Source organism: Acipenser ruthenus, chromosome 4, assembly GCF_902713425.1.
Source record: "Acipenser ruthenus chromosome 4, fAciRut3.2 maternal haplotype, whole genome shotgun sequence".
NCBI lineage: Eukaryota > Metazoa > Chordata > Actinopteri > Acipenseriformes > Acipenseridae > Acipenser > Acipenser ruthenus.
The window spans coordinates 56,810,162-56,930,997 of NC_081192.1; the positions used below are offsets into that span (position 1 = coordinate 56,810,162).

General features: G+C 41.9%; 1 protein-coding gene across 4 annotated transcripts; it reads left to right on the forward strand.

Moving 5' to 3' along the window:
* Positions 1 to 19,593: 19,593 nt before the first annotated feature.
* nsmce2 (NSE2 (MMS21) homolog, SMC5-SMC6 complex SUMO ligase) lies at positions 19,594 to 86,048 on the forward strand. 4 transcript variants are annotated; one of them, XM_059022587.1, is made up of 8 exons: positions 19,611 to 19,704; positions 20,124 to 20,217; positions 22,858 to 23,009; positions 43,703 to 43,809; positions 52,784 to 52,937; positions 77,422 to 77,528; positions 78,170 to 78,276; positions 79,990 to 80,275. In XM_059022587.1, the coding sequence occupies exons 3-8, from the start codon at positions 22,880 to 22,882 to the stop codon at positions 80,255 to 80,257; spliced, it is 873 nt and encodes a 290-aa protein (XP_058878570.1). In that variant the 5' UTR covers positions 19,611 to 19,704; positions 20,124 to 20,217; positions 22,858 to 22,879; the 3' UTR covers positions 80,258 to 80,275. The 4 variants fall into 4 exon arrangements, with proteins under 4 accessions (XP_058878571.1, XP_058878570.1, XP_033855069.1 ...); XM_033999178.3 differs by lacking the exon at positions 79,990 to 80,275 and adding an exon at positions 85,703 to 86,048 and having other exon boundaries at positions 19,615 to 19,704; XM_059022588.1 differs by lacking the exon at positions 20,124 to 20,217 and having other exon boundaries at positions 19,594 to 19,704.
* Positions 86,049 to 120,836: the final 34,788 nt, after the last annotated feature.

Sequence of the window (120,836 nt, forward strand, 5' to 3'; positions counted from 1 at the left end):
GGCATTTATATAAAAACACTAATAGTACGAATTAAATCAGTGTATACGCTTTACATTCTTTTGAGGACAATAGTAACCATCAATTTGACATTGAGCTCAGATAATAATAAAGTAGGTATTGAAATTCAGTGCCATCCATTGGTTGAAACGTGTAATTACATCGGTGTTTTCATTGAGCTGCGTCAATAACAGTCTCGTTCCCAACCGTGCATAATTAAATTCTGCTCTCTATGAGCCTGCCAATCGAATCTATGTAAATTGGGGTGTGAGACTGGCCAGTGCCTACCCAACCACTGACCTCACTGCACGTTACTGATATATATATATATATATATATATATATATATATATATATATATATATATATATATATATATATATATATATATATTGTGAGGAAAGGATAGCGTCGCCTTTAAGAAATGGCGGCGCTAAGGAAGAAACTATACAACCCAGAAATCCGAGTGTCAATTAATGGGGTGGGGTTTCTGGGTTTAAAAAGGAACAGGGCAGAGCCATAGGGGGGTGAAGTGTGGGGAACACGGGCCTGTTGTCCTCCAAGAAAGTAGCGTGGAAACTCCAGTGTTTTTGGAAAAACATCGCAAGGTAAAAGTTATCGTTTTGTGTTAAAATATAGTCAGCGTTTAGTTTTTACAAAGTGCGATTTTTCCTCTTGTTGAGGTAGCCTTTTGTTTGTTAAAGTTTATTTTTATTTTCTGTTGTCGGGGTGTGACTTGAAGATAGTGTACTCCTTAGCAATTTAAAAGAGAACCGCGGTATTCTGTGCTGTGCGGTTGTGCGCCGCCACAACCATAGTGTGTTGTGCTATATGCTTTATAACCCGGAGAGGTATTGGTTATTTATGTGTTGCAGAGACAGTAAATAATAACCAGAAAGAACAGACTTGTGAGACTGGAAGTGCAAGACATTGTTTATTCATAACACAGACACAAGATACTTTGCATATAATGAATACAGGAAAAATGGACACTGGCTTTTAGAAGAAATACAATTTGCTTTTGTGGACGACCGGGAGCTGGCAGCAGGAGTTCTTTCTCCACAGCCCGGATATAACTTGTTTTATCCTTGTTCACTTCTCTGGACGTCTGGGGTTACCGCTATTGTGTTCCTGGAAGTCTTCATTAAAAACTGATCCATTTTTTTACTCACCTGTGTCCCAGGACTACTGCATCAGAGGGAGCTTGTCTTGTAATTACCGGTGTTACAGGACTACTCCAGCAGAGGGAGCTGGTCTTGTACTTACCCGTGTTCTAGAACTACTCCAGCAGAGGGAGCTTGCCTTGTACTTACCTAGGTTACAGGACTACCCCAGCAGAGGGAGCCTGTCTTGTTCTTACCTGTGCTACAGGACTACTCCAGCAGAGGGAGCCGATCTAATACTTTCCTGTGTTACAGGACTACTTCAGCAGAGGGAGCCTGTCTTGTTCTTACCTGTGCTACAGGACTACTCCAGCAGAGGGAGCCGATCTAATACTTACCTGTGTTACAGGACTACTCCAGCAGAGGGAGCCGGTCTAATACTTACCTGTGTTACAGGACTACTCCAGCAGAGGGAGCCTGTCTTGTTCTTACCTGAGTTGCAGGACTACTCCAGCAGAGGGAGTCTGGTGGATAGTTACCTGTGTGGCGGATATACTCCAGCAGAGGGAGCTCAACCTACACTTACCGGTGACTCAGGACAGCTCTAGGGAGGAGAGCTGACCCTGTTCTTACCCGCGGACTGACTCACTTCAGTCGGAGGATCCTTGGACTTCTTTGCTATTTCCCTATCCTGATGTAGCTAGAGAGGGTTGAAGAAGTGAGTTAGTCAGTGGCCCGTGCAGGGCGAGAACCGTGACAAAAACTGTTTATTTGATGTAAATATTGTAAATAAAAATTACTTGCCTGCAAACGTATTGAGTCTGTGCCAGTTGGTGGAACGGGAAAGAAACAGTTCAACAGCACGTGTCTACTGGATCGTTTACAATATATATATATATATATATATATATATATATATATATATATATATATATATATACAGTGGCTCTCAAAAGTATTCACCCCCCTTGGACTTTTCCACATTTTATTGTGTTACAACATGGAATCAAAATGGATTTAATTAGGAGTTTTTGCCACTGATCAACACAAAAAAAGTCCATAATGTCAAAGTGAAAAATAAAATCTGCAAATTGTTCTAAATTAATTACAAATACAAAACAGAAAATAATTGATTGCATAAGTATCCACCTCCTTGAGTCAATATTTGGTAGAGGCACCTTTGGCAGCAATTACAGCCATGAGTCTATTTGGAGAAGTCTCTACCAGCTTTGCACATCTGGACAAAGCAATTTTTGCCCATTCTTCTTTGCAAAATTGCTCAAGCTCTGTCAAGTTGGATGGGGACCTTTGGTGAAAAGCAATTTTCAACTCTTTCCACATATTCTAAATTGGATTGAGGTCCGGGCTTTGACTGGGCCACTCCAGGACATTGACCTTTTTGTTTTTAAGGCACTCCAGTATGGCTTTGGCTGTATGTTTGGGGTCATTGTCCTGCTGGAAGATGAATCTTCTCCCAAGTCCCAGGTCTCTTGCAAACTTCAACAGGTTTTCCTCCAGGATTTCTCTGTACTTTGCTTCATCCATTTTGCCCTCTATCTTCACGAGCTTTCCAGGCCCTGACGCAGAGAAGCATCCCCATAGCATGATGCTGCCACCACCACGCTTCACGGTAGAGATGGTGTTCTCAGGATGATGTGCGGTGTTAGGCTTGCGCCAAACATAGCGCTTAGCGTTGAGGACAAAAAGCTCTATTTTGGTCTCATCAGACCATAGAATCTTCTTCCACTTGCTCTCAGAGTCTCCCACATGCCTTCTGGCAAACTCTAGTTGAGATTTGGCTTTCTTTTTGCCACTCTCTCATAAAGGCCACTTTTGTGAAGCATCCGGGCTATTGTTGCCGTATGCACAGTGTCTCCCAGCTCAGCCGTGGAAGACTGTAACTCCTTTAGAGTTGTCATAGGCCTCTTGGTGGCCTCCCTGACTCATGCCCTTCTTGCCCGGATAGTTTTTGAGGACAGCCTGTTCTAGACAGATTCACAGTTGTGCCATATTCTCTCCATTTCTTAATAATGAACTTTACTTGCTCCGGGGGATATTCAATGCCTTGGAAATGTTCTTATATCCTACCCCTGATTGGTGCTTTTGAAGAACCTTATTCCGGATCTGCTTTGAATGTTCCTTCGTCTTCATGATGTAGTCTTTGTTAGGAAATGTACTAACCAACTGTGGGACCTCCCAGAGACAGGTGTATTTAACCTGAAATCATGTGAAACACCTTAATTGCCCACAGGTGGACTCCATTCAACTAATGATGTGACTTCTAAAGACAATTGGTTGCACCAGAGCTTATTTAGGTGTGTCATAGCAAAGGGGGTGAATACTTATGCAATCAATTATTTTCTGTTTTATATTTGTAATTAATTTAGAATAATTTGTAGATTTTATTTTTCACTTTGACATTATGGACTTTTTTTGTGTTGATCAGTGGCAAAAACTCCTAATTAAATCCATTTTGATTCCATGTTGTAACACAATAAAATGTGGACAAGTCCAAGGGGGGTGAATACTTTTGAGAGCCACTGTATGTGCTGTTTTAAAACATAAATAAATTGTTTAATATAAATGGTGTGGATATCAAATTGCTTGCATTCCCTGGTTTATTTGGATATTGACCAACATGTGGAATGACATGATTAGTAGATCTCCAGTTATTTAGCTTTTCTGTTTGAAAAGTCGCTACACACGCTTAAAAAGTAGACAGAAGAGGAAGAAGAATAACAATTTGACCTTAGACTTATATCTCATTGTGTATAAGAGGTATGTCCGTTTTTTTCACATTTGATGTAAGAAAGTTTCAGACTTTTGATACTGGTACAGATGGTAATTCTAAGTGATTTAGTCTTGTCGCTGCAACATGGTAAAAACAAGTAAACTCTTTGAGGTGTATAGAGACTCTCGGTAGTTTCAAACAAGTTTTTCTAACTTGTACGAGGAACTACCGTTCCTCTCAATATATATACAGACGTGCTCAAATTTGTTGGTACCCCTCCACAAAAAACGAAGAATGCACAATTTTCTCTGAAATAACTTGAAACTGAAAAAAGTAATTGGCATCCACCATTGTTTATTCCATATTTAATAGAAATCAGACTTTGCTTTTGATTTTTTATTCAACATAATATTGTAAATAATAAAACAAATGAAAATGGCATGGACAAAAATGATGGGACCGCTAGCCTAATATTTTGTTGCACAACCTTTAGAGGCAATCACTGCAATCAAACGTTTTCTGTAGCTCTCAATAAGACTTCTGCACCTGTTAACAGGTAGTTTGGCCCACTCTTCCTGAGCAAACTGCTCCAGCTGTCTCAGGTTTGATGGGTGCCTTCTCCAGACTGCAAGTTTCCGCTCTTTCCATAGATGTTCGATAGGATTCAGATCAGGACTCATAGAAGGCCACTTCAGAATAGTCCAATGTTTTGTTCTTATCCATTCTTGGGTGCTTTTAGCTGTGTGTTTTGGGTCATTATCCTGTTGGAGGACCCATGACCTGCGACTGAGACAGAGCTTTCTGACACTGGGCAGTACATTTCGCTCCAGAATGCCTTGATAGTCTTGAGATTTCATTGTGCCCTGCACAGATTCAAGGCACCCTGTGCCAGGCGCAGCAAAGCAGCCCCAAAACATAACCGAGCCTCCTCCATGTTTCACTGTAGGTATGGTGTTCTTTTCGTTGAAAGCTTCATTTTTTCGTCTGTGAACATAGAGCTGATGTGACTTGCCAAAAAGCTCCAGTTTTGACTCATCTGTCCAAAGGACATTCTCCCAGAAGGATTGTGGCTTGTCAATATGCATTTTAGCAAATTCCAGTCTGGCTTTTTTATGTTTTTCTGTCAAAAGTGGAGTCCTCCTGGGTCTTCTTCCATGGAGCCCACTTTCGCTCAAAAAGCGACGGATGGTGCGATCAGAAACTGACGTACCTTCACCTTGGAGTTCAACTTGTATCTCTTTGGCAGTTATCCTTGGTTGTTTTTCTACCATTCGCACTATCCTTCTGTTCAATCTGGGGTCGATTTTCCTCTTGCAGTCGCGCCCAGGGAGGTTGGCTACAGTTCCATGGACCTTAAACTTCTTAATAATATTTGCAACTGTTGTCACAGGAACATCAAGCTGCTTGGAGATGGTCTTGTAGCCTTTACCTTTACCATGCTTGTCTATTACTTTCGTTCTGATCTCCTCAGACAACTCTCTCCTTTGCTTTCTCTGGTCCATGTTCAGTGTGGTGCACACAATGATACCAAACAGCACAGTGACTACTTTTCTCCATTTAAATAGGCTGAATGACTGATTACAAGATTGGAGACATGTGTGATACTAATTAAATAAACTAATTAGTTATGAAATATCACTATAATCCAATTATTTATTATCTTTTCTAAGGGGTACCTACAAATGTGTCCAGGCCATTTTAGAATATCTTTGTAGAAAAAGCAATAATTCATCTCTTTTCACAGCTTCTTTGCTTTATTCTATGACATACCAAAGGCATGCAAGTATACATGATAAAATATCTTTTAATTTCATCACTTTTCAGGAGGAATGAAGCATTATTTCAATGAGCTGTAAGGGTACCAACAAATTTGAGCACGTCTGTATATATATGTGACAGGGCGAGGTGCCCTGTACATTGATTTGTTTATTTATTTCTTTAGAGATCGGGGTACCCCTCCGTCCCTGTGCAGTGTATTGTATTGTTTTGCATTTGTTTGTTTTAGTTGTTGCAGTAATAGTCGTAGTAGTAGTAGTATGTATAGATGACAGCGAAGCACCGTGGGTATTGTTTTGTATTTATTTGCCACACCTGGATCTCCTGGGGCTGCCTGTTGCTCCGCATCGCTTGGGGCTGCCTGTTGCTCCGCATCGCCTGTGGCTGCCTGTTGCTCCGCATCGCCTGCTGCTCCCGTCGCCTCCCTATGGTCCGCTGCTCCAGCTGCCGTCTTCTCCCGAGGGTCCGCTGCTGCAGCTGGCATCGTCTCCCGAGGGTCCACTGCTGCTGCTGCCGTCTCCTCCCGAGGGTCCGCTGCTGCTGCTGCCGTCGCCTCCCGAGGGTCTGCTGCTGCTGCTGCCGTCGCCTCCCGAGGGTCCACTGCTGCTGCTGCCGTCGCCTCCCGAGGGTCTGCTGCTGCTGCTGCCGTCGCCTCCCGAGGGTCCACTGCTGCTGCTGCCGTCGCCTCCCGAGGGTCTGCTGCTGCTGCTGCCGTCGCCTCCCGAGGGTCCACTGCTGCAGCTGCCGTCGCCTCCCGAGGGTCCGCTGCTGCTGCCGCTGCCTGGGGTCGTCGAGGGTCCTGCTTCGCCTGGGGTCATCGGGGGTCCTGCTTCGCCTGGGGTCATCGGGGGTCCTGCTTCGCCTGGGGTCGTCGGGGGTCCTGCTTCGCCTGAGGTCGCCGGGGGCTCTGCTTCACCTGGGGTCGCTACCAGTCCTGCCATGCAGCAGGAAATAATGTGGCCGGAGCCCCATGAAGGGGAGCTGCCGGCCACGAAGAAGGGGGGGAGAGGTCAGGAGACCAGCTCCCCCCGCAGCAGTTTCGCTGCCGGAAATTGGGTGGCCGGAGCCCCACGGAGGGGAACTGCCGGCCATGAAGAAGGGGGGGGTGGTCAGGAGACCAGCTCCCCCAGCCGCACTTTCGCGGCAGGAGATAGTGTGGCTGAAGCCCTGAAAGAGGGAGCTGTTAGCCACAAAGAAGTGGGGGGTGGAGGACATTCCACCATGGCCTCCCCCAGAAACACCTTGCTTCCCCCTCTTCCGGGACTTTGAGACTGAGGGGGGAGGTAGCCGTTGGGGCCAAGTGTGCGTTGCACAAGGGGGGGGGGGGACATGTAACAGGGTGAGGTGTCCTGTACATTGATTTGTTTATTTATTTCTTTTGAGAACGGGGTACCCCTCCGCCCCTGTGCAGTGTATTGGAGTAAAATAGAGAAAACATCCACAGAAAAAGGATGGCTATTTTTTTAAAATGTAGTACAAGAAGCGAAAAACAATTACATCCCAAAAGTAGACAAATCTAAATCTAAAACAAAATGGCCAAAATGGTTTAATAGATAAAAAAAATATATATATATTCAGCGAAAAAAGGCACTTTTCTGAGCGTTTAAAAGGGACCAAAAACAAAGTACACAGAAAGAGTACTTGGAACTGTAAACACAAGTCAAAAAGGAAGTTAGAAAGGCCAAGATGTTTTTCCAATATTATAACAGCAAGAGAACATTCAAAGTGGAGGTTAAATGTCTAAGAGACACAAATGGCTAAATCATAGACGAAGAAAAAAAATAGCAAATATATTAAATGATTACTTTTCACAGGTTTTTACAAAGGAGGACACGGACAACATGCCCCACATGTCGTCCTGTTCCTATCCAATTTTAAATAACTTTAGCATAACAGAGGCAGAAGTGTTAAAGGGACTAGGAGCTCTTAAAATAAACAAATCCCCTGGGCCAGATGAGATCCTCCCAATAATACTCAAAGAAATGAAAGATGTTATTTACAAACCGCTAACCAAGATCATGCAACAGTCTCTTGACACAGGGGTTGTACCGACAGACTGGAAAATTGCAAACGTAATACCGATCCACAAAAAGGGAGACAAAACCGAACCAGGTAACTACAGACCAACTACAGACAGCTGTGTGGTCCAGTGTAGGAGGCTGTGTGGTCCAGTGGTTAAAGAAAAGGGCTTGTAACCAGCAGGTCCCAGCTCAGTCACTGACATATTGTGTGACCCTGAGAAAGTCCCTTAACCTCCTTGTGCTCTGTCTTTCGGGTGAGACGTAGTTGTAAGTGACACTGCAGCTGATGCATAGTTCACACACCCTAGTCTCTGTAAGTCGCCTTGGATAAAGGCGTCTGCGAAATAAACAAATACTAAATACTATGTAAACTTATGGAAACTATAATAAGATCTAAAATAGAAAATCACCTTTGTGGTAACAATATCCTGGGAGACAGTCAGCATGGTTTTAGGAAAGGGAGATCGTGTCTAACTAACCCTGCTTGATTTTTTTGAGGATGCAACATCGACAATGGATAATTTCAAAGCATACAACATGGTTTATTTAGATTTCCAGAAAGCTTTTGACAAAGTCCTGCATAAAAGATTAATTCTCAAACTGAACACAGTAGGGATTCAAGGAAATGCATGCACATGGATTTGGGAGTGGTTAACATGTAGAAAACAGAAAGTACTGATTAGAGGAGAAACCTCAAAATGGAGCAAGGTAAACAGTGGTGTACCACAGGGTAATTAGGTCCTCTGCTATTCCTAATCTACTTAATGATTTAGATTCTGGTATAGTAAGCAAACTTGTTAAATTTGCTGACAACACAAAAATAGGAGGAGTGGCAAACACTGTTGCAGCAGCAAAGGTCATTCAAAATGATCTAGACAGCATTCAGAACTGGACAGACACATGGCAAATTACATTTAACCCTTTGCGGTCCTATGTCGGACCTGGTCCAACATCATCGCCGGAAAAAGCCAAGAAAACCATTCAATGGCCGAGTGGGAGCGACAGGAACCGAGACAAGCCGGAAAAAATATATAAAAAAGGGCGTATCTCATGAATAGTCTTACTTGCCCCTGGCATCAGATAACGGCGGCCATAAGGCAACAAGCTGGCTGTGACTGCATCAGCGCTCAGACAATATCACGGACATTTGCAGAGCTTTTTTCAGATGTTATAGTAATAAAATAATGACTTGGATCGCATTATTGAGGCGTTTGGTGATAAAACGAGTGATCAGGAGATGATTGATCGGTATGTACGACTATTATTATTATTATTATTATTATTATTATTATTATTATTATTATTATTATTATTATTATTATTATTATTATTTATTTCTTAGCATATGTGAAAGCTATAGCAAACGAAAGCGTGGGGCGGGGCTGGAGATGCCTAGTGAGTGCTTTGCTGATATGCAGGGCCTTTTAAACCCATTTGACTGTGGAAAAAAAAAACTTTTAAACAGCGCGTCTAAAATTAACTGCGCGTGTGAAAATAAATTGGACCTGACGCGCCTGACACGCACTTAATAAATGGACTGCAAAGGGTTAATAGAGAAAAGTGTAAAGTATTACATGCAGGCAATAAAAATGTGCATTATAAATATCATATGGGAGATAATGAAATTGAAGAAGGGAACTGTGAAAAAGACCTAGGAGTTTATGTTGACTCAGAAATGTCTTCATCTAGACAATGTGGGGAAGCTATAAAGTTTTAGAACACATCCATTTTTCCAGTTTTTCTTGAAATTTACGCAGTTTAATGTCTCAATGTACTCTGAAATTAAACCATAGAACAAATAAACAATTGGAGATAAAAAAAGAAATCATGGAATCGTTTTGTTTAACAAAATTTAATCTAAATTTTTGACTCATCAAAGTAGCCACCTTTTGCAGATATAACAGCCGAACACACTTGTGGCATTCTTTCTACAATGGAAATCAAATATTGTTCGGAAAGTTCTTCCCAACACTGTTGCAGCAGTTCCCACAAATGTGTTGCACTTGTAGGTTGCTTTGCTTTCACCCTTCTGTCCAGTTCATCCCAAACCAGCTTGATGGGGTTTAAGTCTGTAGACTGTGCTGGCCATTCCATAATTTGAAGCCTACCGTCTTGTTCTTTTCTTCTAAGGTAGTTCTGACATAGCCTGGAGGTATGTTTTGGGTCATTATCTTGCTGTAGGATGAACCCCTGACCAACTAGGCGTATACCAGAGGGTATTGCATGGCGCTGCAAAATGCTGTGGTAGCAGTTTTGGTTCAGGGTGCCACTCACTCTGTGCAAGTCGCCGACTCTGGATCCATAAAAGAGCCCCAGACCATCACGCTTCCTCCTCCATGTTTGACAGTTGGTGTCACACACCGAGGAACCATCCTTTCGCCTACTCGACGGTGTACAAAAACCCTGCGTGATGAACCGAAGATTTTAAATTTTGATTCATCGGTCCATAAGACCTTCTTCCAGTCTTCAGTAGTCCACTGGCGGTGCTTCATGGCCCAAGCAAGCCTCTTTTTCTTATTTTGCCATCTTAGCAATGGCTTTCTTACTGCCACTCGACCTGTCAAACCTGCAGCTCGAAGTCTTCTCTTCACAGTTGAAACTGAGTTGCTTACTTCGACCAGTGTTAAGCTGTGCTTGAAGCTGTTGTCCTGTGAGCCGCCTATCACGCAAGCTGTTGACTCTCAGAAACTTGTCTTCTGATTCTGTTGTGGCTTTGGGTCTGACAGACCTCTTCCTGTCAGAGTTTCCTCCAGTTTCCAAGTGCCTTTTGATGGTGTAGGAAACTGTACTCACTGACACCTTGGCTTTCTTTGCAATTTCTCTAAAGGAAAGACCTACACTTTTAAGGGTTATAATGGTCTGTCTGTCTGTCTTCCTTTGTTAATTGCCTTTTTCTCGCCATTATGAGAGCAATATACTACTTCCTGCAGTACAATACTGTCCAAATAATGCTTAAGAGGGTGTAGTAACACAGTGTGTTCCAACACTGCTTTTATACAGACAGAGGGTTTGTAAGTAATCAACAAAAGTTGGGACACCTGTAGGAATTGTTAGCATCAACTTTCAAGGCTTACTTTACTTCCATTGCTGCAGAACAGCTGTAAGTTGTTAACCCATTACTTCTTCCCTGAAAAAGGCCTTTTTGTATAACTCTGAAATGTACATTATTTTTCAGTTTTTGGTAACCTAAACTTTTTTTTTAACCTCTGGCAGTTTACCGCTTACCTTTGTACCATTTCAGGTTATTCACTGGACTTCAACTGCTTAAATTTCAATAAAAACTGGAAAAATGGGGGTGTTCTAAAACTTTTGACCGGTAGTGTATATATATATATATATATATATATATATATATATATATATATATATATTGTGAAGAATGGTCAGGCTATAATAAGAGGAGGGAGTACCAGGGACGTGGGGAAACTGGTATTTCACCCTCATATAAAAGAAAACCAAAACAACAAAACTTCAGTTCCCAAAAAGCCAAGCGCAGTAAGAGATCAGGTGACCTGGTAGCAGGGGAAATGCACGATAAAGAGGACCCCCGGAGTGTACAAGTGTGGGTGTAGGAGCGTGTAGCAAAGACACAACTGGGTTGCTGTGAGACTTTCAAAAAGTAGAAGAGAATAAGGTATTACAGGCGTGTAGTACTGTTTTATCATTTTGTCAGACCTATGTTTGGTCAAAAGAGATAACGTGTTAAAGAACCGTGTGTGACGTGAAAAGGATTGCGAGGAGCAATACAAACCGCTGTGAAGCAAATGATTACTAGGAGCAATAGAAAACGTTGTGAGTACTACATCATGGATAGCCACACCCAAGAGTTAAACAGCATTTAAACTACTCTCTGTTTCTGTGAAGTGAAAAGAAAGTTTGCACCGCTGAGTGAAACCTGCTTACCCTAGTGAACTGGAACAGGGCTAACCTAACATTGACTGGTGTGAGGCGACAGCGTGGGAGAAGTACGAGTGGACAAGTACATCAGTTAGAAGCAGTTTGAAAACAGGTTGACAGCTGCAGAAGCTAAACTGAACTTCCAAAAAAATAAAAAATTAAACATGGTGTAACAGGGCGAGCAGCCCTGTACATTGTTTATTTATTTTTAGATCGGGGTCTCTCCCTCCGCCCCTGTGCAGATTGTTTTGTAGTGTTTATTTATTTTTAGTGTATTGTATTTATGTCGGCGAGCGCCGTATGTTTTATTGTTTTGATTATATGACGGCGTAGCGCCGTGTTATTTTAATTACTCCTGGCAGAGGACGAGCACCGATCTCGCCTCTGCCAGGAGTAATTAATTAAAACTCGTGCAGAAGGTGGCCATCTCCCGAATGAATTAAGTGGTTTAATTTGTTGCTAATCGGGAGATGGTCACCTGTTAATAAAAGCCTGCAGCTCTCGGCACTCGGGGTGGGTGTCAGAAGGAGAGAGTGTGTGAGAGGAGATACATTTATTTAAAACGTACGGATCAGTGAAGGCAGTTGCTCAGCCTGACCGTATTTATTTTGTGTTCGAGATTTATTTTTGTTTACTTGTTTTATTTCTGCTCTGCGAGCAAGTGTTTATTTTTGTTTAAATATTTATTTTATTTTTGGATTCTTTGAATAAAACGGCGCCCGCGCCACTGCACAATACCTTTTTGTTGTTGTTGTCCCTTCTTCTGCCGTGACGTCACCACTCAGCCATTCCTGTCACACGTGGCCACTAAAAATAAATAAACACTACAAAACAATCTGCACAGGGGCGGAGGGAGAGACCCCGATCTAAAAATAAATAAACAATGTACAGGGCTGCTCGCCCTGTTACATATCCCCCCCCCTTGTGCGAAGCACACATGGCCCCAACGACCACCTCCCCCCTCAGTCTCAATGTCCCGGAAGAGGGGGAAGCAAGTTGTTTCCGGGGGGTGGCCATGGTGGAATCTCCGGCACCCCCCAATTTTTCGTGGCCGGCAGCTCCCTCTTCCGGGGCCCCCTCCACACTCTCTCCTGCCGCGAAAGTGCGGCTGGGGGAGCTGGTCTCCTGACCTCCCCCCCTTTCTTGATGGCCGGCAGCTCCCCTCCGTGGGACTCCGACCACATTGTAGTGATCCCAGGCGAAGCCGGATCCCTGGCGACCCCAGGCGAAGCCGGATCCCTGGCGACCCCAGGCGACGGCAGCGGACCCTCGGGAGGCGACGGCAGCGGACCCTCGGGAGGCGACGGCAGCGGACCCTCGGGAGGCGACGGCAGCGGACCCTCGGGAGGCGACGGCAGCGGACCCTCGGGAGGCGACGCAGGACCGGCAGCAACCCTAGGAGATGCAAGGGAGACACAGGCGACCCTAGGCGATGCCGACGGCGGGAGGGGAGCCCCTGGCCATGAAGGCGGCAGCAGGAGCTCCACTTCTCCCAATGGTGGTGGTGGTGGAGGTAGAGGTAGCTCCTGCTCCGCTCCTCCTGACGGTAAAGGTGGCAGGGGCTCCTCCTCTTCTGGCGGCCAAGGCTTCTCCCCTTCTGGCGGCCAAGGCGGCAGGGCTTCCTCCCCTTCAGGCTGCGAAGGCGGCAGGGCTTCCTCCCCTTCAGGCGGCCAAGGCGGCAGGGCTTCCTCCCCTTCAGGCGGCCAAGGCGGCAGGGCTTCCTCCCCTTCAGGCGGCCAAGGCGGCAGGGCTTCCTCCCCTTCAGGCGGCCAAGGCGGCAGGGCTTCCTCCCCTTCAGGCGGCCAAGGCGGCAGGGCTTCCTCCCCTTCAGGCGGCCAAGGCGGCAGGGCTTCCTCCCCTTCAGGCTGCGAAGGCGGCAGGGGCTCCTCCCCTTCTGGCTGCAACAGGGAAACCAGCAGGCATGTTCCCTCTGCTGGCGGTGGTGGTGGGAGCGACATGTCGTCCTCCCATGGAGACGGAGGTGGCACCAGCAGGTATTCTCCCTCTGCTGGTGGTGGGAGCGACACGTCGTCCTCCCAGGGCGGTGGAGGTGGAACCAGCAGGAATGCTCCCTCTGCTGGCGGAGGTGGGAGTGACTCACAGTCCTCCCATGGAGATGGAGGCGGCACCAGCAGGTATTCCCCCTCTGCTGGCAGGTACCTGGGCTGTGGACCTTCGGCCTTCCCCTTCTTGGGCCGTGGACGCACCGACTCCCCCCTCTTAGGCAGTGGACGCACCGACTCCCCCCTCTTGGGCCGTGGACGCACCGACTCCCCCCTCTTGGGCCGTGGACGCACCGACTCCCCCCTCTTGGGCGCAGGACGTTCGGGCTCCTCCCTTTTTGGCGCAGGACGTTCGGGCTCCTCCCTTTTAGGCGCAGGACGTTCGGGCTCCTCCCTTTTAGGCGCAGGACGTTCGGGCTCCTCCCTTTTAGGTGCAGGACGCTCGGGCTCCTCCCACTCAGGCGCAGGACATTCAGTCTCCCTCTCCAGGTCTCCTCTCTCAGGTGGTGGTGGGACCAGCAGGCACTCTCCCTCTGCTGGTGGGAATGGGCATAGCAGGCACCCCTCTGACAGGAGAGGGCAGTTGAGTGGAGAATGTCCCCGCTCACCGCAGATGGGGCACCAGCGCCCGGAGGATGGCATCCCAGCTGCTCTCCCGCTTGGTGGCCGCGGCTGGTAGCTCCCGCTTCTGGGGTCTCCCCCGGGGTATCTGGTCCTGGCTCGCTTGGGCAGCCCACTCCTCTCCCTGGTATTGGGTGGGGCAGATGGCCACTGTGTGCCCAAACTCCCCACAACCAGGGCACCACTCCTCCACCACAACAACCCCTGGTGGCTGCTGTTGCAGCTCCTTTTGCTGCCTTCTGCAGCTCTTCCTCCTCTCTCCTCTCATCTTTCTTCCTCCCATCCTCCTCTTCACTCTCCTTTTCTCCACACAATCAAAAACGAAAAAAAAATGAAAAAGATGCAGTACCCTACTTCTGCCTGCGTCCTGGAGGCGCTGCAATCCCACGCAGGACACCACGTGTGACAGGAATGGCTGAGTGGTGACGTCACGGCAGAAGAAGGGACAACAACAACAAAAAGGTATTGTGCAGTGGCGCGGGCGCCGTTTTATTCAAAGAATCCAAAAATAAAATAAATATTTAAACAAAAATAAACACTTGCTCGCAGAGCAGAAATAAAACAAGTAAACAAAAATAAATCTCGAACACAAAATAAATACGGTCAGGCTGAGCAACTGCCTTCACTGATCCGTACGTTTTAAATAAATGTATCTCCTCTCACACACTCTCTCCTTCTGACACCCACCCCGAGTGCCGAGAGCTGCAGGCTTTTATTAACCGGTGACCATCTCCCGATTAGCAACAAATTAAACCACTTAATTCATTTGGGAGATGGCCACCTTCTGCATGAGTTTTAATTAATTACTCCTGGCAGAGGACGAGCACCGATCTCGCCTCTGCCAGGACACGTTTTAAAAATAAACAAAATAACACGGCGCTACGCCGTCATATAATCAAAACAATAAAACATACGGCGCTCGCCGACATAAATACAATACACTAAAAATAAATAAACACTACAAAACAATCTGCACAGGGGCGGACGGAGAGACCCCGATCTAAAAATAAATAAACAATGTACAGGGCTGCTCGCCCTGTTACACATGGTCTTCAAGCCAGTAATCTGTGACAACTGCATGATCTGGGAAATCCGAGAAAACCCAACAGAGCTCAACCAAGTTTGTGTAAAGTGCCGCACGATCCAGGACTTGCTTCAACGAGTAAGTCTGCTAGAAAAGGAGCTGGAGGAAATGAGACAGCAACAGGAGCTTGAGGAGCTGACACACCCACAATTCATGGAAGTCTGCACCCCTAGCAGACTGAAAGCCACCAGGGAGATAGAAGAGAGTCGAAATTGCTGGGTTCAGATAGGCAGAAGCAGGGGAAAAAAGAAACTTCGTCAAACACAACCACCAGAAATCCAGACATCCAACAAATTTGAGCCACTTCAACATTTAGATGACCAAAACCAACATCAAGAGAATGAAAGGAACAACATCCAGGACCCTATAAACACTGCTGGCCAGGCAGCAAAAAGAAGGGAGGTCATGATTGTTGGGGACTCCATAATGAGAAACACAGCAAGTTCAGTTCGCAGTTTGGACCCCCTTACTACAACAGTGTGCTGCCTACCAGGAGCCTCTGTCAAGCACATCACTGAGAACGTGGACAGGCTCCTAGTACGAACAGGAGATGACCCGGTAGTAATCGTCCACATCGGTACAAACAATATTGAAAGAGACAGACCAAGATCCCTGCAAAACAAATTCAGAGAGCTAGGAAGGAAATTAAAAGACAAGACCAAAACTGATATTTTCTGGGATACTGCCGGCACCTTGCAAAGGACCATATGGACAGCTGGAAATACAAAATCAAAATGCATGGCTGAAATCGTGATGCACACAGGAAGGCTTCACCTTTCTTGAACATTGGAGCACATTCTACAACAAGGACTATCTATATAGGTGGGAGGGACTGCACTTAAACAGAAAGGGAACCAATATATAGATAGTCCTTGTTGTAGAATGTGCTCCAATGTTCAAGAAAGGTGAAGCCTTCCTGTGTGCACCACAATTTTAGCCATGCATTTTGATTTTGTATTTAAAGATGTCCATATGGTCCTTTGCAAGGTGCCGGCGGCATCCCAGAAAATACCACAGTTTTGGTCTTGTCTTTTAATTTCCTTCCTAGCTCTCTGAATTTGTTTTGCAGGGATCTTGGTCTGTCTCTTCTAATGTTGTTTGTACCGATGTGGACGACTACTACCGGGTCGTCTCCTGTTCGTTCTAGGAGCCTGTCCACGTTCTCAGTGATGTGCTTGACAGAGGCTCCTGGAAGGCAGCACACTGTTGTAGTAAGGGGGTCCAAACTGCAAACTGAACTTACTGTGTTTCTCAATATGGATTCCCCAACAATCATTACCTACCTTCTTTTTTCTGCCTGGCCAGCATTGTTTATAGGGTCCTGGATGTTGTTCCTTTCATTCTCTTGATGTTGGTTTTGGTCATCTAAATGTTGAAGTGGCTCAAATTTGTTGGATGTCTGGATTTCTGGTGGTTGTGTGACGAGGTTTCTTTTTTCCCCTGCTTCTGCCTATCTGAACCCAGCAATTTCGACTCTCTTCCATCTCCCTGGTGGCTTTCAGTCTGCTAGGGGTGCAGACTTCCATGAATTGTGGGTGTGTCAGCTCCTCAAGCTCCTGTTGCTGTCTCATTTCCTCTAGCTCCTTTTCTAGCAGACTTACTCGTTGAAGCAAGTCCTGGATCGTGCGGCACTTTACACAAACTTGGTTGAGCTCTGTTGGGTTTTCTCGGATTTCCCACATCATGCAGTTGTCACAGATTACTGGCTTGAAAACCATGTTGTTGTTTTTTTGGGGTTTTTTTTGGAAGTTTAGTTTAGCTTCTGCAGCTGTCAACCTGCTTTCAAACTGCTTCTAACTGCACTGTACTTGTCCACTCGTACTTCTTCCACGCTGTCGCTCTGAAACTGCCTGCCTTTTGTTTGTTTGTGCTTGTGCTGCGGGCTCCACCCCTCCCCCGTGTCTCAAAACGCCACGGAATTTGAATCAGCTGCTCCAAGTTTCAGCTTGTTATCAGAAAAATACAAGCAGCTGCAAGACTTTAAGCTGCAATGTTTTCTGATTAAAGCAACTCCAGATTTAAAGATGTAATTCCTCCTTTCTGCTTCTAACTGCGCTGTACTTGTCCACTCATACGTCTCCCACGATGATTATGACAACAGAGCAAAAGTGGTTTGAATGACAGACTGAAATGAGACAAAATCTTGTTTGACTAAAACGCTGCCTTATTTAGCGGTCCATTTATTCAGCGCGTGTCAGGCGCGTCAGGTCCAATTTATTTTCACACGCGCAGTTTATTTTACACGTGCTGTTTAAAAGTATTTTTTTTCACAGTAAAACAGGTTTAAAAGGCACTGCACATCAACAGGACACTTAGTACTGCATCTCCAGCCCCGCCCCACCCCTTGTTCGCTGTATTTATCGCATACCTCTTCATAGTCATGCAAACTGATAAATCATCTCCTGATCACTCGTTTTATCACCAAACTCCTCAATAATGCGATGCAAGTCATTATTTTATTACTATAACATCTAAAAAAAGCTCTGCAAATGTCAGTGATATTCTTTGAATGCTGGATGCAGAAGCAGCTATCTTGTTTGTTTATGTCCGTGTTATCTATGTGGTGCCGGGGCTATCTGTATTCATGAGATACACCCTTTTTTTCGGCTTCTCTTGGCTCCTATCGATCGTTTTTCTTGTTTTTTAGATCCAACAGCAGCTAATTTTAATCCACTTGCTGCTTCCTAGACCCTACTGTTGCAGTAGAGACACTCATTGAAAATGAAGACAATGAGTTACAAGAGGTGCTGAAGAAAGCTGAAGAATACATTGCGGATTCAGCCCAAACTCTTTCTGACAATGACAGTAGCACAGAATCAACTTCACCTGCTGAACTTGGATCACAAAGTTGTCCCTCACCAAAAAGAGCTAGATTCCATTTCTTTTCAAAAGCACCACAGAAGTTACCGGTTTCAGGAGCTGCTCCTTTAGTCAGGCATGAAATCAAGAAGTACAAGCACATTGTGTCAGAGCTCTGCAGCAATGATCTAAATGGAGTTACACTTTGGAAATCACAAAGTCCTGTTACTTTTCTAGTCCTAATGCCGTATGCACTTGATTTACTTGCCATGCCAGCCTCTCAAGCATTTGCTGAAATAGTGTTCAGCATTACTGGTGATCTTTCACAGGGAAAAAGAAACAGAGCCAGAGTTCACCTGGAAAGATGTGCATTTTTAAAAACGAACACTTAAAGTTTCTATTTTGTATAATTTAGATTTTATCTTGATTTTAAATATCAAAGCTCATAACCTCTACCATCCACGTTTACTTTACTTTAAGTGTGTACTCCAGTTATCTAAGGAGTTGCCTTTCTATAACAAATCCTTAACTTTTTGTAGGGAGGACATTTTTTTAACCTTAAATACAGTATCTTAATAGCTCCATTGTGGAGATTTCCAACTCTATATAATTCATGACAAATATGCTGTATTTTTTGTTTTTCCAGCTTTAAATGTTTTGCAACTTACAAGGGCTCTAAATATGGTCTGAAATATGACGATTATTCAGACACATTTAAAAGAATAAATATATCAAATAAATATTTAAAATGAATAAGTGTATGAGTTGTTTTCTTTAAACTGTTCATATTGCTTCTGCCTAATTTACTTGCTCTTTAAATTGTTTTGGTGTGTATTTTAATAGATAAGGATTTTTTTCAAAAATTAATGTCATTACACTGATATGTTGCACAAACCAGTGGTTTCACAGACCCTGATTAGCAAAAATCCTGGACAACCTAATGTTGATCTTTAGGTGTTAGTCTAGGACTATTGCTAATCAGAGTCTGTGAAACGATCTTGGACTACTCAATGTTAATTTAGGTAGGGTAGTCTAAGATTAGAGCTTATCTGTGTCTGTGAAACCATCTTAAAAAGTATATATGGACTAAAACATGACTAAGTCCCTGGCAATAGACTAACTGAATTTATATTTAAGGTATGCTGTTTTGTTAATAGATCATTATTTTTTTGTAAATAGATGAGTTTGCATTGTAATATTTACTTTTTGTTACTTTCACCTCTCATACACTGCTAACTGTACCACAGTAAAAACTGTAGCTGTGAAAACTGTCATACGTACGGTCCATACTGTATTTCTGCGCATGCGCTAAATAAGTTACTGTTCTCAGAAATCTTAATAATGACGTTAAGTCATTTGCCAAACATACCGTTTCATTACAGACATATTAGTGAAAGTAACTTCAAAAGTTTGAGACATTGCAATAACGTATCGCAAATCCACAAAACAGCAAAATTTGACAAGACTCAGTTGACTCTCCCATAGAATATTTTCACTGGAGAACTCAAATCCCATAATTCTCTGTGCGGCAAGCCGCGCTTTCCTGTCTCTTGCATTTTGGGATTTGTAGTTCAAATTAGTTTGCTTTGCACAAAGGGAAAGAAAAGACTCCAACTTCCATAAAGCATAAACACGGAAACGCAGTTGTTACAGTACTAGCCTGTTTGACCGGTAAGTTTCAACACTATGTTTTTCAAATTTGTGATAGCTTAGCATATTTAAATTAAATTAAATGTTCTTACATTTAAATATGTTTTAGTTAAACGCAGCAATTGTGCAGCAGCGGAACTAATATGCACCATGTGAAAATATCCCCGCTGTTCAGTTTATGATATTTTTTACGTAAATTAGAATTGTTGATTCAGAAATAAGAATAGTGATTTCACATATTTTCACAGCGTACGTTAACTGAAGATCTATGGGGAAAACAGTCAAATAACGTTCCGAAATATATAACGTGTGTGTGTGTTTTTTTTTTTTTTTAAGGCTTGTTTGTGCCATTGTTGGGTCAACATAATACAGGTACCAGTTGGATGTTTATCTTTGCTAGTTGCCATACTATCTCAATGTTTGTATTCCCTTCCTTACAGAATCCAGGGTTCCATCAGATATCTGAAAATATCATATCTCGGAGGGAGTCGTTATTACTTATTGTACTAGGTGCATCCGTCTGTCTACACCAAAGTACGGTACTATAAAAAGAAAATCTGAAAATAATTGCAAAACAAAGCACTGTAACAATATTTGGCAATTGCAAAACTGCTTCCAAAAACAGTTTTACTGTGCTTATTCAGTCCATGCAAAAGTAATTCGACTGTATATATATAACACACACACACACACACACACACACAGTAGAGTCAAGTATCCGAACCAACTGTGACCGATACTTGTAAGCATAATCGATTTGTATGGATAATCGAACAGGTATTTATAAATGTATAGAATAAAGTTAACATACACAAATACTTAGAACACAAGTACCTACTGATGATGATATATAGCTAGTAACCTATTCTATCACATTAAGCATACAAAATTACAAAAGCTTTACAAATCATTAAATTAATGCAATTTCAAAACTTAACACCTACAGTTAAGGTAATTAAATGCTGTAATTAAACGTACCATGTACCGAACTTTGAAAACCACAGAATACAATTCAGTACGTTTATTTTGGGTCATTGGATAACGAGAAAACAGGTTAAGGTGATGGACTGTCTGTGTCTGCTGCGGCGCTGCCTGTGTTCTGTGTGATTCGAGTTGTTTCAAAAAGCAACTAGCTATTTTGTGAGTTCCATTATGTGCATTAATTTTTAAGTTGTACATACAAAAAAGTGAAAAGTACCTAAAAAAAAAACGATCGTCATTTATTTAGCTATTATCGCAAATCTGTTACTCCGTCACCCGTTCAACACAAGGAAATGACACGGTGGTTGAGGTGAAACATTTAATTTTATAACTTATTTCAAATTTATCATTAACTCCTTAATAATACAACGCACTCGGAGTGAACATTGTACATTCAACAACGAGTGAAACAATAAATACTTATTTTGCCAACTGTACCGAACACAAAGCCATTGTGTTTATTGTGCAATGAATGTGTGTCAGTAGTTCAGGAATACAGTATGAAAAGGCATTTTGAAATCAAACAAGGAGCTTTTAGAAATACGTATCCAGACGGCACCGTAGTTAGAAGCTCAAAAGTAGAAGCGCTGATCTCTTCTTAACAGTTTTACTATTAATATGTCACATACATTTTAAAATGTTTGTAATGATGTACCGTCATTCTCAGACTGTTCTATTATTAAAGTATTATTCATATTGTAAAATGTGTAAGTCTTGTTCAATATATGAACATTAAGTTATGTAATGTTTATTATTGCTAATGTGCAGAGTAAAATACTCTGGCCTGCCTACTGCTAACTTTTTTCCAGTCTGGCCCCCTTAAATTTTGAAAAAAAAAACTAGTTGAGGAGCCCTGCTCTAACTAAGGCAACTCTATCTGTCCAGGGTATACGACAAACACATGCAAGCAGTTTCACAGCAAGTACAGCATAAACCAGTCTGCATTGTTGCAGATGAAACTACAGATGGGAGAGAAGTGTTCTGAACATTGTATTTAATTTGTAATTTTATGAAAAATGTAAAACCTATTTATTTATTTATTTATTTATTTATTTTTATATCTACAACTGAATCCATTTTGTAGGAGGTGAATTTAAAATGTGTATTAATCAGCTTCCATTTGTACCGTTCAGTTTGTAGCAGTATGTGTAAATGTCACATGCCAGAGGTCCATCAGTTATTTTAGGGTATTATGATAGGATCAACTGTATAGTATTTGGTGTTACTTAAGAACTTAGTTATAATGCTCCTAAAGCCCCGTTCACATTGGCATGCTCTACCTGGGTCAGAACCTACGCGGGTGAGGACCTGGTGTCATGCGGGTCAGATACGTGATTTCACACTGCTTTAGATAAAGCAGAATTGACTTGGGTGACAGACGCAGGTGCACGATATGCGTATCAATGCCCTGGAACAGCTTGTTACGGACGCTTCCATCCAAGCTTCCCTGGATTGAACCATCGGCTCAAATGTTGATTAGAGCAAATGTTTCTTCATCCCTGCTGCAGTCTGGCTCATGCTGTGTCTCATTCAACAAAAATGTAGCTAAACAGAAATGTTCCTTGCAGAAGTGAAACCTTCACGCAGACTTGGCTGTTTGTTATTGCGTCGGCTCACGAACGACCATCAAGCATTTTGTCTCGCTCAACCCGGGTCAAAGCGTGTCAACCCACCTGGGTTAACCCAGGTATGTGGTTTCACACTACGTAGGATTGTGATCCAGGTAGCCAGGACCCGGGTCCGAGTGCAAGTGTGAAAGGGGCTTAAGCAAGAGACAGCTCATATAGGTCTCCATTTTAATGTGCTCTGTACAAATCGCTAATCTCCACTTCTTCCAAGCTTCTAAAAATCCAATTGCTGATTTTAACTGTCATCTGGTATTAATATTACTGTCTTGTTATTCCTTGTATTTTTCTAAACGTATAACATTTATAAAAATAGCAAACCAATACCAACATAGCATGTAAAACTACAGAATAATATGATTTAACAAAGACCAATAAATTGTATTACAAAATCACCACAGCTTGAAATATTTTATTTAATGGGGAGTATCCAACCCCTGCAGTTCTTTAAATTAGTATCTCTTCTGAGCTTTTTGTTCAAGAACAACATATTTTGAATACCGAAATGCAATAATAATACAAAACAACTTAATAGTTCCACCAATTTTGTTTTCTTTTGTACTTTCAGGGTTTCTCCTCCTGTCAGAGGTATGTCAGGCATGGTGGTTTCTTTTAGTGCTGTAAACTCATCTTTGTCATCTCTGAAAATGTGCCAGACCTATATCAGTACAGGGATGGAAATAGTGACCAACGTGGCCCTTGACTTGACAGAAACAGAAGGTAGGTGACACAGACTTCATTCACGTTTACAAGTCACTATTATGGCCTAGGCATACCTGTGATGGAAACAAAGGAATTACAGACCTTTTAATATCGCCTCTGTGAGTATAAGCTGTTCCTTCATTTTGCTTCCCGTGTAACGTGATGCAAACCCAACGCTCGCTTTTGGTTGGTTTAAGCCCTGGACACACTGCCCGATGCGATCAGTTGGGCAGTGTGTTATACTTTGCGATGCGATTTCACAGGATTGGCCGATCAATTGCAAAGTTTAAACATGTTTTAATATTTTGTTATGTGATTCCCTTGCATAATAAAATATTAAACATGTTTAAACTTTGCAATATTATAAATAGGGCTTCTGTTTTTCAGGTTTAATTAATTGTATTTTTCGGTGCTTATTTTGAGCTATTTTCGATGATTTTATGTAAATCGTTTTTTTTCGGGGCTTTCGTTTTTGATATTCTGTATGAAATTAGCGTTTTCGGTTAGTTTTTCAAAATGCTTGAACGTTTTTTTTTCTGTCAAAATATGTATAATAGTAACTCGACAGTACTTGCACACTTAAGTTGTACCTTCTTTCCTTTGCTGTCTTCCACAACTAAATCCCTATGGTCACAGGCACATTCTTCTGGGGTTTTTGTGTGTAGGCATTTTTGTACATTTCGCCACAATTACATTTTAAATCCTCCGTATCTTAAATGTAATACAGCTTTAAATCCTGCTAGCAAGCCTTCATCCTGATTGTAATCTCGTTTTAAATCTCGCAAGCGGAGTCTCCAATAGGAATGTAGGAATGTGCTATCACTAAGTAGTTGGGGCTGGTTTAAAGTATTCAGAACGAATCAATGATGCCCAGCAGCACTGGGAAATGTATTTATTATTATTTTTGTAGTAGGTTTTATTTTTTAATGAGAAAAGGGTAAAGTCACCATGACTTGATTAACCATTTCCACAGTTTTTCCGGTGTTTTCCGGTGTTTATTGGTTAGGGGTTTCGCTGTCGCTTGTCACTCTCGTAATTTGCGAATGTTTTTTGAAAGTGACGACAAAAAAAAAAGTGGAATCGTCACTAGTGATGATCGTTTCTGTTTGTACTATAAAAAAAAAAAATCCCTTTTGTTAAAGTCACACACAACGTCTCTTTCTTCAAAAGAAGGGACCGCTAAACCATAGAGTTACTGCTGCTGATCAGATCAGCGCCTCTGCCTCATCGATTCATTGGCTCTGCAACGTTCTCATCCCGTGGTAGGCGACGTAAATGCAGTCAGCCATTCAGCGCCTCAGTTTCATGTTGCGCAAATATAACCTCGTATCCCTGTTACACCCGACCATTACTTCTGGAAGAATAAGTAATCAGCTTCGGCAGTGACTGTTGAAATGTAGGTTATTATAGCTGTGCTTAAAAATACTGTGTGCAGAAGATTTGTGAAACGAAAACGCATCATTAACTAAGAAAAAAAAAAGCCTACGGTAATGTTATAAAATATGTGAAATGTGTCTTTTCTATGTGTGTTTTGGGGTTTTTATAATATATTTTATATTTGTTATATATATTTGTTTAGGACGCGCGTTGCGTTGGCCTTTGGCCAGGCGCGCATTGCAGCCTCGGTCTTGCCTCTGGCTAGACCGCGTGTGTGTGGAGCCTGCTCTGCAGCCTCTATATATTAATCCACTGCGGTGTGTTCCATACCTACCGCGTGGTAGCTGTACGGCCTGCCCTTACAGTCACTAAGCACTATATAGTGTTGCTGCAGCGTCCCACAAAAAAAAATAAAATAAATAAATAAATAATCCCTTTTTTCACCATTAGGAAGACGACCACCAAACACATACTCCCTTAAGCACCTAGGTAAGTATTAATCAGCATCAGACACTGTACCAGCACTAGCGTCTCCGCTCTGCGGGTTAGCTGATGCTTAGGCGTCTTGTGCTAGCGTGTCAATGCTTGGTACTCGCACTCCGCGTGGTGTCAGCGCCTCGGCGCTTGGTGCAGCTCTTCCGCGCTTGGGGCTCGACGCTTCGGCGCTCGACGCTTTGGTGCTCGACGCTCGGTGCTCGACGCTTCGGTGCTCGTTGCTTGGTGCTCGACGCACTTTCGGCGTTCGTTGAGCCACGCTCGACGGAGATGTCGGGTTTTCATCGTTGTGTGACCTGTCAGGCAAAGCTGCCTGCCAGCAATCCGCACAATGATTGTGTGACGTGTCTGGGACCAGAGCATGCCGCATCCGCGTTGGCGGATAGGGCTTTTTGTCATCTCTGTGCTGGCTTCCAGGCATGCACCCTCCGCCAAAGGGCGAAGAAAGCAGTGGGTGGGCACTCTTCTTCCTCGGGATCATCCCACACCATTTCTGCCCCGCCGTCGTCTACGGCGACGCCGCCAGGGTGGCTACAGCTCTCCAGGAGCCCGTCCTCCCAGCTAACAGCTGGTCAGAGGTCCCCCACCAGACGCGCTCGGGAACGCAGCCCCTCCCCTCGTAGGGTACGCCCCCGTCGGGAGTCTAGGTCGCACTCCAGATCTCCTCGATGGAGAGGACGCTCTCGCTCCCCTCGTCGGGACAGGCGATACAGAGACAGGTCGGGGGTGGCGGAGCTAACCTCCAAAATGTCTCAATTTATGGAGGTTATGATGGGGCAGCAGTCCATCCTCATGTCCCTAGCAAACGTGGTGCCCCCAGTCCCAGAACAACCGACTGGGCCCATTGCTAGCCAGCCAGTGGCCCCTCCACAACCTGCACTGGTCGTCGCCCTTCCAGTGCAACCTCAAAGGGAGTGGGATATCGATGCAGTTTCCAGAGACGCATCTGACATCCTAGAAGGGGAGAGTATAGAGGCTGAGGTAGCCTCCCAGCACTCTGAGCAGGACATCGAGCTCCAGGTGCTGGATACCGATGACCCGACGTTGTCTGTGGTGGAGAGAGCAACCCGCCACTTGGGCATCGAGTGGCCTATGGCGGAACTACCACGGCGATCCTTGTTTGAGTCGCCTTCAGCCCGGCCTCATCAGTCCAGGATGCTCCCGGCATTCCCAGACTTTATTAAGGAGGTGCAGTCCACCTGGGGGGCTCCAGCCTCTGCCCTGCGACTTCTCGCAAGGCCTCGGCCTTTAACATGCAAGGGGCAAGTGAAGCTGGGTTTGCGTCCTTTCCACCGGTGGACGCTGCGTTCGTCGCTTTGGTGAAGACGCCAACATTATCGGGGCTGACAAAAGATCCTGCATGCCCCAATAAGCAATGCAGGACCACAGAGGTACACCCGAAAAAGGGGTACGCTGCGGCCACAGAGGCGGTCAAACTGTCAAATGTGGCCAGCTTGCTGACAGTCTACCAAGCGGCACTCATTAGAGACCTGCCTGAGTGCCCTTCTGCGGTCCTCAGAAGCGAGTTGGGAACGGTCAGTCAGCTGCTGGTGAAGCTGGCCCAGCTTAACGTGCGGGCTCAAGGCAGGAGCATTGCGTCTCTGGTGGTGGCCAGAAAGCAGCTCTGGCCCTCGAAAACGAGAGTGCAGGGACCTGACAAGGCCCCGTTGCTGGATGCCCCAATTACACCGGGACACACATTTGGTCCGACGGTGGAGGAGATGCTGCAACGCTCCGCCATGGCGCGGGAGGCGTCGCAGCAAATGGCGAAAATGTGGCCAAATAAGCCGTTCCAGCCGAAGCGGCCTCAGGAACATCAGTGGTGCAGGACACCGCCACAGCAGCAGGCACAACCACGGGGTAGTAAGACCTCCCCTTCAGGTCCATCAGCGCCTCGGGGCTCTGGCCAGGCCCTTCGCAAACAAGCGCAGTCAAGACAGCCCTGAAAACTCCAGGCAGCTGTTAACCCACCCCTACATTGTCCCACAGCTCCAGTTCTGGCAACAATGCACCAACTATATTCACCAGGTACACCCTTCAGTTCCAGTTAAAACCTCCCCCCTTCCGGGGAGTGGTGGTAACTGCAGTGAAAGACTCAGTTCTGAATGTGAAAATACAGGCATAGCTCAGGAAGCGTGCCATTCAACAAGTAGACCCTGCTCTGATCGACCAGGGGTTCTATTCCAAATACTTCCTGGTGCCCAAAAAGGACGGCGGGCTCCACCCTATTTTAGATCTGCGAGTACTGAACAAATACCTGTGGATCTTAGCTTTCAGGATGCTTACGCACAGGCACATCATCCAGTCAGTCCGACACGGCGACTGGTTCACCACCATGGACCTGACAGATGCATACTTTCACGTTCCCATCTGCCCAGGTCACAGGAAGTATCTGCGTTTCGCATTTCAGAGCAGGGTATACGAGTTTTGTGTCCTTCCATTCGGCCTGTCACTAGCTCCTCGAACCTTTTCGAAATGTATGGATGCCATTCTAGCTCCCTTGCGGGCTCAAGGCGTCCGACTGCTGAACTATCTGGACGACTGGCTCGTCTGCGCGCAGTCGAAGGAGCAGTTGGCACAGCATACAGTGATGGTTACAGACCATCTTCAGCGGCTAGGTCTGAAGGTCAATTCAGAAAAGAGCCGCCTCATGCCGAGCCAACAGACCGAATTCTTGGGTCTGCATCTGGTCTCAGTGTGCATGGAAGCGACCCTGTCGACACAAAGAGTTGCCTCGATGGAACGGTTTCTCTCCCTATTCAGGTTGAGAGAAACAGTCAGCATGGAGCTGTGTTAGCGCATGCTGGGGTTGATGGCTGCCGCCTTGCAAGCCCTTCCCTTGGGCTTATTATACCAGAGACCTCTGCAGGCCTGGTTCAATGCCTTCGCGTTGCATCCACGGAGAGACAAACACCGCAGGTTGATGGTATCCCGAACCTGCTGGGAAGCGCTGCGCTGGTGGAAAGTTCCGTCGAACATCCGCCAGGGTGTACGCTTGGGTCCCATCTTCCGAAGGGAGGTTATCACGACCAACGCTTCCAACCAAGGTTGGGGAGCAGTCTGGAACGGCTCAGGGACCCGCGGAGTGTGGTCAGGACCATGGAGGTCAGCCCACATCAATGCTCTGGAACTCTGGGCGGTGGACCTCGCCCTTCGGCACTTCTTGCCAGTGCTTCTAGGCAAGCACATGTTAGTGCGGTCAGACAACACCACGGTTGTGGCGTATATCAACCGCCAGGGCGGCCTACGATGCCCTTGCCTTCACCGGATGGTAACACGGATGTTGCTATGGGCACAACCGCATTTGACCTCTCTGCGTGCGGTTCACCTACCGGGCAGAGTCAATTATGCAGCGGATCTCCTATCCAGAGGAGGTCCTGTTGCGGGGGAATGGCGTCTCCACCCTCAGGTGGTAGAGCTTCTCGAGAGACCACGCACTGCTCCCTATGGTTCTCGGTGAGGGACCTCGACAGCCCCCTAGGAGTCGATGCACTGGCTCACGAATGGCCACCAGGGCTCCTATATGCGTTTCCGCCGATTCCGATGCTCCCCGCCTTCTTAGAGAAGGTCAGGGTAGAGCAAGCGACAGTGATCCTGATTGCTCCTCGGTGGCCTCGGAGGATATGGTTTCCGAGCCTGGTGCAGTTGCTGCACGGTCACCCGAGGGAGCTTCCCCTGCGAGCGGCCCTATTGTCCCAGGCCCAAGGAGGGCTTTGGCACCCGAACCCCAAGCTCATGCAGCTATGGGCTTGGCCCCTGAACGGGAACGCCTGTCAGCCTTAGGGCTCTCGATGGCGGTGATTTCGACCATTCAGAGTGCTAGAGCGCCCTCTACTAGGTCGCAGTACACGTACAAGTGGCAGTTGTTTCAAGATTGGTGTCTGGCGGAGGGCCATGACCCAATATCCTGCCCTATGGCAGTGATATTACAGTTTCTACAGAAACTGTTAGATGAAGGGAAATCTCCCTCTACACTTAGTGTATTTAGCCGCCATATCGGCATGCCATATACACATTGACGGTTTATCACCAGGTTGCCATTTTCTGACATCACAGTTCCTGAAAGGCGCAAGACGTTTGCGGCCTCCAAGGATGACCAGTTTACCGTCATGGAGCCTTGACGTGGTGTTAGAAGCCCTTACCAAGGCACCGTCGAGCCTCTCCACAGCATGGATATGAAGCTCGTGTCTATAAAAACTGCGTTTTTGCTGTCGGTGGTATCAGCCAAACACGTGAGCGAGTTACATGCACTGTCAGTTTATTCATCATGTACTCGTTTCGTAGGAGACGGTTCTAAGGTCTCCATGCACCCAAATCCAGCCTTTTTACCCAAGGTCATATCCCCGTTTCATATGAACCAACCAGTCGAGTTGATGGCGTTCCATCCTCCTCCTTTTTCTTCCCCAGAGGAAGAACGGTTACACATGCTCTGCCCCATGTGGGCATTGAGATGTTATATTGACCGTACAACGACTGTGATGCAAACGGAACAGTTGTTCATATGCCATGGTTCTAGGACTTTGGGTCAGCCGTTGTCTAAACAACGCCTTTCCCATTGGATAGTGGATGCTATTAAATTAGCTTATGAATCTGCAGGCCTTCCGCCACCAGGGCAGTTGAAGGCGCATTCCACTAGGGGTATGGCGACATCCTGGGCCCTCTTTAGAGGGGTGCCGGTGTCTGACATTTGCGCGGCAGCCAGTTGGGCTACACCGCATACTTTCATGAGGTTTTACCGGTTGAACGTACTGGATTCCTCTGCTCCACTATTTGGAGCATCATATAGAGTGGTTGACAATATGGTGTTCACTATTCCACCTTAGGACAGGTGTCATTGCGAGCATAGACGCTGAGGCGCAGCTCTGCATATGCATAGATGTATTACCTACGCAGTTGTGTTATGACGTAAGTCTGTCCTACTGCCGAGAATCCTCCCTCGCGACGGCTTGGGTACACTGTTCCCATACCTTGATGGTTATTTTCGACTTGAAAGGGAACGATAGGTTGTGGATGCAACCCCGGTTCCCTGAAAGAGAAAATAACCATCAAGCCGCGAGGTCACTCTGGAAGCCTTCACGGCCTGAAGAGCAAAAGAGGAAGAGAGTCTTCCTCTATAAAGCTCAGCCAATCACTACTGCCTGACGGCAATGTCCCATACCTTGATGGTTATTTTCTCTTTCAGGGAACCGGGGTTGCATCCGCAACCTATCGTTATCATATTATCAACAACACCAACGTGTGTTGTAAAAATAAAGCAACAATTGTTTTGAAAACTGTCCAAAATATTTACTTGGTGGCTAAGAATGAAAAATGTCAAGATAAAAATGCCATTTTTTATATGGAAATTGTCAAAATAAAAGAGGAAGCTGGAAGAATGTGCCAGTCAGGACAACGGCATTTAAATACTACTACTATTAAACTATATCTGTTGGTAATGTGGTTTCTTCTAGCAGTTTTCAAACTGGGGTACACGTACCCCTGGGGGTACTCGAGAATAATTCTGAAATGGCAGACAACGCATTTTATTTAGTACCACTTGCCAATCTATTGCAAACTTTTGTCATGTAATCAACGTTTAATCGCTAACACCAGACTGATGTGCTGTGACAGAGCGTTCAGTGCACACACGGCTAATGTACATACTAAATATGTACATTTTAAATAAGCCCTGTTGTTTAAATGTAATATAAACAGTTGGGCGGTTACTGCAGTCTGTCTGGGATACAAAAAAAGACATTTTAAAAAACTAAACGCCTACTCATTTTATTTCCTGTGTGCGTTCATGCCTGCAAGTCGATATTTATTTGTTTCAATGACCCGATTAAAGTTTATTGTAACTTAAGTACTATTGGTTCATTTCAAAATGCAGAATGTATGGCCAATCAGAAACCGCAGTATTGTTATGCGGTCTAGTTTGACATGCCGTTACGTCTGGTGTGAGAGTAGTAAGCGTTTTTAGCTTTCAATTCAGTGAAAAAATGTGGATTGTTTGCTCAATACTAGTACATTACTAGCAAAGGGCGATCATGACGAAATACCATCAAAGATTAAAAACGCCAAAAATGTCTTGCGACTAAAGCTCTCTCCAATTTCCCTGCCATCATCAGTGATTTGTGTGGTAACAAGCAGGGACATCCATCACACTGATAACTAGGTAAGCGTTTTATTATTCTTTTTTAATTAGCATCAGTACTGTACGTTTTAGTCACCAATAATTTAAAAATGCCAGTAATATGTTTTCGTATTGAGGTCAGCTGTAGAGATGTGCGGATAGTGAACTTTTCTTTGCCTTCTTTTCTATAACTTTATCATCAGTATAAATACATGATTGCGGTAAACTTGTGCGCGCGAATTAAAAAACAAAACTGTTAGCCAATACTGTAAAATGTCGCAGAAGAAAATCCACTCGAACAACAAGTTGTAGAAAATGAAGACTTGGATTCGGAACACCAGAAAAAAAAAGAACAAACAAAGCTCACAAGCGTCAGATAACAGAAAAAGAAAACAAGCAGCAAAGTTTCAGCCTTATTGGAAAACTCTGTTTCCATGGGTTGTATATAATATTCTAACACTGTGTTTTTTTTCTTTTTATTGTAAAAAGACATACATGGTATAAGTAATTCATAATGCATTCTGTGTCTGTGTAGCTTTTCAGGGCAAATAAATCTGGTTCTTGAGTTTTAATGTTCTAAAACTTTACAGCTGTAAATTACCAATTTATTTAAACTGTAGAGCATTATTAAAATGGTTTAATTAAATAATTGTTTTGGTCAATACAGTAATTTAAGGTATAAAATAAAAACAGGACTTAACACCCTTGAAGACTTGAGCTGTGTGCCAGTAGTGACTACTGAATATCTGGAGTGACTAATGTTTTTAGAAAGTATTAGTCACTAGTGACTACAAAAATCTAGAACCCAGGGGAAACCCTGTTATTGGCTATCCATTGATTTCATTTTTTTTGTATCGGGGGTGTTTTATCAGGTTTTAGCGGTTAAAACCGAAAATCAGAAGCCATAATTATAAACTATTTATGTATCTGCTTTGCTTGTTTTGTTTTCTCACAATTTACAGGATCAGAACCACTGTTTATTTTTTGTTATCAAAAAAAGATATTCATAATATAGTGTAAAATTACTTTGTCCAGAACTGTCGACAGATAAATACACGTAAAAACAATTAAAATTGCACTGATACAGTTCTTAAATTGGTGACTAATAAAAAAAATAACTGAGCGTTTGTGTAATTCATAAATTTATTAGCTGCAGAGTGATTGAAGTTCTGCGCTGGAGATGACCTCATAATCGAATAGAAAAAAAACATGATAAAAATAGCCAAAAAATAACCAAACCACCAAAGACATTTACCCAATAGATGCTTTCAAAAGCCACATTTGGCTGGAAAACTGCCAGTTTGGCACCACTGATCAAGGGGAGTAGCCCAAAAATACAAAGTTCAAAGTACAAATAAAACATGTATTTGTATAAGCAGCAGTGTGAAGTAGTGGTTAGGGCTCTGGACTCTTGACCAGAGGGTCGTGGGTTCAATCCCAGGTGGGGGAAACTGCTGCTGTACCCTTGAGCAAGGTACTTTACCTAGATTGCTCCAGTAAAAACCCAACTGTATAAATGGGTAATTGTATGTAAAAATAATGTGATATCCTGTAACAATTGTAAGTCGCCCTGGATAAGGGTGTCTGCTAAGAAATAAATAATAATAATAATTTGTTTTAGAAAAATCTATATTTTAATTGGCGTAGTGGTACTTTAAGATGCAGGATTACACCACTGTATGTAAGGTTGGTGGCACCGCCAGCATATTTGACTTCAGTCTTGCATAAACAACATACCGCAATGTTTGATGCTATACAGCCATCCGTTTTAGATTTTTTTTATTAGTAAATGATTCCACACATAGGACTTTGCTTTGCAGAATTTAAGCAGCTCAAAATCTCTGTGTGTGCTTCTGCCATATTTTCTTTTGTGTTAGCACTGCTCGCATTACGAGTTCTCATGGGAAGTGATTCTCGCGAGATAATAGCCGACATTTTCCAGTAGATGTCTCCCTGAATCAGTTTAACGAAAAGTACCAGTACTGTTGTTCAAATACCAGTTATTGTATTGCCTGATGAATATCTCAAAATACCAGTATAAATTGTATTATTGCCCACCCCTGATTTAATATTTTATATACATATATAGTGTATATGTGTGTGTGTGTCTATATATATATACAGTACTGTGCAAAAGTTTTAGGCAGGTGTGAAAAAATGCTGTAAAGTAAGAATGCTTTCAAAAATAGACATGTTAATAGTTTATATTTATCAATTAACAAAATGCAAAGTGAGTGAACAGAAGAAAAATCTACATCAAATCAATATTTGGTGTGACCACCCTTTGCCTTCAAAACAGCATCCATTCTTCTAGGTACACTTGCACACAGTTTTTGAAGGAACTCGGCAGGTAGGTTGGCCCAAACATCTTGGAGAACTAACCACAGTTTTTCTGTGGATTTAGGCAGCCTCAGTTGCTTCTCTCTCTTCATGTAATACCAGACAGACTCGATGATGTTGATATCAGGGCTCTGTGGGGGCCATACCATCACTTCCAGGACTCCTTGTTCTTCTTTACGTTGAAGATAGTTCTTAATGACTTTCGCTGTATGTTTGGGGTCGTTGTCATGCTGCAGAATAAATTTGGGTCCAATCAGATGCCTCCCTGATGGTATTGCATGATGGATAAGTATCTGCCTGTACTTCTCAGCATTGAGGAGACCATTAATTCTGACCAAATCCCCAACTCCATTTGCAGAAATGCAGCCCCAAACTTGCAAGGAACCTCCACCATGCTTCACTGTTGCCTGCAGACACTCATTCGTGTACCGCTCTCCAGCCCTTCGGCGAGCAAACTGCCTTCTGCTACAGCCAAATATTTCAAATTTTGACTCATCAGTCCAGAGCACCTGCTGCCATTTTTCTGCACCCCAGTTCCTGTGTTTTCGTGCACAGTTGAGTCGCTTGGCCTTGTTTCCACGTCGGAGGTATGGCTTTTTGGCCGCAAGTCTTCCATGAAGGCCACTTCTGACCAGACTTCTCCGGACAGTAGATGGGTGTACCAGGGTCCCACTGTTTTCTGCCAATTCTGAGCTGATGGCACTGCTGGACATCTTCCGATTGCGAAGGGAAGTAAGCATGATGTGTCTTTCATCTGCTGCAGTAAGTTTCCTTGGCCGACCACTGCGTCTATGGTCCTCAATGTTGCCCGTTTCTTTGTGCTTCTTCAAAAGAGCTTGGACAGCACATCTGGAAACCCCTGTCTGCCTTGAAATTTCTGCCTGGGAGAGACCTTGCTGATGCAGTATAACTACCTTGTGTCTTGTTGCTGTGCTCAGTCTTGCCATGGTGTATGACTTTTGACAGTAAACTGTCTTCATCAACCTCACCTTGTTAGCTGAGTTTGGCTGTTCCTCACCCAGTTTTATTCCTCACACAGCTGTTTCTGTTTCAGTTAATGATTGTGTTTCAACCTACTGTAACACGGCAGGGAGGGGGTTAAAATCTTCCCTGCCAAAAACATGTGCGAATGCACGTTTTGTTTAAATTAATTGTTTTATTTGTTTAATTATCACCCGCACCTGGTAGTTTTTCTCAATTAGTACCAGGTGCAGGGGTATTTAAGATGTGCAGTCAGTCTGCACGGGACTGCTGAGTAGAAGGAGGCAGAAGGTGCGCTCTGCTTCCGAGCAGTCAAAGTGCTGTGTTAAACTTGTGTGGTTTCCAGTGTTTTTATGACAGGTAAACGGCTTAGCCGTCCTGCGAGCTAGTCAGGGACCTGCGTAAAATGTTTAGTTAGTGCTCAAAACGGAGCTAGGTGTTTTGTTTCGTTTTGTTTATTTATTTTTGTGTATATTAAAAGTAGCGCATAAGCGCTTGAAAATCCATTTCTTGTGTCCTGGGTCCTGCTTTTAAAGGGTCAACGAACCAGAGTGAGTGCCGCTCTGTTACATATGGTGGCAGCGAGTTTGGGCGCCCCTACGACCCAGAGAAAAATGGAAAGCATTGAAGAGTTGATCGCAAGGATCAACCGGAACACGGCTGCTCAGTTAGAGCAGACTGAGAGATGGGAGAGAGAGCTGGGGTTGGCCCCGTTGGAAGCAAGGGAGCGGGAGCCAACAGAGCTGGAGCTGCTGCTCCAAAAATGGGAGCAGGCAAGGGAGGCACCGCTGTCTGCAGTCCCGGCGAGAGAAGCCCCACGGTCTCCTGCACCAGAGGACGTGGTGCTGTGTCCTGAGCAGGAGGAGTCCTTCCTGGAGCCAGAGGAAGGACAGCCGAGGGAGCAGGAGGTACCGCCGCCGGTTTCAGACAAGGGGGAGGAGGTGAGGAGCCCACCTCCACCACAACCCCGAACAACACCCCTGCGATCCAGTCCGGCGCTGCTGCAGGTGATCCCGTGCCCCTTGCTCCTGGACACCCTGCCGGTCTGCCGGGACATCCCTGCGTTAGACCTGGAGCCCAGGAGTGTGCACCACCGGCCACAGCTCTACCCCTGGTTCCCTTCTCCGCTCTCCCCGAACACCCAGACGTCGCTTGGCTGCTGCCAGGCGTCGCTGGTGCTCCCCCTGTTCTCTGCTTCGCACCCCTTGGGTGATCGGACATCGCTGCGCCGGGCCCCAGGTGAAGACCTCTTCTCGCTGCTGCATCCTCCGGTTCCCCAGCCGTCGCTTCACTCACCCCTGTCATCCTAGTGGGCTCCCGTGTCGCCGGTTTGTGGTCCCACCTTGGAAGTGCCGGAGGGACTGACCCACCCGCAAGCCCGCCCGTGGATAAGGACGAAAATTAAAATTGGTGGACTTGAGGGTGGGTGGTTGTGTTTTAGGGGTGGAGGTGGCCTTGGAACGGCCGATCAGTGCTGCACACTTAAGGGGGAGGATGTGTAACACGGCAGGGAGGGGGTTAAAATCTTCCCTGCCAAAAACATGTGCGAATGCACGTTTTGTTTAAATTCATTTTTATTTGTTTAATTATCACCTGCACCTGGTAGTTATTATCAATTAGTACCAGGTGCAGGGGTATTTAAGATGTGCAGTCAGTCTGCACAGGACTGCTGAGTAGAAGGAGGCAGAAGGTGCGCTCTGCTTCCGAGCAGTCAAAGTGCTGTGTTAAACTTGTGTGGTTTCCAGTGTTTTTATGACAGGTAAACGGCTTAGCCGTTCTGCGAGTTAGTCAGGGACCTGCGTAAAATGTTTAGTTAGTGCTCAAAATGGAGCTAGGCGTTTTGTTTCGTTTTGTTTATTTATTTTTGTGTATATTAAAATTAGCGCGTAAGCGCTTGAAAATCAATTTCTTGTGTCCTGTGTCCTGCTTTTAAAGGGGCAACGAACCAGAGTGAGTGCCGCTCTGTTACACTGCATATTGAATTGATGATCATTAGCACCTGTTTGGTATAATTGTTTAATCATACACCCTACTATATGCTTACAAAATCCCTGACTTTGTGCAAGTGTACCTAGAAGAATTGATGCTGTTTTGAAGGCAAAGGGTGCTCACACCAAATATGGATTTGATTTAGATTTTTCTTCTGTTCACTCACTTTGCATTTAGTTAATTGATAAATATAATCTATTAAGATGTCTATTTTTGAAAGCATTCTTACTTTACAGCATTTTTTCACACCTACCTAAAACTTTTGCACAGTATTGTATGTATATATATATATACATACAGTGCCTTGCAAAAGTATTCAGACCCCAGACCAATTCTCTCATATTACTGAATTACAAATGGTACATTGAAATGTTGTTCTGTTTGATATTTTATTTTAAAACACTGAATCAATTCAACTCAAAATCAATTATTGTAAGGTGACCTTGGTTTTATGTTGGGAAATATTTTTAAGAAATAAAAAAACTGAAATATCTTGCTTGTATAATTATTCAACCCCCACCCATTAATATTTGGTAGAGCCACCTTTTGCTGCAATAACAGCTTTAAGTCTTTTGGGGTAAGTATTTACCAGCTTTGCACACAGTGTCGGAGGGATTTTGGCCCATTCTTCTTGGCAGATTTGCCCCAGGTTGTTCAGGTTGGTTGGACGACGCTTGTGGACTGCAATTTTCAAATAGCGCCACAGATTCTCAATGGGGTTGAGATCAGGACTTTGACTGGGCCACTGTAGGACATTCACCTTTTTGTTCTTGAGCCACTCCAATGTTGCTTTTGCCTTGTGCTTGGGATCATTGTCCTGCTGAAAGGTGAATTTCCTCCCAAGCTTCAGATTTTTAGCGGACTGAAGCAGGTTCTCTTGCAGTATTTCCCTGTATTTTGCTCCATCCATTCTTCCTTCAATTTTAACAAGATGCCCCATCCATTCTTCCTTCAATTTTAACAAGATGCCCAGTCCCTGCTGATGGGAAGCATCCCCACAGCATGATGCTGCCACCACCATACTTCACTGTAGGGATGGTGTGTCTTGAGGCATGGGCAGCGCTTTGAGTTTTGGCCAAAAAGCTCTATCTTGGGCTCATCTGACCACAAAACCTTTTCCCACATCGCAGCTGGGTCACTCTCATGCTTTCTGGCAAACTCCAGACGTGCTTTCAGATGGTACTTTTAGAGTAACGGCTTCTTTCTTGCCACCCTCCCATACAGGCCAGTGTTATGCAGAGCTCTTGATATGGTTGACTGGTGCAGCAGTACTCCACTCCCAGCCACTGAACTCCTTCAAAGTGATTGTTGGCCTCTCTGTGTCTTCTCTCACAAGTCTCCTTGTTTGAGCGCTGAGTTTTGAGGGACAGCCTTTTCTTGGCAGTGCCTGGGTGGTGTGATGCAGCTTCCACTTCCGGATTATTGCTCCAACTGTGCTCACTGGGATATCCAAACACTTGGATATTATTTTGTACCCTTTCTCTAATCTGTGCATTTGTATTACTTTATCTCTAACTTCTGTAGAATGCTCTTTGGTCTTCATTTAATCTTCATTTAAAACAGTGGGGTTTTTATCCAGAAAATGTGACATTAACTTTAATGGTTCACAGGTGGAGGCCAATGGTAAGGTAATTGTGTCCTCGTTAGGGCAATTTCTTTCATCGGTGTAAACTGGGAGCTTCCACAGCACAGGGGTTGAATACTTATGCAAGCAAGATATTTCAGTTTTTTATGTTTCTTAAAAATATTTCCCAACATAAAACCAATGTCACCTTACAATAATTGATTTTGAGTTTCAGTGTTTTAAAATAAAATATCAAACAGAACGAAATTTCAATGTACCATTTGTAATTCAGTAATATGAGAGAATTGGTCAGGGGTCTGAATACTTTTGCAAGGCACTGTGTATAATATATATATATATATATATATATATATATATATATATATATATATATATATATATATATACACACACACGTGCTCAAATTTGTTGGTACCCTTACCGCTCATTGAAATAATGCTTCATTCCTCCTTAAAAGTGATGAAATTAAAAGCTATTTTATCATGTATACTTGCATGCCTTTGGTATGTCATAGAATAAAGCAAAGAAGCTGTGAAAAGAGATGAATTATTGCTTATTCTACAAAGATATTCTAAAATGGCCTGGACACATTTGTTGGTACCCCTTAGAAAAGATAATAAATAACTGGATTATAGTGATATTTCAAACTAATTAGTTTATTTAATTAGTATCACACATGTCTCCAATCTTGTAATCAGTCATTCAGCCTATTTAAATGGAGAAAAGTCACTGTGCTGTTTGGTATCATTGTGTGCACCACACTGAACATGGACCAGAGAAAGCAAAGGAGAGAGTTGTCTGAGGAGATCAGAAAGAAAATAATAGACAAGCATGGTAAAGGTAAAGGCTACAAGACCATCTCCAAGCAGCTTGATGTTCCTGTGACAACAGCTGCAACTGTTATTAAGAAGTATAAGGTCCATGAAACTGTAGCCAACCTCCCTGGGCGCGGCCGCAAGAGGAAAATCGACCCCAGATTGAACAGAAGGATAGTGCGAATGGTAGAAAAACAACCAAGGATAACTGCCAAAGAGATACAAGCTGAACTCCAAGGTGAAGGTACGTCGGTTTCTGATCGCACCATCCGTCGCTTTTTGAGCGAAAGTGGGCTCCATGGAAGAAGACCCAGGAGGACTCCACTTTTGAAAGAAAAACATAAAAAAGCCAGACTGGAATTTGCTAAAATGCATATTGACAAGCCACAATCCTTCTGGGAGAATGTCCTTTGGACAGATGAGTCAAAACTGGAGCTTTTTGGCAAGTCAGCTCTATGTTCACAGATGAAAAAATGAAGCTTTCAAAGAAAAGAACACCATACCTACAGTGAAACATGTAGGAGGCTCGGTTATGTTTTGGGGCTGCTTTGCTGCGCCTGGCACAGGGTGCCTTGAATCTGTGCAGGGCACAATGAAATCTCAAGACTATCAAGGCATTCTGGAGCGAAACGTACTGCCCAGTGTCAGAAAGCTCTGTCTCAGTCGCAGGTCATGGGTCCTCCAACAGGATGATGACCCAAAACACACAGCTAAAAGCACCCAAGAATGGATAAGAACAAAACATTGGACTATTCTGAAGTGGCCTTCTATGAGTCCTGATCTGAATCCTATTGAACATCTATGGAAAGAGCTGAAACTTGCAGTCTGGAGAAGGCACCCATCAAACCTGAGACAGCTGGAGCAGTTTGCTCAGGAAGAGTGGGCCAAACTACCTGTTAACAGGTGCAGAGAGCTACAGAAAACGTTTGATTGCAGTGATCGCCTCTCAAGGTTGTGCAACAAATTATTAGGTTTGCGGTCCCATCGTTTTTGTCCATGCAATTTTCATTTGTTTTATTATTTACAATATTATGTTGAATAAAAAATCAAAAGCAAAGTCTGATTTCTATTAAATATGGAATAAACAATGGTGGATGCCAATTACTTTTGTCAGTTTTAAGTTATTTCAGAGAAAATTGTGCATTCTTCGTTTTTTGTGGAGGGGTACCAACAAATTTGAGCACGTCTGTATATATATATGTATATATATATATAGGGCTTGAATTTCAGTGCTGGAATCGTGCATTTTCCAAGTTGCTCCCGGATACCTCCAACTTTCAGTGCGGGAAAATCCTGCAGAGATATTTTAAGACACCAAGCTACTGTATTTTTCACCCAATTTAGATGCCTGAAACACTACAGCAATCTCTAAGGAAGGGTGTCCGTGACAAAAGCACTATAAGCCGATTTTGAGTAGTTCTGGTTAAAATAAGTGCAGGATATTTTAAGTGCCTCCAGACTTTATTCTTTCGTACGTGATTCTCGGCCGCTATCTTGAAGGATTATAGAAACTCAGTATACTGCAGTAAGTAAACAGTTTTGAAAAAAAGACTATATTAAGTCTATCTAGGTGTTTTGCAAGTGGTGACTTTCGCTTTAATTCAGCCCCGTCCATTTTGGGGCGCTAGCGCACCAAAGGTTACACACATATTACTCAAGCACCATAAATGCCACCTACCTTGTTTTAAAAGTACAGACTCTGGGCTTTCCAAAGACGTATTCAGTGTGTGTATGCGGTACTCCTAACCGGAACTACAATCGCTTGAAGTTAAGAATCGTGACAGTTCACAGCTTAGGTTTCATTTTTAGTCTATTGCTCCGTGCGACAGAGATCGAATGGTGCTTGGTGTTAGATCTCCCTCTCGACCTGTGAGGGCACTGTGTAACTGGAACACCTTAAGTAAATGGCACGACAATTTATTCCGTAGGGTAGGTGGAAGTTGGTCATTTAGGAAAGGGGCACAGCTATGGTATCCAAACTCAATGACCCGGACGTTAAACGGTGTGGCATCTGAGGATTGGAGGAGCGGATGCACTCGTTAAACTAGGGGTCATGAGCGAGGATATAAATAGGGGTCATAGGTGACGTGATCTGTTCCTTGGTAAATGGTTAGAGACAACCTACAAGGAACCTGTGTTACCGTCCTGTAAACCGTGAGTTTTGTTTTGTCTGTTAGTGTTTGTTATAACTGTCTGTTTGTTTTAAACTAGACTTCCTATAACACGATCCGGAGCTGTAGCAGAAGCCAGCATAAACCCGGACATCACTTTCACCCCTGCATTTCACAGAGAATTGTAATACACCACTTGCACTTATTTCACTATCACTAAGAACTGTGTTTGTGTTTTGTGTTTAGTGTTGGTGTGTAAAACTGGACTTTTTGGTTGCGGGTCAAACCCGGGGATTTACAAATACCGAGTGATACACGCCGCTGTATCACTCCATCATTATTATTTACAGGCGTTTGCATTAAGGCTCTGGACATTGTAATTTATCAATAAACACAGTTGCACCTGTTAGTAATTGTCCGTGTGATTCGTACCTGCACTGCACCCACCTGTATCCACTCACCACTTTGCCACACTCCGTCATTGTAGCAGCTATACTGAAAGGGGCGGTATTGTTGGAAAGCTTAGAAGATCAGTTCCCCCTCCCCTCCCTCCCCAGTAGTTAAACATACATACATGAAAACAGTGAAAAACAGGTGGAAGTAGGGCTGAGAATTAAAAAAAAGAAATGGAATGCTGGTTTAAAAGAAAAGCACCTTTTTCTTCTGCTCCATGCAGGTCGGGCAATGGGAAAAGCATTGGAGAGTGCCTCCTGAAAGCAGATTATTTTAAAGCAACACGTGTGAATGATGATGCAGTAAAATATATTGTTTTTTTATGTGCAAAAGTGTCTTTTCTTTAGCCATTCCCCCCTAAAATTTTGGAATCTCCCCCCCCCCCCCCCCCCCCCCACTATTGGCTGCAAATGAAATTCAAGCCCTGATTTTATATATATTATATATAGTATATGACACACAGTGATCGAAATGGAAATTTAGAAGTCCCGTTATGAAACCTATTAGCCCTGCAGCCCTTGTTAACTACTGACTTTTGAAATAATTCCAGGCGTATTGACTCCCCAAAGTTCAAATAACAAGTTGTTTATTTACCGTCTTCCAATGGAATCAACGAGTGGAAATTCCTAAGTCACACATGCAGACACCCACACACAAACAGAACATGCAGTCCAGTGGCCATGCCCCCCCTGCTCACGCTGCAGTTCTGACCTGAGAGCGCTCAGTTGTCAGACTTGTGCTCACCGTTAAAATAACTTGTCTTTAACTCAGGATTTGCATATCACAGTGTAGTAGAAATGAGTAATGTTGGAGAAACATGCACTTTAAGAAATTATAGTTTAAAAGATTAACTATTTCTGTGTCCGTCCCTTATATAAGTGGGGAAATGCTCAACTGCCCAAATTAAAAGTGGGTAAACGTCTTTTTACCTGTGTATACCCTCGACTACACCACTGGTGTTCTGAGAAATTCTAGTATGGCATACCGTAGTATACCAGCCCATTTCGACCACTGTGTGTGTGTTTGTGTGTGTCATATATACACACAGTGGTTTGCAAAAGTATTCACCCCCCTACCAATAATGTCACATTTTGTTGAACAAATAATGTATGCACAGTTTTTCAAACAAGCTTTTTTTATTCAAAGCTGTAGTGGTTAAACTGAACACTGTTATATGACGAGGAGGTTAAATGTCAGCAAAACTTGCAAAGAAAATGTACTAAATGAAATTTACTGGTTGCATAAATATTCACAAAACCTTTTTCCACATGTCTGCAGTACCATCTACATGCTTTTTTGCAAACTCCATACGGGCTTTAAGATGAGGCTTTTTGAGTAATGGCTTCTTTTTTGCCACCTGTCCGTACAGGCCAGCTTTGTGTGGAGACCTGCTTATTGTTGATGTGTGAACACTGATTCCCATTTCAGACACAGAACTTTGCAGATCTCTCAAGGTCATTGTTGGCTTCAGTTTGGGAGGGCAACCTGATCTGGGTAGTGTCTGTCTTCCACTTTTTAATAATGGACTTCACTGTGCTGAGAGGGATAATCAGCGCCTTTGAAATTTGCTTGTAGCCTTCTCCTGCTATTTGCCATAACCAACTTCACTACATTGTAAAATAGTGAACAACTGCAATGGAAATGTCAGCAGGTTGTACAACAATATAAAGTTTTGGGATTTTTATTTTTTTTGGTGGTTCAGTATCTTCAGAGACATCCATATTTTCAAGTTGCAGCTTTGTAACTGTAAAGATGGCTGCCAGTACTGCAAATTCTGTGAGGCAGCACAGTGATTTCTAATATGTGATAAGGCTCGAACTGTCCGTATCCATCCAGTATGGACAGCTGGAACCTTGCTTGACCAATCACAGTGCTTGTTTCACGCTCCATTGCCAGCCCTGGATTTTACTTACACATATAAAATAGCGTCACCACCTACACTCTAATTGTTCAGTAAACACATTTATATAGTTATTATAATACAGATGCATAAAGGACTAGATTTATATAGAACAAAAACATAATTCCCTACTTTTTACTTTTAATTTCTACCTAAATGTATATTCAAAGTATCAAGGTTTTATGCTTCTGTTAAAAAACTAAATATTCCTGCATAAGTACAATGTAAGTGTATATCTCTAGCTAATATGCAGCATAGAAAAATTGTTAAACCGAGTATATGTATTATGAACAGGTTGTTTCCACAATTCATAATGAAATAAGTATGTTAAATCATGGGTATATATGTTATTTTAAACATACTCATTGTGGTAAATCCTTCTAGATATTAAAAAAAAAAAAAAAAAAAAAAAATCTCCAAAAATGTGTATTTGCCTTGCCCATGGTCTTTGTGTGTCAATATTTAGTGGGAAAAATCCACATTTGTTGCTGTACAATAATTTCACTAATAAAATATGTAAAACCCTTGCAATAACTATTATTATGTTTTACAGGTGACCTGGACGATGTGAACACATTGGAGCAAATGATGTTGGAGTATGCAGCAATAGACCGCGAAGTAAACCACTTCATACAAGCTGTCGAACAAGTGACACACCAGGTACATACTGTATAACAAACTCTGTTACTAACTGCAAAAGATCCCCACACAAACAAGCTTTCAATAACAACTGCCTTTAATCCCTTTACAGCCAATTAGATGTTATCCCACAGCCAAGAATTTTATGACCGTTTTTACCACACTGTCTTTAAGAACATAAGAACGTTTACAAACGAGAAGAGGCCATTCGGCCCATCTTGCTCGTTTGCTTGTTAGTAACTTATTGATCCCAGAATCTCATCAAGCAGCTTCTTGAAGGATCCCAGGGTGTCAGCTTCAACAACATTACTGGGGAGTTGGTTCCAGACCCTCACAATTCTCTGTAAAAAAGTGCCTCCTATTTTCTGTTCTGGATGCCCCTTTATCTAATCACCATTTGTGACCCCTGGTCCTTGTTTCTTTTTTCAGGTCGAAAAAGTCCTCTGGATCAACATTGTCAATACCTTTTAGAATAAACTTCTGGGTCTTTTTCATAGATTCCTTCTTCAATTTCAGTATCTCTCATATGATATTTATAATGCACATTTTTATTACACATTTCTCTATTAAATGTCATTTGTCATGTGTCTGCCCAGTTCTGAATGCTGTCTAGATCATTTTGAATGACCTTTGCTGCTGCAACAGTGTTTGCCACTCCTCCTATTTTTGTGTCGTCTGCAAATTTAACGAGTTTGCCTTCTATACCAGAATCTAAATCATTAATGTAGATTAGGAATAGCAGAGGACCTAATACTGATCCCTGTGGTACACCACTGGTTATCTCGCTCAGTTTTGAGGTTTCTCCTCTAATCAGTACTTTCTGTTTTCTACATGTTAACCACTCCCTAATCCATGTGCATGCATTTCCTTGAATACCTACTGCGTTCAGTTTGAGAATTAATCTTGTATGCGGGACTTTGTCAAAAGCTTTCTGAAAATCTAAATGAACCATGTCGTATGCTTTGCAATTATCCACTGTGGATGTTGCATCCTCAAAAAAATCAAGCAGGTTAGTTAGACACGATCTCCCTTTCCTAAAACCATGCTGACTGTCTCCCAGGATACTGTTACGATATAGGTAATTTTCCATTTTGGATCTTATTATATTTTCCTTAAGTTTACATATAATAGAAGTCAGGCTTATTGGTCTGTAGTTACCTGGTTCGGTTTTGTCTCCCTTTTTGTGGATCGGTGTTAATTTTTCAATTTTCCAGTCGGTACAACCCCTGTGTCAGGAGATTGTTGCATGATCTTGGTTAGAGGTTTGTAAATAACTTCTTTCATTTCTTTGAGTACTATTGGGAGGATCTCATCCAGCCCAGGGGATTTGTTTATTTTAAGAACTCCTAGTCCCTTTAACCCTTCTGCCTCTGTTATGTTAAAGTTATTTAAAACTGGATAGGAACAGGTCGACATGTGGGGCATGTTGTCCGTATCCTCCTTTGCAAAAACCTGTGAAAAGTGATCATTTAATATATTTGCTATTTTTTTTCTTCGTCTATGATTTTGCCATTTGTGTCTCTTAGACATTTAACCTCCTCTTTGAATGTTCTCTTGCTGTTATAATATTGGAAAAACATTTTGGAATTGGTTTTAGCCCCTTTAGCAATTTTCATTTCTATCTCTCTCTTGGCCTTTCTACTTCCTTTTTGACTTGCGTTTGCAGTTCTAAGTACTCTTTCTGTGTGCTTTGTTTTGGTCCCTTTTAAACGCTCTGTAAAGTGCCTTTTTTCGCTGAATATTTTTTTAAATTGATCTATTAAACCATTTTGACCAGTTTTGTATTATTATTATTATTATTATTATTATTATTATTATTATTATTATTATTATTATTAATTTCTTAGCAGACGCCCTTACCCAGGGCGACTTACAATTGTTACAAGATATCACATTATTTTTTACATTCAATTACATTATTTTTTTACACATTATTTTTTACATACAATTACCCATTTATACAGTTGGGTATTTTTCTGGAGCAATCTAGGTAAAGTACCTTGCTCAAGGATACAGCAGCAGTGTCCTCCACTGGGGATTGAACCCACAACCCTCCGGTCAAGAGTCCAGAGCCCTAACCACTACTCCACACTGCTGCCTGTTTAGATTTAGATTTGTGTACTTTTGGGATGTAATTGTTTTGCGCCTCTAGTACTACATTTTTTTAAAAACAGCCATCCTTTTTCTGTGGATGTTTTCTCTATTTTACTCCAATCTACTTCTGTTAGTCTCTGTTTCATACCTTCATAGTTTGCTTTTCTAAAATTGTAAACCTTAGCTTTAGTCATTACTTTTGGGGTTTTAAAAATCACTTCAAATGAGACCATGTTGTGGTCTGAGTTTGCCAATGGCTCTCTGTCCTCTGTTTTAGTTATTCTATCTTTTGTTATTTGAAAAAACTAAATCAAGGCATGCCTCCCCTCTAGTCGGTGCCTTGACAAATTGCGTTAGGAAGCAGTCATTTGTCATTTCCACCATTTCAATTTCGTTCATCGTGCTCCCCACCGGGCTTTCCCATTTTATATGAGGGAAGTTGAAATTAATGTTCAGCTTTCATATTTTGTTGTGTACTACTCATTTAATCAAACCAAGTAGTGTAAGAAGTTGCTTGTATTGTTCATGACTATTTTCAAATCAAGTAAGCTTATGTGTGCATAAAAAAAGACAATAGAGTTGCAGCTAGTGTCATCTTACTTGACCCTTTGCAGTCCGTTTATTCACCGCCTGTCAGGCGCGTCAGGTCCAATTTATTTTCACATGAGCTGTTTATTTTACATGCACTGTTTAAAAGTAATTTTATTCACACTAAAACAGGATTAAAAGGCACTGCATATCAACAGGATACTCAGTACTGCCCTGCCTCACTCCTTGTATGCTATATTTATCACATACAGTGCCAATAGAAAGTCTACACCCCCTTTCAAAATTTTCAACTTTTGTTGCCTTATAGCCTGGAATTAAAATGCATTAAAACATTTTTTTTGTTCTTTAATCTACACATCCTGCCCCACAACTTCCAAGTGAAAAAAATATTCTAGAAATTTGTAAAAAATTAATAAAAAATAAAAACTGAAATAGTTTGGTTGGATAAGTGTCCACCCCCTTTGTAATAGCAATCCTAAATTAGCTCAGGTGTAACCAATCGCCTTCAAAATCACACACCAAGTTAAGTGGCCTCCACCTGTGTTAAATTGTAGTGATTCACATGATTTCAGGATAAATTCAGCAGTTCCTGTAGGTTCACTCTGCTGGGTAGTGCATTTCAAAGCAAAGACTCAACCATGAGCACCAAGGCGCTTTCAAAAGAACTCTGGGACAAAGTTGTTGAAAGGCACAGATCAGGGTATAGGTATAAAAAAATATCAAAGGCTTTGAATATCCCTTGGAGCACGGTCAACACGATTATTAAGAAGTGGAAGGTGTATGGCACCACCAAAACCCTGCCTAGATCAGGCGGTCCCACCAAACTGGAGCAAGAAGGAGGCTGATCAGAGAGGCTACCAAGAGGCCAATGGCAACTTTGCAAGCGCTACAGGCTTTTATGGCCAAGACTGGTCAAAGTGTGCATGTGACAACAATATCCCAAGCACTCCACAAATCTGGCCTGTATGGTGGGTGGCAAGAAGGAAGCCATTACTCAAGAAAGCCCACCTTAAATCCCGTTTTGAAGTATGCAAGAAAACACTCAGGAGATTCTGTAGCCATGTGGCAAAAAGTTTTGTGGTCTGACAAAACTAAAATGGATCTTTTTAACTTAAATGCAAAGCGTTATGTTTGGCGCAAACCCAACACAGCTCATCACCCAAAGAACACCATCCCTATTGGGAAGCATGGTGGTGGCAGCATCATGTTATGGGGATTCTTGTTATCAGCAGGGACTGGGGCACTTGTCAGGATAGAAAGGAAAAATGAATGTAGCAAAGTACAGAGAAGTCCTTAAGGAAAACTTGCTGCTCTCTGCAAGAAAGCTGAAACTGGAACGGAAGTTCACCTTTCAGCATGACAACGACCCAAAGCACACAGCCAAAGCTACACTGGCGTGGCTAAGGAACAAAAAGGTAAATGTTCTTGAGTGGCCCAGTCAGAGCCCCGACCCTAAATCCAATCTAAAATTTGTGGCATGACTTGAAGATTGCTGTCCATCAACACTCCCCAAGGAACTTGACAGAGCTTGAACAGTTTTGTAAAGAAGAATGGTCAAATATTGCCAAATCTAGGTGTGCAAAGTTGGTAGAGACCTATCCCAACAGAATAACAGCTGTAATTGCTGCCAAAGGTGCTTCCACCAAGTATTAACTCAGGGGGGTGGAGACTTATCCAATTATCTTTCAGTTTTGTATTTTTAATATATAATTTTTTCTCAATAAAACCTTTTTTCCCCTTAACAGTGTGGAGTATGGTGTGTAGATAATGGAAAAAAATCCTCATTTAAATGCATTAAACTCTGAGGCACTGACACAATAAAATGTGAAAAAAGTTCAAGGGGGTGTAGACTTTCTATAGGCACTGTATCTCTTCAGTAGTGCATACTGATAAATCAACTCCTCATCACTTGTTTTATCACCAAAATCCTAAATAATGCTATCCAAGTCATTATTTTATTACTATAACATCTCAAAAAGCTTGACAGATATCGGCAATATTCTTTGAGCGCTGGATGCGGAAGCAGCTATCTTGTTTGTTTATGTCCGTGTTATGTCTGTGGTGTGTATTACTCAGATCCGCCTCCGTTTTTTTGTTTCTCGGCTTCTATCTACCTCACTTGGTCATTGAAAGCTTTTCTCGTCATTTTCCAGAGAAAAAATGACTAGGGACCTGTGCTTGACGTCTTTTTGATGACATCAGACCTGGTCCAACATAGGACCGCAAAGGGTTAAAGGCACTCAAGCTGAAATTGTAAAGTAATTTAAAGTAAGCTACAAACGTGCCAGCGGACTCTCTCTCTTTAGCGCGCGTGCAAGAACTTACAGACTTGATACAACTTGTTGAGAATTTAAAAGGAAAGCATTTTAACTAAAGGTACCGGAAATATGACTCTGTGACTCTGTGACGCTGCGCCCCGGCAAGCCCCGGCAGAAATTAAGCACTGGTTCTGACAGTTCAAGATATCTTGATTTAATCATGTTAATTTTACAGGAGATTAGCAATCTATATATATATATATATATATATATATATATATATATATATATATATATATATATATATATATATATATATATACAGTGCCTTGCAAAAGTATTCAGATCCCTGACCAATTCTTTCATATTACTGAATTACAAATGGTACATTGAAATTTCGTTCTGTTTGATATTTTATTTTAAAACACTGAAACTCAAAATCAATTATTGTAAGGTGACATTGGTTTTATGTTGGGAAATATTTTCAAGAAAAATAAAAAACTGAAATAATGTGTGGGGGTTGAATACTTATGCAAGCAAGATATTTCAGTTTTTTATTTTTCTGGGGGTTATGGATGAACTGGATCGACCTCGCCAAAGAAATGCCACCATTTTCACCAGTATTACCGGTGCTCTGCCTGAACTTGGTATAAATAGAACGCTCCTGCAGGTACGAGATAAATTCAAGAAACTGAAATATCTGTACCTGCAGGAGAGAAAACGCCTGCAGTCCTGCGGTCAAAGCTCGAGGTCCCAATTTTGGTTCTGGGAGGAAATGCACCGGTTAATGGGTGACCGGCCAGTGGCAGTGGCATCGGACCATTTGCTGGAATCCTCATCCTCCCAGACGTCCTGTGAAATACCAGCCCCATCAATACAATATGGTAATTGCGCCAGCCATCATTTACTTTTCTAAACTAAAACATGCTACCGCAGTAAAAGTTAGCTGACGTTTGATATTCGTTTGATGTTCGACTCACGCTAAACCTGACATGAATGAAAATGGCTGTATTTCGCCAACCACAGAAGCTAGAGTGCTCAAACCAAAGGAGACCAATTGTGAATTGTTTCACAGTCTCTGTTTTACATGTGAATCCTAAGAATAATTTCTGCAAAATAATAACATACCGCACATACGCACACTTAGCCTCAGCCATGCGTAAAAGGGCTTTATCTCTCCAACCACAGTAGCTAGAGCGTCCAAACCATAATTTGTGAATACAATAACATATTGCATATACACACCCCCAGCATCAATTAAAAGTGTTTGATATCCCCAACCACAGCAGCTAGCATTTTCAAAATGACCAGTTGTGAATTGTTTCACATCTTCTGTTTTACATGTGAATCCTAATAATAATTTGTGAAAAAAACAAATGGTTGGGGATATCAAGCCATTTTATGCATGTCGGGCTGTGTGCGCATGCAATATGTTTTGTTTTTCACATATTATTCTTAGGATTCACATGTAAAACAAAAGCTGTGAAGCAATTCACAACTGTTCTTCTTTAAATTAAAGTTGGTTTGAACGCTGTAGCTGCTGATCCAGGAGCATCGTCTGATGCGCCTGGAGTACAGAAGGATGTACCGTCTGATTGCACGCACTGCTGCCAGGCAGGATCGGCAATACAGCCTCCTCTTGGAAAGGCTGGACCACGCTGATCAACGGCACCAAGAGGTGGTTGCGTTGCACACCGAATTTCTGCGCATAATAACAAGAGAACTGCAGGTGCCTCTCCCAGCTCCCGCTGGGTATGTGAAAGGACATCAGTAGCCTAAGAAGCATAAGAAAAGCAGCACTGCGTACGACCAAGATGTGTGCTTCGGTTGTTGATAAACCCGCTCATTAACAAGTTGCCCCGCATGGAAACCCCATGATAGAAAATAAACAAGTTAAACTTTTTTTTTCTTTTGTTTTAGTGCAGGTTATCTGACTTCTGCTTGTGGAAATTAACTTGTTATGTACTGGAACTCAGTTTTAAAGTGCTGCTTACAAAACAGTGGTTACAAAAACATTTCCATTATGCTACAGTAATGCACTATTGGTCATGGGCAGGCCCAGACTGAATCTGCTGGGAATTTTTCCAAATTCTGCAGATCATTTTACCTAAATTCTGTGGAAAATCTGTGTTAATTAATATATTTGATTTTATGTAAAAGGTTATTTTGTTTTATGAATAAAGAATATATGAAACATACTGCAATGTACATATTTGCAGTTTAACCTCTGTCACAAAAATGTGCATTTAACCTTAATGTTAAAATCTTAAATTGTAAGATACTTAGTGAAATTAAACAAGATTTTTTTTATTACCAGCACATGTTACGTTTTAGAGTAATAATAATTATAAATAATAATATTCCCCACACTTTGATATTATAATATTTATTAAGACAGTGTTTCATAATGTTTATTTAAAAAAAAAAAAAAAAAAGCATTTGGTTGAAACTGTCAGCTAAACCCATTAAAAAAATATAACAAGTATCGTAAAAAAAAAAAAAAAAGGTTTGCATGTTTAACTAAATGTAAACAATGTATTTAATATTTGATTTAATATAATGGATAACTCCATTTAACCCCCACCAAATAACATTCAATGTTTTCATACAGTTACTAATGTGATTCATGCAGTTTATATCTGACATAATAAATGTATATTATTCGAAACTTAGCTACTTGGAGGAATCTTTAGACACATGAAACTGGACATTAGCTGATACATGATTTTGTGTTCTCTTAATATTACTAATATTAATGCTGCCGTTGGCTAATTCACAAAACTTGAAGACAAGATTTGCTATCCATGTCTATAGTGCAAAATGGAAACAAATGTAATAATAATAATATATTGTGTATTTTGACCTTGATTTTTTTGCTGTTCTGTTGATGTGCCTCTGAGATTTCATGTGCTCAAACACTGTCTGCTTCTGAAGGTAATCGATCGAGTGCTGACAGAATGTACAATGTGCAGATGAAAATCACACATACAGTAAAGTAGTATGCGGTATAGTAACATAAAAACATAAGAAAGTTAACAAACGAGAGAGGAGGCAATTCAGCCCATCTTGGTTGTTTGTAGCTTATTAATCCCAGAATCTCATCAAGCAGCTTCTTGAATGATCACAGGGTGTCAGCTTCAACAACATTACTGAGGAGTTGGTTACAGACCATGTTGTTGAAGCTGACACCCTGGGATCCTTCAAGAAGCTGCTTGATGAGATTCTGGGACAATAAGCTACTATCAACCAAAACGAGCAAGATGGCCTCCTCTCATTTGTAAATGTTTTTATGTTACTATACCGCATACTACTTTACCGTGTATGTGATTTTCATCTCGTCACTGATCACATGAGGGTGTTAACATTAAATCTCGCAATAAGAATTTCAGACGAGGAAATCCACATAGCTGAAGGGCAGAGACGGTAGAAATGATTCAAATGTATAAAAGAAAACTTAGTGCTCGAAGCTACCAGATTATACGGAACTCACCAAAGAGGCGCTCCAGTTTGAAGAAGGCCTGTTAATGGACTCTCTGTTCAGTGAAACTTAAAAAAAGGAAGACCCAAATATTTGTTTGCAGGTTAACATTACTCAGTTTGTTTGTTCTTTTTGAGTAATGAAAGAAAAAAAAAAAGTAGTTCAGGGGTATAAAGTTCTGCCTGCACAGCAAAATTGTTTTGATTTTTTTGGCCAAAAAGCACCATCTATTTTCTCCTGTGGACAAAACTCTACTATTTAAAGTGGTTAAGTCACAGTTTTGAAGGGGTGTCCAAAGACTCCTCAAAGCACTGGAACATTGGACACATTTTAAATAAAAAAAGGGGTCTTTTAAGTCACGTGTTACAAACATGTTTTAACTCTATTATATAGCCCTAAGGTATACCTGTAAATATATCACAAACTTAGTTCTAAAAAATGAATTATAAAAAAGTACTACAAAAAATGTGTCAAAACTGTCCAAAATAACCCCAGATTACAGTACCGAATAAGACCATTTGGCTGCCTACCTTTCAGGCAGACAGCAAATCCTCACTACTATCTTAGTTAACTTCTAGCCTTGCAATAACACACATTTTTTCTTGATATTTTCAAGATACGACATGAAGATCCAGAGAAAATATCTGAATTAAAGGCACTGGTTCAAGAAAAGTTCAATGGACTTCAAAACACTGCACAGGACTCAGACCTGCGACGCAATGAGAAGTATATCCAGTTTAAAGAAAACCTGCAAGAAGCAAGGAAACAAGGTAAATGTATAGTAAGCTTTCCTTTTACATATCACTGATGGACCAAAATATTAAAGTGGTGACATCTTAAGAGAAACTTTATTTTTATTTTTATTAGGAAAGACCTGCAGTAGGGTTGTTGACTGGTACAGAAGCAAAGCCATAGGCACTAATGTACATATACAGAATTTATACATACAGAAATTATATACAGCAGGAAAACACAACTGAGTAACTAGGAGATTTTTGCAGATGGGTAATAATCATGGCTGTCAATCACAGTTAACTTCTGCGATTAAGGCATTCATTTTTTGGGAGAGAATTTTTTTTACGCACATTAATCGCACTCCTGTCTTGTCCCTCTCAGCAATATTCTTTATTTCCTTGGCATAGGTTTGTTGCTTTTAGTTACAGCATTAGAATACAGACCTCAATGAAACTTGCTCAAAGTACCCCGTGGTAACGATCTCTCCCCCTCATCCCAAGACACCACCGCACTCCCCACAGATCAGCAGCCATGTCACACTGCGTAAGGTCTTTCAGTTAAAGCTACAGTAGTATTAGCTGTGCAGTACAAAACAGAGCATTTTTGCTGTATTAATTCTACACTAATAACATTAATAAAATAAGCTGAACAGCGCAAATAGTGTAACTTAGCCAAAACAATAGAAAATACATTCCAACATTATAGCATCAGTAATAAAACTAACTTAAATAAGATGGATGCAGTAATTGTATCAATTAAATATGTGATTAAAACCTAGTCTCAAGATTAATCATGATTATTTTTTTTAATCGCTTGACAGCCTAGTATAATTTATAAAAATGTTTCTGTAAGTAAAAATTAACTACACTCCAAACTTGCAATGTACTCGAAATCGCCCTATTAAGAATCATGATGTTTCACCTCACAGTCAAATTTAGAACCACTACTATGCAGTTATCAAACATACAAATTAAATAACAGAAAGAATAATCTATCTTGCATGATGTTTAGATCCCCAAGTCCATCCTCCTGTTTTTCACTGCAAACTTGTCAAGTACTTGGGTCTTGGTTTTACAACAGCCATTTAAAGCATGATTCGCACGGAACTAAAAACCAGGTGTCCTCAGAATTGGTCAAAAGCCGAGGATGCCTAGTAACCTAACAGATGTGGATTCGTTTTTATCAAGGAAAGTCGGTAAATTCTAAATGAAGTGCGATATTGTGGCCAGTGAGGGCGCGTTTTGTGCATGATTTGTAAACAATGAACCGTGTTTAAATAACTCATTTCACTGTACCTTCTTTTCCAAAGGCTACAATAACCATGTAGTTCCAATTTGATATGTACAGTCACCTCCAAAATTATTGACACCCTTGATAAATGAGCAAAAAAGACTGTATAAAATAAATACCAGTACTGAGCTATATTGTAATTTTCCAATATGTGGAATATATTTGACTTTATTAATGATTCAATGGAATCAACCAAAATTACACATTTCTCAAATTAAAAATTTATTTCCAAAAAAAAAAAATGAAGTGTCACAATTATTGGCACCCTTATTTTCAGTACTTTGTGCACCCTCCACTTGCAAGGATAACAGCTTTTTCTATAATGTTTAATGAGATTTAGAACACATTGGGAGGGATCTTACACCATTCCTCCATACAGAATCCATTTCCAGATCCTTGATATGGACTGCCCTCTTCCACATGTTTTCAATTGGGTTCAAGTCCGGAGACTGAGATGGCCATTGCAAAATGTTGATTTTGTGGTCAATTTACCATTTCTTTGTGGATTTTGATGTGTGCTTGGGGTCATTGTCTTGCTGGAAGATCCACTTGCGGCCAAGTTTCAGCCTCCTGGCAGAGGCAACCAGGTTTTTGGCTAAAATGTCCTGGTACTGGGTAGAGTTCATAATGCCGTTGACCTTAACAAGGGCCCCAGGACCAGTGGAAGCAAAACAGCCCCATAACATCAAAGATCCAGCACCATAGTTTACAGTAGGTATGAGGTTCTTTTCTGCACACGCATCCTTCTTTCGACGCCAAACCCACCGCTGGTGTGCGTGGCCAAAGAGCTCTATTTTCGTCTCATCTGACCAGAGCACCCGGTTCCAATCGAAGTGCCAATGCCGTTTAGCAAACTCCAGGCGCTTACTTTTGTTGGTTGCTCTCAATAAAGGCTTTTTTCTGGCAACCCTTCCAAATAGTCTATTGGCATGGAGGTGGCATCTAATTGTAGATTTGGAGACTTGGTGACCCCAAGATGCAACCAAGTTCTGTAATTCTCCAAATGTGGCGCTTGTATTTCCCTTTGCCTCCCGAACCATCTGCCTCACTGTGCGCGCGGGCAAGATACACTTGCGTCCTCTACCAGGCAAGTTTACCACTGTTCCAGTGGTTTTGAACTTCTTAATTATTACCCTAATAGTGGTAAGTGGTATATTTAGTTTTTCAGCTATTGTTTTGTACCCATTGCCTGATTTATGAAGGTCAACAACCATTTGTCTCTTCATTTGTGAGTTCTTTGCCTTTCCCCATGGTGATGGATGACAAATGGATTTCATATGTGTGTTACCTCATTTTTATACCTCATGGAAGGCCACAATACAGTTCCTTAAGACTGAGATGAACTTGAAGTAGAATGTTAATGCAGATTTAATTTTGTTTGATTTTATTTAGAAGAATCTTTTTGAGAACATTTTTTATTACTTGTTAATAAAAAAATCATTTTTCTCTGAGCAATTGTATTAGCATAAAAGAATATGGTTTTCACATATATTTGAGCATAAAATATAGCTCATTACCTGTGTTTATTTTATACAGCCTTTTTTGCTCATCTTTATCAAGGGTGCCAATAATTTTGGAGGTGACTGTATTTCTATACATTTCTTGAAATGCACCATTAAAAGCATTGATTTTTTAAGAGTTGCCAATTATGTCTTCTATTTTTGACCGGTCCCCTGAGACCATAATTTATATACATTGCACGTCAGTTTGAACTGTATGTGCACACGCGTTGTCCAGTCAAAGGAGTCGAAGACTGAATCTGGTGTAATAATGACAGAACTCTGCCCAATCAAGGGGTCACAAATGGAGATTAGATAAAGGGCCATTCTGAACAGAAAATAGGAGGCATTTTTTTACACAGAGAATTGTGAGGGTCTGGAACCAACTCGCCAGTAATGTTGTTGAAGCTGACACCCTAGGATCCTTCAAGAAGGTGCTTGATGAGATTCTTTGATCAATAAGCTACTAACAACCAAACAAGCAAGATGTCTCATTTGTAAACTTTCATCTGGTCTTATATGTTTATATATATATATATATATATATATATATATATATATATATATATATATATATATATATATATATATTAGATAAGGGCAGTGTATATGAGTGAGAGGTTAGATAAGGGCAGTGTACAATTTTTTACTTAAAAAAAATTATTAAATTTGTATATTGCCTGTATGCACATGCCTTCCTGAAAAAACTGTAACCATCATAAGTGTAATTTTTGTCACAGTTCAGATTTTACTTTTGGTTGAGAAAAATTAGGGTCTAATTTTAGCACACATTTTCTTTCCAGTGCATATATATAGAAGCACTGGAGCGTCAGCAAGCTCCGGTTATTTTTCTCAAATCTAGGTGTGCAAAGTTGGTATGAATTGCACAATATCAAAGCTGCTCCTGTAAGAGCCCTGTATCCGTCAGACGTCATCTCTGCCACCAGGAGATAATTACAAGTGACACATAAGGCTCGGCGCCATTTTCTCTTTCAGCCTGCCTGGGGAAGGAGTGAGCTCTGACTTTAAGTCATAACTAAGGAGAAGTTTATTAACCCTTTGCGGTCCATTTACTTAGCGCGTCTCGGGCGCGTCAGGTCCAATTTATTTTCACACGCACAGTTTATTTTAGACATATTTTAAAAGTATTTTTTTTTACAGTAAAACAGGTTTAAAAGGCACTGCATATCAATGCCGTAACTCAGTACTGCATCTCCAGCCCCGCCCCACCCCTTGTTCGCTATATTTTTCACATACCTCTTAATAGTAGTACATACCGATAAATCATCTCCTGATCACTCATTTTATCACCAAACTCCTCAATAATGCGATCCAAGTCATTATTGTATTACTATAACATCTAAAAAAAAGCTCTGCAAATGTCTGTGATATTCTTTGAGCGCTGGGGGCAGAAGCAGCTATCTTGTTTGTTTATGTCCGTGTTATCTATGTGGTGCCGGGGCTATCTGTATTCATGAGACACGCCCATTTTTTTATTTTTTTTTATTTTTTCAGCTTCTTTCGACTCCTATTGGTCTCACTCGGCCATTCAATGGCCTTCTCGGCTTTTTCCGGAGAAAAAATGACTAGAGACCTGTTTTTTTGATGATGTCGGAAATGGAAAATTGGAAATGGAAAATTGCAATGTTGGACCAGGTCCGACATAGGACCGCAAAGGGTTAATTCACTTTTTCTGTCTCACTCTTATTTCATATTTTGAAATAATGTAGCTTTTTTTATCGATAATTCTTCTTAGCTTTTAGTTTCTGATTAAGTCCCCTCCATGGCCGTGTGCCCTGTGCTAAGCCAGTGGCTCTCCCCGCCCCTTCCCTGGGATTCAGTACCTTGTTGTGGCTCACGCTCGTGCTCACGCTCTCTCCCTTGCTGCTCGGCTTTTCGGGAGACGATATTAAATTCTTGCATGCACCTTTTCATATATATATAAGGGCTTGGATTTCATTTTTGTGTGCTGGGGGGATTTCCCCCCCTATGCTCCAGCCAATGGGAGGGAATTCCAAAATTTTAGGGGGGAATGGCAAAAAAAAGGCTCTTTTGCATATAAAAAGCTATGTATATTTTACTGCAACAGCATTCACACTGGTATTGCTATAAAATAAGATGCTTTCAGGAGACCTAACAGCTGTTCATCACTGAGACAGAGCACTCTCCATTGCTTTTGCCATTGCCTATCGTGAAGTTTTTGCATGCAGCAGAAGAAAAAGGTGCTTTTCTTTTTAACCAGCGCTCCATTTCTTTTTTTTAGCTCTCTCAGCCCTATTTCCCCCTGTTTTTCACTGTTATCATTTGTGTATGTTTAACTACTGGATAGTTTGTGCTGCATGCATGTAACTTATCAAATGAAAGGCCACAAAATATCCTTTCATATTATGTATGTTGCAACAGGATCATGCATACTATATGTGTTAGAGATGAGAATATATGAAGAAAAAAAAACGCTTTTCCAAAAAAAATCATGTTTGGTCACTGCTATCATTGTAATCATAGATGGCTAAAAAAAAATAAAAAATGCACCATTGAACCCGCATATGAAATGAACCTGGGGCTGAGCTCCTAAGCTTTCCAACGGTACCACCCCTTTCAGTCTAGCTGCTACAATGACGGAGCAATAGACTCAAAACCTAGGACTATATAAAGAAGTATAGGACAGTCAATCCCATATAGGACAGTCAATCCCGTGATGCAGTTTGGTGCTCCACATCATGTCTTACCACGTTTACAGCTTGTTCAAAATGCAGCAGCTGGGGTTCTGACTAGAACGAAAAAACTAGCTCATATAACTCCTGTGTTGGCCTCAATACATTTTAGAATTGATCTGAAATTGAAGAAGGGAACTATGAAAAAGACCTAGGAGTTTATGTTGACTCAGAAATGTCTTCATCTAGACAATGTGGGGAAGCTATAAAAAAAAGGCCAACAAGATGCTCGGATATATTGTGAGAAGTGCTGAATTTAAATCAAGGGAAGTAATGTTAAAACTTTACAATGCATTAGTAGGACCTCATCTAGAATATTGTGTTCAGTTCTGGTCACCTCGTTACAAAAAGGATATTGCTGCTCTAGAAAGAGTGCAAAGAAGAGCAACCAGAATTATCCCGGGTTTAAAAGGCATGTCGTATGCAGACAGGCTAAAAGAATTGAATCTATTCAGTCTTGAACAAAGAAGACTACGCGGCGATCTGATTCAAACATACAAAATCCTAAAAGGTATAGACAATGTCAACCCGGGGGACTTCTTTGACTTGAAAAAAGAAAAAAGGACCAGGGGTCATAAATGGAGATTAGATAAAGGGGCATTCAGAACAGAAAATAGGAGGCACTTTTTTACACAGAGAATTGTGAGGGTCTGGAACCAACTCCCCAGTAATGTTGTTGAAGCTGACACCCTGGGATCCTTCAAGAAGCTGCTTGATGAGATTCTGGGATCAATAAGCTACTAACAACCAAACGAGCAAGATGGGCTGAATGGCCTCCTCTCGTTTGTAAACTTTCTTATGTTCTTATGTTCTACTCTGGACTACTTGGCCTGACACTTCATTTCGAGAGTTAAAAGGAAGTCGGTCATGTAGAAAAGAGACGGAGCTTCGGTACACTAACTCATTGACCCGGAAGGGAAATGATGTGGCAGCCGCGGATTGGAGGAGCGGCTGCAATCGTTTACCAAGGGGGTCCTATTTTCTGTCCTAGAAAAACTAATAAAGAGAGGAGGACCGCAAAATGGGAGGGAGCATCACTAAGACAAGGCTGGGGTCTGGTGGGAGAGTGCTCAGATGGTAACAAACGCCAGCCAAAGGGAGTCAGAACGCAGTGTGACCGAGAGGGCGAGGTTACTGGACCATCTAGAGCAGATGCTACTCCGGTCCCTCTCAATATACCGGACATGTGGCACTCAAGCTTGGTGTGGGGCCAACATAGACTCAAGACTCAGGTGAGGTCACTACTGGGATTAGCCGGTTATTACCGCTGCTTTATCCCCGAGTATGCCACAGTGGTTAACCCTTTAGCTGACCTCACCAAAAAGAGTGCTCCAAATTTAATTAAATGGTAAGATGAGTGTCGGGGCATTTGATACTGTTAAGCCAACATAATAAGCCGTCACTAGTGCACGCTTGGGGACAGGTCCGGTCTATTGAAGGTAAGGATGTTGACAGCGCTGGGGCGCTAGTATTTCTGCACTTCAGTATCAAGGGGCACTTACTGTATAGGGTAAACCTAGCCGCAGGCACAGGACAGCCTGTAACACAGTTATTGGTTGCCCTGTTTTGTCGGCCCGAGGTCACGAGGCATGCGCATGATATCCCTTTTGCGGGGCACCTCGGAGCTGACAGGACAAGGGAGCGGAATTGGCTCGATTCTATTGGGTAGGACTTCATACTGATGTGTCGAAATATGTAGCCACATGCCCAGACTGACAGCGAATATCACCGGGTCGAGTGCGCCCCACCCCTTTGGTTCCACTGCCGATTATTTCCACCCCATTTGAACACATTGCAATGGACATAGTGGGCCCTTTTGCTACCTTCTGATTCTGGGTATACGCATATATATGTGGTGGTAGATTATGCATTGAGGTTCAGACTAGGGATCCCCAAGGAGATTTTGACTGATCATGGAACCAGCTTCTTGTCTAACACGTTACAACAGGTATATAAAATATTATAAATACGTCCCATTAGGACATCTGTTTATCATCCACAGACGGATGATTTAGTGGAACGTTTTAATCAGACCCTAAAGCAGATGCTGAGACGTTTTGTAAACCAAGAGCAATAACATTGGGCATCGCTTCTTCCCTACCTCCTTTTTGCAGTGAGAGAGGTGCCGCAGAGTTCGACAGGGTTCGCCCCCTTCAAGCTCTTGTACGGCCAACAGCCTCGCGGGGATGGGAGGAGCACAAAGGCTCGTCCAAAAATGTAGTGCAGCATGTGCTCCTACTCCAGAGATCGCCTGGATTTGGTCGGTCGTTTGGCCCAGGACAACGTCAGATTGGCTCACCACTGGCAATAGTAGCATTACATTAAAAATGCATTAATTTGAACTTTTCGACCAGGTAATGCTGCTGCTTCCCTCATCAGAATCAAAATGATGTGCTAAATAGCAGGGGCCATATGAAGTGAGACGGGTTATAGGAAAGGTGAATTATGAAATTAGACAGCCCGATCACCGTAATGAACGTGAAATTTGTCATATAAATTTATTAAAGCCCCGGCAGACAAGGGAGAACTTATTTATATCCCCACGCAATGTAGAGGATGATTTAGGCCCCTGTCCAGAGACCCCTAGCACCAAAATCATTCCGATGGGGGAACAATTGGTTCCAGATCAGCAACGGGAGCTGCGTAAGCTTATTGAGGAGTTCAGCAATGTTTTTTCTGACTTGCACGGCAGAACTAACTTAGTTGAATATAACATTTTCTCTTCACCTGGTGTCACGGTACGAGAGAGACCTTATCGGATCCCAGAAAGTCAACGAAGTGGCCTTCGCAAAGAAGTATGGGACATGCTTGAACTTGGGGTGATTGAACCTTCCAGGAGCGAGTGGTGCAGTCCTATTGTCATAGTGGCCAAGAAAGACGGCACCAACCGCTTGTGTAGATTTCCGGAAGGTAAACGCTATTGCCAAGTTTTATACGTACCCTATGCCTCGGGTTGACGAACTTCTAGATAGACTGGGAAAGGCAAAGTTTATCTCTTCTCTGGACTTGACAAAAGGGATACTAGCAGATCCCCTTAACCTGCAGTTCTAGAGAGAGAACCGCATTTTCAAACCCTGATGGGCTGTTTTATTTCAAAACCATGCTGTTTGGGTTACATGGTGTGCCCGCTGCCTTTCAGAGACTGAGGTTTTACGCCCATATGAATGTGCAGCAGCGTATATTGATGACGTGGTTATTTACAGCTCCACCTGGCGAGAGCATTTGGCTAGGGTTACAGCCGTCCTTCAGTCTTTAACCCTTTGCGGTCCATTGTCGGACTGGGTCCGACATTGCAATTATTCCTCACAGGTCCTTTGTCGGACTGGGTCCGACATCATTATAGCAACGCAATAAACGGGTGTTTAGTCGTTTTTTCTCCGGAAAAAGCCGAGAAAACCATTCAATTGCCGAGTGGGAGCGACAGGAGCCGAGACAAGTCGGGAAAACAAAAAAAAACAAAAAAAAAGGCGTATCTCATGAATAGTCATACATGGTATCAGGTATTAGATAATGGGGTGTTCATAGTAAACAAGCTGACTGAGTGCGTCAGCGCACTGAGACTATCATGGACATTTGCAGAGCTTTTTTCAGATGTTATAGTAATAAAATAATGACTTGGATCGCATTATTGAGGAGTTTGGTGATAAAACGAGTGATCCGGAGATGATCGATCGGTATGTATGACTATTATTATTATTATTATTTATTTCTTACATAGCTGAACGCTATAGCAAACGAAAGGCTGGGGCGGGGCTGGAGATGCCTAGTGTGTGCTTTGTTGATATGCAGGGCCATTTAAACCCGTTTGACTGTGAAAAAAAATACTTTTAAACCGCGCGTATAAAATTAACTGTGCGTGTGAAAATTAATTAGACCTGGTGTGCCTGACGCGCGATTAATAAATGGACCGCAAAGGGTTAAGGGTAGCCCGGCCGACAGCTAACTTGGGAAAATGCGCGTTTGCCAAATCAGAAACTCAATATTTGGGATTTTTAATGGGGAATGGAAGTGTGAAACCCATTGTCACCAAAACCCAAGTTTTGGTAGACGTGGTGATCCCCAAAACCAAGACTCAGGTGAGGTCACTACTGGGATTAGCCGGTTATTACCGCTGCTTTATCCCCGAGTATGCCACAGTGGTTAACCCTTTAGCTGACCTCACCAAAAAGAGTGCTCCAAATTTAATTAAATGGTCAGCTGAGTGTCGGGGCATTTGATACTGTTAAGCTGTTAAGCGAAGACTCTCTCTCATCACACCAGATTTCACCAAGTCGGATGTGGGTTTGGATGCGGTCTTGTCCCAAAAGGTTGACGGAGTAGAAATCCTGATATTGTATATCAGCAAAAAGATTGTCACAGACCACGCCCCACTCAAGTGGTTAAGCACAATGAAGAACATAAGAAAGTTTACAAACGAGAGGAGGCCATTCAGCCCATCTTGCTCGTTTGGTTGTTAGTAGCTTATTGATCCCAGAATCTCATCAAGCAGCTTCTTGAAGGATCTCAGGGTGTCAGCTTCAACAACATTATTGGGGAGTTGGTTCCAGACCCTCACAATTCTCTGTGTAAAAAAATGCCTCCTATTTTCTGTTCTGAATGCCCCTTGATCTAATCTCCATTTGTGACCCCTGGTCCTTGTTTCTTTTTTCAGGTCTAAAAAGTCCCCTGGGTCGACATTGTCTATACCTTTTAGGATTTTGAATGTTTGAATCAGATCACCGCGTAGTCTTCTTTGTTCAAGACTGAATAAATTCAATTATTTTAGCCTGTCTGCATACGACATGCCTTTTAAACCCGGGATAATTCTGGTTGCTCTTCTTTGCACTCTTTCTAGAGCAGCAATATCCTTTTTGTAACGAGGTGACCAGAACTGAACACAATATTCTAGGTGAGGTCTTACTAATGCATTGTAAAGTTTTAACATTACTTCCCTTGATTTAAATTCAACACTTCTCACAATATATCCGAGCATCTTGTTGGCCTTTTTTATAGCTTCCCCACATTGTCTAGATGGCAATGTCCGGATAACTCGGTGTTATCAAGACCAGAGTACTCTGGACTACTTGGCCTGACACTTCGTTCCGAGGGTTAAAAGGAAGTCGGTCATGCAGAAAAGAGACGGAGCTTAGGTACACTAACTCATTGACCCGGAGGGGAAATAGTGTGGCAGCTGCAGATCATAAAAAGCAGCTGCAATCGTTTATCAAGGGGTCATGAGTGACAGTATAAATAGGGGTCGAAGCAATGTTATCTGTTCCTTTGTTTTGGTTATTAACCCTTTGCGGTCCTATTTCGGACCTGGTCCGACATTGCAATTTTCCCTTTCCAGTCCAATGTCGGACCCGTCATCATCAAAAAGACGTAAAAAACAGGTCTCTAGTCGTTTTTTTCCCGGAAAAAGCAGAGAAAACCATTCAATGGCCGAGTGAGACCGATAGGAGCCAAGAGAAGCCGAAAAAAGGGCGTATCTCATGAATACAGATAGACCCGACACCACATAGATAACACAGACATAAACAAACAAGATAGCTGCTTCTGCATCCAGCATTCAAAGAATATCACTGACATTTGCAGAGCTTTTTTTAGATGTTATAGTAATACAATAATGACTTGCATCGCATTATTGAGGAGTTTGGTGATAAAACGAGTGATCAGGAGATGATTTATCAGTTTGCACGACTATGAAGAGGTATGTGATAAATACAGCGAACAAGGGGTGGGGCGGGGCTGGAGATGCAGTACTGAGTGTCCTGTTGATATGCAGTGCCTTTTAAACCTGTTTTACTGTGAAAAAAAATACTTTTAAACAGCACGTCTAAAATAAACTGCGCATGTGAAAATAAATTGGACCTGATGCGCCTGAGACGCGCTGACTAAATGGACCACAAAGGGTTAATAAGTTACCCGGGAGGAACTGTATTTCTTTTGTTCTGTCTATTGTTGCTTCTATTCACTAGACAACTAACACGTTCCAGAGCTGTCGCCAGAGGCCAGCACAAACCCGGAACAGCACTTGTATCACTGTAAACTGTATTGTACCACAATCACTAATTCACGCACTAAACAGACTTATGTATGTGGTTTTGTGTTTAATGTGGGGATACAATAACAAGACTTATTTTGGGACCAACCCAGGGATTATAACGTAAGTAATACACGCTGCTGTAATAATTACCAGCATTATTATTTACTGTTTGTTTTTGGAGTTTTGCAAAAAAAATTGCTGAAATAAATAATTATAGACTTCTAATTCTTCTATTTTTTTCCCCTCATCCACAAAAGCAAAACTTTTGCTATAAAAGATTTTTTGTAAATTATATATATATATATATATATACACTACCAGTCAAAAGTTTTAGAACACCTCCATTTTTCCAGTTTTTATTGAAATTTACGCAGTTTAATGTCTCAATGTACTCTGAAATTAAAGCATAGAACAAATAAACAATTGGAGATAAAAAAGAAATCATGGAATCGTTTTGTTTAACAAAATTTAATCTAAATCTTTGACTCATCAAAGTAGCCACCTTTTGCAGATATAACAGCCGAACACACTCGTGGCATTCTTTCTACAATGGAAATCAAATATTGTTTGGAAAGTTCTTCCCAACACTGTTGCAGAAGTTCCCACAAATGTGTTGCACTTGTAGGTTGCTTTGCTTTCACCCTTCTGTCCAGTTCATCCCAAACCAGCTCGATGGGGTTTAAGTCTGGAGACTGTGCTGGCCATTCCATGATTTGAAGTCTACCATCTTGTTCTTTTCTTCTAAGGTAGTTCTGACATAGCCTGGAGGTATGTTTTGGGTCATTATCTTGCTGTAGGATGAACCCCTGACCAACTAGGCGTATACCAGAGGGTATTGCATGGCGCTGCAAAATGCTGTGGTAGCAGTTTTGGTTCAGGGTGCCACTCACTCTGTGCAAGTCGTCGACTCTGGATCCAGCAAAAGAGCCCCAGACCATCACACTTCCTCCTCCATGTTTGACAGTTGGTGTCACACACCGAGGAACCATCCTTTTGCCTACTCGACAGTGTACAAAAACCCTGCGTGATGAACCGAAGATTTTAAATTTTGATTCATCGGTCCGTAAGACCTTCTTCCAGTCTTCAGTAGTCCACTGGCGGTGCTTCATGGCCCAAGCAAGCCTCTTTTTCTTATTTTGCCATCTTAGCAATGGCTTTCTTACTGCCACTCGACCTGTCAAACCTGCAGCTTGAAGTCTTCTCTTCACAGTTGAAACTGAGACTTGTTTACTTCGACCAGTGTTAGCTGTGCTTGAAGCTGTTGTCCTGTGAGCCGCCTATCACGCAAGCTGTTGACTCTCAGAAACTTGTCTTCTGATTCTGTTGTGGCTTTGGGTCTGCCAGACCTCTTCCTGTCAGTTTCCTCCAGTTTCCAAGTGCCTTTTGATGGTGTAGGAAACTGTACTCACTGACACCTTGGCTTTCTTTGCAATTTCTCTAAAGGAAAGACCTACACTTTTAAGGGTTATAATGGTCTGTCTGTCTGTCTTCCTTTGTTAATTGCCTTTTTCTCGCCATTATGAGAGCAATATACTACTTCCTGCAGTACAATACTGTCCAAATAATGCTTAAGAGGGTGTAGTAACACAGTGTGTTCCAACACTGCTTTTATACAGACAGAGGGTTTGTAAGTAACCAACAAAAGTTGGGACACCTGTAGGAATTGTTAGCATTAACTTTCAAGGCTTAATTTACTTCCATTGCTGCAGAACAGCTGTAAGTTGTTAACCCATTACTTCTTCCCTGAAAAAGGCCTTTTTGTATAACTCTGAAATGTACATTATTTTTCAGTTTTTGGTAACCTAAACTTTTTTTTTTAACCTCTGGCAGTTTACCGCTTACCTTTGTACCATTTCAGGTTATTCACTGGACTTGAACTGCTTAAATTTCAATAAAAACTGGAAAAATGGGGGTGTTCTAAAACTTTTGACCGGTAGTGTGTGTGTGTGTGTGTGTGTGTATATATATATATATATATATATATATATATATATATATATATATATATATATATATATACTGTGCCGTGAAAAAGTATTTGCCCCCTGTCTGATTTTCTGCATTTTTCACATTGTATTTGGTCAGATTTTTTGTTATTTGTAGTTGTATATAGAGGGAGTCTGAGAGAAAAAATGACACCAAAGTTTGGTGCTTTTTTATTTGTTTGGTGTGCAAGGTAATCAAACATGCAATCTTCAGGTGTGAAAAAGTTATTGCCCCCCCTAGTTAAATCAACCCAATTAAAGGGATAATTAGGGTCAGCTGTTTGAGTACTTTGATTAACAACCAGGCCTGATTTGGGCCAGCCCTGCCCAATATAAATCTGACTAACTTTGGCCCTTACCACAGAGTGAAGTTGTCAGCACACAGGTTCTAGAGGCACATCATGCCACGAACAAAAGAAATTCCTGAAGACCTCCGGGAAAAAAAGTTGTTGATGCCTGTCAGTCTGGAAAGGGTTACAAAGCCATTTCTAAGGCTCGGGGGCTCCACCGAACCACAGTCAGAGCCATATTGTCCAAATGGAGAAAGTTTGGGACAGTAGTGAATCTTCCCAGGAGTGGCCATCCTGCTAAAATTTCTCCAAGAGCAAGGCGTAAAATCGTCCAGGAAGTCACAAAGAACCCTAGAACAACATCCAGGGATCTGCAGGCCTCTCTCGCCTCGGCTAAGGTCAGTGTTCATGACTCCACCATCAGAAAGACACTGGGCAAAAATGGGATTCATGGCAGGCACCCTTATGCAGGGCGACTTACGGTCGTAAACAAAAATACATTTCAGGAATCACAGTACAAGTATTAATATAATTAAGAGCAAGATAAAATACAATTACTTTGGTTCTAGCAAGTACAAGTATATGACAAAATACGATTCAATAATGGAGCAGGTAAGTGTCAGTGATAGTTACATCAGGATATAATTAAATACAAAATACTACAGATTAAATAACACTTGTGACAGATTAGACTACTCTAAAGTACAGGATTAAATGCAGTAAAATAGGGTGCAGATAAGAGCAAGTAAAGCGCATTTAAGGAAGAGTGATAAGTGTCCAGAGGGAAAAGGAGTTCTACAGGTGCTGTCTGAAGAGGTGAGTCTTGAGGAGGCGCTGGAAGGTGGTCAGGGACTGGGCAGTCTTGACATCTGTAGGAAGGTCATTCCACCACTTCGGGGCGAGGGTGGAGAAGGAGCGGGCTCTGGAGGTAGGGGAGCGTAGAGGAGGTACAGCCAGTCTTCTAGTGCAGGAGGAGCGGGGAGGTCGAGTGGGGGTGTAGGAAGAGATGAGGGTCTGGAGGTAGCTGGGTGCAGTCTGGTCAAGGAATCTGTAGCCGAGTACAAGGGATGCTTTGCTGCATCAGGACCTGGACGCCTTGCCATCATTGAAGGAACCATGAATTCTGCTTTGTATCAGAGAATTCTACAGGAGAATGCCAGGCCATCCGTCTGTGAGCTGAAGCTGAAGCGCAGCTGGGTCATGCAGCAAGACAATGATCCGAAACACACAAGCAAGTCTACATCAGAATGGTTGAAGAACAAGAAATTTAAAGTTTTGGAATGGCCTAGTCAGTCCAGACCTAAACCCCATTGAGATGTTGTGGAGGGACCTGAAATGAGCAGTTCATTTTCGAAAACCCACAAATGTCACTGAGTTGAAGAGTTGAAGCAGTTCTGCATGGAGTGGGACAAAATTCCTCCATGGCGCTGTGAGAGACTAATCAATAACTACAGGTTGGTTGCAGTTATTGCTGCTAAAGGTGGCGTAACCAGTTATTGAGTCTAAGGGGGCGATTACTTTTTCACACAGGGGCATTTGGTGTTGCATAACTTTCTTTAATAAATAAATTAAATCTGTATCAAATTTTTGTGTTTTGTTCACTCAGGGACCCTTTTATCTAATAGTAGGTTTTGGTTGAAGATCTGATAACATTCAGTGTCAAAATTATGCAAGAACACAGAAAATCAGACGGGGCAAATACTTTTTCACGGCACTGTGTATATATATATATATATATATATATATACACATACATGCTCAAATTTGTTGGTACCCCTCCACAAAAAATGAAGAATGCACAATTTTCTCTGAAATAACTTGAAACTGACAAAAGTAATTGGCATCCACCATTGTTTATTCCATATTTAATAGAAATCAGACTTTGCTTTTGATTTTTTATTCAACATAATATTGTAAATAATAAAACAAATGAAAATGGCATGGACAAAAATGATGGGACCGCTAACCTAATATTTTGTTGCACAACCTTTAGAGGCAATCACAGCAATCAAACGTTTTCTGTAGCTCTCAATGAGACTTCTGCACCTGTTAACAGGTAGTTTGGCCCACTCTTCCTGAGCAAACTGCTCCAGCTGTCTCAGGTTTGATGGGTGCCTTCTCCAGACTGCAAGTTTCAGCTCTTTCCATAGATGTTCGATAGGATTCAGATCAGGACTCATAGAAGGCCACTTCAGAATAGTCGAATGTTTTGTTCTTATCCATTCTTGGGTGCTTTTAGCTGTGTGTTTTGGGTCATTATCCTGTTTGAGGACACATGACCTGCGACTGAGACAGAGCTTTCTGACACTGGGCAGTACGTTTCGCTCCAGGATGCCTTGATAGTCTTGAGATTTCATTGTGCTCTGCACAGATTCAAGGCACCCTGTGCCAGGCGCAGCAAAGCAGCCCCAAAACATAACCGAGCCTCCTCCATGTTTCACTGTAGGTATGGTGTTCTTTTCTTTGAAAGCTTCATTTTTTCGTCTGTGAACATAGAGCTGATGTGACTTGCCAAAAAGCTCCAGTTTTGACTCATCTGTCCAAAGGACATTCTCCCAGAAGGATTGTGGCTTGTCAATATGCATTTTAGCAAATTCCAGTCTGGCTTTTTTATGTTTTTCTTTCAAAAGTGGAGTCCTCCTGGGTCTTCTTCCATGGAGCCCACTTTCGCTCAAAAAGCGACGGATGGTGCGATCAGAAACTGACGTACCTTCACCTTGGAGTTCAGCTTGTATCTCTTTGGCAGTTATCCTTGGTTCTTTTTCTACCATTCGCACTATCCTTCTGTTCAATCTGGGGTCGATTTTCCTCTTGCGGCCGCGCCCAGGGAGGTTGGCTACAGTTCCATGGACCTTAAACTTCTTAATAATATTTGCAGCTGTTGTCACAGGAATATCAAGCTGCTTGGAGATGGTCTTGTAGCCTTTACCTTTACCATGCTTGTCTATTATTTTCTTTCTGATCTCCTCAGACAACTCTCTCCTTTGCTTTCTCTGGTCCATGTTCAGTGTGGTACACACAATGGTACCAAACAACACAGTGACTACTTTTCTCCATTTAAGTAGGCTGAATGACTGATTACAAGATTAGAGACATGAGTGATACTAATTAAAGAAACTAATTAGTTTGAAATATCACTATAATCCAATTATTTATTATCTTTTCTAAGGGGTACCAACAAATGTGTCCAGGCCATTTTAGAATATCTTTGTAGAATAAGCAATAATTCATCTCTTTTCACAGCTTCTTTGCTTTATTCTATGACATACCAAAGGCATGCAAGTATACATGATAAAATAGCTTTTAATTTCATCACTTTTAAGGAGGAATGAAGCATTATTCCAATGAGCGGTAAGGGTACCAACAAATTTGAGCGTGTGTGTATATATATATATATATATATATTATACACAGTGCCTTGCAAAAGTATTCAGACCCCTGACCAATTCTCTCATATTACTGAATTACAAATGGTACATTGAAATTTCGTTCTGTTTGATATTTTATTTTAAAACACTGAAACTCAAAATCAATTATTGTAAGGTGACATTGGTTTTATGTTGGGAAATATTTTTAAGAAAAATAAAAAACTGAAATATCTTGCTTGCATAAGTATTCAACCCCTGTGCTGTGGAAGCTCCCAGTTTACACCGATGAAAGAAATTGCCCTAACGAGGACACAATTACCTTACCATTGGCCTCCACCTGTGAACCATTAAAGTTGCTGTCACATTTTCTGGATAAAAACCCCACTGTTGAAGGATCATTGGTCAGGCTGTGAATCTGAAGGATTAAATGAAGACACAAATGTGTCCAGGCCATTTTAGAATATCTTTGTAGAATAAGCAATAATTCATCTCTTCTCACAGCTTCTTTGCTTTATTCTATGACATACCAAAGGCATGTAAGTATACATGATAAAATAGCTTTTAATTTCATTACTTTTCAGGAGGAATGAAGCATTATTTCAATGAGCTGTAAGGGTACCAACAAATTTGAGCACGTCTGTGTGTGTGTGTGTATATATATATATATATATATATATATATATATATATATATATATATATATATATATAGTAAGGGATTGGTCAGTAAAACTGGGAAAACAATGTAAACAAACTGGTTGGTAAATACTTCTTATTGTGCAGAGACAATATTTGGCGGCATTAGGACTATGTGGAAGCTACTGGAGTCAGGGTCCAGTCCAAATTAATGAATTAATAATTCAATTCAATGTTTTGTTAATTTTCTTCAACAATGTAATTGATTGGCATTTAAAAACTCTGTTTGTGAGTGTTGGACGAGGGAGAACGTGAGGAGTTTGGTTAGTGACTGGAAGAAATTATTTGTTATTTGATTTACCGGTAAACGAACACTGAAACAGGTATTTGGATTTTGACTTTGGATTGTGATTTGGTTTTGATGACGAGGGAACAGGCTTCGCCTGCCTCGTATTCAGATAGTATCAACACCTGTTTAGTTAGGGCCCGAGAACGGGTTAGGCTTTTGTTTGGTTTTCTTTTATTTTGTGTATGTAAATAATAAACACATGCTACAGCGTTTTCACCGCATTCTCGCTGTCAAGTCTTTGTTTAAAGGAGAAAAGATCTGTGACTGGAAGGCAATCCATCATATATATATATATATATATATTGTAAAAGGAGGGAGGGAGTTAATTGCTCCCTGTGAAGGAATCCATGTGCGAATGCACAATTAGTGTGGGGTTTGTTTTGTTAAATTGTAATTGAATGATTTGTTAATTGTTATGGCAGTTTGGCACGATCAGTGCAAATTAGTGCCAGCTGCCCACACTCGTTACTGTGGGGCATATAAGCCTCACAGTTAGTTGGTTCGGGGTTGCTGAGTAGAAGGAGGCGGAAAGGTGCTCTGTCTCCGAGCAGTCGTACAAAAAAAAAAGTAAGTGCTGTGTCAAACCTGTGTGGTTTTCGTGTGTGCTTGTTTTGGCAGGTAAACGGCTTATCCGTCCTGCGAGCTAGTCAGGGACTTACCTGTGTAGTCAGCGCTCCAAAATGGAGTTAGGTGTTTGTTTTTGTGTTGTTTTGTTTTGGTGTTCTGTTTGTTAATTAAAAAAAATAGCACAATCTCTCTGGAAAACCATACTTTTGTGTCAGAGTCTGATTTTAAAGGGCTAAAAAAACCCGAACCGCAAGGCTTGTTTTACTATATATATAATATATATATATATACACACACACACACAGCGGTGCAAAGTCTTAGACATGTTACATTTTTTTACTCTGATGCATTATGAACAATTTTATCAACAATTTACACATAAGGGTGCAGAGTTAAGGTTGTGTGCAATTTCCTAACCTTTTGGACTTTTGCAACCAAACCTTAATGTTATCTTTGACCATTGTTCCGTAGTCCAATTTCTGTGTTCATGTGCATATTAGCCTTTTGATTTAATTGTATAACCCCTTTCATATGTAGCAATAGATAGTCCACCCTTACCAAGTTTACTTTGGAAGCGAGAGCAAGCAAATATCCACTGGTTGCAGATTTGCTATACAGAAACTTTTGTACAAGTGGGCTATGGAGAATGTACAGTATATACATACATACATATATACAGTGCCTTGCAAAAGTATTCAGACCCCTGACCAATTCTCTCATATTACTGAATTACAAGTGGTACATTGAAATTTTGTTCTGTTTGATATTTTATTTTAAAACACTGAAACTCAAAATCAATTATTGTAAGGTGACATTGGTTTTATGTTGGGAAATATTTTTAAGAAAAATAAAAAACTGAAATATCTTGCTTGCATAGGTATTCAACCCCCACACATTAATATTTGGTAGAGCCACCTTTCGCTGCAATAACAGCTTTATGTCTTTTGGGGTAAGTATGTACCAGCTTTGCACACAGTGTCAGAGTGATTTTGGCCCATTCTTCTTGGTAGATTTGCTCCAGGTTGTTCAGGTTGGTTGGACGACGCTTGTGGACGGCAATTTTCAAATAGTGCCACAGATTCTCAATGGGATTGAGATCAGGACTTTGACTGGGCCACTGTAGAACCTTTTTGTTCTTGAGCCACTCCAATGTTGCTTTGGCCTTGTGCTTGGGATCATTGTCCTGCTGAAAGGTGAATTTCCTCCCAAGCTTCAGTTTTTTAGCGGACTGAAGCAGGTTCTCTTGCAGTATTTCCCTGTATTTTGCGGCATCCATTCTTCCTCCAATTTTAACAAGATGCGCAGTCCCTGCTGATGAGAAGCATCCCCACAGCATGATGCTGCCACCACCATACTTCACTGTAGGGATGGTGTGTCTTGAGGCATAGGCAGTGTTAGGTTTGCGCCACACATAGCGCTTTGAGTTTTGGCCAAAAAGCTCTATCTTGGTCTCATCTGACCACAAAACCTTTTCCCACATCGCAGCTGGGTCACTCTCATGCTTTCTGGCAAACTCCAGACGTGCTTTCAGATGGTACTTTTTGAGTAACTGCTTCTTTCTTGCCACCCTCCCATACAGGCCAGTGTTATGCAGAGCTCTTGATATGGTTGACTGGTGCACCATTACTCCACTCCCAGCCACTGAACTCTGTAGCTCCTTCAAAGTGATTGTTGGCCTCTCTGTGGCTTCTCTCACAAGTCTCCTTCTTGTTTGAGCGCTGAGTTTTGAGGGACAGCCTTTTCTTGGCAGTGCCTGGGTGGTGTGATGCAGTGGGGTTTTTATCCAGAAAATGTGACAGCAGCTTTAATGGTTCACAGGTGGAGGCCAATGGTAAGGTAACTGTGTCCTCGTTAGGGCAATTTCTTTCATCGGTGTAAACTGGGAGCTTCCACAGCACAGGGGTTGAATACTTATGCAAGCAAGATATTTCAGTTTTTTATTTTTCTTAAAAATATTTCCCAACATAAAACCAATGTCGCCTTACAATAATTGATTTTGAGTTTCAGTGTTTTAAAATAAAATATCAAACAGAACGAAATTTCAATGTACCATTTGTAATTCAGTAATATGAGAGAATTGGTCAGGGGTCTGAATACTTTTGCAAGGCACTGTATATATATATATATATATATATATATATATATATATATATATATATATATATATATATATATATATATATATATATATATATATATATTAGCAAGTGTCTAATAATGTGTCTGTTTTCTTTCAGAAAACCAGTGTGCGCTGTCTCTCTGCCTCTGTACACAGACAGTATTCTGCGCTAGCCATCTGGTTTTTCCAGTCAGCTTTTTGCGCTACAGAGACATCGCCAGTGCTAATGGCTTTTTAGCTACACCGTGCTGTCAAATTGTCAGGAGCCTTCCGTGTGTCTCTATGCCATTGATGTGTTTGCTTTACTGCACAGACGGCGAAGGTTACTAGATTTTTCTAGTTAGCGGGCAACTGCAGACCCTATCCGTTTTACAGTGCATGCTTGCAGACTGCCAGTGGCCTTTGCAAGTTTTTACCTTCACTCCACTTGTCCTGGTACCAGCCCAGTACCAGTGACTCACTCTGCCGGTACCAGAGCCTGTACGAGCGACCTGGTCGGTGCCAGAGGCGATACAAGAGCTGTAACAGTGACCTGGTACCAAAGTAGCTACCAGTCACCTTTATTGGTACCAAGGTTGGTACCAGTCATCTGACTCTTACCAGAATCGGTACCAGTGACACCAAGACCGTTACCAGTGCTCCATTTTTGTGTACATTGTACACAACAGTTTTCAGCACCAGTCAGCTTACTGTCTGTTCTTGCACCATGCCTGGGTTTCACGTTTGTGCTGGCTGCAAGAGAAACAATCCGGCAGAGGATAAGCATGACAAGTGCATCCGCTGCCTGGGAAGCGAGCAGGCAGAGGGAGGAGATAAAGACTGCAGCTCTTGTGCGGTTTGTGTTCATTTTTCTAAGAGGATACTGTAAAGCAGGCTGGCCCGCTGTTCCAGGGACCGATCTGCATCTCTTATGCCGTCGCAACATGACTCACTCCATTTGTCCCCTGCAGTGTGGTCAACAGAGTGCCCACTCCCTGTTACACCTGGAGCTAGGAAACAAGCCGCCAGGGGTAGGAGCAAGAGTTTGCGCTCCTCTAAACCCTCCACGTCACAATTAAAAATGCGTCACATACTGGAGTGCTCAGAGAAGCGTTTCGTCCACGTGGATTCGCTTACACTTATACAGTACATTACTAAGGCACGGACCGTGAAATTCATTCTTCACCGTGAAAACTCTCTATTTTGTGTACCCTGCACTTAAATCCAAGTAAGTTATGTGTATCGGTCCAGGTTCCTGATGTGATTATAAACTTGTTTCAATTTCAAAAAGAAAACTGGACAGGATTTATTGATTGACACTTAACAGCAGCCAATAACTACTCTGGGCTCTGCTCACTGATTGGTAGATATAATCCAGGGCGGGTTTAGTATCCTAGGCGATCTCAACTGATATTGTTAAGCAAGTGTCAAGTTAATTTTAAAAATCTACAATAATTACTGCAGCAGATCGTGTACAATAGTTTTGCATTATACTGGTGGCAGACTATTGCATACGTTGAGCTACGATCCAGCAGCATTTAGACTCAAACAGCAATCAAAAACAAAAAAGGTTGCAGATAGTGCATTGCTTCAAAACTAAAAGGTAAAAAAATAAAAAATTCTACGGACCAATTTAAAACAATATAATATGTATAAAAAAGCATTAACAAAGCAGGTTACTCTTGATCGCTGCATTGTTATCCTGTATTTGTTCACAGATGCATATTCGCAGTAACTTTTAGAAGCAACAACACAGATTACGTTCTTGACGTAAACTAATATATACAAGACACGTTTTTAATTTAATAGAATATCACATTTCATTAAAATATTATCGATTTGTTATCGTGGGGTCCCAATCGATAAATAATTTGATTATTATCGTTACAAGCCTACTGTCGTATATAACTAATATCGATGTACTCTAGTTAAAATTTGAAAACTTTAGCCTCTTGAATGCTGTATTGGATCAGCAAATAACTGAATTATACAGTATGCAGTACACAAAGATATGCATGCATTGCCCCTTTGGCATATAGACCGACCCTGGTTATATGTTACTGGCGTTTTGTAAAACTATTGTATACAAATAATATCCAGCTTGTTGAAATCTAGACTCCAGATGAGTGTAAATGACTGATGCGACTCCTTCTGTATAGGCTAATACAGAAACAACTCTGAGGTATGAAACAGATTACTGTCCAGGGGTGTAATGGGGTCAAAGCAGACCACCATTTACTACCTTAAGTCAAAAATTTATTTTGGGATTTTACTTTAATAATACAGACACTTTAACTGAATCCCTGCTGCAACTCACATTTGTAAAGGATGCCGTAGCCTAATATTGGCTAATGTCTCTGACTGTCGGACAGCTCACAATGTAGAGATACATGTGTTTCATTGGACCAGAAAAAAAAAAAAAGTATATATCTAGGTTTGAGTAAGGAGGAGAGATAGAGAGCCGCAGTACAGTTTTTCGAGTGAGAAGGGACAAACAGCAGAGGTGAACGTGCATGGAGGAGTAGCAACTAACAGAGGGTTTTGTTGTTTGTTTTTTGTTGTTGTTTGAAAGTAATTATTGTAGTATTGAGTTAAACTGGAGTTGGCAGCAGTTTTCCAGTTTTGATGTACATGCAACTATTTACTCGATTTATTGAAATAACAAACATTCAAGGGCAGTCATTCAGAGATGGTGAGGATCGTCTTCAGCGTTTAAGTTTTTGTTAATCTTTTTTTTTTTAGTTTTGGGGAATGGGGGTGGGGTCTAAACTTATACACTCTAGCAGACAACGATTTTTTTGGTTCTGCAAAGCTACCTTTCTGTCTTTTGGAAAAGTAAGATTCTTTGACATCCTTGCTGATAAAAAGGGCAACTGTCTGTAAGGCTATGTGTTTGAATAAGGGGAATTCCACAAATGAAACGTTTACTTATTATTATTATTATTATTATTATTATTATTATTATTATTATTATTTATTTATGTATTTATTTATTTATTTATGTATGTATTTATTTTCTATATCAAAATTGACTACACTGGATTGACTGTGGACTATTAAGGTTTGCCAGAAATGTACACTCTGTATCCTGTGTTGTTCAGATTGTGATTATTGAAAAACATTATTATTTTTTTATTTTTTTTTTATTTTATAATGAAGTATGGACTACATTTTTACAGGTTGTTTTTTGTCCTTTTCTGCGGTGCGGTATACTAGTTGTTACACTGTTTTCTGACTTCATCCACCATTATTCCTCTGGTAACTGGTGCTGCTGTGTATTGTTTTGTTAATGTTATTTTTTTTGTCCCTCAATTTGCTCTCTTTTGAGAGATGTTGATGCTAAAGCTTCCTGGACAGGGCATAACTTGCTAGAAAAGGATATTCTTGAGATAGTTAGTTGGGTCCTGGTGATGGTGAAAATAAAACTGTTAATTAATAAATTGGTAGGCTTTAACATACCTACCTGGCACCTGAACTGGCACATTACCGTCACAACAATGCATATGCTTCAGTGACATAGTGGGCAAAGTACTTTACGGTTTTTAGCCTATTGTAAATGGCAGTTGAATAGTTAAGTGATCTATGTACTGTAAAAGGAGATATCTACATGTCTGTATGTTTACGTGTGCTATTACTAACATTTGTTATATATATATATATATTTTTTTTTTTTTTACAAATACTACTCTTCTAATAAAGGTGGACTCCAGTCACCAGAGGGCAATGAGAAAGAAAATGAGAATGAGATGGATGATGACATTGCTGTGACTCAGAGCCAAAGGAACACTATTTGTCCCATTACCCAGGTATAGTTTTCCAAAGACATATTTGCTGTCTTATAGTAGTGTTAACTTTTTTTTCTGTGTCTGGAATGCATTGCTAACCATCACTGTGTGTGTGTTGACAGAACATTGAAGTCACACAGTGCTGCATATCTGCTTCATTCAGTGCTGGTGATTTACCGGTGATACACTATCGCCATATTTCTAGCTGCCTTGCATTTGAATTTCCCAGCCTTTTCTCAGTTTTATTTAAATTGAAATTTAAAAGTGTTTTTCAACTACTGAATATACTGTGCATGGGTTAAAAGGGGAGTGTAGATGATGATTTTTTAAACATCATGAGCACAGCACTGGTTACTGTTAAAATGGAGTATTCAATCTTGTTTGGGTATGTTCAGGGAACATCTTAATATATCTTCTTAAGCAAGATCTTCCATTCTAACAAGTTGCTAGCATGTATTTTAAACCTTGTTAACATCCATAGTGTTCACTGTTTTCTTTTTTTTTTCTTTTTTTTTTATTGAAACAATTTTATCTATGTATAAATAGTTGCATGTGTTTCTGTGTAGATTGTGAGCACTTGCCAGCTGCCGGTTAATCCAGCTACTCAATGCCTGAATCTGTTGATCTTGTTTTTCTCAAATACATTATTTTTATTCCTATAGCTGGAGATGGTGTCTCCTATGAAGAACAAAAAATGTAATCACTCCTATGACGAGCAGGCCATTCTTGGACTGATAAAGAGCAGACACAATCAGAGAAAGAAAGCCCGGTGAGCAAATGTGTAATTAAAGGGAAAGTGTAACAACGCAACGCCTTTGTGCTCCATCCTGTGGATAAGATGTTAAATCAATGTCCTATTGTAAGTGAGTTTGCATATATGCACAGTTCACAGCCACCTCTGTAAAGCGCTTTGTGATGGTTGTCCACTATGAAAGGTGCTATATAAAAATAAAGATGATATTATTATTATTATTATTATTATTATTATTATTATTATTATTATTAATGATAAATAATGTATACTGTAGTGTTCAAGACCACTTGCATCTCTTAGTAGATGTGCATTGCTAGCAACCCCATGTTTCCCTGATGGCTGTTACTTTACAGCACCTTAATAAATCTCCTTTCAGGGAAGCCGATGACGTTAATGGAATCATTATCCATATATATGTGTGTGTGTACATATATACAGGCTAACTTCACTAGAACAAACCTGCGACCTAGAGAAATGTTTGTTATATCAGGGTGTTCACTATAATAGGGTTTGGCATTTTTATGTATCAGAATAATGACAAAACAGCAAATTTGAATTGAACATCAATATATAGTATTTTTATGAAGATTCCTTCACAATGATCAACATTTAAACGGTATTGTAACAAGGTACTTATGTCATGTGTGGGTAACCGCATTGCAAGACAGAGGAGTTGGAGTTTTCTGTTTTTTATTAAACACAAAACAGAAAATAAACAAACGGGTCATGTGACGCTACCAACGATGGTAACCACAGTGGACACATCCAAGTCTGTAAACAATGATTTGATCAAACATAACTCCAAAAAGCACGCAAAACAAACCTGTTTCCACGTATAAATTACACCAACACTAATTCCCCCCTGTGGTATGTGTTTAAAAGAAAACAGTAAAGAACTGAAAAAGGAAAGAATGTACACTTACATGCTGAATACAGTAATTACATGTCCTTTCTCTTGAAAAAACTATCCAGCGTAGATTGCTCCTCACACCCGTTGCCTAGTTGCAGTTTGTGTTAAGACGACTGACAGGCAACGATTGCATTCGTCATGCATGATTTGTGCTACAATAGGTCATCTTTGAATTAGCGTTGTCTTTTGAATTAATCAACCATGGTCTTTGTTTTCAGTGAGAGAATAACACACTTGACACTGGAGAAAGTTCAGTGTCAGTCAGTACTGAGATCGTTGTATCTGGGTCGATCCTGTGCGTGATCGTTCTAATAGGGCTAATTGTGTTAAGAACTAGTACTGTAGTTTTAAAAAAAGATGCAGACAAACGCCTCTGTCAGGTCAAAATTTAACAAGTGGACTTTTGGAATATGGAAGTGTGACAGAAATACAATGAGTTTTGGTTGTAACTCTCCCTCCCGACCTGTGAGGGCGCAAAGCAGTGAGAACAGTGAGTTCTTTGGACGGGCTGGTCTGACATTTCTTTCCCCGGGTTGGGAAGTCGGCCAGTCTGGATGAAGGCGAGACTCAGTTGCAAGAATGCATTGACCCGGAAGGGAAACGACATGGCAGCCACAGTTTGGAGAAGCGGTTGCACTCATTTACAAAGGGGTCATGTGTGAAAACATGAAAGGGGGCGGAGAATCGCAATCTGTTCCTTTCGCTTGGTTTGTGTTTTTAAACCTAGAAGGACTGTGGAGAAGGATGTAACAGTATCGTGAGTGTTTTTTGTTTGTTTGTTCTGTCTGTTAGTAATTGTCTTGTTTGTGAATCACCAGACAGCTAACACGATTCCGGAGCTGTCGCCTTGGGCCAGCACAAAGCCGGAACAGCACTTCACCACTGTCACGAAATAAACTGTGTCACCCACCACGAGCACTACAGCACGCACCCAGGACTGGTGACCGTGTTTTGTACATTGTGGGAAAGATACGTGTATTTATTATTTGGGACTGTAACCCATTGATTTATTTCCAGTGCATTACACATTGTTGTGTATTGCCTGGAGTTATTGTTTGGTCACCAGACCGGGATTATAATCATTAAAACCTGTTTCCCACTGGATTACAATTCTCTGTTTGTTCATTGCGCACTGCATCACTCCTGCACCTGTACTCAATCAGCCACTTTGCCACAGGAAGTCACCGTTTTTTGTTTCTTTGCAAGTAAAGCAGTCACTGTACTGCTCTGGATTTCCACCTTTCTCTTTCGGTGAATACAATTCTTGAATCTAAATCAAATGCCTGTCAACAGACAAGTTTCGGTGGGTTCCGCACAGCCTGTGAAATCGCGATTTTCACAGGGTCTTAACTATATATCACCTTACAGTACAATTATACGACAAAAAATTGACTGAATGATGATACCCGAAAATAATCTTAATATTTTTTAAAAAGTAGCTGCCGCAAGTATTAGTATTAGGCGGTGGATTGCACCGATCTACGGCTTATTTTGACCCCCTGCATTCATTGTCACTATTTTTGCTTTGAAAATAATCGGTTATTTATTTAGCAGTCATTTTAACGTGTTAAGCTTTCTAAGTGCTTAACACAGAAGACCCGCCCATTCAATTCTCTGATTGGTTAAATGTTGTGTCAAGACGTAACACAGCTATCCTGTGGTTCAAGATTTTTTTTCACCCTGCAACGCGCAAGTGATCAAGTCTGCTAGAAGTGCAATCAGTCCTTATTGTTAAAGGAACAGTAGCATCTGCAAGACAGATGACAGCCACTTCACTGGGCGACCCGCCCGGCTGAAAAAGGCCTGAGGAGAACCCTGCATAGGGAACGCATTTCCCAAAAAAGATCAATCAGATTAACTAGGCCCGTGGTTCCCAAACTTTTCTTATTTCGTACCCCCTTCCAGATTTACCAGCTGTCCACGTACCCCTACCAGCAGACAGGGTTTATTTTAACCCCTTTAAAACCAAAGCATTGTATAAAATGTACACATTATAATACACATGAACACACATAATATACGGCTATAATAATAATAAATTTACTTTTTTTAATTTTAATATACATTTACTTAAAAACTTAAACAATGGCTTAATAATACTACTCACCATTAATGTGACGGATGAGCTTGTTTGTTCGAGCACAGGCGCATAATGTTTGGAATGATGGGTGATAGCTTGAGTCATAAGTTGTTTTCTACAGAAAGATGCTGACGATACTTTGATTTCATTGCAGCGAGTGACGAAAATCTGCTTTCACACAGGTAAGTTGTAGCAAACGGTATCAAAAGTTTTACAGCCTTGTCCGACAATTCGGGGAACTCTGCTCGCATTTGGATCCAAAACTCAGCCAACTGTTTTTGTTGGAACTCAGTCTTGAGTCCGCCGTTAGTTGAAATGTCCAGAAGTTTCTCTTGTTCTTGCCGCATGTGTATTGCTGTTTGCGTTTTCCATTGGGGGAAAGTACTCACGTAGTCATTGCCTTTGCTCCATCAGTACAGATGCCAATACATTGTGTCCGATGATATTATGTTCATTTATAAAGCTGTCAAGCAACTGAAAAATCTCCTGTTCTGGTAGGCAGCGGCTGGCAAAACAAAATGTCCTCCTGTATTGCACCTTCGTAAATGTACCGCACGTACGCCAGAAGTTGAGCTAAGCCTGCCACGTCTGTGGATTCGTCCAGCTGGAGAGCAAAGTACTGGCTGCCCATCACATGGTTCACTAATTGAGTTAAGACATCATTGACCATGTCATCAATTCGACGTGACACTGTGTTGTTTGATAATGGCACTAACTGAATTACTTTTTGGGCCATCTCCCCAAGCATAGTGCTTACCATGTCTGCAGCCGCAGGTAGTATCAGGTCCTCTGCTATGTTGTGAGGTTTTCCTGACTTCGCAACTCTGTAACTTACTAAGTATGAAGCTTCAAGGGCCTTAATATTGTCATCTGCAGCAGCAGCAAAACTAAACGTAAAACTTTCTTGCAAGCCATTAGCTGCGCCAGCGTCCGCTTGAAAAATTCGGGTGGTTTGTCCTTGTGGTGTTGGTTTTAGGCTGTTATTCGATAGGACTTTGCCACATAAAACACATTGTGGCTGTGGGTATTCACCGGCACCAGTCCAAGTAAATCCCATTTCTGTGTATCTTTCATCATATTTACGTCTCTTTGATATTGTTTCCGTTTTGTTCCTGGTGTCAAGGTTTCGCTTCACAGGCTGAAAGTCACATGTCGAGTCAGTAGTCGTCTCGTCAGTGATTTCAGGAAGTGCGCTGGTACTGGCAAGACAATATTCATTAATTTGGTCATTGCCCTTCTTTTTAATAGTACCTGTCTTTAACCATCTGTCAATTTTCACTGGCAGATATTGCTATTATTGTGCGAAGTATACAAGTTCACCGAAAGAAGAAAAAAAACTACTTCATTCTGAAATCAGTTACTAGATTGGACTGTTGCTGGGCAACTGAAACCACGCTGTACGATGATTGGCGGTGAGAGGGCTCTGCAAGTCATGTACGTCTCTGTGTTCTCATTGGTACATCTTGAATTAAATTAACTACCTTGTTTAGCAAATCCTGACAGAGTTTAGAAGCTTCGTCTTAGAAGCCTATTAAGAAAATGCAATAAAAAAAAAATACATATAATCCGCCATTACACAATTTATTCCACGTACCCCCCCCCCCCCCCCCAAGATCTCTGGCGTACCCCTGGGGGTACGAGTACCACAGTTTGGGAACCACTGAACTAGGCTAATAATATGTAGGGTAAAATGGGTTTAGAATAGAGGTCCCACAGCAAACCGATAGTTGTGTACTTATATAATGGATAGGGACAGACAAACTGTTAAACTAGCCAAAACAGAATAATTGACGTACAGTCAGTAACTTTTCTTTCTTCTGCCTTCTGTACAAATGCCAGTGATGTCTGCAAAATACCCAGGTTCATTAAAATTCATTAGACTTGAGGGGTAGAATGGATAATTACCTGGTCCAGGCCCTGGTACTCTCCCGCCTAGACTACTGCAACTCCCTCCTGGCTGGCCTCCCTGCGTCCGCCACCCGTCCGCTCCAGCTCATCCAGAACTCTGCTGCCCGCCTGGTGTTCTCTGCCTCGCTTCGCCCACGCTACTCCACTACTCCGCTCGCTCCACTGGCTCCCGATCACCGCTCGCATCCAGTTCAAGACTCTTGTACTAGCCTACAGATGCCTTGACCAGACTGCACCCAGCTACCTCCAGACCCTCATCTCTCCCTACACCCCCACTCGACCTCTCCGCTCCGCCTGTACTAGAAGACTAGCTCTACCTCCGCTACGCTCCCCTGCCTCCAGAGCCCGCTCCTTCTCCACCCTTGCTCCGCAGTGGTGGAATGACCTTCCTACAGATGTCAGGACTGCCCAGTCCCTGACCACGTTCCGGCGCCTCCTTAAGACTCACCTCTTCAAACAGCACCTAGAGAACTCCTCTGTTTGTATCCTGGGACACTATCACCCTTCATGTAAATGTGCTTTATTTTGCTCTTATCTGCCCCCTATTTTACTGCATTTAATCCTGTACTTCAGAATACTGTAATATGCCAAGTGTTTAACCTGTAGTACTTTGTATTTAATCATATCCTGATGTAACTATCACTATTTAATCATATCCTGATGTAACTATCACTATTATCTGCTGTATTATTGAATTGTGGTTTGTCACACTTGTACTTTGCTTGAACAAAAGTTATTGTATTTCTTGCTCTTATTGTATTGCTTGTATTGTAACACTTGAAATGTATTTGCTTACGATTGTAAGTCGCCCTGGATAAGGGCGTCTGCTAAGAAATGAATAATAATAATAATAATAATAATAATAATGGCTGACTGGTAGCCATATAAAATACTGTAATTTGATTTCTACAAAATGTTACTACATTATAGTGGACATAGTGGTTAAAAAAGCTCATGAGGACAATACGTTTCCACTTTTAAGCTTTAACACTAGAACTGCCGAGATTTCGTACTACATACAACCGCCGCACCCGCAAAATGTGCGGCTTCATTTTAAAATGACTTCGATATGAAAATGAAAAACAAACAATCAGATACAACTTAATATTTTTATTTATGAACATCATACATAACATTTTCAGAGCAGAAACACCGTATTTACATTGAAAATTAAAGTTGTTTTTTTTTTTCAAAAAGGCCCATGTACATAAAACATGAAAAACTGTAATAAAATAAACTTTACGCAATAAACTTCTGTGTAAACAGGTGTAGAAAGTAATAACAGCTTATGCAACGTGAAAGCACTTTGAGTGAAACAGAGTTCAAAGGCTGTCTCTCTGTCCAGAGTTCTATTAAAGCTTTCTAAGTACAATCTACGCAGAAAACACACTTTTCAACCGTACCAGTACATTTGCCACTGACTTGCCTTTTCACAATGGGTGCAGACATCAAAAGTTCTGTTTTTATGGCATTTAGCAACCTGACATTGTCTTTTATTCCGTGTGCCAGTGGGTGCAGCGCTGGCTGAAGGTTGAGGGGCATTTGCCAGCCGGCTTTCATGTCTCTTTCTTATCAAAATGTTTCTGCTGTAGCTCCAGGGCTAGCTGCAAAATGAAGACCCTCCGAGTGATTGTGTTGCCGGTGCACTCCTTGTACAAAACCAAAGCGTTGATGGCTGCCAGGTCCAAAACATCATAAAAAACAGACACAGGCCACCTGCGAGAACCACCTTTGACAGAATACAGCCGTGCCATTTGATCCAGTATATCCACACCGTACTTCGTTGCATTGTAAAATGCAGCAGTCTCTGACTTTCGTTTAGCATCAGTCCCAATGGTCACTGATCTGTGCCATCCTGCCACAGTATTTAATTCAAATATTTAGTAACACTTAAGAACGGATATGCACGAGATATTCACATACGCGGAAATATTTAAATTTGAATTGCAAAAGCCGTTCAAAAAGCGGCTATGGCGGTGCTAGTGTTAACTATAGTCAATAATAACTTTTTTGCCCCTCAATCACCCTGGATAATCTAAACGATGCTAATTAACTTTCAAAAAGACCTTTTTGTATAACACTAATACAGTACTACTAATACTAACTGCTTTACTCTATTTGTACTTTAAAGTACTTTCAACGGCAAATCCAGTTACATCTATTTTTTATTTTGGTCACTAGAAGTTCACAATAATGAGAGTTGACTATCTTCTATGATGGCATTGTGGCAAAAGTATATTTTGTAAGTTTAAACAACTAAAATTGATTACAACACAACTAAATGTGTACATCGTTATTGAAATGTTGATGAATTACATTATTTTAGAGAGTAAAACAATTGTCAGAAACCAAAGATAATTCAAATAAAAAACAGTGGACCTGATTTTTCCACTGTGGACAAATTGGTCTCGTCATTAATTTACTATGGAGTGGACCGTTTTGAAAGTATTTTGCCTACACTGGAAAATATACGTCCCTACATTTTTCTCTGTCCAGACAACTGACTGACATGCTTGCACTTTATTTATTTTTTTGTTTACCAGTTGCCCTGTGGTTGGATGCGACAATGCAGACATAAAGCAGTCAGACCTGGTACCAGATACAACTTTGAAGAGGGCTATTGAGGGACGGAAGAAACAGGGATCCAGCCGACTGACCATGTGAAAGACATTTATGGTGGTGTCTGGAGAATTAGTTTTGTTTGGAAACCTACTTGCATGTGTTTTTCTGTTTAATATATTTAAAATATATTAATTGCATTTTTTATAATAAAATATATTAATTGCATTTTATATAAGAATACAGTAATTACAGTTCAAGGTGTTGTTATTTTCACCCTATGCAATATTAAACACCCATTTAAGAATAAATATCCAGTATGTCATGTAATATTTGTGTCTGGATAGAAATAACATACAATTGTGTCTTTATTTTCATTTTATACCATTGTTTGGGTACAAATTTCTAATTGATCTGCATTTATTATTTGTTTATTTAGCAGACGCCTTTATCCAAGGCGACTTACAGAGACTAGGGTGTGTGAACTATGCATCAGCTGCAGAGTCACTTACAATTACGTCTCACCCGAAAGACGGAGCACAAGGAGGTTAAGTGACTTGCTCAGAGTCACACAATGAGTCGGGTTGAGGTGGGATTTGAACCGTGGACCTTCGGTTACAAGCCCTTTTCTTTAATCACTGGACCACACAGCCTCCATTTATTTAGCTACAGTTGGTTCCAGAGTACCAGAATTAATCTTACTGTTCATCTTGATTATGCCAATTAAATCTGTAGCAAAAGTAATGGTTAGATGACTTAACAGCCAGTGGTTAATGCTTCATGTAGTTCAGGACAACCCCACATTAAAGGGTATTCTTGAAGTGTTTAACCCACAGTGAGGCTACCCTTCACTCTGACTTGTGCCAAAGTTGACAAATTGCAGTTGTGACTTTTTGGCATTCCCGATGATGAAGACCTAACACTTTGTGAGATTTTTTTTTTCTCTAGGTCATGTTTAATCATGGGAATTGTACAAGAAAAATGAAACTTAAAAAAACAATATTATTCAGTTCAAATATATGTGTATTTGTAGAGCTCAGAAAAGAACAACTTTAAGTGAACAGAGCTACAGCAAGATCTGAGCAAAGAACACAACACTCCTTGCAGTTTTATAATTGCCTGAACACATCCGTGCAGTGATGTCACTTTCTTTCTCTATTCAGTTCTCTATTCTGCCTGGTAACAGACCCAAGAAGCAGAAACATTATTATCGGTGTTTTACAAACCGGAACTCAAGTACCCTACCCTGCTTGTCTATTGTAGATTTTTTTTAAAAAGACTAGTAGTTCATATATAAACTACAGAATTCATACAATCCCCCCTTAGGTGCTCTTTAACTTATAAATAAGAGTATCTTACCATTATACCCCAGAGAGAAATAGTTTGTTTAGACTCAATTAAATCCCAACAGTGATAGATATAAAAATGGTATAAACTGCATCAAGTGGTAGTTTATAAGGAATTCCTCTTTCCGACGGAACTCGGACAATGATCAAATGTCTTTGGCAACTTGCCTGAAAGATTTAAATTTAGTCCAAGCAACAGGTTCCTGTCTAGGTGCGCATCCCAGACCTTACCTGTCACTGGATACCTGTTTTCTTTAGGATTATTAAGTTGATAGTTCCTAAAATTAACAACTCCTTTAAAAGATAGCAAAGCTCTAATGTGCAAGTGAATTATTTTACTATAATAATTGTTTAACAGGTCTGGTACAAAATGAAACATTCTTAATCATACAAACTTGATTACCTGTTACATAGTTCTTAAAATTAGCAGTAAAACAGTATTTTCCATTACCTACTGGACAGTTATAATACAATTACCTTCAGTAGAGTTAACAGATGAATTGACAGATGACTTAACACACCCTGGCAGCATTGCATTCATATTCACAGAACAAAATGTCCATGGTGACAATATTATCCTGTTGTCAGGCATTGGTTCTTTAGCAGAACAGCAGTTTTCAATGATCCCCTAACTCCATTGCCTATATTTAGTAGTTTCTTTGTTCCAAACTCTGTTCAGCTGCACCCCCCATCTTAGACACTCCTGTATAATACACATGGTTTATCTACAACATTCAAAATGATCTGGACAGCATTCAGAACTGGGCAGACACGTGGCAAATTACATTTAATAAAGAAAGTGTAAGGTACTGCATGCAGGCAGCAGACAGTGTGGGGAAGCTATAAAAAAGGCCAACAAGATGCTTGGATATATTGTGAAAATTGTTGAATTTAAATCAAGGGAAGTGATATTAAAACTTTACAATGCATTAGTAAGACCTCACCTAGAATATTGTGTTCAGTTCTGGTCACCTCGTTATAAAAAGGATGTTGCTGCTCTAGAAAGAGTGCAAAGAAGAGCAACCAGAATTATCACAGGTTTAAAAGGCATGTCGTATGCAGACAGGCTAAAAGAATTGAATCTGTCTGGTCTTGAACAAAGAAGACTACGCGGTGATCTGATTCAAGCATTCAAAATTCTAAAAGGTATAGACAATGTCGACCCAGGGGACTTTTTTGACCTGAAAAAAGAAACAAGGACCAGGGGTCTCAAATGGAGATTAGATAAAGAGTCATTCAGAACAGAAAATAGGCACTTTTTTACACAGAAAATTGTGAGGGTATGGAACCAACTCCCCAGTAATGGTGTTGAAGCTGACACCCTGGGATCCTTCAAGAAACTGCTTGATGAAATTCTGGGATCAATTAGCTACTAACAACCAACCGAGCAAGATGGGCCAAATGGCCTCCTCTCGTTTGTAAACGTTATTATGTTCTTATATTTGTATTTATTTATATATAATGTATTTTATATACAGTATATATAATGTATGTGTGTGTATATATATATATATATATATATATATGTGTGTGTGTGTATGTATACATATATATATATATATATATATATATATATATATATATATATATATATATATAGTCACCACCGAAATTGTCACCCTTGATGAAGATGAGCAAAAAAGACTATAAAATGAATAATACCAGTACTGAGCTGTATTGTAATTTTCCAACATGTGGAATATATTTGATTTTATTAATGATTCAATGGAATCAACCAAAATTACACATTTCTCAAATTATTAATTTATTTCCAAAAAAATGAAGTGTCACAATTATTGGCACTCTTGTTATCAGTACTTTGTGCACACTCCCCTTGCAAGGATAACGGCACGGAGTCTTTTTCTATAATGTTTAATGAGATTGGAGAACACATTGGGAGGGATCTTAGACCATTCCTCCATACAGAATCTTTCCAGATCCTTGATATCCTTCGGTCTGTGCTTATGGACTGCCCTCTTCAATTGAAACCACAGGTTTTCAATGGGGTTCAAGTCCGCAGACTGAGATGGCATTGCAAAATGTTGATTTTGTGGTCAGTTTACCATTTCTTTGTGGATTTTGATGTGTGCTTGGGGTCATTGTCTTGCTGGAAGATCCACTTACAGCCAAGTTTCAGCCTCCTGGCAGAGGCAACCAGGTTTTTGGCTAAAATGTCCTGCTACTGGGTAGAGTTCATGATGCCGTTGACCTTAACAAGGGCCCCAGGACCAGTGGAAGCAAAACAGCCCCATACATCAAAGATCCACCACCATATTTTACTGTAGGTATGAGTCTCTTTTCTGCACATGCATCCTTCTTTCGACGCCAAACCCACCGCTGGTGTGCGTGGCCAAAGAGCTCTATTTTCGTCTCATCTGACCATAGCACCTGGTTCCAATCGAAGTGCCAATGCCGTTTAGCAAACTCCAGGCACTTACATTTGTTGGTTGCTCTCAATAAAGGTTTTTTTTATGGCAACCCTTCCAAATAGCCTATTGGCATGGAGGTGGCATCTAAGTGTAGATTTGGAGACCCCAAGATGCAACCACGTTATGTAATTCTCCAACTGTGGCCCTTGGATTTCCCTTTGCCTCCCGAACCATCTGCCTCACTGTGCGTGGGGGCAAGATACACTTGCGTCCTCTACCAGGCAAGTTTACCACTGTTCCAGTGGTTTTGAACTTCTTAATTATTGCCCTAATAGTGTTAAGTGGTATATTTAGTTTTTTAGCTATTGTTTTGTACCCATTGCCTGATTTATGAAGGTCAACAACCATTTGTCTCTTCATTTGTGAGTTCTTTGCCTTTCCCCATGGTGATGGATGACAAATGGATTTCATATGCGTGTTACCTCATTTTTATACCCCAGTGAAACAGGAATGCATGGAAGGCCACATTATAGTTCCTTAAGACTGAGATGAACTTAAAGAAGTAGAATGTTAATGCAGATTTAATTTTGTTTGATTTTATTTATAAGAATCTTTAGGGGTGCCAATAATTCTGACACCTATCTTTTTGAGAAAAAATGTTATTACTTGTTAATAAAAAAACTTTTTCTCTGAGCAATTGTATTAGAATAAAATCCTTCAAGATGCTGCTTGATGAGATTCTGGGATCAATAAGCTACTAACAACAATCAAGCAAGATTGGCTGAATGGCCTCCTCTCGTTTGTAAACTTTCTTATCTTCTTATGTTCTTTTATATATATATATATATATATATATATATATATATATATATATATATATATATATATATATATATGGGTTGTAGGGAGATATGCAAATAAAGCATTACAAGAGCCAATCAAATCGCGTGAAAGTTGCCTAACGGCTTCTACATTCACAGCGTTTTAAAAGTCAAAATACAGTAGCTGCATACATGTGTTGCCCTTTTAGGGGCTCATCAGTACAGAGCAACTGTATTTTGACTTCAGAAAGGCTCAGGAAAGTAAGTAACAAGAAGTAGCTTTCGAGTTAAGGTGAGTGAAAGCAATAAATTAAAAAACAAATGGCTTGTAATGCTTTATTTGCATATCTCCCTACAACCCATTTGTTTTTGTATTTATTGCTTTCACTCACCTTAACTCGATGAACTTAAAGAAGGTAACAATATATATATTGTCACCTCCTGCCCGTCCATCTCGGTCGGCTTACTCCCTGGCTTACCCCTGGCTTACAGTCTCGCAGATCGTTGGAGGGTGGATGGAGACCAAAGGCTTCCTTTATTAGGCGGCGAGAAATAAGGCACTGACTCAGCCAGTTTAACTGAAACCAAATCGTACGGTTTATTAACAAAATAAAGCAACAGTACAGAGGTTGCAGTCAGCACCGCAGGGTCTGTCCCTGTCACTAGGGCCCTCCGTTTAGTACACTCCCACAGTAGCGCAGTACAGCAGTACCTCTCCCTAACACAGCTGGGAATCAGAGTGTCCGAATACTCCCGCTCCGAGTTTATATAACCAGGCTCCTTCCCGCCAAACAAATGTAACAACTTTAGAGACTGAGGAGGAGGGAGTGCTTGGAGTTTTCAATACATAAAACACAACCAATACATACAGTAGAAAACACAGGAGATATTCACATAAACTAGACCCCACTAGTATAACAATACCCCCTCCTTAAGGGTCAATCGTCCCGATGACACCAATTGCATTGACACCACATTGCTTCCATTTGTATGGATTTATTTATTTATTTTAACCTACAGGGCTACTCCCCATTGTACCTCCAAAGGCGGTCCTGATGATTCATTTTAGGTGTGGACCTGTTATCTTTCCTAATGCCATACACCACCTCATTTACTTTCTTACACACTGTATATGGCCCTTCCTGCGCGGGTTATGAAACCACACTTTGTCTCCCACTTCATAAGTGTCAGCAACAGCTCTTACATCATACCTTTACCTGGTCAGCAGCTGATTTTAAGTTTTCCCTTACAAACTGGTGTACCCGCTCGAGAGACTGCTGCAGGCAATCGGCATAGTCCAGGGGATACTCAAAGCTAAGAGAGGTGTCAGGAGTTCCATAAACCAGCCTCACTGGTGAACGGAGCTCCTCTCCAAACATCAGTAGTGCAGGTGTGCAGTGTGTCATTTCATGTTTAGCTGTTCTATAGGCAAACAACAGTAAGGGGATGTGAGTATCCCAATCCCGCTGGTTCTGCTCTACAAACAGGGCTAACTGGTTTTTGAGATTGCGAATGTACCTCTCCACCATGCCATCAGACTGAGGCCTCAGTGGCGTGGTACATGTCTTCCGCACACCCATCAGCTGACACATCCTGGAGAAAATCCCCGACTCAAAATTGCGGCCCTGGTCTGAATGCAGTTCACCAGGCATGCCAAACCGAGTAAACATCTGAGAGACCAGTGTCTGGGCTACTGTGTTGGCATCCTGGGTAGGGATGGGGAAAGCTTCTGGTCATTTAGTTAGGTAGTCCATAGCAACCAGCAGATACTGACTGCCAGAGCATGGAAATGGGCCAGCGATGTCGACCGCTACACGCTGGAGCCGGTCCCCCACTACATACTGCTGCATTGGAGCATGTTCCCGCCTCCGTGGACCCTTCCTCGCTGCGCAGTCTGTACATTTCCTACACCACCTCTCACAGTCCTGATGACACTTTACCCAATAGAAGCATTCCCTTACCTTCCCCAGGGTTTTGTCTACCCCAAAGTGCCCACCGGCTCGGGTGCTGTGAGCCAGGGTTAGCACTTCCCTTCGCAGGTACCCTGGAACTAACAGCTGATACCTGCAGCACCCACCCGAGGGAGCCTCCCACTTACGATACAGTAACCCGTCTTTTAGTTCTATACTATCCCAAATAGCCCAGTATGCTCCGACGTCTGAGCTGAGATGTGACACACTTTCCCACCGTGGACGACCTCCATTCTCTTTTCAGCAAAACAGAGGATGAAAATCAGACTCGGCTTGTTGCGCAGCCCTCAGCTCTTCAGCACTGTGGCCCTCGATAAGCTCTGCGTGTTAACCGGCACAGTGGCTCTGTAGCTGTATTACTTTCACACTGGCCCTTCTGGGAGTCCCCTTTTCCAGCACCTCCCTCACAGCCCTTCCCATCCGTGGCAGCATGTTCCCCTCCCACATTGCTACCCTCCCGCTGCTCTACCCTCAACAGAAGCTGCAATTAGTAACAGAACAGGGCCATCTAGAGAGAGCATCAGCATTGCCATGCTTTACGCCCTGCCGGTGTAACACCTTAAACTCATACTGCTGCAGGTGTTGCAGCCACCTTGCAATCTGGCCCTCTGGGTGCTTGAACCTGAAAAGCCATTGTAAAGCAAAGTGGTCAGTACGTACAACAAAAGGTCGGCCATACAAATAATGGTGAAAATGCATGACACCTTTTACCACAGCTAGCAGTTCTTTGCGAGTGGTGCAGTAGTTCCTCTCCGGTGCTGTCAGGGTCTGGCTGTAGTAAGCTATGACCCTCTCCACTCCATCCTGGACCTGTGAAAGGACAGCTCCAACTCCCACGTCACTGGCGTCTGTGTCCAGGGTGAATGGGAGGTTAAATTGAGGGTAACCTAATAAAGGGGTAGAGCCTAAAGCCTGTTTGAGGTGAATAAAAGCACTCTCACATGCTTCACTCCAGTGGAACATCTGTCCCTTCTTTGTCAAAGCATGCAGCCGCTTAGCAATGTCAGCAAATGACCCAATAAACTTCCTATAGTAGGAGCATAAACCCAAGAAGCGGCTTATCTCAGTTACATTTACTGGCCTAGGCCAGTTGCTAACTGCTGCTATTTTGTTGGGGTCTGTAGCAACACCCTGTTCACTAACTATGTGTCCAAGATAAGCCATCTCCTTTTTAAACAGCTCACATTTAGCAGGGTTCAGTTTTAAACCAGCTTTCTTGAGTTTCTCAAACACTTGTTCTAAATTACTTAATGCCTGTGAAAATGTGCGTGCATGCATCAGCACGTCATCAAGGTAAATAAGACAGACTTCCCATGGCAGGCCCACCAGCACCCTCTCCATAAGCCTGTCAAAGGTGGCTGGCGCATTACAGAGACCAAAGGGCTTCACATTGAACTGGTACAAGCCCCACCCAACTGTGAATGCCGTCTTTGCTCTATCAGCTTTGTCGACCTCCACCTGCCAATACCCACTCTTTAAATCAAGTGTGGAAAACCACACAGAACCACTCACTGCCTGAAGTGTGTTATCAATCCTTGGCAGTGGGTAAGAATCTTTCTCAGTAACCTCATTCAGCTTCCTATAGTCTACGCAGAATCTCATGCTGCCATTCTTTTTCTTCACTAGTACTATAGACGAGGCCCATGGACTACTGGAGTCCTCAATAACCCTCTGCCTTTGAGGTCTCTAACAATGCTTTCCACCTCCCCTTGTTTAGCTATTGGGATCCTCCTAGGGGCCTGTTTAATTGGTGTTGCATTGCCAGTATTTATTTTATGTTTTACCAATGCAGTCCTACCAAAGTCATCCTCATCTTTGCAAAAAATATTGTGGTGCTCAATCAGAAAAGCTTCAAGTTGTCTCTGTTGTTCCTCGTTAAGCTCAGCACTGCTGCTTTCCCAAAAGCCTGTGAAGTAGTCAGGCAGTGTTCTGAGAACTAAACCACTTTTTAGTCTACGGCAATTCTTAAAATCACCACTGGGTGGCGGCTGGCTGAGTGAGCAGCACTCTGCGCTCTCGGCTTGTACAATTGTTGCTGCTTCCCATTCAGCTAACACTTGACCCTTTTTAATCACTTTGTCGGTGTAGGAGATATTTAACAGCCTTATGAGCACCGTTTTCGACTTTAGATCTACTACAGATCTTGCGACTAAGATGTCAGGGTAGTCTTTGTTTTTAGGATCATTTTCGATTACGCCCCATTGCGAGATACAAGCTCTTTCGCAGTCTAACTCGGCCGCTACGAGTATCTCAGAGCCTGCAGGAACAGTAACTGTACGCCCCGCTACAACACGCCCACAAAAGGTGGGTTCTGATTCGGTCTGCAGGTGGCTTAATGCAAGCTCTGTGCCATTCAGTGACAGTACATTTCTCTGCATATCTAAAATCCCACGGTGTGCCTGTAATAGATCCAAACCCATTAACAACTCGTCGGTAATATCAGCTACCCAGACCCTGTGATGAAAGGAGTATTGTCCAATCAGAAATTTTAGCTCGCCAGTCCTAGTTCCTGACGTCACTCCGGTTACAGTCTTAATGCTACAAGTCTCCAGAGCACTACAGTCTGATACTTTTGATGCTATCTTCTCAAATAGTTTGGGACTCATGACAGTCAAATTTGCTCCGGTATCTATTATGGCATCGACATGCAACCCTTCTATGACACAGCGGTTACAACATGGAATCAAAATAGATTTAATTAGTTTTTAATGAGTTTTTGCCACTGATCAACACAAAAAAGTCCAAATGTCAAAATGAAAAATAAAATCTACAAATTGTTCTAAATTAATTACAAATATAAAACAGAATATGATACAGATGAATTCAATAATATGTGCATGTCTGAATTTGCATTGACGTACAGGATTGTTTACTGTGACACAAGAAAAAGTAAAACTGTCCTCGCTTTGCAAAATAATCTTGGATTCATTAAAAAGAGAACAAGAGGTAAACCTGCCAATATGATATGCAAGGTTTTCACAAATTAAACAACCTGAGAAACTGTAAAGTTCATTGCTTAAACTCTACTTGCCATATCGATCAGACACTCAACTGAAACAAGGCGCTTCAACACCTATGAAGCCTTTTATGGATTAGCGCCTGTGAAACTGCCAGGATCTCAAGAATCCGAATATGTGTATAATATTGTAAGCAGAAACAGATCACCTTATGCAATGCACAGTAATGCTATTGAAGATGCACTCAGAGTATAAAAGAAATGGTCCTGCTGAAGATGCTAGGTCAATGCTAACTCCTGCAACAGTGGTCAACCGAGTAGAATGGAGCCTTGCGTGAATAACCCAGAACACACTTTAGCAAGATGCTATTCTTGAATTTCTTCCTAGCGCTAATGTACAGAACACTGCTCTGCCACTTATGGAAGTTAATCGCATGTCTCCTGATAACTCGTAAAATGTACTAAACACTAAATGAAAAGCAGGCTTCAGTTTTCTATACTGTGCAATACTGGTGCATACAGCATGTCTCCAGTAAAACCACTGAACCATTGTTCTACTTTGTGACAGGTGGTGCAGGTACAGGTAAATCACACTTCATTAAGTGCATTTATGAAGAGGCTACAAAAATAATGTATGGGCTGCCTGCTATTCAGGAAGAATACAATATAACAAAACCAACTGTCCTGTTAACAGCATTCACTGGCACAGCAGCTTTCAATATACTGTATCTGGTAAAACACTGCACAGCATTCACTGGCACAGCAGCTTTCAATATACTCAATCTGGTAAAACACTGCACAGCATTCACTGGCACAGCAGCTTTCAATATACTCTATCTGTTAAAACACTGCACAGCATTCACTGGCACAGCAGCTTTCAATATACTGTATCTGGTAAAACACTGCACAGCATTCACTGGCACAGCAGCTTTCAATATACTGTATCTGGTAAAACACTGCACAGCATTCACTGGCACAGCAGCTTTCAATATACTGTATCTGGTAAAACACTGCACAGCATTCACTGGCACAGCAGCTTTCAATATACTCTATCTGGTAAAACACTGCACAGCATTCACTGGCACAGCAGCTTTCAATATACTCTATCTGGTAAAACACTGCACAGCATTCACTGGCACAGCAGCTTTCAATATACTCTATCTGGTAAAACACTGCACAGCATTCACTGGCACAGCAGCTTTCAATATACTCTATCTGGTAAAACACTGCACAGCACATTTAAAACTGCAACGTTCGTTGAACCCACCTTACGAAGGACTTGGGAATAATTTAGATGAAACGAGAGCTCAGCTTTCTAATGTACACATTCTTATCATTGATGAAATATGTATGGTATCAAAACAACTTTTTGCATATGTTAACTGCAGATAAAGGATACTTGCTGTTGGAGATTTACCAACTACCACCTTTGGGCAAAGCAAAACCTATCTGCGTGTATGAAGAGCACATTGTTGATTTCTGGCAAGATAATTTCAAAATTGTGGAACTGTCACAGACCATGAGACAGAAAGAAGATCTGAACTTTGCCCAGCTGTTGAACAGGCTGTGTGTAAAACCTGAAATGAACCTTTGGCTGAGCAGGACTGATGTTAGTTGGAAGGTGTTACTTAAGACCCCAGTAACTGCACATGCAGGATCCAGGTACCACAATAAAGTTCAAGGTGGTCCAGATAATTTTGTCTACATTGAAAGATTTGAAGAACCTATGAGTAAGAGCGGCACAGTCAGACAGCAGTTTCCTATGAAATTAGCCTATGCTTGCACAATTCACAAAGTCCAGGGCATGACAATTAATGTGTCTGTTTCCTTGAAAAACATCTTTTAACCTGGTATGACATATGTTGCACTTAGTAGAACAACATCACTTAACGATATGCATATAGCTGAATTTCATCAAAATAAGATATATTGGAATGCAGATATTACTACTTCCCAGGACAGCATGCCAAAGCTGATATCTACACTGTGCAGCCATTTCTCAAGACAATGTCAACAACTGACATTCGCACTCTCACAGTAGTGCATCACAACACTGAAGGCTTGGAATCACACATAGCTGATTGAAAGCGCCATCATGAAATGCTGTACGCTGATGTTTTGTGTTTGACAGAGACCTTCCTTACTGGATCATCCATTCCTCCAGCTGTTGAACTACCACAATACACAATGTACAAATGAAACAGACATGTGTCCTATACAAACCATACACACATTTCTACTCAGAATGGTGGAGGAGTTGCTATTTATGTGAATACCTGCATGCTAATGTAATTCAGTATGTATACAATGTGACAGATCTAGAATTCTTGGCACTGACGTTTTGAGCAACCACACCCAGTACTGATAGCTACAGTCTACAGGCCAACTACCTACACTATTGTGCAGTGTATATCAAATCTGAAATGCCTACTGGAAACTTTGTAAATGCTAAATTGCCACCCAACAATAGTTTGTGGAGACTTTAATGAAGACCAGCTCTCAAACATAAAAAAAATCAAACATTTACTGACAGGGGCTTTGTACAGATAATTAGAGCTCCCACGACTGAAAAGAACACTTCTTGATTCAATATTTATTTCATATCCATCCACTGTACTATCGTTTCAGTTTTATAAATATGTATGTTTGTGACAAGAATGGCTGCAGGGAGGAACTCAGACCAGAGAGAAACACACAGACAGAGACGGTGGTGATGCTGAGCTGAGTGCAATGGCTGCACTCAGCGTTTATTAACAAAATAAAAAGGTTTACCAAACAGAACACAGCACTACACGCCAAAATAAATAGACATACAAAACGGACTAACACTAAACAAACGGTGCACGGACAGACAGACAGACACGGTGAGTACAAACAAACTTATCTTTACGTTTAATGATTTTACTTATTTTAACTCTCCTCTCTCTCTCACCCGTTCTCCTCTTCCGAACACCCAACCCCCAGTGAGTGAAAACATGCAGCTTTTATGCAGTTGTACCGAGATTCGATTGCTAGTCAATCATTCAATTGGAATCTCGGTACAACTGCACGTGAATTAATTAAAGTGCAATTCCCCGTGCTCACATATTACTTTTTACTTGCACGTGATGTGATGTGCCATCCCCGTGCCTAAATACAAATATACAATTTACACACACGTGAAACACAGACCGCTTATATCCCGTGTACCAATGCCTATACACCAACATTTACACACAACACGTAACATATAACACACACAGGGGGGGCACTTTGCCACATATACCCCCCCTTGTGCAACGCACACATGGCCTCAACGGCCACCTCCCCCCTTAAATACCCAGCAGTCCAGGCAAAAGTCTCGGGCTGGGAAGGGAGGCTTCAGTGGGCCCATGGCTGGAAATGCTGTCAGCTCCCCTGCCGGTAGTGGCACGGCTGACAGCATGCTGGTCCCGTCCTGCAGCGAAAAAGCTGCGGGGGCAGGTGGTCCCCCGACCTCCCCCTTCTTCATAGCCGGCAGCTCCCTCCTGTGGGGCTCCGGCCACAAGAACTCCTGCAGCGAAACTGCTGCTGGGGAAAGTGGTCTCCAGACCTCCTCCCCCTTCTTTGTGGCCGGCAGCTCCCCTTTCTGGGGCTCCGGCCACCGTACTCCCTGCGGAGGTACGGGCAGCAGAGGCAGCTCCAGCTCCTCTGCTCCTGGCGGTGGTGGAGGCAGAGGCAGCTCCAGCTCCTCTGCTCCTGGCGGTGGTGGAGGCAGAGGCAGCTCCAGCTCCTCTGCTCCTGGCGGTGGTGGAGGCAGAGGCAGCTCCAGCTCCTCTGCTCCTTGCGGTGGTGGTGGCGGAGGCAGAGGCAGCTCCTGCTCCTCTGCTCCTTGCAGTGGTGGTGGCGGAGGCAGAGGCAGCTCCTGCTCCTCTGCTCCTGGAGATGGTGGAGGCAGAGGCAGCTCCTGCTCCTCTGCTCCTTGCGGTGGTGGTGGCGGAGGCAGCGGCAGCTCCTGCTCCTCTGCTCCTTGCGGTGGTGGTGGCGGAGGCAGAGGCAGCTCCTGCTCCTCTGCTCCTGGAGATGGTGGAGGCAGAGGCAGCTCCTGCTCCTCTCCCTCGGGTGGTGGAGGCAGAGGCAGCTCCTGCTCCTCTCCCTCGGGTGGTGGAGGCAGAGGCAGCTCCTGCTCCTCTCCCTCGGGTGGTGGTGGAGGCAGAGGCAGCTCCTGCTCCTCTCCCTCGGGTGGTGGTGGAGGCAGAGGCAGCTCCTGCTCCTCTCCCTCGGGTGGTGGAGGCAGAGGCAGCTCCTGCTCCTCTCCCTCGGGTGGTGGAGGCAGAGGCAGCTCCTGCTCCTCTCCCTCGGGTGGTGGTGGAGGCAGAGGCAGCTCCTGCTCCTCTCCCTCGGGTGGTGGTGGAGGCAGAGGCAGCTCCTGCTCCTCTCCCTCGGGTGGTGGAGGCAGAGGCAGCTCCTGCTCCTCTCCCTCGGGTGGTGGTGGAGGCAGAGGCAGCTCCTGCTCCTCTCCCTCGGGTGGTGGTGGAGGCAGAGGCAGCTCCTGCTCCTCTCCCTCGGGTGGTGGTGGAGGCAGAGGCAGCTCCTGCTCCTCTCCCTCGGGTGGTGGTGGAGGCGCTGCCGGCTCCTCCGACAGCGGGGGTAGGGCTGGTGGCGCTGCCGGCTCCTCCGACAGCGGGGGTAGAGCTGGTGGCGGGCGTCTCCGCTGGGCTCCCTTCAGCAGCAAAAACAGCGGCTGCTGTGGAGCCTGAGCTTCACGCCCTCGTCCCTCCCAAAAAAAAATAGGGGTTTGGGCCTTCAGCTCCTCCCCTCCGGACACAGGACGCACCGACTCCTCCCTCTCGGGCCGTGGACGCACCGACTCCTCCCTCTCGGGCCGTGGACGCACCGACTCCTCCCTCTCGGGCCGTGGACGCACCGACTCCTCCCTTTTGGGACGTGGACGCACCGACTCCTCCCTCTTGGGACGTGGACGCACCGACTCCTCCCTCTTGGGACGTGGACGCACCGACTCCTCCCTCTTGGGCTGTGGACGTTCGGGCTCCTCCCACTCGGGCTGTGGACATTCGGGCTCCTCCCACTTAGGCGCAGGACGTTCGGGCTCCTCCCACTCAGGCGCAGGACGTTCGGGCTCCTCCCACTCAGGCGCAGGACGTTCGGGCTCCTCCCACTCAGGCGCAGGACGTTCGGGCTCCTCCCACTCAGGCGCAGGACGTTCGGGCTCCTCCTCCCCTGGCTCCTGCTCTGGGCAGTCCTCGTCCTCATGCCCATATGCAATGCACATGGTGCACCACCTTGGCTCCCTCTGCTTCCTCCTCATTTTTCCCCCTCTCTGCCTCCTTCTGCTCACCTTCCTCCTTTGGGCTGGTTCCTCCTCCTCTTCCTGGAAGGGGCAGACAGCCACCGTGTGCCCATACACCCCGCAGGCAAGGCACCAACCTTGGTCCTCCAACCTGCCGAGGAGATCCTCCAGCTCACTGCAGCCGTCTCTCCAGTTCCAGCCTTCCATTTTTTTTTTTTTTTTTTTTTTTTTTTATTTACTTTTCCACAAAAAAAAAACTGCGGTTCCCGCTCTGGCCTGAGCCCTGGAGGCGCTGTTGTCCCGGTTCTGACACCACGTGTGACAAGAATGGCTGCAGGGAGGAACTCAGACCAGAGAGAAACACACAGACAGAGACGGTGGTGATGCTGAGCTGAGTGCAATGGCTGCACTCAGCGTTTATTAACAAAATAAAAAGGTTTACCAAACAGAACACAGCACTACACGCCAAAATAAATAGACATACAAAACGGACTAACACTAAACAAACGGTGCACGGACAGACAGACAGACACGGTGAGTACAAACAAACTTATCTTTACGTTTAATGATTTTACTTATTTTAACTCTCCTCTCTCTCTCACCCGTTCTCCTCTTCCGAACACCCAACCCCCAGTGAGTGAAAACATGCAGCTTTTATGCAGTTGTACCGAGATTCGATTGCTAGTCAATCATTCAATTGGAATCTCGGTACAACTGCACGTGAATTAATTAAAGTGCAATTCCCCGTGCTCACATATTACTTTTTACTTGCACGTGATGTGATGTGCCATCCCCGTGCCTAAATACAAATATACAATTTACACACACGTGAAACACAGACCGCTTATATCCCGTGTACCAATGCCTATACACCAACATTTACACACAACACGTAACATATAACACACACAGGGGGGGCACTTTGCCACAATGTTGTAAACCGATGTCTGTTCAGATGTTTATTTACTTACATTTTCTTGTTTTGATTTGTAAAATAAATGTTCATATGTGTGTGTGTGTGTGTATATATATATATATATATATGCTTCGGTTTTTCAGATGTTTATGCAACGTACTCGGGCCTCTAGAAGAAGCTATCTACTAGTCAGGTCTGTACCCTCCACCCTATTGCTCCTACTGTGCCTTTTGTCTTGCTTGTCCTGCTATGACTGTCTCTCACATCCCTGTTCTGTCCTCCCGTCCTCGTCCTCTGCCCTCCCTCCGCTGCTGCTCCTCCAACCCCTCTAACCTAATTTCTCTGCCTCCCCCCCCCTCCCTCCTGCACACTCTCTGGTGCACTCTGGAACTGTCACTCTTCTGCTAACAAAGCTGATTTCATCTCTGCCTTTGCCTCCCACCTTTCGCTCGATTTCCTTGCTCTCACTGAAACCTGGCTGTCCCCTGATAACACTGTTACTCCTGCTGCCCTGTCCTCTCTCTACGTCCTGTCCCATACCCCGCGTCTCACTGGACGGGGAGGTGGGACGGGTCTTCTCCTCTCTCCCTCCTTACTCTTTTCTGTCCCCTCCGATCTCACCTCACTCTCTGTCAATACCTTTGAATTTCATGCAGTCCAACTAACCTCTCCCTGTCAACTCCTGCTCATTGTTCTGTACCGCCCCCCTGGGCCTCTCACTCACTTTCTGGATGAACTCGACTATCTACTCTCCTCCCTCCCCTCTCTGTCTACCCCGACTGTCCTGTTGGGTGACTTCAACATCCATCTCTCCAACCCCAGCCACTCTGCTGGATTCCTCCCTCTCCTTCACTCCTTCGACTTCTGTCTCTCTCCGTCCCCTCCTACCCACAAAGCTGTCCGTCAACTGGACCTCACCTTCTCCAGGGCCTGCTGCCCCTCCACCCTCTCTGTCACCCCCCTGGACCTCTCTGATCACTATTTCATCTCTTTTTCTCTCTCTCCCCCCTCTCCCTGCTCCTCCTACCCCCACTATCACCTCTCGCCGTAACCTCCGCTCTCTCTCCCCCTCTGTCCTTGCCTCCACTGCTCTCTCTCACCTCCCTCCTATCGACTCCTTTTCACAACTCTCCATAGACTCTGCTACCTCCACCCTCTTCTCCTCACTCACCTCCTCCCTCGACCACCTCTGTCCCCTCACCTCCCGACCTGCTCGGCCCTCCCCTCCCCATCCCTGGCTCTCCTCTGCACTCCGCTCGGCAAGAATCACACTGCGATCTGCTGAAAAGAAATGGAAGAGAACCAAACTCCCTGCTGCCCTAGACCTTTACCGCACTCTCCTCTCCTCCTTCTCCTCTACTCTCTCCTCTGCTAAATGTGCTTATTTCCAATCTGTAATCCAAGCCTCCACGAACAACCCACGTAAACTATTATCTACCTTCTCCTCCCCCCTAAACCCTTCCCCCCTCCTCCTCCCTCCTCTATCTCCCCTGATGACTTTGCCTCCTTCTTCTCTTCTAAAATCTCAGATATCCGCAAACTCTTTAACAGCTCTCCCTCCCCCGCACCCCCTCCTGCTCCAACCCCTACACCCACTACATCCCCTACTAACTCGCCCTCCTTCTCCACCTTCTTGCCCCTCTCAGACTCTGACCTCTCCTCCCTGCTCCAGGGTCACAAACCCACCACGTGTGCCTTGGACCCCCTCCCCACTCACCTCTTTCAAGCTGCTGCTCCTGCTCTACTCCCCTTCATCTCCTCCCTCCTCAACACCTCTCTACTTTCTGGTATCTTTCCCTCTGCCTTCAAAAAAGCCTCTATCACTCCCCTCCTCAAAAAACCTACCCTCGACCCCACCTCCCTCCAGAGCTACCGTCCTGTCTCCCTCCTACCCTTCCTCTCCAAAACCCTCGAGCGGACTGTACACCGCAAGCTCTCTGCTTTCCTGTCCAACCACTCTCTGCTTGACCCTCTCCAATCTGGCTTCCGCTCTGCCCACTCCACTGAAACCGCCCTCCTGTCTGTCACCAACTCACTTAAGTGTGCCCGAGCTGCCTCTCTCTCCTCTGTCCTAATTCTCCTCGACCTCTCTGCTGCCTTTGACACTGTTGATCACTCTATTCTACTATCATCTCTTGCTGACATGGGGATCTCTGGCACTGCTCTGGCCTGGTTCTCCTCCTACCTCTCCAACCGCACTTACCAGGTAACCTGGTGTGGAGCAACCTCCACACCTCACCCTCTCTTAACTGGAGTCCCCCAAGGGTCAGTCTTGGGTCCTCTCCTGTTCTCTCTCTACACCCGCTCCCTGGGCCCCCTCATCGCATCCTATGGTTTCTCATACCATTTCTATGCTGATGATGCTCAGATTTTCCTCTCCTTCCCCACCTCTGACTCCACCATCTCCTCCCGTATCTCTACCTGTCTGTCTGCTATTTCCTCCTGGATGCACTTGCATCACCTCAAACTCAACCTCTCTAAATCTGACCTCCTTTTCTTTCCCTCCTCCTCCCCCTCCTCTGATCTCTCTATCTCTGTTCCTCTGGGGGGGGGGGGGGAGTGCAATTTTTCATTATGATTTTTTTTTTATCAGTAATCAATTAATAAAATATAAAATACTATATGAAGTGCGTCCCCCATCATAAATAACTTCAAATTGCATCAATTTTCAATGCTGCCTGCTGTATGAGTCTTGACAAAGTGAACATGCACCCCCTCTCACACACACACACACACACACACACACACACACCAATAAGAAATAAAACAGTCCATTTTTTTTATCTTCGTCAACAACCGTAAAACCACCATTGTGTATTTTATGAACGTTTTTAACTATTACAACCATTAATATACGATGAAGAGGAGAAGTATAGAAGATTTTTTTGTTCCTGTCAGTAAGACAATAGTGACGCAATCATATGCTTTTTGTATATTTTGTAAGGCACAGTTAAAGTTATCAATTTTAAACAACAGGCCTCCGTTTTTGTTTTTGTTTTTGTTCTCCGCTATTACTAAGATTTTTTTTTAGCAATTTGTGATTTGCATAGCAGGATTTAGGGGAGTTGTGTTTAACAGTAAGAGGTTCTTTTTTTTTATGTAGCAAGAAATATTGGTGTGTGCTCGTCCCTGTTATTAATTGTGTTCTTTTGAGAACTGAATATTGTATTTGGGAGGAATTTTTTTTTGGTATATTCTGTTCTGTATTCTGTCAAAGGATAACAGTATTATTTGTTTTACTCTTTTAATATTATGTGGTAATAGAATTACCTCTGCTCTCACTTCACCTCGTTACAAAAAGGATATTGCTGCTCTAGAAAGAGTTCAAAGAAGAGCAACCAGAATTACCCTGGGTTTAAAAGGCATGTCGTATGCAGACAGGCTAAAAGAATTGAATCTATTCAGTCTTGAACAAAGAAGACTACACGGCGATCTGATTCAAACATTCAAATTCCTAAAAGGTATAGACAATGTCGACCCAGGGGACTTTTTAGACCTGAAAAAAGAAACAAGGTCCAGGGGTCACAAATGGAGATTAGATCAAGGGGCATTCAGAACAGAAAATAGGAGGCACTTTTTTACACAGAGAATTGTGAGGGTCTGGAACCAACTCCCCAGTAATGTTGTTGAAGCTGACACCCTGGGATCCTTCAAGAAGCTGCTTGATGAGATTCTGAGATCAATAAGCTACTAACAACCAAACGAGCAAGATGGGCTGAATGGCCTCCTCTCGTTTGTATACTTTCTTATGTTCTTATGTTCTTATGTTAACTTGTATGACACTTACCAAACCAAACAGTAGGTAAAATAATAGATTTTTTTTTTAACGTTAAAACAGTTGCATAGTAATCATTATTGTTCAGATTGTTCCATGTTGGTGTATTGGATCAGATGTAGCTTGCATTTTTAAATTTGATTAATTTTGTTGACTTTGTTAATCCGACCCTGTTTACATGGGATCAACTGGGAAGAGAAATAGTTAATCTGCCCTGAGTAGAGCTGTAAATTTGATTAACAAAATAGGACTTTGTCACTTGGATCAGTGGGATGCATGTTCTGCTTCGTACTTTATAGTCCACTCACTATTTTCTGTAAGAGTCTAACCCTGCTTGTCAAAAACATCAGGCTGTTTATTACACAGTCTGGAAATCATCAATCCTCATCAGCAAGGCGGGGACTGATAAAGACAAGACCAGTCAAGAGGTGTGTGACAGGCTTGGCGTTGTGGTGACGTCAGGCCAGATGCAGGAAGAGAGTTAGATTCTAATCGCCTCGCTCACTCTCGTTCCTCCTCTGAACATCCACCCCGAGTGCCGAGAGCTGCAGGTTTTTATACAGTTGACCATCTCCCGATTAGCAACAATTTAAACAATTAATTAACTTGGGAGATGGTCACCTTCTGCACAAGGTTTTTAATGTGGATGGAGTTTCCCATCCACGCTGCGAAACAATACAACAACAAAACACGGCTCTGCCACTATATTTAATGTTAGCCTTTAGGCGTAATTCGGGGGATGCCGTAGAGGGCTCTCTTCCGCTTTGCGCCCTTTTTTTTTCTTCTTATCCTATTTCCTTTTCTTTAGCCTGTCTTACCTTCCCTCCGTGGCATCCTGCCCGGTAGCGTCCGCGATCTCTTCCGGGTGGAAGCTGATCCCAGTTCAGCCTCATTTAGTATTTCTAGCCAATCGCACAATGCAGCGCTCGCCACGTCAATTATTAGGGCATGGCCAGCGCTGCTCCACGTATTTGTTATTGGCTGCCCCTCCTGTCTATCTCGCTCTCTTTTTCTACTTTAACCCAGCACTATTTCCGCTTCCTTGTCTGTGTTTGTTTTTTGTTCCTCCTCCTCCCCACCTCTGCTCCTTTCTATATCGCACTGTCCGCACAGGGCTCCCTCAGGGGGGGAAGTGAGTCTCACTCCCCCGGCTGTCCGGGTCGGCCTCTCGTCTCAACCACTGCCGCCCGGCTGTTCCTCGCCGGCCTGAGGGGACCCCCGGCCACATCCTATTCTTCTGCTGCTTATGCGCTAAGCCTTCCAGGCCTCAACCTTGCTGTCCCATCTCCTCTCTTCTATTTCAGGTCCAGGACCATTTCAGCCCCCTCATGCAGTAGGCCGTGCCTCCACCTGCCGAGCGGGCCCCGACCGAGGGGGGGGGGGTTTCTCTGTTTTCGTCTCTCCTAAACGGACCCGAGACACTTTTTCCTAAGCTCTCCACGCCGCCCAGCTGCCAGCTTAGCTGCCTGAGGATGCTGCACTGAGTTGCGAAGGATCTGTCCTTTTGTCCTGTTCGTCCCCTTCCTGTCTCTTGCTCCACTAAACGCCCAGCAGCCAGAGGATGCTGCCTGACCCGTCGGGAGCGAGAGTCAGTTTGTTGTATGTTATATGTCTAAACTTTGCTCTCTTTCTCACTTTTACGTCACCCAGCAGTCGGAGGATGCTGTCTGACCCGGCGGAAAGTGTTTATATCTAATCCTTTGCTCTTCTCATGTCTCCCTCTCTACGTCGCCCAGCAGCCAGAGGATGCTGCCTGACCCGACGAGAAGGGAAAACTCTTCGTCCCCCCTATCTCGTCCTGCTATCAGTATCTAACCTCAATGTTACTAAGCACCATTCCCAAACTCCAGCCCTCAATCTCGCCATCCCTCAAACTCGTCTCACTCTTAAACTCTCAAATGTCTCACCCCTTTCAAGCCTCCTAAGCAACCGGAGAAATCCTCTCATCTGGTCTCATTCTTAATATCTCACTCCCAATTTCGCCTCCTCTCAAGCCCTCGTAGGCAACCAGTGAATAAACCATGACGATAATAATAATAATCACGATAATACAACAATCATAATATTAATAACAATAACTACAACAAAACAAATACAAAACAATAAATTGCACAGGGGTGGAGGGGAGACCCCGTTCTATAAATAAATAAACAATACATTTAAACAGCAGGGCTTTGCCCTGCCCTCATTTCATGTGCAGGGCTTTCTCACCGCCCTGCTACAAGGAGAGTGACCAAGAGGAGTCCGAAGCAGTGGTAATTTAAGTTGTATCTTTTCTGCCTAATAACAAGGTGAATCCATTCAATTTAAGAGTACTACTATAGGTTCTCTAGACCTTTACATTTCAGACAGCTAAAATGAGCTACAGATATGAAAACAAAGGGCAGAGAAACCGACAACTGAACAATATAAAATGATACTCCATGCTTTTTCATGCCAAACTCCCCAAGTTTGAACCAAGCCACCAAACTGACTTAACAGTATAGCCTGGCAACTTTGTATGAATCAAGTGTTGTTCCTAGACACCATATTTTTTATTTCACTATAGTATAGCAACTGTATTCGAATATTATTTTCAAATGGATTCATGGTCTACACAGGATTTTACTGTTTCAAGTGGGGGTTATGCACAATTCATTGTAATACATGTAGGGAATATATTTGTTTAAGCCCATGTTAACAAATGAACATTTTTTTCTGATTATTTAGTTTGACACACAAAATAACAATCTAAGAAGCGATTTGAATGTCCCCTTTAAATGCATGTATAATTTAGGATGATGATAGTCAAATTCCATGGTACTCAACCTGCAGCCATTCCAATCCAGTCCATTGTAAAATGTTGTGTAACCAGCTCAAAAATGACCAAATTCATCCTTAGCAGGACCAATTAACAGTTAACATGCTGCTTATTTCAAATATGTACAGTGGATTTCACTGGCAGGGCTGCAGGTCGACTAGCCTGGATCTAAGTGAATCACTGAATTAGAGTAGTGAACAAAAATTACATAAAAGTGCAACAAATGTATTTATATAATTCATTTATTCTATCTTTTTGTGATGTAGAGTTTGCCATTTAGGCCCCTTTTATCATTTAGAGCAGGGATGATGAACTCCAGTCCTCATTAGCCACACTGGCTTCTGTTTTTTCTAACAACAAATCTGCCAGTTAGTTAATTGGCCAACTTATTTGATAAACAAACAATAAAAAATATCACTTCAGCTCAGGTCAAATAATGTTTTACAGATACAGTACCTTAATCAAGTGCATCTTTAAAATCAGCAACATGCAAAATATCCTTAGAAATGTCTCTTAAAATGTTAAATATCTTCAAATAGCCAAATAATTAGATTAATTAAAACCTGACGTTCTGATAAAAACAGAAGACAGTGGACAGTATTGTAATCAGCCTGCACTTCACCATCCCAGCTTTAGAGAGTGACAGGATTTTCCATAGGGGCCTAGAGCATGAGCTACATCACAAGGAGTCAATGTATTTTTGGGTCATGTATTTGAAGTCCTTATATCCAGACTATTCAACCTGGAGCATTTACAATCAATTCCACTGCATATATTTCAAGTGATTGTTATATTAATTCTGCCAATTTAGTCATTTTATGAGATAGTTTTCACAACATTCATGAAAAGTGGACTGGAAAGGCTGCAGGTTGAGTAGCCTGCCATTAGAGCAGTGGTACTCAATCCTGGTCCTGGAGGGCCACAGTCCAGCAGTGTTTCCAGTTTACCTTAAATCACTAACCCTCTCAGAACTGGAAAAGATAGCTAAATTGGTTCTATTAAGACCACATTAGTTGAATTAGGTCATTAAGTACTCAGTGGAACAAAAACCTGCAGACACTATGGGTGCGTTCATAACACTTTTTTGCCGGCTAGATTGCAGACAGGAGACTGTGCGTAATGTCATGGTCTGTGCAGACAGAGCGTGGACAGCTTTGGTAGATGAACAACAGTTCTGAGCAGAACCAAAATGGAGGTGGTGTTGAGAGAAACTCTAATTTGCAGAAGAAGTGGATGCAATCGAAGTTCCCTTTGTGCTCCACCAGCTTCATAATTTACAGCATGATCAGAAAATGTATAGTAGAAACAGTCCCTGCTATAAAGAGATCATATAAACGTATGTTTTGTGATGTTGGACAAATTAATGAGTATTATAACGGGCAGGATTCCCCCCGCCCTCTCACAAAGGGGTTGTTAGACAGTACTGTATTTTGATCTGGGACAAAAATAGTTCATATACTTGCACATATGGTCACATATCTCACTTCAACTAAAGCTGATTTATTCTCCTTAATTCAAAGTAGGTTATTCCCTGTCCCTGATAGCCTTTCATCAATAACCAATTACACCTGCTGAAAATAACAGAGCGGTTTAGGTTCATTTCAACCGTTTAGCATTATTTTATTTTTTTACATGTTTAAACCTTTAGAATAAATATCTGAATATTTGAAAAGTATAATAACTGTGTGGAAAAAGAGTCAAATCATTTTAATTTGTATTACAAATCATTCATAATGACATGACTCGAAGGCGATTCACACCCCCTGACTAGGTGGCAGTAGCACATGGAGTGAGGATTGTATCAGGTTTCCTACACACTTCTTTGTCAGACAACGCTCGTCTATTGTTTTGATCCGCGGCTGCTCCAGCGCAGGACCTCTTGAGAAGCTGCGCGGCTGTGCAGACTTTTAAGCCCTTAGATGCGTGACCTGGTGACGTCTTTTCCTGCTGAGTTCACGCAGACGATGAATTTGGACAGGTTTTCCGCAGAATCTGCGCAGACTTAGGAAAGTGTTTTATAGGATACTCACAACTACATACACAAATTAACATTAATGGTTAGCTTTCAGGATTTGGTTTTAAAAGTGGGATCAGTCATGGTTGTCATTCAGATTTGTATTGTTTTTGTTATTTGACAAAAAGGTTATAGAGTTTATAAGAAATAATGCAGACATGTAACTTACAAAGATGTCTGCAATTGCAACAATTTATAGGCAAGAAATTAAAGCAAGGAACGTCAGGGCCTAATAGTAATTAAGTTTTTGTCATATTCTTTGCTGCCTGTGATCAAACAAATCAAAATAAACAGTGAACAGTATACATTAAAACTAAATAAGAAAAAAAAAAAAAATCATATTGTCAATTTCTAATGAAGAAATTGAAAATACATGTCAATTTTAATAAAGCTCCACCAAATATGGAGAGAATGTAGGTTAAATTCTATAATTGTATATTAGACAACTTTATCTGTGTGACACACACACATTATTTATAATATAATATTTATAAATAAAATGTTATTCATTACATTATTATCAGTAATAAGGAAAAAAAAAAACTTACCCGATACATTTAGTTCATCATATAGTATCTGCTTATATCCACTTGTTTCTTGATATTTCTAAAAAATATATATATATATGTATATATGTGTGTGTGTTCTATAGTGATATTGAAGGTGAGGTGAATGGTCAAGATCAATTTTGAGACCTGTTCAGTAAATTGATTGTGTTGTTTCCAAATCGGTTTGCAGAAGTACTCACCCCCCTGCAAAGTTTTCACATTTTGTTGAATTACAAATAATATATTGTGGCAAAGTGGTGAGTGAATACAGGTGTGTGCAGTGCAGAGTGAATACAGAACAGACAGACAATGATTTCCAGGTGCAAGGGTGTTATTAAACAATGTCCAGAGCCTTAATGCCAACACCTGTAAATAATAATGATGGAGTGATACAGCGGCGAGTATCACTCTGTATTTGTAAATCCCCGGGTTTGACCCGCAACCAAAAAGTCCCGTTTTACACACCAACACTAAACACAAAACACAAACACAGTTCCTAGTGATAGTGAATAAGTGCAAGTGGTGTATTACAGTACTCCGTGAAATGCAGGGGTGAAAGTGATGTCCGGGTTTATGCTGGCTTTCGCTACAGCTCCGGATCGTGCTACTGGTAGTCTATTAAAAAACAGACAACAGTTAGCGGTTTGTAAATAACTTCTTTCATTTCTTTGAGTACTATTGGGAGGATCTCATCCGGCCCAGGGGATTTGTTTATTTTAAGAGCTCCTAGTCCCTTCTGCCTCTGTTATGCTAAAGTTATTTCAAATTGGACAGGAACAGGTCGACAAGTGGGGCATGTTGTCCGTGTCCTCTTTTGTAAAAACCTGTGAAAAGTAATCATTTAATATATTTGCTATTTATTTTTCTTCGTCTATGATTTTGCCATTTGTGTCTCTTAGACATTTAACCTCCTCTTTGAATGTTCTCTTGCTGTTATAATATTGGAAAAACATTTTGGAATTGGTTTTAGCCCTCTAGCAATATTGATTTCTGTCTCTCTCTTGGCCTTTCTAACTTCCTTTTTGATTTGTGTTTGTAGTTCCAAGTACTCTTTCTGTGTACTTTGTTTATGGTCCCTTTTGAACGCTCTGTAAAGTGCCTTTTTTCGCTGAATATTTTTTTTAATTGATCTATTAAAACATTTTGGCCATTTTGTTTTAGATTTAGACTTGTCTTCTCTTGGGATCTAATTTTTTTGCGTTTCTAGTACTACATTTTAAAAAACAGCCATCCTTTTTCTGTGGATGTTTTCTCTATTTTACTCCAATCTACTTCTGTTAGTCTCTGTTTCATACCTTCATAGTTTGCTTTTCTAAAATTGTAAATCTTAGTTTTAGTCATTACTTTTGGGGTTTTAAATGTTAGCTGCGAGGTTCGGGGGGCGTGGAGCTGGGGGGGCCGCTAATCTCTAATCTTTCAATTTTCTAATCTCCAGTTAATTAGTTCTATTTACTATTTAAGACCTGATCACCTGCACCTTTTCTGTCTAGTGTTTCGTTTTTCCTCCTCCTCCCCTCCTCCACCTTCTACATGCCTTCGCATCGGTCATCTCTGGGGGGCAAGTGAGGCTCACTTCCCCGACCTCAGGGCTAGGCAGCCGCCTCCCTTACCTTCAGGGGTTCTCACCGCGTGAGTCAGAGCGGACCCCCGGCCAAACTCTGTCCTGTCGCAGCTCCTGCGCTCATCTCACTCGAGGCTCTCTTCTATTCTGCCTCTCTTCAGGACGTGGTCACTCGTGCCGAGTCCTATACTAACCTCAATGCTCTGTCCTTATTTTCAGGTCCCAGGCAGCGTGATGTCTCGGCCGATCAGGGGTTTTACGAGCGCCCCTTACATAAGCCTCAAATGCTGGGTACCTCTCTCATCTCCTCCCGAGGGGTGGCTTTTCAAGTCTAACCCTCATATGTGTTTTCAGGTTGCCGGGTCCTCCGCCCCTGGGATGTCAACAGTGTCGGCCCCAGTCGACGACCTCTTTTCTATCCCGTTTCCGGTTGCCGGGTCCTCCGCCCCTGGGATGTCGACAGCGTCGGCCCCAGTCTGTGACCTCTTTTCTATCCTTTCCGGTTGCCGGGTCCTCCGCCCCTGGGATGTCGACAGCGTCGGCCCCAGTCGGTGACCACATTCTGTCCTACTAACTGCTCCTTGCTGCTTCTTCTGCCTTATCTTTCCCCCCCCAGCTCACGCCCAGTGAAAAAACACTTCAAATGAGACCATGTTGTGGTCTGAGTTTGCCAATGGCTCTCTGACCCCTGTTTTAGTTATTCTGTCTTCGTAAAACAGAGGTCAGTGTTGACTGGGTGATGTGCAGTGTTGGGCTTGCACCAGGCATAACGCTAATTTAGACTAAAAAGTTCAATTTTTGTCTTGTCTGACCACAAAACCTTTTTCCACATGTCTGCAGTTTCATCTACATGATTTTTTGCAAACTCCATACATGCCACCCGTCCATACAGGCCAGCTTTGTGTAAGGGTCGGCTTATTGTTGATGTGTGAACACTGACTCCCATTTCAGACACAGAACTTGGCAGATCTCTCAAGGTCATTGTTGGCTTCAGAGTGACATCCCGAACCAGTTTCCTGCTTGCCCGGCTGCTCAGTTTGGGAGGGCAACCTGATCAGGGTAGTGTCTGGGTGGTATGATGCATCTTCCACTTCTTAATGATGGACTTCACCGTGCTGAGAGGGATAATCAGCATCTTTGAAATATTCTCGTACCCTTCTCCTGCTCTGTGCCTCTACCACTTAATCCCTGACTTGTTTCGAAAGCTCCTTGGTCTTCACGGTTGCTTTGTTGAATCACTGTGTGACTTGCAGCTTGAAAGTCTTTATATACCTGGGGGAAATTATCTACAAGTTAAACCACTTTGAGAGTACACACCATGTCACTAATTTTGTGACATTTCAAACTAATCATTTGCACCTGAGCTGATTTAGGGCTGCAGTAGTAAAGGGGTTGAATACTTATGCAACTGAGATAAATCAGTTTTTTTTCTGTAAATCTTACTTATTTATATTCTATATGCATTTTTTAACTTTATCAATGGGGAGTTTGTGTAGATTCTACATGTAACGTCTAATTTGAAATTGTCGTGGACTACGCTCAGGTGCCAGCAAAATGGTAAAACTTTGCAGGGGGGTGAATACTTCTGCAAACCACTGTATGTATATATATATATATATATATATATATATATATATATATATATATATATATATATAATATATATATATATATATATAATATATATATATATAATATATATATATATATATATATATATATATATATATATATATATATATATATATATATATTTGCTCTATGGAAAAATGATAACACCTTGACCTTTCACCTAGCCATCAAAGAAAAATTGCAAAATGATGGCCTGATTTAATCTAAAAAAGTAGTCCTACATGTCAAACGCACACAAAGTATATGACAATATACACACATAAACTATGTTCACACAGTACAGTGCTACTGTGTCGTAAAGTACAGTATAGATACATGCAACATTTACATATTAAATTAGACATTAAATAAAAATTCTGAAGCTATCATGTTTTTTATTGTGATGTTGTGTGTTCTTTACTTTGAGAAATAATAATAAAACATATTATTAATATGCAAAATCCAAGGTTAAATACATACATATTTCACATTGTTTTTCTTAAATTATTTAAGTCAGTGTGTTTTTTTTTCTTAAAACACCAAGGCTAGATAATAAATGCTAAATATGATTATTAAGGTGTTCTGAAAGTGTTAGCGAAATGTGTTTAGTTAAGGTTTTTGGGTTTTTTTTACAATGTACTGAGTTTCATAATTGGCTATCATATTTGACATATTTTTTGCATGTTTTCAAGTGATTGTTATACTTTTCTTTTTTTAAAAAGTAAAGACAATATTTTGTATCTTTCAAACTAAGTTAATTTAATAATGTACCTTTTTTTTTTTTTTTTAGCTTTGTAATAGCTAAACCGCCAATACCAAGTAAATCAGGACGACAATATAACTTTCTACAGTTCAAAATTATATTAACAGCAATGACAGTAAAGTACAATGCTATGTATTTCAATTCAAATGCTCCAGTAGGTGCAGGGTTATTTTAGTGTGGCTTTTCATAAAATGCACGCTTGGTATGATAAAGAAAGAGTTTTTATGTGAGTGCTTATTTATTTATTTATTTATTTATTTTATTTAAAAATAATCTCAAGTGTCAGAGCTGCCTACATACAAATTAGCCATCAAAAGTACCTTCAGAAATCAAAGCTCTAATCTCTTGAGCACTGTACCTAATGTGAAGCCTGTTGCATACAAACAAAACGTTTACGTGTTGTCAGTAGATAATAACTTGTAATTGGCATACTTAGTACATAGGCTTACAGTTTTTCTCAATTGGTGAAACACAATTTCTGAAAATTTTACCAGTGCCCAAAACACTTAACACAAAACTGCAAAGCTTCCAGTCAATCATAAAACACTACATCAAATTGGTTAAATCAAGTTTACATTTAAAAATGCATTATATACACCTTCCATAACCACATACCTTTTGTTTATTTGTGTTTAAGTATTCAACCAGAACAAAATACAGCTTTTTGACCAAATAACTATACCAATTCACTTTATAGGTGAAATACATACTCAAACAAAAACATCAAAAATATAGACAGATAGACAAACAAACAGTCAAAGACATACAAATAGACAAACAGAGCAATACACAGACATAAAAACCAAAAGAGAGATACATACAAACAAAAGCTTAAGATGGACAGATAGACACATATCAACATAGATACAAAAATGTGGATGTACTTAATAAAAACAAATGCATTTCATATAACAAGCACATTGACTTTTATTAACACAAAACACAAGCAGACACATTATGTACATAATCAACATATTCTGGAACAATGTACTAATACAAGACATAATATGATACAACAAGTAATAAAACCAGTTAACTTTCATTAAAACACAATGACACAAGCTATGTACAACATTTACACACATTATGAACTTAAATCAATAAACATATTCTGGAACAATGTACAACTATTACTAATACTATAGATAACAATACAATATAACAAACCAAGTCCCCCTACATACAGTGCCTTGCGAAAGTATTCGGCCCCCTTGAACTTTGCGACCTTTTGCCACATTTCAGGCTTCAAACATAAAGATTTGAAACTGTAATTTTTTGTGAAGAATCAACAACAAGTGGGACACAATCATGAAGTGGAACGAAATTTATTGGATATTTCAAACTTTTTTAACAAATAAAAAACTGAAAAATTGGGCGTGCAAAATTATTCAGCCCCTTTACTTTCAGTGCAGCAAACTCTCTCCAGAAGTTCAGTGAGGATCTCTGAATGATCCAATGTTGACCTAAATGACTAATGATGATAAATAGAATCCACCTGTGTGTAATCAAGTCTCCGTATAAATGCACCTGCACTGTGATAGTCTCAGAGGTCAGTTTAAAGCGCAGAGAGCATCATGAAGAACAAGGAACACACCAGGCAGGTCCGAGATACTGTTGTGGAGAAGTTTAAAGCCGGATTTGGATACAAAAAGATTTCCCAAGCTTTAAACATCCCAAGGAGCACTGTGCAAGCGATAATATTGAAATCTACCAAGACCTGGCCGTCCCTCTAAACTTTCAGCTCATACAAGGAGAAGACTGATCAGAGATGCAGCCAAGAGGCCCATGATCACTCTGGATGAACTGCAGAGATCTACAGCTGAGGTGGGAGACTCTGTCCATAGGACAACAATCAGTCGTATACTGCACAAATCTGGCCTTTATGGAAGAGTGGCAAGAAGAAAGCCATTTCTTAAAGATATCCATAAAAAGTGTTGTTTACAGTTTGCCACAAGCCACCTGGGAGACACACCAAACATGTGGAAGAAGGTGCTCTGGTCAGATGAAACCAAAATCGAACTTTTTGGCAACAATGCAAAACATTATGTTTGGCGTAAAAGCAACACAGCTCATCACCCTGAACACACCATCCCCACTGTCAAACATGGTGGTGGCAGCATCATGGTTTGGGCCTGCTTTTCTTCAGCAGGGACAGGGAAGATGGTTAAAATTGATGGGAAGATGGATGGAGCCAAATACAGGACCATTCTGGAAGAAAACCTGATGGAGTCTGCAAAAGACCTGAGACTGGGACGGAGATTTGTCTTCCAACAAGACAATGATCCAAAACATAAAGCAAAATCTACAATGGAATGGTTCACAAATAAACATATCCAGGTGTTAGAATGGCCAAGTCAAAGTCCAGACCTGAATCCAATCGAGAATCTGTGGAAAGAACTGAAAACTGCTGTTCACAAATGCTCTCCATCCAACCTCACTGAGCTCGAGCTGTTTTGCAAGGAGGAATGGGCAAAAATTTCAGTCTCTCGATGTGCAAAACTGGTAGAGACATACCCCAAGCGACTTACAGCTGTAATCGCAGCAAAAGGTGGCGCTACAAAGTATTAACTTAAGGGGGCTGAATAATTTTGCACGCCCAATTTTTCAGTTTTTTATTTGTTAAAGTTTGAAATATCCAATAAATTTCGTTCCACTTCATGATTGTGTCCCACTTGTTGTTGATTCTTCACAAAAAATTACAGTTTCATATCTTTATGTTTGAAGCCTGAAATGTGGCAAAAGGTCGCAAAGTTCAAGAGGGCCGAATACTTTCGCAAGGCACTGTACATACCTGTTAATTATTATGAACTACGTGATTACTGTGTTTATGTTGTTATTATATAAACTGTTTTCCTTGTATGTCACCTTGGATAAAGGCCTCTGCCAAATTCATGTGAATAAATTAACATTTGTTGTATGGGAAAGTATCTGAAGTCCATTTAGCATTTGTCACATATTTGCATTTGTATTTAGTTTGGTAATAAATGTATCACATTTGCATTTGTATTAAGCAAATTCGCAAGAACATTGACATTGCCACTGGTCTCATCAATGGGGCAATAGGGAAGCTGTTTCCTACTATCTGGAAAACACAAGTATGGTCAAAACCATAACCATCAAATTTAACAATGGAGTCACCCATACCTTTCAACGGTTACACTCAAAGTTTGAAATCATGGATAGAGTCTACTTTGTTCGAGAGCAGTTCCCAGTCATTGGTGCTCATGCAATCACCATTCACAAATGCCAGGGTATGACTCTAAAAGAGTTAGGATGGATCTTGGTAACTCCATTTTCTCCTATGGACAAAGTTTTGTTGCACTTTCCACAGTTACTTCCTTAAGTGGTATCCACCTTATCAACTTTGACCCCACCTGCATTCACGCATGTCAAACTGCAGTTGAAGAGTACCATCGGCTCAGAGGGATTTATGATAAGCTTGAAGGAGACTAACACGTACAATGGACACAAGGTAAAAGATTGTGTGCATTTCATTCACCGAACCATCATTAATGTTCAGGAACAGCAAAAGCCTCAGTCTTCTAAGAGAACACTTGCAGTTACACATCCATTCAGAGGCTTGAGCAACCCCAATTTCACCTCATGTGGTGCAAATACAACATTGCAGTGCCTTCTTCACTTGCAACCTCTGAAGGATTCATTAAAACATAGTCAACAAGAGGCTATCAGGAGCTTTGTTCACAAATAGGATCACTTGCCATCCACTGCATCTCTAACTACTGTGGATATTTGTCACTTCTTAGGAGAACCTTTCAATAGAGGTGAGCAGCAAGATGTTGCAGTTTCTCACCAAATTGTCTGAAATTTGTCCTGAAGTATCTCGCATGGTTTTAGTCACAATAAGTCATGACGTTCTATGTACTAGATATAACTACTGCTCATCAAACCGAGAGGTGTTGCATGTTTATCCTTTATATGTACCTGCTGGTACAGATTCCATGTGTTTGGAAGAACTCATTTATAGAAATGACAAATGGGCAATGATTCCTGGTAGCAAATGTAGGCAATGCAAAACTTCTCCAATCTTGAAACATGAACTTATTCAATCAGCAGGAAGAATGATTGCAGTCCAACTTACACTTTTGGAAACCAAACCAGACGGGACCATTACAAAGTGACACAATGCTAAGTTTACTGCTGTGCAGAAGAGCACAATTACTGTGGACAACATGAATGACCAATTAGCTTCCATTATCATACACCAGGGACAGGGTGTTACTTCAGGACACTATGTGTCTGTTCTTGCAGTGGGTGCTACTGGAAAATGGGTGCATGCAAATGATGCACCATGGCCAAGAAATGCAAACGACATGTATATGGCCTTTTATGAAGAGATCTAATGCTTTACAAATGCCTTAGCCTAAGTTCATAACACCACTATATCAAGGAGAATTTTTTTTCAGCATTAAAATGTGTTAGTATACTACCCTTTAACACAGACATGCATATGTACCTTTTGAACCATTCATAATATTGTAGTTTTGTACCTACGTAAATATCAATACCTACCAAAATAGACATATTGTTTTCACCACTGATGCAACTACAATAATACAATGTTAACACTTTCAGTACTGTCCAACAGTCCCTTATGCCATTATTTTACTTTCAAATCTTTTCTCATTTCTCTTACTCTACTTATTACTCTTGTCTTGTCTGTCTATCTATTTACCGTACACATTCTCGAATATCTTTCCCTCGCTTTATTAATTATTTCATGAAGTAAAAAAAGAAGTGATATCTATAACAAAAACACATTGCCAATGTAAAAAAAAAAAAGTTAGAAAAATGCAACAGCCATTTAAACACAAAAGCCCAAGTTAGGAGAAGCTGGGGCAACCTTGTCAAGCATCAAGCGAATAGGCACAATTGAAAAGGTACTGGAGCCCAACATTCACACAAGTGTTACTTCTAACTTGGCTTCTTTTTTTCATCGCTCCACTTTACATTGAAATGCTCTTTGTACAACTTCAAGGGCATTGTGACCATTCCCTTATCAGCTCAAAAGTCACATCTGCAACAAAAAACATTGACAATGAACAACCAAAAAAAAGGCTCCAACACCCCAGCCCTGGTTCTGCAATGCCTGCCCCATCAACTGTCACTTCCCATACACTTACCTTGCATTCTCATTATCCCTTGCACTCGTTGCCATTATTGGTCTTGTTCATCATCTTCATTGTTAGAAATATACTGCTTTGTGCTCTTTGAGGTATACTTGTATGTATGGGCTAAATGTCTGTCCATGTGTGCCCTCATCTACCTGTGCCTTACCTGCATGTTGTCCGTGTGTCTTCCCAAAGCATACTTGTCTGCGCCTGTGATGACGCCTCTCCCATTCCCTGTCTGTCTTTCTCTCTGTAGTAGTGCTTGTAAGGATAACCAAGAACACTTCAGTCTGTGTTAAGCACTTTCCTTGGCACACATGTGTCTCAGCATCTTTATTCTGGTTACATCCCAGCTGATAAAGGAATGAGCATTTCAATGTAAAGTGGAGCGATGAAAAAAGAAGCCAAGTTAGAAGCAACAATTGTGTGAATGTTGGGCCCCAGCACCTTTCCAATTGTGCCTATTTGCTGGATGCTTGACAAGGTTGCCCCAGTTGCTTCTCCTAACTTGGGCTCTTGTGTTTGATATCACCACTTTAAATGGCTGTTGCATTTTTCTAACTTGTTTTTTTACACTGACAATGTGTTTTTGTATATATATATATATATATTGTGATATAATGAGGGGATTGGTGAAAAATGGGAGATACATTAGGGCAGTCTTGATGGCAAATTCTGGCTTCAGTCATACCGGAAGCAAGATGGCTGCCAAACAGGAAGTGACTAGTTTTAATGCCACATCATCAAAAGGGGCGTTCCCAGGGGGATAAAAAGGGAGGCCCAGGCAAGTACCAGGGGGAAAAGAGTTGGGAGAGTGGTATGCTACAGGAAGTGAGTACTGAGATTGTTGGATTACTTGTTATTGACCTTGGATTGTTTGACTGCCTGCTGTGTGCTTAATACCTGGACTGTTTTGAAAACCCTGGATTGTGTATGAACCTTTGCCTGTTTCACCGACTATCCTATGCTGGATGGACATGTAAATAAAGCACTAACAGGTACCGCCCTGTTTGGAATTAACTTTACAGTATTTTGTCTCTGTTTACATACTGTCCCGCTACAAAGTACTGTATGCATATTCTACACAGCCTATGAAGTTGCTACATATGGTGGAGAACGCGGGCACAGTTTTGAGACAAAGAATACAGTGAAAATATAATGTCGGAAACAAAGATGGACGCGATCCTCCAAGCTTTACTACAGAGTGTAGCTAGCCAACAAGAGGCTATACGGGCACAGCAGGTGGCACACCAGGATGCTATGAGGATGC

Coding starts and splice junctions, on each gene's coding strand:
- nsmce2 (XM_059022588.1), top strand. CDS start 22,880: ATGTCAGGCATGGTGGTTTCTTTTAGTGCTGTAAACTCATCTTTGTCA. Junction 23,010..43,702: donor TGACTTGACAGAAACAGAAG/GTAGGTGACACA, acceptor TATGTTTTACAG/GTGACCTGGACGATGTGAAC. Junction 77,529..78,169: donor CTATTTGTCCCATTACCCAG/GTATAGTTTTCC, acceptor TTATTCCTATAG/CTGGAGATGGTGTCTCCTAT.